The 127313-nt window shown below is 34.4% G+C and overlaps 4 protein-coding genes and 1 long non-coding RNA gene across 16 annotated transcripts; 2 read left to right on the top strand and 3 right to left on the bottom strand.

Annotated features, from left to right (window-relative positions):
• Window positions 1–16379: 16379 nt before the first annotated feature.
• Window positions 16380–19857, top strand: LOC147410254 (uncharacterized). The gene is made up of 4 exons (XM_086438721.1): window positions 16380–16726; window positions 16940–17112; window positions 17594–17700; window positions 19247–19857. Exons 2-4 carry the CDS (start codon window positions 17044–17046, stop codon window positions 19752–19754), a joined length of 684 nt encoding a protein of 227 aa, XP_086294847.1. The 5' UTR covers window positions 16380–16726; window positions 16940–17043; the 3' UTR covers window positions 19755–19857.
• A 3491-nt stretch (window positions 19858–23348) lies between these two features.
• Window positions 23349–25597, bottom strand: LOC147410253 (uncharacterized). Its single transcript, XR_015177429.1, has 3 exons — window positions 25447–25597; window positions 23819–23956; window positions 23349–23718 (listed from the first exon to the last, which is right to left on the bottom strand). It is a non-coding gene; the product is annotated as an uncharacterized LOC147410253 (long non-coding RNA).
• Window positions 25598–26928: 1331 nt separating this feature from the next.
• On the top strand, window positions 26929–34658 carry LOC147410252 (inositol-pentakisphosphate 2-kinase-like). Of its 5 annotated transcripts, XR_015175973.1 has the most exons (10): window positions 26930–27117; window positions 27261–27296; window positions 27528–27645; window positions 28727–28930; window positions 30237–30384; window positions 31051–31091; window positions 31208–31318; window positions 31964–32563; window positions 33968–34243; window positions 34414–34658. XR_015175973.1 is itself a non-coding variant. In XM_086433231.1 (9 exons), exons 3-9 carry the CDS (start codon window positions 27544–27546, stop codon window positions 34085–34087), a joined length of 1326 nt encoding a protein of 441 aa, XP_086289357.1. In that variant the 5' UTR covers window positions 26930–27117; window positions 27261–27296; window positions 27528–27543; the 3' UTR covers window positions 34088–34344. The 5 variants fall into 5 exon arrangements, 4 of the variants coding, with proteins under 4 accessions (XP_086289383.1, XP_086289357.1, XP_086289367.1 ...); XM_086433231.1 differs by lacking the exon at window positions 34414–34658 and having other exon boundaries at window positions 33968–34344; XM_086433257.1 differs by lacking the exons at window positions 27261–27296; window positions 34414–34658 and having other exon boundaries at window positions 26929–27117; window positions 33968–34344.
• Window positions 34659–37202: 2544 nt separating this feature from the next.
• Window positions 37203–92978, bottom strand: LOC147410250 (uncharacterized). Of its 6 annotated transcripts, none has more exons than XM_086433206.1 (7): window positions 91687–92976; window positions 91509–91581; window positions 53583–54092; window positions 42320–42512; window positions 42102–42240; window positions 37849–38024; window positions 37203–37726 (listed from the first exon to the last, which is right to left on the bottom strand). In XM_086433206.1, the coding sequence occupies exons 5-7, from the start codon at window positions 42133–42135 to the stop codon at window positions 37631–37633; spliced, it is 306 nt and encodes a 101-aa protein (XP_086289332.1). In that variant the 5' UTR covers window positions 42136–42240; window positions 42320–42512; window positions 53583–54092; window positions 91509–91581; window positions 91687–92976; the 3' UTR covers window positions 37203–37630. The 6 variants fall into 6 exon arrangements, 2 of the variants coding, with proteins under 2 accessions (XP_086289332.1, XP_086289324.1); XM_086433198.1 differs by having other exon boundaries at window positions 42102–42204; XR_015175967.1 differs by lacking the exons at window positions 37203–37726; window positions 37849–38024; window positions 42102–42240; window positions 42320–42512; window positions 53583–54092 and adding exons at window positions 86933–87397; window positions 88110–88882; window positions 89087–91407 and having other exon boundaries at window positions 91687–91809; window positions 91919–92978.
• LOC147410251 (F-box/kelch-repeat protein At1g57790-like) lies at window positions 53873–64420 on the bottom strand. 3 transcript variants are annotated; one of them, XM_086433188.1, is made up of 3 exons: window positions 64317–64420; window positions 57512–58493; window positions 53873–56416 (listed from the first exon to the last, which is right to left on the bottom strand). In XM_086433188.1, exons 2-3 carry the CDS (start codon window positions 57761–57763, stop codon window positions 55211–55213), a joined length of 1458 nt encoding a protein of 485 aa, XP_086289314.1. In that variant the 5' UTR covers window positions 57764–58493; window positions 64317–64420; the 3' UTR covers window positions 53873–55210. The 3 variants fall into 3 exon arrangements, with proteins under 3 accessions (XP_086289314.1, XP_086289306.1, XP_086289299.1); XM_086433180.1 differs by having other exon boundaries at window positions 64234–64376; XM_086433173.1 differs by lacking the exon at window positions 64317–64420 and adding an exon at window positions 61078–61601.
• Window positions 92979–127313: the final 34335 nt, after the last annotated feature.

Genomic DNA, 127313 nt, shown 5'->3' with positions numbered 1-127313 from the left:
ATGTACAATAGGTCCGATCCGTGCATGCAGGGGTGGAGCCAGGATTTTGCTCATGTGGTGGAAATCAAGAGTAAAATTATTTTGTGAGGGACAACTTAGAGAGAAAAAAAATAGTTGTGAGGACTACTAAGAGTGGAAAAAAAAAAATTGTGAAGGTAATAGTGGTGGATTTTTTTATCTGTCGCTAAATTTGTTGCAATAGTTTACTAATTGATATACTTTGAAAATTCTTGTGGGGACAAGTGCCCCCACAGCCCCCATCATAAATCCATCTCTACATGAAAGTACCTCATTCTTAAGGGAATTATGTAAAAATCTCTATGTTTATGTGTATGTGATTTATTTTTTCCCTTTTGCGTTGATTTTTCAATCTCTTGGTGAAAATCCTTAATATGTTTAACCCAAAAGTCCATGATTTGCAATTTTGCATAAAATCCTATCTTTGAATGTTCAATATGGCATTGAAAAATTCATTTTAGAAATTGAAGATTGACAAACTTTGGGAAAATTATGAATTTTTTTTCTTAAAGGTTAAAAACGAATCAATTTAGATTATTTTTTATTAGTCTCTAGTAAAAGAATGAAGTAAATGATACCTCAAATTACAAACTAGCGTAAACATTTGCCACGGCGAAACATGAACCTTGTTGGGTCGAGTCGAATCAGTTAAAATTTTGGACTAAAATTAGTAAAATGTAAATCTCAAATTCCATACCGACTCTAAATGTTTAGGGGCATGTTTCTGAGCTTACTTGTTCGACCAAGTTGTCTTGTTATACTAATTTTATCTAATGTCTCTTTCATTTGGATTGAAATGAGGGTCCACCATTTTATGTCATATAACTTGATATCCTCTCTAGATCTAAAAATAATGGCAAATCCCTTAATATAACAAACTCGAATTAGTTTTGTTTTGTGAATTATTTGCATCTTGTGATCAGTGGACACATTACGTTCAAGAGAATTCTTAACTCAATTTAGAAGAACCAACAATTCAAGATTGACCAACAAAAGTATTGTTAGAAATAGAAACCACAATGAGATGTTACGCAATAAGAAATTCTATTAATGTTTAATACAATCTAAAGTATTAATTCTTTTACTAATTAAGCCTTCCCATCAAGAAATATGAACGTTCTTAACCACTCTGCTTTGTTGGTGGGTCAGGGAAGAATCCACCCATAGATTTTCTTCTTCTTTTTTATTTATTTATTTATTTTATTTTTTATAAATATAAGAAATATTACATTATCAAAAGAAGAAACAAGGTCTAGGAAACCTATGATCTTCCACATTTTGAATCTTAGTAGTCCTTTTTTTTTTTTTTTTAATTATTAAGGATTACTTACCTAACACAAAGAAGGGTAGGTTTCACTTATTTGGACTAAGACTACAAGGTTCTTGAATTGCCAACATATAAATTCAAATGTTCCATTTGACTATTTTCATTTTTTTCATAAATAAAAAAAAAATGAAAAAGTGTGGCATACATTATCTTAGTCAAATTCGTTGAATGCCATATGTTTCGTTTGGTGAAACAATGATTTGAAAAAATTGGGTTTCGGAACAATTCAATAGATATCAGTTTCAATTTGAATTGATCTAGTAAATCATTTCATTTGTTATCACTTGGTGATCAAATCCGCAAATTCCTAAACATAAATAAATTCAAATTAAATTGTTAGCAACATATTAAGTAAGGATTTGATGTTAGTAAATGTGGGCATTAAGTTGTTAAATCTTCGACAACCTAACATGTGTTCACTAAAAAGTAAAACTATTAGTTAGACCGAATAGAAAATATATAGAAAAAGATCAGTGTGTGGACACCCCATGTGTATCTATCTAACTTGTCAACTCGTATTTCAACGTTTTTTTTTTTTTTTTTTGTAACCAGGTGACCCTTGTGGTAGAAGGCCAACCCAATTTGATCCATCGAACTTTGTCCGACCCAAACAACCAACCTTACAACATGACTAATCCTTAGACTGCACTCACCATCCCAACCTGTTATGTGAAACTAGTTAAGTAACCACTTTTTTGGTGAAAAGGCATATAAAGATTCGAAGTCATGACCTAAGGAACACACCTAATAACTTCTTTCCATCTTAACTAATCCTCGATGGGTCTCAAGATGGTTTGTTGTCGATAATGAGCAATTACTCCCCTAAAACCATCCATTTCTCCTAGAGATATTCCGAATAATGAGTAATACTTCCTGAGTTAGGCTTAGGATCCAGAACGATGTCCACATAGTGTGTTTTGGTAGGAGTTTAAGTCACTTTGAATTTCTAATCAACTCATTTTTCTATATGGTACGCAATCAATGTGTTTATTTTTCAAACCTCAGTGAAAATGTCTAAAATGCTCTTGATGGGACATTGCCCTTTCTATTAGGGAACAACTGAATACAACCCTAAAACCTTGAAATTAGAGAAAATCCTTACTTAATAAACTTTTCAGACATTTTAAAGGCACCCAAGATCATGGGTTGAGACTTGACCCACATTTAAAATTTGGAATCAAACAAGGTTCCAAGACCATAAAATAAAGTGGTTACTCCAATCTTTCTTGCAAACCCAAAACATGGTCGACATTCAAATCATCAAACTCACAACTTGATCACGACAACAAGATCGATCAATTAAACCAAGGTTCTCTTGATGGGTGGGATCTAATCCAAACCAAGACTCTCATATGGTGAAGTTGTTGATTTAACAGCTTAACACACTCGCTTGTTAACAACAAATCCCTACCCAAATCAAGCTTCGACATTAATTTTTGTTTTTTAAGATGGAGTTAGAGATTTATAAGTGAATTAAGTTTCCATTAGAGATGTTGATTTTGGCGAATTCATACTAATTTGGTAAAACTACAAGGAGTCTATATACTTATTTGTACAAAATTTCAAATGATATTACCCTCATATTTAAAATTTATTACAGGTTAAAAATAAGGATATAAAGGTAAATTCAGCTAAATCATTATAAAATTTGTTTATATGAATTTTATTTTAAGAGGATATAAAAGACAAATTGAGTTTAACGTCCGTACAACAAAATGACAAATACTCGTTTCGATAAAAATAAATAAATAAATAAAAATGACCGAGGGTATTTTGGGAATAATGCAAGTTGGAGCATAGTATTGAAAGATTATATAAATCATAAAATACTGTTAACCTCGTGATGTGAAATGGAGAGGTTCATGCATCGGCCGCTAAACGAATAATGAAAGAAAGAGACAACAAGAAAGTGTGGGCCCAGTTGTTTGATCATAAAAAAGCAGACTGGGACCCAAAAAGTCTCAAAAACGCAACATGAAAGAGTGGGCCCGGTTGAGAAAGAGTGGGACCCAAAAAGTAGACACCCATGAATCTGGCAGGTTCAATGCCCTATGACTTAGGTAAGATCTGGCAATCACTTGTATGACGTATCACTTCTCTTCTTTTTCTTTTTTTTTTTTCCTAAAGGCCGAGTTAATAAGAAAATGGGTGATTTGAACATAACCTTCAATATTTTGGTGAATACTTGAGAAACCTTTGTGTTTTAGAATTGATGATATGTATCTTGACCTTGGTCTTTTCTTATAGACTGAAGAAAAATATTTTTAGATGCCCTCTTATCGACTTATAACTAAAATCTCTTGATTTTTCTTCTCAAAATCAAATATCTTTAAGCTCATCAATCTCTATGATAAATTATTTTTAATATATTGAACTTTATCTTTAGTTTATAATTTTTTCAACCTCACTTACTTTAATGTTTGTTAGAAAATTCTTTATTTTTCTATTCAAATAGTTATCTTCTACTTCAAAAATTATATCTTGTTCTTGAGATTTGAAAGTTGAAGTAAATAAAATCTTGAGATTGAAGACTACTGTAGAAATATAAGAAAGAATTGAAGATAACTTATTTTGGAGAAGAAAGATCAAACTAGAGATTTTTGTTACTAATTTAAGGTTATGGCATCTAGGTCATTTTTCATTCGTCTATAAGAGAATACTCCCTATCACAAGGAAGAAGGGAGGAGGGGGAAGTACTTGACATGTCATCACTTTAGCAATGTGGGGATAAACCAATACTTGTTAAATCATGACGGAGTATGTCTAAATTGCCCTAACAAAATCATTAAAACCTCTTGAATCATGTCAAAGGATGTTATGCTCAAGTGCAAGTGTTGTTCGGGTGGTTTGGGCGATTTTGTTGACAAACATCACCCCCTAGAGTTATGATTGTTGATTGTTGTAGTGGTCCTAGTAGTCATTGTTGATTTCCCAAATTTGACCAAACTTGGATCCTTTTTGTATAAACAATCATCAACATATGCAACTTTTCAGATTATATAAAAGAGTAATCTATAATTTCAGAATTATAAATAATGGTATTAGAAAAAATATTATTCACATAAGGTAGAGACCAAGAAGAATAGATTCACGGGTACCATCTATATTATTGGAGTAGCAATGAAATCAATGTAAGGGTATGTTTGATTGAACATGAAAAATATGACGGAAAACTATTTTTCACTTGTTTGATTGTATTTTTACATAAAAAATAATTTTTCACCATCTTTCAAAAGTCCCAGTAAATATGGATTTCATTTTTCCACTTATACACATGACAAAATAATATTCGCCATTATTTTTCATCCCCAAATCAAAACCCTAACTTCATCTTTTTTTCTTCCCCACACCACCATAGCCACTCACCCTCTATGTTATCTTCATCATCAGCTACTTCTCTCTCTCTCTCTCTTCTTCCTCATATTTTTTTTTCTTTATTTTTATCAAGATGAAATCAAACAATAGAATTTGAATTTTCAACCCTACTCATTTTTCACCACTAGTTTTTTCATGAATTTCAAATTCCTTGAAAAATCACTTTTCATACAATTTAACATACCCCAAGAGGTTTGGTCAGTAAGGTAAGGATCATCAAAACATCGAACCACCCAAATTAAAGGTGGTTTCCTATGTTAGTTAGCTACTAATAGAAGTAAACCCAAAGGCTTCTGCTTTCCCATCTTTCTAAAAATTACAATTATAATAAAATCAAAACGCTTCAACCAATTGACTCAAAAGTCAACTCAATTGACTAGCTCAAACACGCTTTTCGCATCAAGAATCAAAACTCAATCATGTCAAGCCAACTTGGCTAAGTCTCCAATCAATTTGAGGCGTCGTAAAACATAGCTTCCAAATATGAGTAGTAGGGTTAGTGTTTTGATTCTTATTTCTTCATTATTGTTTTGGAGTCTAAGTTTGACATGAACTCCTTGCTTCAAACTTTTGCTTAGTATGCAAAAATGGAAGTATCATGTTAGATTTGAATTGGTTGTCTTTGTGGTAAAAAAGAAAGTTAAATGTCATCACCCCATGAACATGCTTTGTGCGTAAGCATATTTGGTGGTGGACCCATTCACAAAGAATTTGCTCAATTAAGGACTTCTAATTATAAGTTTTGATAAATTTCTAGGATTTACTCTTAATGATGAATCTCATCGTTTTTTGACACTCAAATTTAGGGGTATATCTATGTAGCATGTTTTTCTTGTAGTTCATTGTAGTACTTTTTCTATAGTCGGGAGAGTGTACCATGTTGAGAAAAAAATAATACCAAAGCCCTCTACGATTCATGTCTTAGATCAAATTTAAAATTAAGAAAAAAAAAAAAAAACCTCTTTTAAATTCGATCGAGACTTTGCAATCAATGGCCATTACCCTTTAAGGTTCATCCCTTAGATCAGATTTAAAAATGATAATAATAAAAAAGACCTCTTTTAGATCTGATTGATTGCCTTGAAAATCAACGGCCACTGAACTCACAAATTTAAAATGACTAAATTTTACTAAGATGTTGTTTATGGATTGTTAGTAAGAAAAATAGAGCTCATAACATTCGACTAATGCAAAAAAAAATCAGTTTAATTGTTGATATATAACCATAGGTCACAATATTTCTGACAAATTGACTGTCATGCTCTAAGGCCAGATAACAATTAATACGTTTAAATTTTAGGTAGGTTGACAGCCGTGCTAAATTAAAACTAGAAGTCCAAAACTGACATTAATTAAAATCACCATAGACAAGGGTTTTAAAGAAGTCATGTTTCCTTGCTAGATATGGTTACATAAACATAGATTTGGGACATATGGCGTCTATGTCTTGTCAGATACCACTGTACCCAACACAGGATCAAGTATCATAATAAACAGTTAGCAGAATCTTCCCATTTATGTATGACCCACCCATGTGTTTCTCTTCAATACAATGGCATTGAAGTGGTCACATCATGCCAAAGCTTTGTAGGTGAGTGATTAGTTGAGCATCAAAGGTGTGGAGATTATGGTGAAGGGAAGCTCCATTGGCTCTAATTGTGTAATATCTAAGTGAAGGGGATGTATCTCCAAAATATCCGATGTTCAATAAAAGAAATTAACAGAAAAAATAAGAGGGGAAGCTCATATTCAAGGGTCCAAGATTGTTAAATTTTAAAATATTTGACAAATTAAGTTGTCAAATTTTTTTTAACGAGTCAAAAAACATCAAATTAATAGAGGATGAGAGAAATCCGGTGACTTTAAGTCTTAAAATATGGAGAACATAAAAACTTTCAACGTTCCTTTAATTTTTAAAATTCGTTGGTCTTCAAAATTTTCAATTTTCACGTAATGGAAGAATGTAGGTTATTAGAAGAAAAAATAGCTATTTTGTTCACTTCAAACTTAGTTTAGTTTGGCAAAATACCTTTTAGACGTGGTATATCATGCACTCTCTACCTTGAGAGAAAAGTTTATAATATCATTTCATCATTCTTTAGTCTAATTTATATTATCAGTCTTATCTTTTTTGAAATATAATAATATATGAACAATCATTGACTCAGTTTAGGTGGAAGATTGGGATTACCTTACCATAGTAGTTCTCCAACTGACCTATTTGCACGACATCCAACATACATCCAAGATTTAATCCATATTCGTTCTAGATATTAGGGGTGCAACTTAATTCGGTTCAAACCAAGACCCGAACCAATCTATGACTTTTACATTGGGTTGGTTCGATTTTAACTAAATAACGGTTCAGTTTCGGATTAAAAAATAAAAAATCGATAGGTTCGGCTCGGTTTTCAGTTCAAGATATGTAAATAACTGAACTAAAATTCTATAAATATTTTAAACCCTAACCCTCTTTACTCTCTCTCTCTCTCTCTCTCGTCTCTGGTTCTCTTCGGCAGCGACTGCGACTTTCCACGGTGTGAACTTCAAAAGGTGCGATCGGTCGGTCCCTCCCTCTCTCTCTCTCTCTCTCTCTCTCCAACTGTGATTGCGGCTGCGACCCTTCGACGATGCAATCGATTGGTCCCTCCCCCCCCCTTCTCTCTCTGGTTCTCTTCAGTTGTGGCTGCAACCTTGACCTTCGACGATGCGAGCTCCGACGGTGCAATCGGTCGGTCCCCCCCCCCCTTCTCTCTCTCTCTCTCTGCGACATACGACTGCGGACCGTGCCTCTCTCTTTCTCTCTCGTTCGTTTCTGTGACTTGCGGCTGCCGATCGGTGTGTGTGTGTCTCTTTCTCTCTGTTAAGCTGCAAAATAAATCCAGAGTTCGATCGAAAAAACGAGTGAATCTCTTGACAATCCGTGGAACCGAACCGAACCGAACCAAACCGAGTTAAGTTCAATTTGGACTAGTTCGGTTCTAGATCAATTCGGTTTGATTTTGATTCTCATAAAATAGAATCGACGTTGATCGATTCGATTTTGATTTTGCTCTAAATCGAACTAACCCGAACCAAATTGCACCCCTACTAGATATCCCTTATACCCTAGGATATTCACAACAATAAACAAATATGCGATACTTGATAAGAAGTCTAATCTAAACCAAACCTTTGTATATAGTAGGTTCATGTATTAAGTATTAGAATGAAAAATCATGTCTCCACGATAGAGTCGCCCAAATGGAAGTTTGACATCTTTACCAAATCAAATTGTCATTGACTTGTGGTCAAGACAATGTTTTTCTTAGCTAATCTCATTCAACTTTTGAAAAGAAAAAAATAAATAAATTTAACCTAGATACAAATGCATGCATTATACGTCATCCAAATGAAGATATATATTAAAAGGAAAAAAATCCACTTTATTTACGCAAATTGAACCAAGTTGTATGATTTGGAGAGATTAAATAGGTCTCACTAACTTTAGAATTTATTATTTGTAATCTAAAGAGAATGACCCTTTATTGGATTTACATTATTTTTTTATTTTAATACATATTTACTTTTTTAGAGGACAAAGAAATAAAGAAAAAAAAAAGGATTTAACCATAAATGTAACCAAATAAAAAAAATTATTTAATTAAGTTCTGATTCCTCTTCTTAATGAGGGGTATGCCAAAAAGCCCACTACATTTTATGCTTCTTGTAATATAAGTTATTGTTTTTAAATGTTAATTCTTTAATTGATTTTTATTGATAATTAATTGGGGGCAGAGGCACCAAACAAGTTGAGAATTATTTAAGAGATAATGTTTAAAAATGAATCTTTGATTGGCAGTTTTCGCTTAATATTATATAATAAATAATATTAAATTATTTTATAGATGTACGGGTGTTGAGCTCGTGGTGGACACGCTCCGCGTTTTTTTTAATTTCAGGAGATGAATCTTATATAGATAACTACTACAGACAGACCAGTGGGACACGTGGGGCTTGCACGTGAGATTCCGGAGTTTCTGTACGTACCGTCACTTTGATTTCTTAAGTGGGTCCCATTGAGTCTAAATCTTTCAAGTTTGTCCTCTGGCAACCATAATTGTTGCTGTCGTCCAATAGGAATGCAAATACACAAAGAGCGAGTTGACTCTATCTCCAGGACTGTCAATTATTTTTTGAGTCAGTGATAATATAACTCACCAGGTGGCATACTCAAATGATTCTATGACGTGACAAGTTCGAATACCGTAGATCTGAATTACTCGGGATACACAATTGCATTGAAACCGTGTATCCTAAGGTGTATGCATCTATGTTATCCAAATTTATCCACGTCATAAGTCATTTGAGTATGCCACTTGGCGAGTTTATGGTATGATGACTTTTTTTTTTTTTTTTTTTATATTAAAAAAAAATCACTTTTTAATGATTTATAGGACTGCCAATGGATTGTGTCAAACATAATATCTGGTTTGATCTGATATGGTAATATTGGGTTGTAGTTTGTGACTGGAATCCAAAGCATTCTAGTATGCTCCGAATAAAATATTATATTGGTTTTAGATAACATTGTTAGATCTTTAAAATGTAATATAGATATTTTTAATAGTATTTTTTGAGAAAAAAAGTGATAAAAAATTAGTTATTAACAAAAATTACAAAATAGGCACAAGTAACCGGATAAGACTGATTGACCTGAACCAACTTGACAATACTAAATTTATGCAATAATAGCAACAAGAATTGCCCTAGGGTGATTAGGCTGGACATTGCATTCGACATTGAGCTGACGTGAAGGTATGCATAAAACTTTACTTGTATCATGTTAATATAGTGTCAAACACAGTGTCTTATGCATTCACTCTAACATTTTCCTAGTAATAAACATGTTTTCATTATCGTCAATGGTCCTGATTTTTTTCACAACATGATTGCTCAATCCTTTAGCGAGCTTGATTACAAGGAAACAGCCATCATCAAAACTTGGCAATGGATTTAAGATCGTCTTGGATATTCCATCAAAAAGTCAAAACAACGGTTGCGTGCATTGCAAATAACCTAAAACGATAATGTAAGTTGGCAATGTATACTTGAGAAGTCTGATGAAGAGGGAATCTCACTAACACATGCACATTAAGACATATATTAAATTGTCTTGATAAGGTCAAATCTTATAAGAAAACATCAAATGATTGTAACTTGAAGAGTAAAAGACAACTCCAACCTGACCAAACCCACTAAAATCAAATATCAATCACCATTATATAAAAAAAATCATTTTCAGAAGTAAATGTATGCAAGTTTTTATCCTAAATCTTATCACTCTGACAAAATTGTAATGACCTGGTTGCTAAACTGCAATCTCGAGTTAACAAGATGGTGATAGATTAGAAAAGAAGATCACCAGATTAGAAAATGAACTACCTAGGAAATGAGAGAGAATTTGAACCCCTGTCACTTAGTTTGATTGTATTTCATTTTACTTAGTAAAATTGTATAAAAAAAAAAAAAAAATACAATAAATAATAAATCCAAGCAAATCAAAAGTCATTGAACTTGCAATTTAGTGCATCCTTTATGTTAACTTCAATTCATGTGTTTTTTTTAAATTTATTTGAGTTTGGCTTCTTCCTAATTGTATCCCCCTTGACACTCTTGAGATACCCTTATTTTTGCGTACCCCTCAACTTTTTAGATGATTTAGACACCCCTTTACATGTTAGTGAATATTTCAGATATCTCTATGTTTTCAAATCGATGATATGCCCCCTTTGACGGTGTTTTCCGTCAATTTTTTTTGGGTGATTTAAACAATAAAAAACCCTTAATTTTCTTCGTAAAATCAGTTGATTTCAACCTCTTCCACCTTATCATTAACTATACTTTGCCCCTTAAAAGAAAATCCTGGCTTCGTCCATGCCTATGTAGAGCCCCATAGATACCATGTTGAACAATTTGACTAAACAATTAATGATGATCATCAAGGTGACAATTATTGATTAAAAAAAATAATTATTAATAATACCAAGTGAAAAGTTGACCTTATGTAACAATATAATTGAATAACACAAGTTTTCTAATTTTGAATTAATTTCTGGTGTAGTTGGTAGTCGAAAATTAATTAATTTTGTGAAATTTATTTCCACAAATAAACAATGCACTAGTGCAGGTTATGATTGGATTATTCAACACGATTCCCGCCATACTGTTGAGCAAGAATATAAATATGAGTCATGATAATATGACACCCCCATCACAAAACCGTAGATCATTTGCCTCGGGATACATAAGAAATAAATTTATGATTATACATATCCCAAGGTAAATGATCTATGATTATATTAGGGCGGCGTAAGTCAGATGGGACGTTAGGAAATTATTACATTATAAATAAAGAATAAGAAGAAGGAATAAGAGTAGGCCAAATCTTTTCTTTATTATTAGATAGTCCTAAATTGCGTGGCCCATAGCTGGAGCTTCTTTATGTTTTGGATTATTTCCCACCAAACAAGTTGAACATTATTAAAAATTATAGTCAATCGTAAGCTACTTATTAATATTAATTTAATATGGTTGCTTATATCCATAATGAATCTAATAAGTCCATTAATTAATTCTATTAAATTGCAATTTTAACCATCACTATTCCATTATTTGAGCCAAGTGGACGATTGTGTGGCACAGTGGTGTATCGGGTTGATTTAGGATCAATCCTATAAGATTTGGTTTGACTATGAAATTGATTTGATAGTTGTTGGATAGGGTTCTTCTCAAATAAGGTACTTATCTCAATTTTTTGATCCATATTTGATAGAATGACATATCGATCAAGACTGAATCAGATTAGATTCAATTTATCTATTAATCATGTTTGTACATAATATATGCAAAGAAAATGTACATTTTTGTATATTTCTTCACATATTATTTTGTAGTCGGGGCCTATCAAATTGGGACATGGTTGATCCAAACCCCATCTCTGATAGGTTACCAAATTGAATTCTTACGAGACCAACAGTTTTTAAATAGCATAAGGAACATTGGTATATGTTTAGGGAATAACCATCCATAACCCCCTCATTTAGATCATGTTACACCTCAGCTAAGAAAATTATGTTGGAAATGATATAATACCTTCTTCTTCTTTTTTTTTTTTTTTTTTTTAAGGAGTAGCTTATGGTCATTATTATTCATTGTCTTGGCATCACTATTATTTTTGGAGAGATTCTATTCCGACACTACCCCAATTCTTAAGTAACTCACCAAAGAATTAGCACATATCTTAGGGTGGCATTAGCTAAAGTTGGTGTGACAATAGAAATTATAGACACCCCAATTTGCACGGCCCACAGCGAAAAGGATCCACAAAAATGTATTTTGAGACAAAAGCACCAAAGGGCCAGAATATGCAAAGATCCAACTTTTTTGTCCTACTTAATTGACATATGGACCCAGAAATAATATTTTGATATCTCATTACATCCTTTCATCCATGCGTTTTTCTAATCTAAACCCATTGCTACATGCCTAACTGAGACCCATCTTTCAAGACCAACAAATCCAAAGCCCAATTTCTTATCCTTAGCTAAATCTCAATCACATACTCAATCTGAAGGCAAGTCTAACTCATTGTCCAAGTCCAATAACTCAAAGTCATTTCAAAATCTATGTCAAGGCCCAACCCCATATCATACCTATGCCCATTCCTAAACTCAACCTCCCCCCATCTTTCAAGTCTCAAATCTCCAACTCTCTTGATCTCAAATCCCTACTCTCAAACCTCTCTCTCCCTCTCAACTTTTAAGAACCTCTCTCTCTCTCTCCCTCCTAATCTAAATTCTCTACACCATCAAATTTTCAACCTTGAATCTCTACACCAAAAGATCAAGATCTAAGCGTCATCCTTTGAAAATTCAAGAAGAGCATATTAAGAAGAAAAGATCTCAAGGAGATAATGTAGTTTAATTTCCATTTCTCCTCTTTTCATCTCCCTCTTCTATCTCTTCCCACTTTCTTTAATTTTGGTTTAGAAATCCCTTAAGATGTAATGATTGCCTTCCCTTATTCCTGATAAATTGGACTTTAACTTGGTCAAAAGTTCATGGTTGAAGTCATTTTCCAAAAAAATGTGTTTTCCTCTGCTCTACATGTATCAACTATTTAAAACATAAAAAATGAGTTTAAAACATAAGAACATGTGTTTTTTTTTTTGAAAAAGATAATTTTTTTAATATTATTTTAATTGAAGTTTCAAAATATGTTTTATAAGAAAAAAAATATAACTTTTTTGTTACTATGGTTGTGTACACATCAAACAACCTACAACTAATGATGTAAGTTGGTGGCACATTCTCAAGAAGTTTGTCGAAGAAAGGATGCCATTAATAGATGTTGACGGACTAGACCGTCCCAAACAACGACTTTATTTATTTATTTATTTATTTATTATTATTTTTTTTTAGGACATGGTATCCCCGTTGGTAGCGGACCGGGCCCCGGTTCATCAGACAGTCCATTGGACAGGCCTGATCCAGTTTTCCAGTCATACCCGACAGGACTAATCCATGGCCTCATGCACCTGGCCCACACAGCACATGCGGCAGTTAATCAAGGATGGTCCAGAGTTTCGAACGCACAACCTAGAGGAGCAAACTCTAGTCATGCGTCTTACCGCTGAGGCACACCCTTGGTGGGTCCCAAACAACGACTTTGATGTGGCTAGGCCAGTTCAAAATTTTGGAGGAACCCGCATTGTAACATGACACATGACATTTTATGTTTATTTTGTGGGATATGATCTTCTCTTTCACACTTAACAATCTGATTTTTAATTAAACAAAATCTTAATGGATTCAAGTCACATACCTTCATGAAGCTTGAACAATAAGATCAGTAAAAATGAGATCCAGCAATAAGTCTGTAGTGTTCTATAAACCGATGCAAAACAAATCCGAATCACTATGAATAAAGAGTCCTTATCCCTTGCTCTTTTACCTCAATCGACGATCGGTCTCTTTTCTTTAAGGTATAATCTGCCTTATACCAAAACAATGGTACTTTACCATTTTCTTCTGTATTAGGGGACGACTACCACTTCTCTCTTTAAAGAGTTTTTCTTTCCAATTCCACCCATCACCAAATTTGAAAGAACTCTAAGAATGTAAGAACTCTAAATACATTTAGGAAACCACAAGAACTCATTCGATGGAAATTTTTTTGATTGCAAGAAAATATTTTTAACTTGGTCCCTAATGTCCTTAGCCAATAACAATTTAATCCCTTTAAAAACTAGTATTTAATTGGACCACAAAAGGATATTTTAATTTAAAGAAAATCCAAAATAAATAAATAGTTTTGATTAATATTCCAACAATCTCCCACTTGGTCCAATGAATAATTTTGTTTTGCAGAAAAAACTTGAAGATTGAAAGGTTTTACTTTAAAATTGAGCAACCACTCTTAGTTTTAGAAAATCATTGGCTAAGACAATTAGTTTCCACTTTAACTTTCACCCAATCTCAATGACAATGCTAATAGCGCTCTTTGAAGTCAGCACCAAGACAGTTCCATGATCACAAAACTGGATCATCAAGGAATTGAGAATTTATCCTCATAGTGGTTTTATAGAATATCGAGAGATAATATATACTCCTCAAGCAATCACTTGTGTACATTCTCTAAATTTGTCAAGCTTCATATATTGAATGTGTCACTCTGATATGTTACAATAACTGCCATGTAAAAACCATCCTATTAGAATGAAGGCTTTAACAATACATTGCCCAAGTGCATCTAGCCCAAGCTATCATGATCACTTTAATCATACTCCCAGGCTCAAACTTTATCCTCATTGCATATGCACAAGATACACATATATACCATGGTATAACAAAGATGACAATAGTAAGAAGCACTAAATAAACTTTTATTATTAATAACTGAACTGAAAATAATAGTCTCAAATAAAATATCAATAAAGACAAGATAAGCCGTTTAGGTTACAGAATCAAAAGACTCTAAAACTTTCATGCGACTAACATGCTCCTTGAATACTTTAGGCGGAAATCCTTTAGTGAGAGGGTCTGTAATTATTTGGTCTATAGACACATGCAGTACTTCAATAATATCCTCTTGAACTTTCTCTCACATTAGACGATACTTGATGTCTATATGCTTATTGCTTTTAGTAGTTCGTTCATTCTTCACAAACTTGGTCATAGCTTCATTGTCGCAAAAAATGACCAAAGGCCTGTGGATAGAATCCACAATGCCTAGTTCCATGATGAAGTTCCATATTTACCAGCAGGTGTACACATTGTGAGTGTCGATTGTTTAACGAGTAATCTTTTTTTTTTTTAAATCTTTGATAAGTAGTTTATGGAGTAATCTTGTTAGTAATTAACGAGCATTTGAGGTATTCCCAACCATCAGAGGCACACACGTTGAAATGCTCTTTGATAAAGTGTGGGCCTCTTCAAACTTCATGCGGAATAGGAAAGTAATTTGCAGTTAAGAGGTGCTATAGTTGAGTTGAATGATACCTTAAAGACCATTAACATGCAGATGCATGGATATTATGTCGTCTTGTAAAGCGATGGCTGCAGGAGCTGAAGGGTGATCTAGAGGAACCATTGCAACTGTATTTCTGTTCAAGAATTATCTTGCAGGCTCCACAAACCAGATCTTTTGCAACTTGTTTGCATCTACCAACCAAATAATCGATGGTTTCATTCCCTGCCAGGTACCATACATTACTGTTGTATACATTCTAGAATATGTATGATGTCCAATGCACATGTCATGTTTATATATACCACCTTATTACCAAGTTAGTTGGTGCAACAAATATCTTTGCTAAATGATATCAGATTTGGATGAATGTTCTGGTTTAGTACTGACCGGGCCTTCACTTCATAACCACCAATCTGCATTTGGGTTGCTTCCCTGACATTTCATTTATATGACGATCTTACTGACCCAAAATATGGTCCATGAGAAAGAAAAAATGTTCCTCCTTTGTCGTACACTGATGTAGAAGAAATCTATGTATCCTGAAGAATGAATTTGTATAACCTGCTCTATGCATTGTTTATAGCTAGACGTGGGATGTAGACATTGAATACAGCACAATATATACCCATTTATGAGGTATTGCACTTGCATTTAATGATATGAACTAAAATGAATAGAGGGTGCCTCAATCTTAGTGTAAAGAAAAGTGAACCATATCTGGGAAGTTAATATTGGGAAAGCTGTATTTATTCGGATGCTTGGTATAGACTTGCAGGTGTCACGACTTGCCATTAGATGATGCTGTTGGAAATACTACCAAGAAGACAGCATCCTGTCTGATCACATGCCAAGAGCTGGGGACTAGCAATTTGTTTGACAATGCAGTGAGAGTTGGAGAACAAACAATCCTGTTGTTACCTTCTTTCCAGAGTTGTCCAAAGTTTCAACAAGTTTCTGCACCCATCAGTTTCAATGTTATCGAGCGAACCAACTTCGGTTCTCTCAGTGAAGGTGTACCTCAATGGATAGTTCACCTAATAAAACTATCCTATTAAATATTTAAAAAAATATCTTTTTTTGGGTGATGTTATGTGGGTAAGCATCTTTAGTTTGGAAGGCCAAAGGGGGGTCATCATACTGTATTTTAATTCTACTGTTTTGGATCTCTCCCGTTAGTATGTTGTATGCTCATTGATCTGGATCCTACAATCAGTAGGAATCTTGGAGATCTACTTTTGGAATTGGTCTACTGATTGGTTCAGCCATTTTAGTTAATTTTTTTCCTTTATGCCAATAAAGGAAAAATATTCGCAGTGCTCTCGGACGGTTCAGATTAATGATTTGATCTCTTCAAGTCTTCTTAGAGAAATAACTTTGTCGAATAAAACTGTCCCATTAAATCTCTCTTTTGGTGAATATATGCAGGTGTAATAATTGGGAATTCCTTTATTGTTATTCCATCGGCTTGTCATGAGAAGGCCTCGATGTGGATAGGTTGTGAATATTTCTTTCATACGTCTATTTGTTTAAGTTATGGTTCAATTCTTTGTCCAATGGCTCCATAGTTTTGAGATCCTGATTTGCACCGTTAATATCAACTTTTTTACGTCTTTAATTCCATGATTTCCTGGCTTCGGTTGTAATTCTTTGTTTTTGTCAAACATTTGTGTTTTTTGAATCTAACTTGGAATTCTACTGTTTCATTAGTGTACGCCTCTTCAATGTTCATGGCAGTTTTTCAAGGGATTTGTCAAACTTTATATTCTCTCAATCAGGGGTTGGTATGCTCTTCAAACTGAAACTTGGAAACCATGAGAGAGGCAACTTTCCACTGCTTTTACATCCTTCAACCTTCAGATAAAGGACCAATGCTTCTAAGGGTAAATCCCTAACCCCCACTTATTGAATGGTGTGAATTATTTTCTTTACATCAGTCTCTTGTTGTTTGTAAGACAGAATGTTCCCCACTCCTGTAACTATGTGTGTGTGTGTGTAGTTCATATCTTGGATCAGTGTTCACATATTCTAATCACTATTTGCCTTGAATTTTAACAAAATGCACGCTTTTAATTTGGTAAAAATTGGGGCTCTGTGCTATGTTAAGAGGTTGGATTTCACTATATAAACTTCAGTTAGGCACTACTAATTAACCATCACCCAATTTAAATTCTAGAGGGATTACACTTTTTGTTATACTAAAACATATTTCACTAGTTGCCTTTAACCCTAACTTTCTTAATTAGCACCAACTTGCAAGTTTTGTTTTAATTTTTTTGGTTGTACAACAAGAAATTGGGGAACTAATATGCATTTTAGAAGCTGCCGTGGTTAAGACCATGATTCTAACATTTTGAACTGCAGGGCTTGCCAGATCAGAGGAAATCTTACCCATTCCTGATGCCATTGGATCGATTGACAATGCAGTACCTAAGGAGACAGAGAATTCCATTCAAATATCTTCATCAAGGGTAGGATTACAACCACGCTCCATGGAAAAAAATAGGTTATGGTGTTTTTATCTTTTTACTCCTTTCTAGATTTGCTTTTGATATAAATGAGACAATAATTCACAAACACATTTATGCTGGAGAAAATGAAGGGTAACTGAAAGCATTAACTAATTACACAATGCGAGTGACCTTTATGGATTTTACAGCCTAATAAAGCAAAAGAGTGGTTATCTCGCCGACTAGATGAGGGTGTTACTATTGGATGGAACAACAGAGATCCACCATCATATTGAGTGGTTCTTAGACGAGCACTCAAGAAGAGATGACAGCCATCATTCTAGTCTGCATGCTACCAAATGTGATTTTATGACGGTAACTTTGGTGACTCATTGGTATGCCATTAATATGTGAATTAGTTGCATCTGGGTGATTGATATTCTATTCTCCAAAACAATCAATTGAGTTCACCTAAACTTGGATGGAATATAATTGAGCTTATGCCATCCCAATGAGCTATTTCCTATGCTATTTCATGGGCCAATACTAGAGAAGCTTTTCGATGGCTTTCTTTACAGATGGAATTAAGAGACTACAACCCTCTTTTGCATGAGAGAAGTTTCCATCCCAAGCTTAACTTGCTTGTAAAGGAGAGCTTACAATTTGGGTAAACGTCTCCACTCAACTTCAGCCCTCTTTAGTAGATCTACTGTAGTTTTTTTTTATAAAAAAGCCTTTGGGGTCTTTGCTGACAATTGCATTCATGTGAATTGGGATTCCTGCTAATATAATCGAGAAAGATTCTCCTTAACTCTTCTTGGTACCAAGGAGTTCCAGAAGCACTCCCAAATTTATGGGTTTCTAGAGAAACACCACTTTGATGCAAACAACTATACTTATCTCACTTGTAATAAACCTCCTAGTCGATCGAAAATGATTGTAGAGGAATTTACAGGGATTTCTCAACCACCTTAGGAAAGATTCCCATTCTACCAGTTATGACTATATGCTAGTCAATGGTGAATTTTCATCAACTGAAAGTAGACTGGTGCAACATGTAGATTTGTTTACAGGATTTTGGGTACTCTATAATATGAGGTGACCAGGAAAGGCTGAGAGTCGCTGTTTGACTTGGAATGTGGATTCATGAATTTGGTTTACCATGGCTCTGGGTCCAACCTCTAGACTTTTCATAAGATTGGTCAAGTCAATGACCGTATGTAACTATCAAACTGCTTAATAACTCGGCCTGCTTGAATGTAACTATTGCCTAGCCAATTTCTGATTTAAGTGGAGTTCTTGAGCATCAAACATTTGGTACTGCTCAGGCATCTGCTGTGCCCAGAATTAGAATTTTGTTTGAGAGGAAAAAAAAATCTCTTTGATGTACTCACGTACCTGAGACTTTCAAAAGAACAAGTGGATACACAAAGAGTACTTCAAGTGTGATTCATCTAATCAACTTGGATAAATCTAGTGAATTCAATTGTGTTCCAAGTAACCATGCGTGTTTGTTTTAATCATCAATATTAAGCATATATAATCTTCTCAAACATTGATTCTCCAGGTCAGTACCATCAAAACGTAAGGAGATGAATTCTGAATCAAAGTCACCCAGACCAGAGCCCTTAGAAATGACTGCATTGCTAGCATCAACAAAGAATGATTTAGAAGAAGAAAAGCACACTTCCACCCCGCATCTGACCCAGGCAACCAAAGAAGATAAGAATACTTGTGTCACTGAGGAGTGGAAACATCTCATTGTTACTGAAGATTGTAAGATCTATTCTCCTACTTGTATTTCCATACCCAAGATAAAGATGGTTTTATCGCCACCAGATGGTAATAAGCAGCTGGGCGAGAAAACCTCAAGGATTCTTGAGAGACTGGAGGCCCCAAGACAGCAGAAAACCAAGGGTTCTTTACCTGTTATCTTAAGCAGTGGGACAGATGCATGTATGCCCAAGAAGAAACCCCTGGCTCCATTTACACCCAACCATGCAACAGACCAGGGCACGACCTTAAGCCAACCAATGAGACCCAATTTCCAGAGGCTGAAAAGGAAGCTAAGGTGAAACACTAATTGTTCTTCACATGGCCGTGCTTCTTTTTCAGGTTTGTTCACAATGTAGCTGTCGTTTTCTAAAGATTTCTTCGGTTGTCCCAAGTCCTGAAAACCATGCATGCATGTAAAATGCATGAGATGGTTTGTCCATAATAAAAAAAAACAGTACATGGTATGTGTTTTGAGGCCAAGTCCATGACAATAAAACTAATAAAACACATATGTTCTCATCCTCAGTGCTCCACACCATACCTGTTCCCTATGATTGTTAATCAAAAATATAGTTCTGCCGATTGACTCTACGAGTTTTTAGCTCTTCCCTTGGCCAACCTTTACAAAACAGATCAGCTTGATTTATGATTTCTAACCATTGGATCTGTGCATTCGTCCTTGTCTAACCAAAATCCTGGGTAAAAGCATTAATGTTTCAAGCCCTTGATGAAAAATATTCGGATCCAATAGCTAGAAATTAATTTCAAGCTGATTTTTGGTGAAAAGGTTCATAAGGGATGGGCCAATCATTCATGGTATCAGCAGGTTGAAAGCAATTGTTTATGACCCACAGCTTATGTTTCCTCTTTGAGTCGTGATAATATGATGCTCTCTTTTTTTCTGTTTTTTTTCAGACGCCGCCCTTTACCCCCATCAGAGAACCATAGATCATTTGCCTCAAGATACACATGAAAAAGATTTATGGTTCTGTAACTACCAGGTCGGGGAGCGTATGGGGTGTCAAAATATCATTAGTCTTCATCTTTTCATTCCAATAGTAGTGTACCAATGGCAAAACCGACAAGTTAATGGTTGATGTTTTGGATCCTCAGTAGCTCGTTTTTCCTGTGGTTCCCTACAGGCATTTTTTCACAGTTGAGAGAGCGCAATTGTCAATGATACTAAAATCCATTAGTTTAAAATTGAAAGTTTGGTGATCTCCATTTTCAAAGTCTTTAATCAGGTTAAAAATGTTTTTACCTCTCAACAAAACGTAGCATCGACCCATTTTATGACAATTAAAATTATATATGACACAGGTTAGTTTAAATTTATTAATCGTTGGTCCTACCATAAGAACGAGCTTACGTAAGACTAATTATGAAATTGCAACGTATGTGTAGCATCATGTTTGGTGGGAAGCTCCCACTTTGTTGTGCTTCTACCCCACAACCAAGAAAGAAAATGCTCTTTTCTTCTTTTCTCATATAATAGTTAGTTCTAACCTCAGACGAAGTTTTAGGCTCTCCATCAAACATAGAGCTGAGATGGGAGGAAAAACACATTTTCTAGAGAATAGCATAATTTTTCTAGGGATCAATAACATTTTTCTAGACATCAATTTTTGTTTTTTAGTGTCGTGCACGGGCCATTCTGTCATATCAGTTGTTTGTTAGCTGTCCATTTGATTGAGATAGAGATATATCAGTTGTTTGTTCGATGGAGAATCTCAATTCGCTAGTACCATTGTGCTACAAATTCAATTTTTTTGCCTTAAGTCAACTAGACCACAGGAGGAAAATAGCAAGAATATATACTACACCTGTGGTGCATAATTTGATGCCCCCTTTGACATATGCCCCTATCATAGAACCATAGATCATTCAAGAAAAAGATTTATGATTCTATGTATCCTGAGGCAAAATGGGATGTATGTCAGAGGGGGAATCAAAAAATCATTATTGTTAACCAATATCTTCCTTTGGTATCATCTGCACAAAGAGCTCAATGGAACAATACATGCACATCTAATACTTTGACAAAATTGGCAAAAATAAAATAAAATAATAAATACTATGTCATGAATAATAATCTTCAAGTGCACATAATTTATTAAAACGACCAAATCGTGTTATTTTAAGAAAGCAAAATGCTGCCATTGTGATTGTATATTATTATTTTTATTTATTATTTAGCATTTAAAAATTAGCTATTGCTCAAATATTTTATTATCTCTCTTGACTTGGGAATATTATTAGTAATAATCAAGTTGCGTCGTTAAATGATTAACTCTTATGGGCCCACTAGCCCATAATTGTTTGACCCACCCCTCAATCAACCACCACACCAAAAATTGAGTTATATATATATATATATATATATATGGGTCCCGTTCGCCACCCTTAGTTTTACCACACACTTTAACAAACGCGTTTTGTCTTACATGGGTTAGAAGTTTCGGAATGAGCTGATTTTTGGTGAGGATGATCTCTATGGTGAGGAGATCATCATCACCAAAAATCAGCTCATTCCAAAACTTCTAACCCCATCAAAATTGATTTACAAAAAATGGACAGTCCACGATTTTTCAACGTGTAAACATGGGGCTAAACATTTCGAAATGGGCTGATTTTTGGGGAAGATGATCTTCTAATCATAGAGATCATCCTCACCAAAAATCAGCTCATTCCAAAACTTCTAACCCATGTAGGACAAAAAACGTTTGTTAAAGTGTGTGGTAAAACTTAGGGTGCTGAACATTTCCCTATATATATATATATGGGTCCCGTTCAGCAACAAACATTTTGGCAAAACATTTTTCAAAACATGGGTTAGAGGTTTTGGAATGGGCTGATTTTTGGTGAGGATGAGCTCTACAGTGAGGAGATCATCATCACCGAAAATCAGCCCATTCCAAAACTTCTAACCTTATCAAAAATGATTTACAAAAATGGACGGTCCACGATTTTTCAACTTGTAAACTGGGGCTAGAAGTTTTGGAATAGGCTGATTTTTGGTGAGGATGATCTCCTCACCGTAGAGATCATCCTCACCAAAAATCAGCTCATTCCAAAATCTCTAACCCATGGTTTGAAAAATGTTTTGCCAAAATGTTTGTTGCTGAACATTTCCCTATATATATATATATATATATATATATATATATATATATATACATGGGGGCGGTTCAAGGGCCATATGAGAAAACATATGAAAAAACTTTCGTTTTTCAAAATAAGAGTTAGAGGTTTTGGATTGAGCTGATTTTTTGCAAGGATGATCACTATGATGAAAAGATCATCCTCACAAAAAATCAGCTCAATCAGAAACTTCTAAATCCATCAAAAATGATTTACAAATTAATGATAAAAATTGGTAAAAAATCTACGGTCCACATTCTAAATCACTTTTAATGGGGTTAGAAATTTCAGATTGGGCTGATTTTTTTTTTTTTTTTTTTGGATGATCTTCCCATCATAGAGATCATCCTCACAAAAAATCAGCTCAATCCAAAATTTCTAACCCATATTTTAAAATTTTATTAAAAACGAAAATTTTTACATATGTTTTCTCATATGGCCCTTGAACCTGACCCTATATATATATATAGCTAGCTTGTTACGGGTAAGTGGCTAGGAAAGTTGTATGTGAAGGATAGGAAGTAAAGTAGCTCTCCAACTCTCATCTGTACATGAGAACACATTTTCCCACGTGTGTATTTGGAGCTACAGATCACCACGTCTACATGGCATGTCAGTTTTGGTCTATAGTATACCATACGATTTGCCGAAAACCTAATTACCGGATAGTTTTGGATCCGATTATGAAACTGATCCGATCCATTGACAGCCTTACGAACAAATACCTGTCCCCAGAATCTTAAAAAGGGTATTCGTGTCATATTCACTAATCTTAAAAGTCAATCGTATGTAATTGGTTATAAGCACTCATAAGTAATGGCATATTTTTTGCTCTCAAATTTAAAAGCGGAAGTGATGGAGAATGGGTAGCTTGATCTTCTTGTGCATGAACCATGGCGTGGCTAGTGTGAATGCTATTAGCATCAATCCCGGCCACCATTATGATCCCGGTTATACCTTCAACTCCTTTTACAAACTACCAATAACTTTCAGGTTGATCATCTCCAAAGTAAGGTTTCATTGGCTCATATTCATCTTCCGTCGCACTAAGGAGACGAGGGAAATCGCAAGCAAGATGGGAACCTACATGTAATGCAACTCCAACTCCAATTCTGCAATCACCTAAACAACATAAATTGAAACAAACAAATTAATTAGTCTACTTTTTTAAAGTCTAATTGAAATTAAAAAAAAGAATAAAATAACTTGATTTTCTTTGAACCTTGTCGAAATTGAGATTATCGTCGAAAGGGACGATAACACCTAATTTGGTCTTGTTCCTAAGCCAGGTGATGGTGTTGCAACATACTGGTGGTAGTAAGATCAATGCCATGTTGAATTTTAGTATTTCAGCCACACCCTTGGTTGTGCAGACACAATAGCTCATTATTATTAAAATAAGACTAGAGAGTAAAGAAGAAAATTTGTTCTGAGGCACGTACAAATTTACGTTGTCTTATAAACAACAAATGCCCCCACTCTGATTGAACACGAAGATGCAAATGAGTTACTGGCGAATTTGTCTTTAGGATATAACAAAACCCAGTTTTATCACAATTGTATATTTCCTCAAAATTTGAACTAGAAAAATCTGTCACACAATATCTCAAATACACTAATACTGTTTTTGTAGAAAGTTAGAATTATTATATTTTTTTTTAATAGAATTGATTTCTATGAATAGAGAAAAATTTCAAAAGTCATATCCTTTCATAAATGGACAAAGGAACTCAATAGGTACGAAACCTATTGGAATCACTAGGCACTTATATGTATATATCATTGTATTGAGTTTAGTCCTACATCAGACACTCATTCTCTTGTCTCTCCTTATAAGCTCTTAGGCCTCTCCACTTATTGCCAATTTATTTTGAGTTGGACTATCAACCTTATCATGGTATCAAAGTGGGTCTTTCTATCCTCCACATCACCTAGTTTATATCTCCACATGTTTTGGCTCAGTCTGACTTACACATGTGGGGGGTGTGTTAAGTTTAGTCCCACGTCAAACACTCGTTGCTTTGTCTCTCTCCTTATATACTCTTGAGCCTCTCTACTCACTGCCAATCCCAAATTTATCACATCGTAATATAAAAGGGACATTTCAAAAGGTAAAGCTACACCATGTTCTATTCTAAATCTTATTACTTTAATAAAATAAAATAAATTTACTTGACCGTTTGGAGTGTGGTATTTGAATCTCAATATCCAAAGATTGGATTAAAACATGGGATATTGGTAGGGCATAAAATGGGTCGGATCCGACTTGGATATGTATATATCCATATTCAAATCCATTTTTTGAAATAGGGAACCATATCCAAATCGGTATCCGACTCAGATTCTTCTATTCAAAACCGTATTTGATTTATTTCAATTTACTAAAACCGAATCCAAACCAACCCAAACCAAATTGCTTGCTTTGGGTCGGATCAAGTTGGTTTGAATTGGATTTTAGCATTTGGTTTTTGCCTATTTTCTCTACAAGTCATTTGGTTTTTATCTCATTTTTTTGGGTATTGAAAGATCGAAAATCGTGGTACAAGACGCCCAAATTGTCTTTAAAATCCTATATTTTCTGAAAAATCTTAAATTATTGGTAAGATGTTCTTATATTAATAAGGTAGAAGAAAAAAGGTCATAAACCTACCTAATTAATTACAAGAGATGAGAAGCCTAGCTACAATTACAGTGATTCCAAGCTTTGAGGTTCAAACCTTGATTTAGGGTACAAAATCTTGGTTCCATGCTCATAAATTTAAGAGAAGACAGAACACAAGAATAAATTCTAAAATCGAAGAAGTCTTGGGAGGTAAACATGTAATAAATCCAAGAGAGATTTGATCTCACCTATGCAATTAGAAGCATCCGATATTGACTTTCTAAACTCCAATCGAGAGAGGCGAGATCTAATTTATAAAATCCAAATCAAAAGATGCAAGAGCTGAAAATATTTTAATCTTCAAAAGAGACTTTAAGTCTTTATTCTTTAAGAGATGCACATTAGCACGACACATGCATTGTATGAGATTTAGATAATAAAATGGTTTTTGAGAGAGAGATTGGAAGTAGAGAATATGACAGGTACTTAACTTTTAGTGGGTAGTAGACAATAATAAATGGGCTTTAATAACAGTCTATTAAATGGGGTTGTTTGAGTGTTAATGGTTGATACAAGTTGTTTGATTATCTTGCATTCTCCAAAGACTTTATGGATTGCTCTGAAATAGATAGTGAAGCTCTCCCTTGTAACCTCAGTTCTTTCAGTGATAAGGATCGTAGGGTTTTCCTTTCTTAAGGTTGTAGCTGGTTTGCGTTGCCTTAACCCTGTTGATCTTTCACAAAAAAAAAAAAAGTTTGAATGCTAATTAAATCCAACTTAAAAAAGAAAAGAAAAAAAGTAACACAATTTGGATCCGGGTCGGATTTAGGGGATTAACTTGTATCTTATCCGAATCCAACTCGGGTCAAGAACCAATACACCATATTCAACCCGATTTTGAATTCGGATCTACTTCAACTAACTAAATGTGGTAAAATTGGTTTTCAAACCACTCAGATATGGAATAAAATCTGACCCATTTTAACCCCTAGACAGTAGAAGATAACCCCTTTAAGTGAGACAATTTGGTCATATTCCACTGCACTTTGCATAAGTACCACTTACTAGGGGTGCAACTTGGTTCGGATTAGAATAAAATCATAACCGAACCAATCAAGATCGGTTCTATTATATAAGAATCAGAACCGAATCGATTTGTTTTATAATCGAACCAATCCAAACCGATTTTATTTCGGATTGGTTCGGTTCGGTTCCATGGGTTGCCAAGGAAGAGCCAAATTCCCTCCATCTCTCCCATTGTCAGATTGTTTTGCAGCTTGAGAGAGTGACACAGAGACAGAGAGAGAGGGGACGCACCGTCAACACAGTCGCAGCCGCAGCCGCAGACGCTGAGACAGAGAGAGAGAGAGAGAGAGAGAGAGAGAGAGAGAGGAGGGACGCAGCGTTGCAGCTTGCACCGACGCAGACGCAGATGCAGTCGCAGATCGCACCGTCGCAGACGTAGATGCAGTCGCAGGTCATACCGTCGCAAACGCAAAGAGAGAGAGAGAGAGAGGAAGAGATGAGCGGGTGGCTGCCGCAGGCCGCAGAGGCGAGAGCTCAGAGACGAGGGTTTTGTAAAAAAATTAAATTAAAAAATAAAATATAAATCTAAGATTTTATTTTATATTAATATTAGTTCGGTTTTCGGTTCGGTTCGATTTTTTATATTAGCTGAACCGAGAACTGAACCGAATTCATCGGTTTTTTGTTTTATAAACCCAAAACCGAACCGATATCCATCTAAACCGAACCAAAGCAATCTAAATTCTACGGTTTGATTCGGTTCTCGGTTTGAACCGAATTAAGTTGCACCCCTACACTTAACCAAAGCAGAGGAATTTGCTTTGATTATCATGAATATGATGCTCTCCTTTCCCTTTCCTTTAGAAAGGAAAAACATAAGGAACTCCAGCCAGGTCTCTCTCCCCATCTCACTCTCTCTACTGTATTGTATTTGCTTATCTGTAATATGGGTTTCTCTTAGAGATTAGTGTTTTTGGTTTTAAAATCTTTTTTTTTTTTCTTCTTTCATAATTGAAAAGTTTATCATCTTTTACAGTAAAACTTTGTTGAGGAAAAATCAGGGATTGAGGAGGTAAGCCCTCAAACAAACCATCCAATCTATGGCATTCTTCTTTTTAGGACCTTTCCAACATTATTAATTTCTTTTTTCAAGTTTTTATTTACAAATTGGAGGCTTTTCGAAGTTAAGGTAAGATTGAGAGCAGTCACTCTCTCCTTGATTGGAATTTACTCTCTTAAAAATAAATAAATTTTTTTTTTTTTGGTATTTTGTTATGTAATATTTGTGTTGATGGAATTGCAGGGCAATCATTGAGTACATGGAGTTGGTTTTAGAGGAGAAAGATTCTGTAGATTGGATTTACAGAGGAGAAGGAGCTGCCAACATTGTCCTTGGTTACATCGGATCGAACCCTGCTTTTGTATGTCCACCATTTGATTAATTGTCTACCTCAACCTCATTGTATTATTCGTAACTGTTGTATGGATAAAATGCTTGATGTGGGTTGAAAAGTGGTGGTTTTGATATAAGGATTCTATAGTGTTTTCTTAGAACACATGCAAGAAGTTTGGAATCTTTCATTTTCATGGACCTTATCTAAGAGAGATCACTTTGGTTGAATTTCAATTAGTGATTGGAAGATTGAAACCAAATGAGTTGTTTCATGTTCGTATTGTAATTGGTACCCATTGTACATAGAAAATTTTGGATGAACTTAGGGTTTTAATAAATGAGTTTGGTGTAGATATAGAGTTTCAAAGGAGGAGAACTATAATTTGAAGAAAAAGAGAAACCCATTCTTTATTGCAATTTGTTTGTTATTCTATTCAATTGATATGTCAACTAGTTTGCAACCCAATTTATAAGTACTTTAGCATCACAAAACTTTTATCTCAGACCTTGTAACACAACTATTCACTGCCCCACTTAACCTCTAAAACCATGCCTTTAGTAATTGTTTCAGCTTATGATGGCACACTCATGGTTTACTTTGGCTGTGTCTTTGACGTACCTGAGTAACATAAATTACGATTATGCAAAAGAGACAATGACATGGAAGAGAGCTTAAGTGATGTTCGTCCTCGAACTTACTACTGGAAATCTTAGATTTGGTTGCGACATGAACTAAGGGAGATTTTACTGGAAAAAATTCTGAAAAAAGTCATTTGATGGAGATGGAATTTTATATCTATTCATTGAATGATAAAAACAGGTTAAAATGTTTAGACCCATAGCTGTTGGTTTGACACATTGCGAAGCAACTTTGAGATCGTGGGTTCAAGTCCAGCTTACCCATCAAAAATAAAAATAAAAAACTGGTTAAAATTTCCCAGGTTTATGCAAGTTCATTAAAGAAAAATAGGGAAAACGCTTCAACGTCTTTTCCATCTAGATAGTATTATGTACAAACCTCATGTATACAATGAACTTAATGAAATTGTACCTTCTAACCATTTCTTGTTTCTGTTTGGTATTATCCATAATTGGATTGATTGCAACAGGTTGGAAAAGTGATACGCGTAGAAAAGGTTCCCAAGAGCCGAAACCAATGCACAACTCCAACCTCAGATTTTTCCATCCATGAAAACCTTTTATGGAGAGATACCAAAGACATTGTGTCATCCACGTCAAAGGAAATTGCCGAGCGACTATTTGTGCTGAATGTAATGATCCCTTTGTTAGGCTCTGAACATGTCGATGCTGGGGTATGTTCTTGCAAGTGTCACTTGAAGTAGTTTTGATCCAATTTCATTTTGTAATTTGGTAGGATATCCTTCTAGTTTGATTTGTGTCAATTGTGACTTAGACATGTAGGTCTTGGTCACCTTCAGATAACTAATCATATTCACCCTAAAGTGCTTGCTAATATTGTTCAATCCTTGAGACAGAACTTGTAAAAGTTAGGTATCTATATGTCATCTTATTTTGATGTATTCTAAGCATATTAGCTCATATATCCATTCATGGTCTATTTAGTTTAGCGTATTAATTTAATCATACATATTTTAAAAATAAAACATATATAATAATGTGTGCAACACTTTTAGGAAATCAACTGAATTCTTGTTTTTGTGCTTTTTCTAGCCTTCCTTGTTTTTTCTTCTTGCCAAGAATAATTCTGAAATGTGTAACCTTAGTTTTCAAATTCATTGAGGTGACACAGAAATCAACTGAATGAGCTCTGCTCAACCAGTTCAATAACATCAAGGCATAGGATGAGACTAGAATATTGATAGACTTCTTGTGAATTGTCCAACCCATGGAAAGGTATGGGCGAGTTCAAATGACCTTTATGCTTGTAAACGTTTGATATGGACAAATTTTACTAGGATACGAGATACTAATGGGAACAAGTACTTGAAATGCCGATTAAGCTGTCTGATAAATGATGATTCATTGCAAACTAAAATGTTAGACCCCACATTTGATCCCATTGAAATGTAATCGGGAAAGTTATGGAAAAATATTTAACTTATTTTAAGGTGGACTAATTTTGGCTTAGAAATCATCATTTCCATTTCCTTTTTCCCTTCATCAAGTCCTGTCTGTACTTGATATCAAGCTTCTGAGGGGCCTGGTTTATTTACTAGTTACTACCAACGAGAACAGTTGAACTTGGACCATGCATTTGGTGGGCTCCACTAGGATGAACTGTAACTTATATATATTTGATAGGTTTATTAATTGTGTCATTTGGCTATCTTGACTGTCCATCCAAAAGAGAAAACAAGCAAAAGCTAGAGCTTCTAGTAGTATAAAAGTATTCAAGAAAGATAATTCTTCTAACAATTACGAATGCTTGCTTTGGATAGTGATTTTAGGTTATTTACCATCTACCAGGAGGCCCCACCAATTGAATGGGTTTATTTCAAGTCATTGGTTTGACTTTGCCATATGTTCAACATAACATCACCTAAGTTATATGTTCATGAGTGAAAATTTTCCCTCTGGAGTATTATGATCCCGAAACATGGTAAAGATCTTTGACATTGAATTCGTGTAACATGGCAGATGCGTGTCCTCGTGTCCAGAGAATTCCTGGAGGCAGTCGGAAAGAATATTCTCTGTCAGCGTCCTGCATGGCGAGTCGATGCTGCCAATATTAATACCCTTAGTGATTCTGCAATTGTGATCTCTGATCATACAATTTTCCCCCACGGTAAATACCTCTCATTTAAAATTAAAAATTTGTATTTTGATATAGGAATAGAAGCTGTATGGTTTTTATATTTTACGAAAATTGGATGCAAAAATGGTATAACACTTACCTAGGTTTGATATATAGTAATGCCCTACATATTTCAGCTATTGAGCAATTCTTCCTTTGAAGGCATAGAAGAAGGGTTTCTTTTCTTTTTTCTTTTTTATGCACAGAAGCAGGAATTCAATTTATCGTAGAAGAGATGCTTATCTATAAATATGATCGTATTAGCTATTTGACAGAATAGAAAAAATTTGAAGAGAAAAACCCAATAATGCTGCACCCAGATTTTCGTCAATGACATCATCATTTCCTTGTCTCAACTATTTGGGGTTGCAACATGTATCCTATTTTACCAATTTACTTGTAAGGCACTTTGTTGAATTTGTATTAGCCAATTCAAACTTCTTGAGACATATTGTGACCAATGAACAACCACATAAATTGTTTTATGACGGTAGCTTTAGAAATACTTTCTTCAGTTTTTAAAACAAAATAATGAGACTTTTTTCATTTAATTATGGAAAATTGTACTTTTTTTTTATCTGTAGAAAATAGCTCATAGTTGCCTTGCAATATTTCAAAAGTGAATGGATGTTATCCTCTCTTTTTTCTTCATTTCAGGTATTCTTAGAGAGGATCCTTGCATAGCAGTTGAGATAAAAGTACTTTTCTAATCTTCTCGTATTTTTCATATATAAATCTGCTCCTTTCTTAACCATAATCTCTTCTGTATAACTCTTTTTTTGGTCTGCTTCCATGTTTGCATTTGAGAGAGCAGCCAAAATGTGGATTTCTTCCATGCTCAGAATTTATAGCTGAAAGAAATGCTACAAAAAAGAGAATAACACGTTTTCAAATGCACCAGGTCCTGAAGCTTCGTCAAGGAGAGGTAATGTGTCCACCTAACCTAAATCTTTTTCATTTTATTTTCATAAGAAAGCCCTTCAAATTAAACTATGTGACCCTAGTCATAATTTCAATATGTTGCTTTATCTGACAATGCAGAATGAGTAGAGTTTATTTTTTTTATTTTTTTGTATAAACAGAAAGATGAAAAGTAAGACACTTTCCTGAAGATAATAGAAAAACCATATCATTTTATTCTGGCACTACCTTGTATTATTTTAGAGCACCCTACAATTTATCCACAACTATTTAACATTCATGGAATTTAGTAAGTTTCAATTGTAGAACAATTAAACTAATCAACACTAAGAAGAATCAATCTTGGTATTGTTAGCTGAGATCTTGCTCCATCTGCGTCTTCAACGTACAATAATCTACTAAATTATGAACCATTGGGCTTAGATCAATAGCTCAGTAGGTTTGAGACATTGCTAAGCAACTTGGAGGTCGTGGGTTCAAGTCCAGCGTACCCATCAAATTTTTTTATGAACCACTAACAAAAGGTTCTAATTAGGCGTCGTAGATAGTAAATTGTAAGGTTTAAATTGAAATGATCGAGCAATTTCGCTAACTTTGTTATTTAACTTTCTTTAATTATACCTAATACATATTTCGAATTGTATCTCAGATATCACATCTAAGTATCTACAATCCTCTTGATCTGTTCTCTGGATCAGTTGATAGAATAAATAAGGCTATCAAGGCACTCTTCACCACCCCGCAGAACAATTTCCGCATATTCATAAATGGTTCTCTCGTTTGTGGAGGCTTGGGGGGTAGCACGGACAATACTAATTTCATTATTAATGATGCATTTGAAGATATGATTGAGGGTATCATTCGGGCGGATCGTGGCCTAAGATTAGAGAGTTTTCTACGGCTTGTTTCTGAGACAATTTCCAGATCTGGGGTATTAGATCGGCTTCTGGAAGCCCAAAAGCTTGATTCATTCGACATAGAAGGGGCAATTCATGCATATTACAATATTGTTTCCCAGCCTTGCAAAGTATGTAGAGACTTGGGAGATAGCGAGCTCTCAAAAAGATACTTGTCACTGCATTCTATTTCATTGGAAGAAAGCTTGAAGATTGTGAGGAATTATTTGATAGCTGCAACTGCAAAGGATTGTAGCTTGATGATCAGCTTCAGACCAAGAGCGAAAGAGGATCTAGTGTCCACATATAGTACTCTATACCTAGAATCCACTAACCAAAGCTTTGATTACAAGGTACACAATCGTTTCGACATCTTAATTTTGTTGTGTGATTAGTGTCCCATCTGTTGCTCTGAATTGCATAATGAATTAATGATTGTTGAATTACCATGTTCCTCTAAACACCCTACTAAATTTCTATGCGATTATCATTGTACGGCTTAAAATGGGTCGGGTTTGGGGTGGATCTAAGTGTATACATATAAATATCCATATTCATATCTGAATTCGAATCCGACTCTGATCTTATTAGCTAAAACCGTATCTGAAGAATTTTGCTTGCACTAAATACAGATCTGAATCCGACCTGACCGACCAATTTGGTTGATTCCGGTTGGATAATTTTGGACTGTTCTACATTTTTTTTTTCTAAATTTCTTTTTTAATTGCTATACTACTTTACCATTATAATTCTTTTAATTAATACAAATTCATGTTATATTAAAGTAGTAGAAATTTTATTGTTTTTAATTTTTTTTTTTAAGTAGTAGAAAAATGATAATTTGAAAAACATAAAAATATAATTTTCAAAGCAATATATCATTCAGATCTAGGCGAATATAAGGATGAATCCATATCTGACCCGGATAAAGGGACATCAACCCATTTTTATTTAGAATTACTCCAAGGGTCCAAGCCCACTAAATTCAGATCACTCAGATTTTGGATAAAACCCGACCCATTTTATACCCTATGTCATCGGCAGACTCCCTTTCCATCCGTCAAGGGAGTGATACTCCTCAATTTAACAGGCGAGTGGTTTCGGCTCCTCTGTTTGCCCACTTAGCAGAAATGAATAGAAGCTCAAGCCTTAAGGCTTGGCATTGTATAATAAATGATTTCTGAAAAGTGTGTTGATTCAGTAAGGGTAAAAGACACAAATGTGTTGGCTTGAGTGAAGTTTGATTTTTTTAATTTCCTGAGATGATTTCTGTTGAGCTATGTCTTCTATTCCTGATTGGTGACTTCAGACTATGTTGTGGACAGACATGGGGGTCGAGCTCAACTTGACTTTCTCTTCCAAAATTCTTCTAATTAGAGGTCTTTGTCAATTTTACCCCTAGGAGTCACATGTGTATACTTTCTCTTGTTTTCGTGTTGCCCCAGAAATGAGAGTAGCACGAATAGGTTGAGAGAAACTGCTGCTTTCGCCTGTGTATGTAGGTCAATTATTACCGAACCAAGTATATCTTGTGCCTTGTGTGATTGCTCTTTGTTATCTGTATTATTATTAATTTTATACTTCAATCCACGGTTTTTCTGTAAAATTTCATACTATATGCATTACAATTTGTTGTAATTTCATTTCCTCTATTGGATAGATTGAAGTTCATTTGCTTTTTGAAATAAGAGCACCACCTTACTGCTGTATCTTTTTTTATTGCACTGAAATGCTATTTAATCTGAAATTTCTTGTAGGCTTATTTCATTGACCTCGACATGAAACCTTTGAAAAAGATGGTTCAGTACTACGAATTGGACCAAAAGATAGTGAGCTACTACACTGAAATGGAGAAAGATGGAACATCAGATGTCTGATTCTATGAGTATCAGCAAATACACCTCACACGGTTCACTACAATGAGTTGGTTGCAAAGAGAGTGAGGTCCTTCAGAACCATCGAGATCAAATCCAACACTATTGTTGTAACCCTTATGAAGCCACATTCGCTGGTTGCCCTTTTTTAAACATCAAGTTAAACATTACTTTCATAAGTTTTTAAAATTGTTTTCGCTTCTTATGTTCTGTTCTTTCATTTTTAATTTACATGCAAATGTATCTTCGCTTCTTATGTCTCTCTTAGCTTCACCTTTGAAACCTCTCTTATAATACAATTTATACTTCATTCCTTTTTTTTTTCTCAGTAAGAATTGAAGTCCCTTTTGTGAAACACCCTAAGCTATGTCCTTGGGCATTGCTGGTCCAGATCATTGGTTGGCCCTTGAGAGATTTACAACATGAATTAAGAAGATCATGCAATTTTCTGGACATATGTTACCTGGTTTGCTCGGTTAGAACTTGGCTTCATGGTTTGTTTTCCATTTTACTTCTGTTTGTTACTTCAGTTTGCTTATATACATAATTCATGCTTGTAAAAAAAAAAAAAAAAACTATATTTTAATACCATTGTCTTATTGTGTTGAAGTTTTATATTAACCAAATTATAACCATTAAGCATTTGTATCTTGAAGGTGCCAACTTAAGCTAAATTTAAAAAGCTTGAGGCATGTTGATACCTTGACTTGAGTTCAAAATCTGTTGAACACACTTTGACCTCTGTGACCACAGTATTCATGTTTCGAAAAGGAAACAAATAAATGTTGATTTAGTGCAATTAGAAGACAGTAATTATAATAAGATATACTCTTCATGAATTAATTAACTTAAGAGAAGGTGCTAGTTAGCTTTGTTGGTATAGTTTAAGGGTTCAATTCCCACAATCAGGAGTTTTTTATCTCATTAAAGAAAGGCTTACAAAGAAACTCTTGCATGGTTAAGGGTTCAATATACCTTATTTTCATTAAAGGATACCCTGTTGGTCTCCCTTTGTATGCAAATAAAATAAGTTTTTTCTTTTCTTATTTATATCTGATTATAAATAATCTTATTATAAACTATATTATTTAGCACAAAATTTTTTTTTTATCAGAAGTGAAAATATAGTATTTTTAAATAGTTTAGAAAAACAGATGGTGGAACAAAATAATTTAGATAAGGTTTTTATAATGGATGGTTTCATCACTATGATTTGGGGGCAACAAGAACTTTATAACTGGGAATTATTATTCTTGTAAAAAGAACTTTCAGATAATCCACGAGAATTTACATAAAAAACTAATAAATTACTTTGAAGCTCTAATAAATATAATATGCTTCTCTACAAAGGAGGAAAATAAACATAAAGATACCATTTATTTCATCACAAAATCCCACTATAGAATTCACATAATGTTTTTATATTATTCAATAAATGTCATAAGCTTCACCATACAAATGACTAATTGAAATAACACAGATCATGGTACTAGCCCTCGTCTTCAGGAGGATTTTCAAGCCTTATTTATATTTGGACCAGAAACCATATCGGTATTGGGTTCTGTCCAGGAACAATACCATTGTTCCTCCGTGTCACACCAATCTTCCCGACAATAGTTACTCGCGAAAGTGTGATATTATCCAGTCCAAAGAGAATAAAATACGACATTGATCCCATGGAACCTAGGGATGTAGATCTTATTCTCTGTTCTTTTCACAGTTGCAGGTGCCGATATTGATGTGGTATGATTAATGAACAACATTCCATCTCAGACTTGTCCAACTTAAAAACTTCAACTGGGCTACCTGAATGACGAATAAAAATGGATAGGATCTCTCCATCGCACTCTACAATGAAATCTTGGGTCCTATTACTTTTGGAATGACCCTCCAAACATGTTCATCTATATCCTCTTTTGGATTGAAAGCTCCTAGCTTTCCATCTTGGCCCAGAATATATAAAACATTGTCGTAGAAAACAGGATTGCAATGAGATGCCTTGAATGGTACTTCATTATCCAAAAGGTATGAAGTCCAAGTATCTTCCCCACGACCACTAACTGCCATCGAAATATACTTGGGTTCGTTTACTTCGTGAGCAAAAACTAGGGGTGCAACTTGATTCGGGTTGGTTCGATTTAGAGCAAAATCATAACCGAACCGGCCAAAGTCGATTCCATTATATAAGAATCAGAACCGAACCAATTTGATCTAGAACCGAACCAACCCAAACCGACCTTAATTCGATTTAGTTCGATTCTATGGATTGTAAAAAAAAAAAAAAAAAATTTACACAAATTTATCAAAAATTATGTAAACACATTAATTAAGTTGGATTTGAACCGAATTGCTAAATTATGTGTACAAATTTATCAAAAATTTGTCAAAAATTATGTAAACACATGATGAATTTGTGTAAATTCGGTTAGATTAATTTCAAAAAAAAAAAAAAAAATTGACTTTCTAAAAATTATCGAAAAAATTAATTTTTCTCCAAAACCATAAAACCCAAACCCATTCCAAAACAAAATGAGTTTCCATGAGAGGTACCTGCTGCCGCATGCCGAGAGAGAGAGAGAGAGAGAGAGAGCTACAACCCACAACCGATCGTCAAAATTGAGATGCAAACATAGCCGCACTGTCACACAAATAGCAAAAGACTCGAGAGAGAGAGAGAGAGAGACAAAGAGAGAGAGAGAGAGGTGACCGTCGACAATCAGAGTTGAGCCCACAACCGCACGATCGCTGCAAGAGACGAGAGAGAGAGAGAGAGAGTAGAGAGAAGTGGGAACCGAAATATGTTAAGGGTTTAGGTTTTGTTAAAAAAATAAAAAATCAATTATAAATTTAATATTTTATTTTATATTAATAGTGTTTCGTTTTTCGATTTTGTTTGATTTTTTTATATTATTTGAATTGAGAACTGAACCGAATTCATTGGTTCTTCATTTTTTAAATCCGAAATCGAACCGGTAACAATTTTAAACCGAACCAAACCAATCCAAATTGCACAGTTTGGTTCGATTCTCAGTTTGAACCGAATCAAATTGCACCCCTAGCAAAAACCATGCATTCTGAGGAAGTTGGTGGCGACGAAAAGGGCATACTAGACAAGTCAAATTCAAGAAAATCTATCTTAGTAAGTTGGATGGTTGCCCTGGTGAAGGGATTGAAGAAGAAAACAGCTCGATCGTTTCAAGACATTAAGAACCAACCGTACTTTGAGTGGCCTATAATTTTACCCACTAGTTCTGGAAAGTCCATTTTATAAGCGTCGTTTTACATCGGATGGAAGAACTTAACACACACCACTGTTGTTATATGGGAAGCACGTGAACCATGGACATTGCTTTGAGTTAGATTGGAAGGGAGGAGGGGATGACCTGAGTGAAGGAGTGATAGTTCCCCATGCTTTGCAAGTGAGGCAAAAGTGCATGCAATCACGTAGAAAGAGACGTGACATGATGGTATCTAAAATCTCCCATGGAAGGTCATTCCAAGGCCTCTCCTCTCCATTACCTCTTCTTCGAGAGGGGATATGCTCGACTATAAAATCTTAGACAGAAATTGCTCTTGTCGCCTCTTCCCTCCCTTTACTCCATCCTTCTCAGTTTCCTCCACATTAGCTTTTCGTTGCTTAATCTGTAAAATATAAAAAGTAGATCAAAAGACCTTTAAAAGGTGAATTGAAGCTAATTACAAATTAGTTTCTCAAAAGAAAGAAGATTAAACAAGTAAAGATTGTGAAAAAGGGGATGAAATACCAGTGAACAGACATTGGGGAATATCCAGTATGGCTGGGACCATCCATCCACAATATTGGGACAAGGTAGACTAACCAAGATAGTTTGATCGTACATGTTATATCTGTACAAGCTTCTATCTTTCAGCTCCATGTAATAGATGCAATCTCCTTTGACTCCCAATTCTTCTGCAGAGACTGACATGCAAGTTTTGCTCAACAAGAAAACAACATTGCCTATTGTTTCCACTTTTTCCCATTCCATTGTCGAGAATCCAATTTGAAAACATCAAAAGTCAACTTCTACGGTAAATGTCCCCATGAAAATCTTGATCACTAGAAAGAGTTCTCCATGGTATTCTGCTAAGTTAAATATTCAATTATTTCCTATAATTAGTGTTCAATGACTAATAAATTTGTGTCAATTTTATTCGGTTCCCTTACTTTTTTCTCCTGCGAGTGAACTATGTCTCCTTGTTGTACACGTGGGACATTAACCAAGCCATCACTTGAAAGATCAACTACTGGAGTGAGCTCTTTGATGGTTTTAAATCCACAAGAATCCATTGGTGTCTGAGAGAGAGAGAGAGAGAGGAAAGAAATCCAATATACAGATTTCTATTAGAACAACTATCTAAAACATACAAGGGTGTTTAATCCCCCAAAAAATTGCGGGGGAGGGAGTTAAAAAGTGAGAGGGGGAGGGGGGAACACTTTCAAAGGTTCTCATCAATTTGAAAAATACATCTCATCGCATTGAAAAATACCTTTTTACTCAACATGAAAGATTATAATTTTTCCAACCTAATAGTGTTTTATTGAGATAAATTAAAAAAATTAATCAAACTGTGACCAAAATTGACATGAATCAGAGCCAACATAAACAATGGTGCTAAAGATGTAAAGTTCCTTTATGGAAATGGTTATATTCATACAAATTTGCAGTTCTTAGACATGTTATTTACTTGTCCTGATAAAAAAATTACTTGTGAAGAATTCCAGATTAAGTTTGGGATGAGTAATACTGTACACAAGACAAATACTTGTGTTTGATGATCTAATTCCTTTATGTAAATCCTTTCAGCAGTCCAAAAAGGCAAACTTGCAATAATAATTTTTGTTAAAATAAATAAAAACAAATAAATGAATTTCAACATCTAATAATAGAAATGTTTCGCTGAATAGAAATAAGATGATGGAGGGTGCTAGGCCTCTTCATCTTGGGGGGATTTGCAAGCCAGTCAAGTTCTTTTATAGGTGATTCAAGATTGTGTTCAATCCAAGTGCAGAACCATTGTTCTCCTGTGTTATACCAATCTTCTTTAGTATAGTTACCCAAAAAGAGTGGTATCTATTAGTCCAAAGAGAATAAAATACAACATTTTTCCCATTGAACCTAGGGAAATATATCTTGTTCTCCGTTCCCTTTGTCGTCACAGGTGATGCTGTATGACTAAGGAACAACATTTTGTTGCCCAAAGTTTTTAGTTTCACCCATTTCATGTCCAACCTACAAACATAAATTGGTTTGCCCAAATGACCAACAAAGATCGATCACACTCTGGAATGAAACTCTTAGGAATAGAAATATTGGGTCCTATTAATTTTGGGTGGACCATCCAAAAATGTTCCTCTAACTCTTCCTTTGGATCAAAAACTCCTGATTAACCAACATGTAAAGGTCTTTTTTCTCAAAACCTTTGGATCGCTTCATATTGAAGAAAATTTTGACCTCCAACTCACTTAAAAACCCAAACCGCATGTTTTTTTTTTGGAAAAACTCTTTGACTTTTGACTCGGCTAACTCAACTAGTTTGCTTACACATCTCGACACAATGAGTCTTCCCATCAAGCACAAAGGTTTAGCATGGACAGAAATAGTTTTTGAAGTCGCGTCTAAGCCCAACTACTCCTCTAACCCACAACAGCTTTCCAGGGAATTTGGTAGTAAAGACTCAAACAAGTCTAAGTAGACTGGGTTAAAAACTTCCCATGGATCTAACTCATGCATCTTGAGGATTGAGAAGTGAAAGTATAAGATTGTCAACAGTCCCTATCTCTTTTCCATATGTGATAAATCCCCCCTACAAGCATCTGAAGCAATCTTCAAAATAAAAAAATAAAAAACAAATATCTTTCTAAAAAGTAGACGCCTCCATCTGTCACATCCCTTGTGCCGCACAGAACCTTAGCCTCAACAACAGCAGGTTCATTAAAAGCACCATACAAAGATGATGCATTTTTTTTGCCCTTTCTAGTCAACATCTTCAATGCCAGATTAGTAGTTCTAGTCATCTTCTCCAAACAAAACTCTCCACCATGTTCTGAAGCCCATCACCCACATACATCACTAACCTGCTCTCTTGAGCTCGCATTTTTATCTCCTAAGAACCAAAAAAGATCCTCTTTAGAGGAGCTCCCAACTTCCCAACAACAACTCGCAATCCTGGGAACCACCAAACCTCATAGGGACTCTATAAGAGTAACCGCAAAAAATAGTGAGGACTCACGAAATAGCCTTTCCAGTGCCCCCGCTAGAACTATGGCTGAGCTGAAATATTTCTAGAGTTAAAGAGGGGTTGTTTTGTTTTGGGTTTTAATGTTTGGGAAATGAGGAGAGAGAGTAAATTTGGTTTTCCTTGAATTTGTATATCCTGTCTGGAATCTAGATGGATTTGGTGGAGAAGTTCTGATGTTTTCATTTTTTAGATTCATTTTACAGTAGTATGTCTTCCACTTAAGAGCAACGCAGTGTGTCTTCCACTGAATTCACCCGGTACAAACATGATATTCAATGTCTACCATGCTTTAGATCCATTGAAAATGTCAATTTTTATCTTCATCTTGGGCAGATTTTTATCTTCAACCTGTGTTTTTCAGTTCTACTACTCTGTTACTGCAATGGCTTAAAATTGATTATTGGGTGGCTAAAAAGCAACCATTGCAATGGGTTTTTCTTTGTGGTTGTGGTTCTTTTAATCTTCAATTCTCAACTCCATTTGCTTGTTTTAAAATGTTGTTATTTAAAGCATGCAGTTTAGAGTATTTTATAGACTAATTTATGTCTTTTTATGTGTATCCTCTTTTAGAAAAGCAAAATAAGGTTGAGGCTATGAGGAACCGAAGACTCCTACATCTAAAAGCATGATGGCAAAAAAAGAGATATTGTGGAACATTGGAATATTATTGTAGACTTTAGCAAGAACTTGACAAAAAAAGTAGATGGTTGAGAATAACTTTTGCAATAGTCCTTTTAAACAACAAAATTCTGTTTTGGTAATGCAATGATAAAAGTACTTAATGAATTAACAGTGCTTTTATTTAACCAATTACCTTAAATTAAAAGCATGCAAGATGTTAAAATTTCATTTGGATTCTACGTTCAAGGATAATTTCACAAATCATAAACCAATTTTAAATTGGATAATGCTGAAGTGACCTCAGGATCGAACCTCATATCACACTTCTTGATGTGAGAGTGTATGAGAACCATTGATGCTTTTCATCGAGATACGAGTGAAAAAGAATCTTTGGTTCCTATCCACTTTCATGTCAAGAAGTGTGATATGAGGTACCAGATTTAGGTCACTCCAGCATGACTCTTTTATATTTATGAGGACTAAATTCTATGAACTTTGAAAAAAAAAAAAAAAGCATCAAAACAAATTTATTTTTGACCATTGAATTCTACTTTTAAATTTGGAAGTTTGAAAGCCATCTATTCTCACAACTTTGGATCAAGCCTTTTTTTTTTTAATTATTGTTTTTCTTTGGGATCTGAGTTTTTTCACGAAACCTAGAGAATTGTGGTGTTGGATTGTGATAATCCAATTGAGCTCAAAGACCCTTAGTAAGATTTTAAGTCAAACTAAGTTAGTAAGAAAAGTATTTTACTTCTTACCCATGTTCTCTTTCTCTTACACGGTTATGCCGAGAAAATTTTACTTCCCGCTAAGTAAAAAGTAGAAGTCATCTTAATTTGACTTCTACTTTTAAGTGTTTATTTTTGTTTTCATGTAGTAGCTATTGGACCAAGTTTAGAGCCTTCCTGGTAAATGGGTTCAATCATGTTAGTGTGGCAGAAACTCGGGAGAGAAAGCATTGATGCATGCAACACTCATGAGAAAACCAAAAACCAAGAAGAAAAACCAGATATTGCGTCATTTGGTTGTGATGAAAAGACAAAAGGCATTGACTTAATCTTTACTCTTTCTACATGTATACACAAGCAAATTGGGGAACTAAATAAATTTGGGTTGGGCAGGGGACACATACCTTTGAAATCTAACATTCTCTGAACCCATTGCATCTCTCAACGCTGCATTACCATTTGCAAGACGAAATGCAGCAACACCAGATTTATTATGCCGAATCAGACTTGAAACTCATCACAAACAAGCAAACAATTCAAAACCTGACCAGCCCAGATGTCAAAAAGTCGTTTCCAACTGTGTTGGCAGAAATTTCTGGAGAGATAAGAAACAATTACTCACAGGATATAGCAGCCAGCACCTTAGTTCAGACAATCGCATCAGGTTCTAGGCCATTTGCTTCCATTACAAGTTGGGCTCCTGGGGTTGCTCTGAACAATGGTTGTTACAACCGCTGCCATCTTTGCTCGAATGCCAAAGTGCAAGTTTTTGAGGTAACCAAGAAGAGGTACCAAACCACGAATTGAGTGAAGGTCTACAGAAGGATTAAAACTTCTTTAATATCATGAACAGTTGGGCAAATCATAAACAATTACAGTACCTTGTTTCCTAATTGAGGAGAATCCCAACTCAAAATTAAATTTCATAATAGTTCAAATTAAATGGTTAGGCATATTTTTAATTTTGTAATGTTAAAGTGGATGAAATTGTGCTTGAAGGTGGCAATCCAAGGGAAAGAAAGTATTAGCAAGATTTAAAGGGTTCTGAAATAAAGCCCAGTTGTAAAAAAGAGATCCGTCTATGACTTGGTAATTTGTATCCCTATTGCAATCTAATGCATGTGATATAATATATAATGAAAAAGATGTTTATTTGTTTCGCCTGGCTCTGCTAGGTGGTTTTTTGAAAGTTAAATTCCATTGAACAGGTTATTTGTTATTGGCATGGAAGCACACCAAAATGTGGTAGGGTAGCCTTTACAATTTAATGAATCATCTACCTACTTCTTGGGAAGAGATCTTAGCTCCCATTTAAGGGTGTTACCAACATAATCATGGGTGCTATTGAGTAGCTCAGACAAGATCTCGAGTAGCATGACAGTCGATACCCACAATAAGCACAAAAAAAAAATGTTTATTTTTTGCAATCCACTAATTTAAAGCACTTTCTTAATATTTTAAGGAAATCCTTGATGTAGAGAAGGCCATTGACTTGTGCGATAATCGCCTTAAGCAGGTATTCTACTTGATGGAGGTGGAGTAGATTAACAATCCAAGTCCATCAAGATAATTAGTATAAAGGTCTGGCTGGGTTTGGGAAAGGATTTGACGGTTGTATAGAGGGTTAGGGTTACGAAAAATATGTTGTGGAGGCTAATTTGTGGTGGTTGGAGAATGGGGGTTTTGATTTTGAGGGTCTAACATTGGTGTGGTATGACTAGAAGGTTGAGAGAGGGTGGTATGAGGTGTGGGGAGCGATTGAGGAAAGAAATTATTGGAAGGTTTTTTATGGGGGTGATGGAGGATAGGTTTGAGGGTTTATGAGAACATCATATGCAATTTGGGATGGTGCAATTTGGGTATGATTAAAATTATGGGCAGGATTTTTTGAAAATTGGTAGATTTGGTCTCACTAATTGGTATCCTAGGGACTGAATTATTAAGAGGGGAATACCGAGGGATGGTGGAAATCCTTTGGGTCTTCATCTTCAAGGGTTTTCTTATTCTTCTCCTTCTCAATGGTGTTGAGAACCATGCCTTGAAGAAGAGGCTCCAACTTAGCTATAATTCTAACTTCAAACTTCTCAAATTTAACTTCAAAATGAACTTCTAAATAAGATTTTGTAACAAAATCACATTTACCATCCATCTTGTGTGGATCTTAGCAAGAACTATGATACCAATTGACGTAACGGAAGCGTGTGAATCAATAGATTCAATTGATAAACAAGCAATAGCTTGAAAGAAAATAAAGTGCTAGAAAGTAATTAAGAGACAAAAGATAATTGAATTGATTCCCAATTCCATGAAGAATCTCAATTCCCAAAAGAAGTTAAACCTGCAACATGCGAAATGGGATGAATTTCTTCAAGAGTATTTGAATAATTGTATACTTCACTTTTGAGTAATTGAACAAGTAGCACTGAAGGGTTTGACCTACAAGATGAATTTTGTTATGAATTTTGTTCTAAGGCAGCAAACTATGTACCCTGCAATTCCTTATGAAATTTTCTCATTTGGGAACTTCATGCTGATGGAGTTGCAGGACATTTTGGTCGAGACAAAACCATTGCCCTTGTTGAGTATCGCTTTTATTGGCCCAGACTCAAGTGAGATATCCCCAAAATTATAAGGAAGTGTAGAACTTGTCAACCAGAAAAACAGAGAAAACAGAATGCAAGATTGTATACCCCTTTGGTAGTGCCTAATAACCAATGGCAAGATATTAGTATGGATTTCATACTTGGGCTTCCTAAGACTATCAAACAACACAACTCCATCTTTGTAGTAGCATATTGTTTTCTAAAATGGCCCACTTCATACCTTATTCCAAAACCTCCAATGCCTCTAGGATTGCCAAGATTTTCTTTTTGAGGTTGTTCGTTTTACATGGGTTGCAAAAAACCATAGTGTAAGATCGAGACATAAGGTCTGTCAGTTACTTTTGGCACACACACTTTGGCACATGATGGGCACTTGGCTCCAATTTTCTTCAGCATACCACACAAACAGATGCTTAGGCTAAAGTCATCAATAGGAGTCTAGCAAACTTGTTGAGATGTCTCGTAGCTGGTCATGATAAGCCATGGGATTTCACATTGTCCATACCGAAGTTTGCAAAAGCCTAAGAAATTTCTAGACCTTATACCAATGGCATTATCAAGTAGACAATCTGAGTCAAATGAGTCATTTGCACATCATATTCATGATTTGACATCCATCATGTTCCATGTGGTTTGAGGATTGTTACATGAGCTTAGTTCGAGATCTACACTCATATTAGAGGTTGAAGACCCCATATGCATGATTTACATACAATTTGAAGACCACACATTCAGGAGATGCATGTTGGACTGCGTATTGGAGGTTAGAGATTTTAGTAGTGTCTTACTTCGCCCAAGGTAAACTCTTCTCAACTGGGGAGAGTTGATGGGAACATCAGGCCCATGATCCATGGAACAGATTTTATCGGGAGCGGTCCATATACTCATTCATTATGTCCTACTTAAACCCTCCAATTACCTCCAACACTTAATCACAGGTCCTCAATCTTCTTTGCACCCAAATCCAACCTTAATCTTCTAATTCCTTCACATTAAGCAAACCAATGTCCTTTATAAATAATCACTTTTATTACTGTTGGGTCATTTTCTTTGTTGAATGTTTTTTTTTTTTGATAATTATAAATTGTATAAATAAAAGGAAGGGGAGGCTGAGGTAGCCCCCAAACAACAAGAATAGAAAAGCAACAAGGGAAAAGCAAAAAGAAATAAAAAATACACGCCCCGCGAGGAGCTAACTAACACCAAAGATACCCCAGTTAAAAACAAAATCTTGGAACCGCACTCCCTCAAAGTCTTTGCTCATCTTTGACCACATGAATAGAAACCCCAAAATCTCTAAGATCACTGTATGAGACGAGTTCTCTTTGCAATGGAAGACCCTGTTATTGCGCTCTCTCCAAAGACCCCAAGCAATGGCAAAAGGCAGGATAGCCCAGAGAAACCTCTTTCTTGAATAGAAGATATTGAAACTCCACCCCTCAAGAAGTTCAGAAAAAGATAAGGGAAAAACCCAATCCACATGGAAGCGAGCTAAGAAGAACATCCAAATAACTCGGGAAAAAGGACAATGACTTAGAATATGATTAACAGACTCCCCATCCCTATAACAAAGAAAGCAAAAGTTTGGAGTAATCCACCCTCGTTTTATCAAATTATCCAAAGTAAGGATTCTGCCCAACGAGGCAAGCCACATAAAGAACGAAACCTTAGAAGGAACATGAACGGACCAAACGACAGATGATAAGGACGAGACTACACCCGACGGCAACAAACAATTATAGAAAGACTTAACAGAGAACTTCTTATCCTTAGCCTTGACCCACTCCCTTCTGTCTTGCTCATTTTCTCTGATTTGGATCGAATTCAGGAGATCTAGAAGAGATGTAACTTCTGTCAATTCCCAATCATTGAAATTCCTCCTAAATCCCAGATCCCAAGAGTCTGTATTCTCGTACCGAATCAAACATTGCCTAACAGAGTTATTTTTTTTCAAAGAGCAAGTGTACAAGGATGGAAATTGAGTAGACAGAGATAAATTTCCACACCATAGGTCCTCCCAAAATCTAACCTTGTCCCCCTTACCCACTTTGAATCTAATCTCCTTATCGAACTTATCAACACCCTTCAGAATACCTCTCCACACACTACACCCGTAGGTCCCAATAGCCTCTCCACTATACCAGCCAAATCTCTTCTCTCCGTATTTTGCCTTAACTACTTTCCTCCATAAGTTATCTCTCTCTTCCCCGAATCTCCACAGCCACTTCCCCAAGAGAGCTTTATTAGAAATTCTCAACCCTCGGATCCCCAAACCTCCCTTCTTCTTTGGAGTGCAAACCAACTTCCAATTCACCAAATGATACTTTCTACCACCAATATTATCATTCCACAAAAAATTCTTCATAAGTCTTTCAATCTTAACTTCCACTGATTGGGGCAGCGTAAATAAGGATAAGAAGTAAATCGGAATACTCGTTAAAGTACTTTTAATCAATGTAACCTTACCCCCCTTTGAGAGGTATTTAGCCTTCCAAGTACTCAATTTCTTTTCCATTTTCTCGATGACACCCTCCCAAATGTTTTTGCTGCAATACGGAGCCCCTAAAGGTAAACCTAAGTAGGACGAGGGAAGCGTATCACTCCTGCACCCCATAGTAGTTGCTAAAACTGAAAGATTCGGCACCTCACCCACACCAAACAACTTGCTTTTCTGCAGATTAACGTGTAAACCTGAAATAGCTTCAAAACAACCTAATAACACCCGAAGAGTTCTCACTTGATCTCTAGACGGATCTAAGAACACTAAGGTGTCATCTGCGAATTGCAAATGCGAAATCAACGGACCTTCAGTAGACACTCTAAAACCAGATAACCTCCCAATCTCGACCCCCCTTCTAAACATTTTACCCAAGGCCTCAGTCACAATAAGAAATAAAAACGGAGATAACGGATCGCCCTGTCTCAACCCCCTGGAACTCCTAAAATACCCTGCCGGACTACCGTTGACCAAGATAGAAAAAGAGACCATTGTTATGCACTTCATAATCCACCCAATCCACTTAGATCCAAACCCCATCCTACCCAACATATACTCCAAAAAATCCCAACTCACATGATCGTAAGCCTTTTGCATATCGATTTTTCCTATTAATCCCGCCTTCTTGTCTTTAATTCTCGAATCTAAACATTCATTAGCCATTAACACCCCATCCAGAATTTGTCTTCCCCTAATGAAAGCTCCTTGTTCTTGACTAATTAATTTCTTCATAACTTCTTTCAATCTGTTAGCCAACACCTTAGATAAAATCTTATACACCGATCCCACTAAACTAATCGGCCTATAATCACTCAGGTCAATCGCCCCCACCCTTTTAGGAATCAATGCCACGAAGGTACTGTTCAAGGCATAATCCAAACACTTTTTTTCCTGTAACTCCCAAACCACCTTCATGAAATCTTCAGATAAAACTTCCCAACAATGCTTGAAAAATTCCATTGTAAAACCATCTGGCCCGAGCGCTTTGTTCCCTCCCATTGAAGCCACAACTAATCTCACTTCCTCCTCCCCAATCTGCCTCTCCAACCACACCCTTTCTTCCCAAGATAACGTATTGAATTCTAGATTATCCGGACGAGGTCTCCTCTCCTCTCTTTCCTTATAGAGCTCTTTGTAGTAACTCACTACACCCTCCTTAATACCCTCTTCCCCTTCCACCAAACTCCCATTGATCATCAAATTAACCATTTGGTTATTTTTTCTATGATAATTGGCCATCTTATGGAAAAACTTCGTATTATTGTCACCCTCTTTAAGCCACTGGATCCTCGATTTCTGACGCCAACTTATCTCTTCCATCAAAGCCACTCTTTGGAATTCTAGCCTCAGTTCTGTTCTTTTCACTCTTTCATCTATATCTAGCTCCCCTATTTCCTCTTTGCAATCTATCTCATCAATCTCCTTGAGGATCTCCTCCTTTCTTCTCTCTACCTTCCCCACTTCTTCCTTATTCCACCTTTTTAATTTCTCTTTCAAATATTTAAGCTTGTTCTTGAAAACAACCCCTGGGTGTCCTACTGATGGACAATCACTCCACCAATCCTTAACCAGATCTATGAAATTTGGGTAAATAAGCCACATATTCTCAAATCGGAAAGGAGTTGGACTAGCACGACGTAGCCCCGCCTCAATAAAGATAGGAGTGTGATCCGAAATAAGACTCGGGGCTGCCGTATGCACCACATTGCCAAATCTCTCCTCCCAATCCCCACTCACCAAAAATCTATCTAGCCTGGACATCCTCGGAACTTCTTGATTGTTAGACCAAGTAAACCTCCTACCTAACAGGGGTAAATCCATTAAAGCAAATCTATTCACCAAAGCATTGAAGTCCCTCATCCCCTTATTTATTCTCTGTCCCCCATTCTTCTCATTAGTGAATCTGATAACGTTGAAGTCCCCCCCCAAAACCCAAGGTTTATCCCAATAACCCGCTATATCCTCTAATTCCTCCCAAAATTGATTTCTCTCCCTACTCACTGTCGGTCCATACACCCCTGAGAATACCCATTGAAAATCCTCATTCACACCCTTACAAAGAATAGAAATGGAAAAAGCTCCGACTAAGTTGTCAATCACTTGGATGAGATCTTTATTCCACATCAGAATGATACCACCTGCACTCCCAATAGCTGGAAGAGCAACCCACCCAATATTACCTTTCCAAAGATCCCTTATCACCTTGTCCTCGCAAACCGATAGCTTCGACTCTTGAAGAGTGACTAAAATCGGTCTTTTAGATTTGATGATCGCTTTCACTGCCGCCCTCTTCCTTCTATCCCCCAACCCTCTCACGTTCCAAGACAAAAATTTTATCGACATAGAAACCTAAACGAGATCCCCGTCCTTAATCGCAACACAATTCCATCATTGTTCCACCACCTTGGCCAACTTTGACCTATAGAACCTCTTCACTGATTCCATGGGAGCCACCACAATCACTTCATTTGAGTGGCCATCCCTGAAGGTTTGAATTTCATGATTGTCTGGCACATCTAACCCCATTTTGCCAACATCTACTCCATTGTCCTTGCTTAACTCCTGCAATTCTGCCTCAATAAGCGCTTTATCCTTCGAATCTCCTATGACTACTCTTAAGATAAGCGAACAATCCTTATCATCTGTCTCGGGAATTATTCCGAATTCCTCTGCCATATTCAAAGCTTGACTAACTAACCATTCTACTGTTTCCATCTCAGTTTGAGCCAGCAATTTCTCCTCTTGACCCAGGTTTGTGTCTTCTATATCTCTGTCATCCCAATATCCATCGAAATACCCTTCTGTTTGATTCAATCCCGTCACCTCCTCCGGAGTCTGAACCAAGGGAACCTCAGACGAGAACTGACTAGAATCATCTATACTAATCTCCATCAGCTTCTCCTCATCTTGAGAGAACTCACAGAACTGTTGGGAGTCAATCAAGGCTACAGGAGTTTGAGACCTGTTTTCAAAAAACCATGGAAATACAGAACGACAACAGGACAGCCAACCATAGCCCAAACTAAAGACCAACAAAGAGTTGTTAAAGGAAGGAAGGATAATAAGACCAAAAGGAAGCGGTGAAGAGTGTACAATACCTACCCTTGAGATGTTTCCTTGACTATCCTGCCACGCACGCATCATACTCGAGCTCCCTGGATCAAGCGACAACCCCAGATAATCCCCTAACGTATTGCTTAGTCTGTCCCATTTCTCTGAGTCTAATGTAAGGGGACATTCTGAATGTCTTCCCTTTATCTTAGACGGCTCCAGGTCCTCGCCTCCTTCTCGATTCATCTCCTCTAGGTCGTCTTCCGCATCTGTCCGACACTTCATACTCTTCCAATAATCACCAGAACTATCCCCCTGTGACTGGCCTCTTTCCCCCTCTGTTCTACCGGACCTCTGAATTCTGGATAACCTATTAGTAATGGTTTCAAAATAATCAATCATCCCATCTCCTGGACCTCTGAACTGTTGTTTCTCAAGTCCACCTCCAACGGTAAATTTCTGATTTCTCCAACTACCTTCTACCTCCAACCCCCTTAGGAACTCCTGATCTCTTTTACTGCCCTTGACTCTCGCCGCAGCCTTATATTTCTCTCCCACTGTATTCAGGATCTGATGAACTGTCGATTTAATAGTTTCTGCTAACTTATACCCACTGAATACTCTTTCTTGATATGATCTCCTCAAAAATCTCCCACGTGTCTGTTTAAACTTCAGCCCAACTCTTTTACGAATTGCAATTGGGCTGATATGAGGCTTAACCATCCGATTCCTCAACTTGGGCTTCAATCTCAAGTCTGAATTCTGCTTTGAATCCAGATTAACACCCACTGGGTCTTCACGGCCCAACCTTTCTGTACCCCCAAGCTGAGCCTTACTCTCCTCCTCTCTTACAGGCCCTCCACTAGAACTTTGGGCCACTGATCTACTAACATCCAGCCCAATCACCTTCTGTCCACTCCCGTCAGACCTCTTCTTTGGGTCCAAATAAGCATCTACTAAGTCTTCACAGCCCAATCCTTCTAAACCCACAGACTGGGCCTCACTTTCATTTCCTCTTACGGGCCCTCCACCATAACTTTGGGCCCCTGATTTGCTAACACCCAGCCCACTCACCACTGGTCCACATCGCTCTATCATCCCATTTTTGCGCAGCCACCTAGTGTACTCTAGGTTAATAGCTGCTTTGGCTAACAATTTTCTCATCTTGTCCTTCTTAAAAGCCCCTCTACGTGGCTGGATTGAATTATTTCTCTTGCCACATGTATTGATTCTGACACGAATTTTGAATTTACGACTAGTCGATGGCTTGTAACGCACGTCTCTGCCCATTGGGTTTGATATGTCCCGATCCAACTCGATATCTCCAGACCTCGTCTTCTCCAGTTGACTCTCTCCTTCCATCGCCTGTAAACCATTCTCCTTTACCTGAAGACACCTCTCGGTTATCTTGTTGCTCACATCTGCTACTCCTCTCCCCATCTCCTCCTCCGAACCCTTCCGTTCACTTTCTACCCCTACCACCTCGATCCCTACCATATAACGGAATCCACCCATCCGGACATACAGTCCTCGAGGCATCTTCCAAGGATCGCACCCCACCCTTAACTTTACTATATTCAATTTTTCACAATGAAGGGTGCACGAGTCCACCTCTAAAAGACCTCCCAATTGGACTCCAATCTCCCTGAAAATCTGATTCGTCCATAGGTGAAAGGGAAGCCCACTGATTCTAACCCATGCCCCGCTTTCCTTCCATTCTGGTTTGATAGAGTTACAACCGGCAAACCATGGGCTTAAACTGAACATAGTCTTCCCTACTGCCACTGTTCTTCTCGCTCCCACCTTCAAGCATGCTGCTCTGCTATCCAACATTAGCATCTTAGCATTTGGTTCCCAATCTAACATTTTTATCATCGAGTATTTCGAATAACTTCGCATCATAACCTCCAAGAATCCCTCCCAATCCGCCTCCTCCGAACTTGACCTACAGATATACGACCATCTCCATCTACCAAACAATACACCATTGTTATATTCTTGACTCCCCACTGGATTGTTGATTCGCTTTGTTGCAGAAGTATTTCTCTCCTCCTCATCCTCGACCATCTTAGTCTCCGTTTTAGAAGTAGAAGGTCTGTTAAGTACTTGAACCCACGACAAAGCTTTCCCTCCCTCTTTCTCAGCAGCCTTCATCTTCTCATCTGATGTGAGTATTGTGTTAAGGGCGATGCTGACTACCCCCCACCCGTTGCCTCCTCTGCCTTCTAGAAACAAAACCCCTCGAGAACGAAGTCTCTCCGAGAACTGTTGTAACTTCAAGAACCTCCCGTTAAAATTATGCTCTTCCTGTATTAAAAATATACGGCCCTCCCTCGCGTACTTTGCTCTAAACCTCTTTGCTGATGTTCTTGCTGCTTCGAGTTGGTTTGCCACCCATTTTGCTTCATCTTCCAGCAAATGAAGACTCGATTCGATTCTTTTGCCCCTTTCCTTTAGTTCAAACCCTCTCTTCCGGTGTTTCCATACTTCCTTAAACTCGAAAACCTTGCGTTCGATCTGAACCTGGACCATTCTTTTTCTTGAAAATATGTTCAACCAGGAGTTCCTAAGGGGGTTGGAGGTACCAAATATTCAAAACCATACTACTTTGTTAAAAGAGAATGCATTAACAACTCTTATAAAACACACTTCATTCTCTCCTTTCATTGAACATAGAGAACAACTCAATTAACCACCGCCAGCCCAATATCATCCTTTTTGTTGAATGTTCTACTACATGCCATAGCTGCAAAACTTTGTGCATTACATTTCAACATAGCAAATTGGTATTGTGAAAATTTTCACAACACCAATAAAAAATACTTTGGGCCTAATTATTCTTTGAAATTCTTAAAAGAATAAATGGAATCCAAATTGGCTATTGAGGTGAAACCATGGGCTGGTGGAATTACAAACTATTCTTTCAACAGTTCACTCCATATTTTAAGGATTACTTAGCCTAGAACCCTTTCATAATCATTCAATTGGGGTTCTTCATTATTTGTTTGTGGTGTGCAGGAATGCATAAACTGAGGCGACATGTTATTCAACTTTCGCTGATATTAAGACTTCATGACTGGAGACATGTTATGCATCTTTTGTTGGTTTTGACTTTATGACTGCATACATATTATGCTTTGTTGGTCTTAAGACTTTATAACTGCAAACATCTTTAGTTGGCCCAGCAGCTTTAATTGCAACTAACTCATTTAGGCTAATCAACTGGACTTGATTCCTGATAATCTGCTTCGCAACAAACATGAATGGTGAAGATGGGCATAAAGTATACAGTGACATAAAACATAGAGAACTTTGATGAGAATCACTGTGCCATGCTAGTCCCCCACTCATCCTATCTACTATCGACCCCCACTCATCCTATCTACTATCGAATCTAACATTGCCTTGTTCTTTGAAATATTAATAGCATTAAAAAATTGACAAGTCCAAAGAATGGCGGAGATGGGAATAAATTCTCTAGAAAAACAATTTCTAAGAAACCCATCTGAACTCCTTAGGGGGAAAAAATGTATTGCTCTTCCAATCTCATTTATTCTTTTGAACCCTAGAAAAATCCTAGCGCAAAGAAAAGATATGAAACCTCAATCGAAATAGGAAAAGAAATGGATCAAATTTATTTTAATTTAAGCAACAGCAGAAATAAAACATTAAAAACGAACCATAAAGAATAGAAACTGATACAAAATATATATATATATATAAAGAAATTCCACCTTTTGTATTAGACGACAAATCTCATGAAAAAGCTGGTCTTCTTATAGCAATCAATAACGCTGAAGTTGGTTCCTGTTTCGATTAAGTAAAAAAAATTACAATCAGGAGTATTATCTTGGCTCGGTAAAATCAATAATCCAAGACAGAGAACAAGAAGAATAAAAAATAATAAAATCTTGCCTTTTTTTTTCGGATCAATATGTCTCGCTTCAGTCTTCACTCCATCGTTCAATCAAGGAAAAATATCATCTTTTGTATTGGATCGAACTCTAACTCCTCAATCCACCAATTTTTCAAGAAAAGATCTCACCTTTTGCATCAGGTCTGCTTGTAACTCATCAACCCACCAATTTATCAGCGAAAGATCTCACCTTTTGAATCAAATCTGCCTGTAAACTCCTCAATCCATCGATTTATCATGAAAAGATCTCACCTTTTGCATCAGATCTGCTTATAAACTCCTCAACCCTTCGATTTATCATGAAAAGATCTCACCTTTTGCATCAAATCTGCGAAATTTTTATCAATCCACCAAACTACCATAGAAAAATCTCACCTCTTTGAACAGAAAATGCTGATTCATAAGGTGTGGAATGAGATGTCAGACTTTTTAAAAGGAATTCATGACTAAGAAGAGAATGGATGATTTCCTTGAATGAAGGAATGGGAGGTTTTGCAAGAACCAAAGTCACAAAGGTGTGATATTCTGTTCCTAGCCCCTTTAAGAACTAAAAGACCTTATCAGCATCAGGCATAGTGCTTCCCATGACTGCAATTTGATCACAAATTGCCTTGAACTTACGAGCATGTTCCGAAACTGTAGTATTGCCCTTTTTGAGAAGTTGAAGTTCTTCACGAAGTTGCAATTCTCTTGTTTTGGACTTGTGAAAGAATGACTTTTCTAAAGCTGTCCAAATTTCATATGAAGTGCTAGTCCCATAACTTCACTATCCAATAAACCATAAACAATATAACATATATATCCTATTATTTGAATAGGGATTCGAATTCAAATTTTCGACTATCCATTAACAGCCCCTTGCATCATCTTGTAACTATAATCAATCCGCTTCTCTCTTCGTAATGGTTTCAAATTTGAGCTGGTCTCCTAGCCAAGCCAAGTCGTCTTTGGACTCAAAGCCACATGGATTCTCCTAGCCAACTGGGTAGTGACCATCGGGGTACACAAGAAAAAGGTATGCGGTTTTGTGCCCTTGCCACATCAGCCGCATACCAAGACCGCATGTATTCATCACTATTCAAATTTTCCAGCCTAATAGTTTTCTACTTCAAATTAATTAACATCTTTAATCGAACTGCAACCAAACTCGACATGCATCTGATAAACCATAAACAATGGTGCTAAAGATATCAAGTTTCTTTATGGAAATGGTTATACTAATACAAATTTGCAGTTCTTGGAAATAGGCAGGTATGAGACAAATGGAGATCTAGTTCTATTATGTAAATCCTTTAAAACAGTCCAAAAAGGCAAAGTTCACATAATAATTTTCTGTTCTTTAATAAATAAAAACAAATAAATGAATTTCACCATCGAATAATCAAAAATGTTTTGCCACAAGGCCACAAAGAAGGAATACATTTAACATGTGGAGGGTGGAGGGTGCTAGGCCTGTTCATCTTGGGGAGGATTTGCAAGCCAGTCGAGTTCTTCTTCTACAGACGAATCAAGGTTGGGTTCGATCCAAGTGCAGAACCATTGTTCTTCGGTGTTATACCAATCTTCATTAGAATAGTTACCCCCAAAAGAGCGGTATCTACTAGTCCAAAGAGAATAAAATACAATGTTTTCCCTATGGAACCTAGGGAAATATATCTTGTTCTCTGTTCCCTCTGTCATCGCATGTGCCAATAGTGATGTTGTATGACTAAGGAACAACATTTTGTTGCCCAAAGTTTCTAGTTTCACCCATTTCATTTGCAACCTGTCCAACCTAGAAACATAAATTGGTTTGCCCAAACGACCAACAAAGACCGATAAGATCTCTCCCTCACACTCTGCAATGAAAGTCTTATAAATAGAAAAATTGGGTCCTATTAGTTTTGGGTGGACCCTCCAAAGATGTTCCTCTAACTCTTCCTTTGGATCAAAAACTCCCAACTTTCCATCCTTATCCAAACAAAAGAAAACACCGTCATAGAAAATAGGATTGCAAAAAGATGCAACGAATGGCACCTTACTATCAATCATATACGAAGTCCAAGTATCTTCTCCATGACGACATTCCACAATCGTAACAAACTTGGTGTAAGGGAGTGCGAGACCAAAAACTATGCAATCTGAGGAAGTTGGTGGGGAAGAAAAGGAGATACTGACCATGTTGTAGGCGAAACGTCTCATATTGGGAAGGTTGATAGTTTCCCTAGTGAATGGGTTGAAGAAGAAAAATGATTGGTCTCGAGACATTAACAACCAACCATACTTTGAATGACGGATAGTTGCACCTACTAATTCTGGGAAGTCCATGACACAAGGGTCGTTGAACATAGGATGGAAGAATTTACATACTCCACTATTGTTTTTGGGAAAAAAGATGAGCCATGGAGATTGTTGGGACTTAGATTGAAATGGATGTGGGGGTGTTCGGAGTGGAGAAGTGATGGCTGTCCATGCTTGGCAAGTGAGGTGAAAGCGAATGCAATCACCTAAAACGAGACGTGATATTATCAATTCTAAAATATCCCTTGGGATGTCCATCCAAGGCCTCTTGTTCGAATCTAAAATCTCTCTTGGAAAATTATTCCAAGGCTTTTCGTCTCCTCTTATTTCACCCTTTATGTTTCCCTCGATCTCTGCTGTTCCCTGCCTCACCTGTAAACATAAAGACAATTTTTTAACCAGACATAAACATTATTAAAAAAAGAAATGAGAGAAGAGCAGTTTCCAAATCTAATTGGAAACACTGATCACTTGGCTATACCTATTGAACAGATGAAAGATTGGCTCATCTATCTATGATTGAATATAGTAAGATTCAATCTCTAGTGATTTTTACCCATTATGTTCAATTTTTTTTCCTTTCTATTAATGACTAGAAAACACCAATTGAACAGATTTTAGTGAATAAGTTCACATGATTTTGGTTGGTCCCTTTATCAAGGGTGGTGGATGAAACTTGTTATTAGATGTTAAAAGAACAGCAGTTTTGCCTACTCTTGATAAATCCTATTAGTTTTTGGGTATTGGAAGATCCACATTTCATGTAAAACTTCCCAGTATATTAGGAGAATAGGGCCGACAGAGCATGAGAAGACAATGAAAGGTGTTGAGGCCCTCGATGGTTTAATATATATATGGGAGCGGATCATGGGACATATGTAAAAACAATGGCTTTTCAAAATATGGGTTCGAAATTTCGGATTGAGCTAATTTTTAGTGAGGATGGTTTCTATGATGAGAAGATCATCCTAAGAACAAATCAGTCCAATCTGAAACTTCTAACCCCATTATTACATTGTTTTTACATATGTCCCATGAACCATCCCATATATATACGGAAAATTTAGAGGGGTTAAACTTGCAAATGGCCATGTAGTGTCTCTTTCAGGTACTAACCATATATATTATGAAAAATTCCAGTTTCCAACTATCCTTGACATATATATACAAGCTAATTTCCAATAAAAGAATTATGCAGGCAATCACCCACACCTAATATTTTTAATAGAAGGCTTAATATAACTTTGTAAGACCAATCATTCCATTTTCAATAAAAGAAAAAAGAGAAAAAAAATGATTGCTTTTCAGGGAAATTAGTGGAAACATTATGAAGATTGTTAACCTCTATGTATAAACCTATATCTATCTAAAAACTAAAAGAAAATTATTATAAGGACAAATAGAAAATGATTTCAAGTATTATATCAAATGAAAGAAAGTAAAGAGAGTGAGAAATGGATAATTTACCAATGAGCAGAGATTGGGTAGTACCCAATAAGGTTCAGACCATCGACGAACTACATTGGGACAAGGCAGACAAACTGAGATAGTTCGATTACACATGTCAAACCTGTATAAGCTTCTATCTTCTGGTTGAAAGAAATAGATACAATCCCCTTTAACTCCTAAATCTGTTGCAGATACTGATGTTGATACACAACTATTATCACCCAACAAGATGACCCTATCACCTAGGCTTTCCACCTTCACCCGAACCATGCTAGAGACATCCAATTTGAAAACATCAATAGTCTCAACTACGTTCTGATACTATCCCAAGTGTATCTTCGTAACAAGAAAGAGCTCTCCACAAGATTCCACGAAATATTCGTTAAAAGGTTTTGCATCTGGTATAGAAAAGATAACTTCCTCAAAATTTTCCTTTTTAAATGTCTTTATGGTTACGTAGGTATCACAAACATCCATAACTGCAATCCCTGTAAGGAAATCGATATAAATCTTCCCTTTGAAACTAGTGGCACTACGAATATGTTTTATATGATCATCGGGTTTCTTCTTAAGAGTTTAATTCTTTTCTGATCCATTGTTTGTCACCCGGCCGACAAAACAAACAAATGTTATTCTCCGTGCTAATGAGCATCACCAGACAGTTGGGATCACTTGGGAAAGATGTTAGAACTCCTAAAGCTCTTGGGAAATCTTCAATGGAAGGTAGTTGGATTTTCTCAAGTGAGACCGGATTTACTAGATAACGTTTGGAGTGATACTTATTTAACATGATCAACCAACCGTGAGAAGATCCGAGACAAACCATCCCACGCAAGTTGGGAATACTTTTTGTTGAGTAATGTCCATCTTTTATAGTAAAACAAGTTTGATAGCGCTCTCTCCTCCCGTGAGGGAAGACGAGAGTTGGGGAAGTAGGCAGAGTAAAGTGATTTGGCTTCTCCATCACCTTGATGTCCATTTCTTCTTCAATAGATTTTCCCTGAAGAGCACAACAAAGGAAAATTAAACACTCAAAGATTAATTGAAGAACTATGTTTTAAAAGTGATGTACTATGGAGCACAGCTGCTTGGTCTTCAACTATGAGCTTTATGAATGGATCACTTGATGGGCATAAATTCATGATGACAAATGCTCAAATGGTTTGAAATTAATAATGTATTTGTTAATAACTAGTTTATGATACATCCTCACATCAAAGGAATAACTATACTTCTATTCAAACATTCTTAATCTTCTAGTAGGAGAAAGGGAGAAAATAAACAAACAAATAACATAATTTATTGAGGCCTCTGGAAAAAACTAAACAAGGCCATAAGCAAAAAAGAAAAAAAAAAGTATCAAACTATATAGTAGCAAATCTATAACATGATATGCTTACTAACTTAGTAAGATTTAAAATCATTCTAATCTAAGGGTCGTCGAGCTCCAATGGATAACCAACTTAGCAATCCAACACCACAGCCTTCTAGATTTCATGGAAAAACTTAGATAAAAACTAAAATGCAAGGGCGAAATCTAATCTATTATAAGTTAGATTAATAGAATTTTGTCATCTACATCCCCATCACTGTAATTACATGAACCCAAGAAGATGACTATAGTGTGTGATTAAGTATGAAGCCCAAACCAAAATTGAGGGATCTCATTAATCTACAACATCAGTAATTCTGGGGATTTTGAGACAAATTGTTTCCACACTTATCACAAAAAATCTTGACTTATTGATGATTTATTATATAGTGCTTCCATGTGGGCTACTCAGTTACTATAAAAAAAAATTTTGATCATATATTTTTCATAATAATCGAATTAGAGCAAATATATAAATAAAAATAAAAATAAATTGAACTAATGAAGCACTCACCGTTTATATTGCTAGAGGAAGAAAGAAAAGATAAACAGAGTATTTCTCATAAGATAGGAAAATCATTGTCTAGTACTTATATGGATTCCAGTTTTCCAAATCCAATATAAGTTGTGACTTTCGGATACGGACCCTTACTTGTATACCAAAATAGTAAGTTCCCAATTCAGGTACAATTCTATTTAACTAAGTTTATAATTGAAAGTTTTAATGAAACTTTCTCCAATTAGGGATGTCAATGGATCAAGGATCTGATTTGACAATCTATTGAATTGGTTGCTCAAATTTGATCCTTTAGATTAGATTGTTCTCAAAAATTAGAAATCAATATAAGTTTTAGTTTTACGTGATAAACAAAAAAAGAAAATTTCAACATCCAGTATCAAACAAACAGCCCCTTAAGGATTCTTTAGGGAAACTGATCCCTAGGAATTGTTCTCTACGAAATCTGTATTTTTCGTTTGTTGGACCTTAAAATGTTCTAGACAAAATAGTTTAGGTCCCGTTTGATAAAGCGGCCAAAATTTGCTGTCAGATTCTGCTGTAAGAAGCAGCTATCAGAAACAGCTGTTGGATTCTACTGTATTCTAGTAAAATGACCAAACTACCCTTAATGTTGATAATGCACCCAGAATGCACAAAAAATGATCAGAATACCCTAATAAATATATAATTACACTAAATATATATAATAATTATTATTTTAATTTAAATAATTTTATAAATTTTATAATTCTATCGAAATTTCGACAACATCTCCTATTAAAAATGGACATATGTAATTTTCCTGATAAAAAAAATATTTACATAATACACAATCTAATATCCACAATATTTTTCTACATGCTTATAGATAACCATGATAGGAGAAAATGGATACAAAAATGGCATCTTCCTTGTCTCAAGAAAAGGGCTAGCCGGGATGAACATTATTCGTGGACTTAACATAGGGCCCCTTGGACTAGGGTGACAATTGTCTCCATTTCCTTGAAAGAAGCCTATTTTCCAAACTAGGTTGAAAGTTCTCATTTTGCCGATCAAACAATACCCTACATTGAAATTTAATATCTTGCAAACGGTATTTGAATTTTCAATATAAATTACAGAATTTGAGAAGTCACCTATGGTATATGTATACAAGTAATCCAATACACAGACAATATCTTTATCATTTTTTAGGGTATTTGTTTGAATGGGATCTGTTTCTGCACTAAAATTATCTAATAGGGTGGTTATCAAAAAAATAATCTAATAGGGCCTTGGGTTATAAATTTTGAGTGTTTAAGACCTTGAATGAAAGGAGACTTGACAGCACTGAAGACTTCACTTTTATCCAAATTACTAACAGAAAAGAAAAGAAAAAAAAAAAAAAAAAAACCCTTCTTTTACCCAAAATTTCGTCCCTAGAGAAAATAAATAAAACCCCCAAAAAACCTATTTTTTTCCTGTAATTTAAGAAGAAAAGGGAGAATTTGTCCCTTTAGATCATCATTTTGAAATAGAAAAAGGTGTTTTCTTGCTCAAAAAAGCCATCCAAACAAGCAAAAGTTGCATTGGAAACTAAAATCAGTGAAACCCCAGAAACCCTCATATTTAAAAACTGGGAGAAATATAGCAAAATCAGGTAAAAACAGAAGAAGAAGAAGAAAAAACAAAAATCAGGGAAAAAATAGAGAGAGAGGAGATGTATCTATGTACCTCTCTCGCCTGCATCACTGTCCTTATGCTTTAGTATCTTTCTCACATCTTTCCTAATAATGAAATTAAACATCTTTCTGCTACATAGCATTGCTTTTACAGACCTTAAATTGCATAAATACACACACAGAAAGCGAGAGAAAGAGAGAGGATTGAAGAGAGTTCGAGAAAGTAAAAGAGAAAAGAAAATGGAGAACAGATGAGAGATAATGAGGTGGTCGTGGCACGTGAGTGAGGTTTAAGAGAGAGGTGATGGGGAGAGGAGGAAGTTGTCGAAAGTGCGGAAAGGCGGAGAGATTGAAGGAATAACACACACACCCATCGACAATTGAGTGGAGCAATCAACGAGCTTCGTCTGAGATCATCGATGGCGTCGATCGGAGATGCTTGTTGTCGTCAATGGCGTTGATCGTAGATCACCTACTGTGGGGTTAAGTTGAACGAAGTGAGAATGAGAGAGATCGATTGGGTTTTAGGTCGTGAAACTTACATTGGAGTTAGGCAATTTGATGAAGGGTATTACGATCATTTCACAAGAAACATTTTAAACGCAGTTGTGAGAAGCGCATATAACCCGCTTGTCAAAATTGCGATCAAAAGCCACACACACACACAAAACTGCTTTTTGAAGCGTTATCAAACGTAAATCGCGGCACGAAATCGCATTTTAACCGTAAAAAGTTATGAAAAACTGCTTTTTGAAGCGCTATCAAACACACACTTACTCTTCAAAGTTCAAAATCGTTTCAAATTTATCACAATTTCAAACTTTTTAAGAACAAAAAAAAATGGTTGGACAAATAGAATTCAACAGTCTCCACCACACCTTGTACAATTCTACTTTCAAAAAGCTCAAAATACTTTCAAATAAATTGAGATCAATGGAGGATGAATATTACCTAGGGGTGCAACTTGGTTCGGGTTGGTTCGGTTTTGAGCAACATCAGAACCAAACCGACCAAGGTCGGTTCCATTATATTGGAACCAGAACCGAACCGAATTAGTCTAGAACCGAACCAACCCAAACCGACCTTAATTCAGTTTGGTTCGATTCGGTTCCATGGGTTGCCAAAAAAACTTCATCAATTAATTAAGAAAAAAAAAGTTTTTCTTAATGCATTTTAAAATGAATTTTTGAATGCAAACATTCAAAATTTGAATTGAATTGGGAAGGCCATCCTACAGGCCATTGGGTAAGCCATCCGACAGGCACGTGGCATACTCAATCGACTTTTTTCAATTTTCACAACTCTCTAAGGTGTATTTATTTTTTTCTTTGCAGATTGAGCCTTCTAATTATAAAAATATGAAACCGAAATAGATCCCAATCAACCACAATATTAGATATCCACTATACATTAATATGGATAGCTCAACTACCAATATTGGATTTGTCTTGAACCATCAAATTGACGAGTCCAACACATTTAATAATCTTAGGGCCAACAACGGATTTGGCTTGAACCATCGCATTGATTATCAGGAGCTCAACACATACATTAAGCCTACGGCCAAAAGTAATGGAGAGAGAGAGAGAGAGACAACCGTACCTCAACTTTGCAAAAGACGAGAAAGAGAGAGAGGGATGACCCGCCGACTGTCGGAGTTGAGAGGCAGTCCACAATCGCACACCCACACCTCAGTCTTACAAGTTGCAAGAGACGAGAGAGAGAGAGAGAGAGGGGGGGGGGAAGGGATGACCACCGGCCACTGGAGTTGAGCCCGCAACCGCACCTTAGCTATAAGAAACAAGAGAGAGAGAGAGTAGAGGAGGAAAAGAAGGAAAAAGAGTAAGAGTCTAACGCTCTGTTTGGATTGAGAGAAGAGAAGGAAAGAAAAACTCATTAACGCTCTATTTGGATTGAGAGAAGAGAAGGGAAGAGAAACTCATTAAGAGAAGAGAAGACTAGTTTCTCTTCACCCTGTTTGAATTGAAGGAGAAGAGAAAGAACCAAGTTTCTCCTGTTTGGTTAGGATCATAAGAGAAGAGAAGAGAAATTATTCTTGTCAAATGACTATTATACCCTTCATAGTCTAAAGAACAAAGTTCTACTTGTACAATGATACAAAATATAAACACCTAAACTCATTTATAAATAACATGATAAATATTCATCTTCCAACCAAGTATCATACCAACAATAGTATTTTTAGTCCAAATGATTATAATACCCTTCATTGTCTAAAGAACAAAGATCTATTTGTACAATAATACAAAATATTAACACCTAAACTTATTTATAAAGAACATGATAAATATTTATCGGGAGCCATTCAACATCAGTATGTTTATCAGACATTTTACCCTACAAACCACAGCCGTTCGATCAGGCGCAATCCAACGGATGAGATGACTTCAAAATCAAAAAATCGTGTTTACTTAATAACTTTACAAAATTGTAAATACCTCTCTACACGACCTCTTTGAACTCTTCTCTCTCTCTCTCTCTCTCTCTCTCTCTCTCTCTCTCTCTCACACACACACACACATTCTACATCTCCCACATGCCGAGATATTTCGAAACCATATGAAACTTTAAACCATGGTACTGACTAAATCATTTAATGGATTCAAAAGGCATGGCTTGGTAACTATGATCCAGATTCATCATTCTCTTTAGTAATCTTCTTTGAACTGTTTTGTCATCTAATAAAATTAGATAATATTTGCTGATTAGCTCAAATAAAATCCAAAAACCAAAATTTTCCAATCAAATAAAACTCAAAAACCATCCAACTAAACCACTTGGGATAGCAACACATTCCTAACCAAGGTGGAAACTTTCACATCGCAGAGTTATCTGACAGAACTCTCCTCTTATAAATTTCTCTAAACCAAGCAAAACCTAAATTCGGCAAAACAAGACTACATAAAACTCATAAAAATTCTCAATTTACAGTGATAATCAAACTAAGTAAAACTAGCTTCTAATTAGAAAGAACAATAACCATAAATTCTCGAAGCAAAATTCAAGCCAAAAGAAAACTCAAACAAAACCCAAATTCGGATTGTCTCCTTAGTTTCTCAAATAGATGTCTTCACCTTACACATAATTCACATGATTTCCGATTCTCTGAACCAATAACTAGCCTCTAATTCACAATAACTATAAAATCGAGGAACTTCAAACAATTCTATTATTCTAAGAAACAAACCTTTTCGCCTCTTTCGATATACTTCATGGCAACTAGCTCTTTGGTCTGCTTATCTCGCATCAACCTCGCCACACCAAAATTACCTCTTGATGACCTTGAGATCGAAGATGATGACTTCCCACTGTTACAAAAAAATAAAAATAAATAAAAAACAGAGCGTGTGAGGGTTTTTGAAAAAATAAGAAGAAGAGAAAGGTGTGTGCCATTGAAGAAGTTTTCTTGAAGAAAACCAGAAGAATGAGAGAGAGAGAGAGAGGATACCTCAGGTCGTCTTCTAGTCGAGTTCGGCTCCTTCGTCCTACAACTTCAGGGTTGTGGGGTTGAAGAAAAGAAAAAGTATTCTTTCATAAGAAAAAGTAATTATTATTTATGTATGAATATTGGGAAAATTTTAAAAACGAAAATCCCGCTTCTACTAGTAGTAGTAGACGACAACTTCTAAATTCCACGTTTTCGTTTTGGTTTTCATCGTTTATTTAAAAGAGTTGATATTGGCACCCCAGCTTTTATTTATTACATCTCAATTAAAAATAAAATAAAAGGTGAATCTCTATTTCATGGGTTGAATATGAAGGAATTCAGAATTCGATATAAAACATGCTTTTTCAATGAATTTGTGATTTTTATAATCTACGTGAACTCATGAGTTCATCACATTTAATATCAATGGATTTATAAATAAAATACTAACGATTTTGTCATATCAACAATCTCACTAGTAATTTGTCAGCGAATTCATTAATTATAAAAATGATAAATTCAATAGAAAAGGTTTTTTGGGAATTAAAATGAACAGTGTATCAAAACCAAAATTTTGACATAAGTTGAGTACGTCTTGAAAAAATCCCTAACCAAAATAAGTGAATGATTCAGATTAAGTAAAGGTTGGGGTGTCACTAAAAGCTCTTTTTTCTTTTTTTCTTTTTTTCTTTTTTTCTTTTTTGTGTGGCTAGATTTCAACTTTGGGGCTTAGGATTTTATAAGCGCCTTATCATAATTGTAAATTGTTTGAATCAATTGGTATTTAAAAGTTGGGGTGCCAATAGCAGCTCTCTTATTTAAAGGTGATTAACACATACCTCTCCAGGATTTGTTGAATATTGAAATGCCCCCGTGTTTGCAAAACTGATGGGAGATGCCCCTCTTTAACTCAGTCTTCTAAGATACACTAGTAGAATAAGACCTAAATGTCCTCTTTAACTAGGGTTTCAAATGGGTTGGATTTTATCTGAAATCTTAAATTTGAAATCCAAGTGATCCAAAAATCATATTTGCTCAGTTTGGACCCTTAGGAGTATATCTGAATCACAAAATGGGTCGAATGGTTCGATAAAGCAGCACACTATGAATAGTGATAATATCACAAAGTAATGTAAAAAACTTATCAACATCATTGATTTCGATACTTGGCCGTATGAACACATGATTTTGGCATGTTTTTCTTTCATGTTAAACTATAAATTACAATAATATGGTCATTATTAATACTCATTGGTTCATTCATGCTACCCACTGGTAATATTATAATGAGAGAAGGTGTTCAAGATACTTTTATGACCTATTTTTTCATTGATTAATTTCATATATTATAATAGTATAATACCTGTATAAAAATTTTGAAACACTTTTTTAAATTACTTATCAAAATTTGACTGCACATGCTACACATAAAAAGAATAAAAAAAATATGTACAAAACAATTTACAGAATTATTTGAATTATCAAACAAATAAGTTTAAAATAATGAGTCAGGCTAGCCTAATTATCTTATTAAATTTTCAAAATTTACTAAAAATTATGAGCTCACGTCTTAATATCACAAAGCACAATCTGATGCCACAAGCTTATAGAGAAAAAAATTTTAAAAGCTTAGACAAAAAAAAAAAAAACCTTTTAAAGAACATTAATTTTCATCGTTGAATTTTAATTTTAAATTTTGATAGTTCAATAGTTGTCCATTTTCAACATCTTGGATTAAACTTAGAATATATATAACACATCTTTATACCCCCATAAACATAATTCGTGGTGTGAGATGGGGTTGGCATAGATCCTGCGGTTGGGATCACTTCCCACTACAAGAAAAAACTACCTATGTAAATATTTTAAAATTATATAGCTATTGTAGGGTAATAGATGATATTTTATATATCCGACGTTAGATATCAATTCCCACCAAAAACAAATCTAATTTTCTTTCTCTGAAAACCCACGTTTATAGTTTTTAGGTGATAGGTGATATTTTATATATCCAACGATGGATATCAGTGTATGCATCAAAATTTAAATGGGTTTTCATCGCTTTCTAAATTAATGAAAGTCTTTTAAATCAAAATTGGGCCCACAAGTATGAATTAAGGCCTGTTAATTGGGATGAACCGCATATGGTTTGGGTTTACGCAGATAAAGCCCATAATCTAACCAAATCCAAGTAATTCACATTAATATATTAGGCCTTATGCCCAAATAAATGAGTTTGGCCTAACAATAATCTGTAAAAATCCTTAAAATTGGATTTGGACGAATTTAACCTTTAGATAAACCAATCAAAGATGTCTAAGTCGGAGTATAATTAGAAAGTTAAATTACCTTAAATCTATAAGTACCAAAACCTCCCTCATTTAAGGGGATCTAGATCATTTTTTCTTAGAAGATAGAAGTTCTCAAGCCTTTCTTCAAAGACACAGCAAAGTTCTTCAAGAGACTTGGACTCCGATTAAAGAGAAGATTAAGCCTAAAAGCCTCCTTTATAAGCCAAAAATAATAATTCTCAGCCAATAAAACGCAAAGCTCAAAGAGAAGAAAATCTTCAAAAGTCTTTAAGAAAATAAAATAAAAAAACAAAGTCATCGTCAAAGTAACCTTCTGAGCCGATCAAATACAAAGCCTAGAAAGAAGAAGGCTACACACGCCATCTTTGCTTTTTGTACTTGACTAGTAATTAGAGGAAAATATTGAGATCTGTAATCTCCATTTTTTATCAAAATCAATATAAAATCATTTGAGATCTTGTTTTACAAATCTCGAGATATATTAATAAAATTTATTGTCCACAAATTTTTGGCACACCCGGTAGGATTATCTCAACCTCTTATCTTTCAATCAATTACAAAAACACCAATAACAACATTAATGACATCTCACAAGGCCAACATTATTGGATCTGCTATTGTTGAGAAAGGTAAGAAAATTATTTCATCCAACTTTGAATCTATTTAAGTTATTTGTCTCAATCATCTTATAACAGAACAATGACAAAAACTGGTAGTTCCAAACTGGTTGAGTTTCTCCAGCGTCACTCAAAGAAGCATGTCACAAAAACGACACTCACAATGAAGACATTATAAACAGACATTATAGAAGACGGCTTATTAGGTTCTAGATTCGATTCGAAGTCAAGCAAGGGATTGTATAGATCTCTATCAATTTTTTTCCCGTCGTAAACTCACACCTCTATCAGAACAGTGATGACAACTGAACAAGTAACCCAGATGACCGACACCATAAATAAGTTGACAGAAGACAATGAAAGAAAAGAACATTCAAATTATCACCCTAGTTAGTCGTTTGGAGCAGAAGGACAAAAAGAATTAATCGAATGTTGGACCCTCACATCCTCCAGAATTCATTCCAGAAACATGCATGGCTCTACGCAAAGAAGAACAATAAGAAGACTATTATGACTCGTGAAATGCTATACGACACCCACCACAAGGATATGTCGCCTCGTTTTCTATTCAACAACTGCAAGTAATGATTACTGACACTATATGTGCTCAATATGGAGGCATGCCACATTCCTCATTAGTCTATTCAAAACCATATACTCAATGCATTGAACAAATGTGTCTTCCGACAAGGTACCAACCATTGAAATTTCAACAGTTTGAAGTAAAGAGAAATTAAAAATAACATATTGCCTACTTTGTTAAAACCTACAACAACGTTGGTATGTAAGACGACTTCATGGTAAAATAATTCATTCATTCCCTCTGTGATAATGCATTCGATTGATACACCAACTTGAAACCCAATTCGATAGACAGTTGGGATCAACATGAAAAAAAGTTCCTAACCCATTTCTACAGTACTAGAAGGGCAATAAGCATGGTGGAATTCATCTCTGTCAAATAGATGAAAGTTGAGCTAGTGATTGAGTTCATTGATCATTGGAGGAATCTATCTCTTAACTACATGGATCATCTCTTTTAGTCATCCACCATCGAGATGTGCATCCATAGGATGTATTGGGGACTTTTGTACATCTTAAAAACAATCAAGCCCCACACCTTTAAGGAACTAGCCACACAAGGCCACGACATGGAGCAAAGTATTGCTACACATGAGGATTTAAGACCAGGCACACCTCAAAAATCTGTGTAAAAAAAAAAAGGAACATCATCTCAAGAAGAAGATGTTATGTTTACGACATCCACAAAAACTTCAACAAAGAAAAGAAAAGGAAAACCTAAAGATGAAAAATCCTAATACATTGGGACAATGTTGTTAACACCAAAATAACTCGAGGTAAATGAATGTCCTTTCCTTGAATCTAATATCTCCAACATGTTTGATGAGCTACTGAAGTTGAATTTGATCGAATTACCTCATTTAAGCAGACAATAAGAAATAGGGTGTGATGATCATCCAAGGTATTACCGTTACTATCGAGTGATCAGTCACCCACTTGAAAAGTGTTTCACTCTAAAAGAATAGATTATGGGCTTAATGAGTCAAGGGAATATGAAATTTAAATTTGATAACAATTTGACTACTATGAGCATGATAACAATTACATTTGAGAGTAATGATCAAATACTTTTGAAAAGCTCATTTGTGGTATTGACTTCATTCTCCAAAAATAAAAGCGTGTTGTCTCTATTAAAACGACCTACATTCAATTCGTTGACTCACGTGATCTTCCACCAACATTGGGGCAAATCATTCTTTCTTCACCTCCACGACAACAACACTATTCAAATAGAAGACCATTCTCATCAACGTTGCAGTTTACACATGCGATGTTATGGTTTACCTATCAACTATCATTACATGAAAATACCCTAAACTTGACAGTCAAAAATCATCAAAATTTTCAACATTCGACAGCCTCACCCGTCGAAATTGTTCATCGAATTGGGCCATATACAAAAAAATTGTCTGCCATAAGCCATATAAATTATTTTTGTTGGCCTTGAGATTCAACGATTTTAAACCGTCAAAACCACTAAAGTCAACGGCTTTGAATCATCGCAATAACTAAATTCGACATCTTTGAACCATCGAATATGGCATTAAATCATAAATTCAACGACTTTAAGTCGTCAAATTACTATAAAGCCCAATCAGATGTTATTTATTTATGTTCCCAAACACCAATGTCTTCAACCTGTACCTATCAAAAAATCACATATCCATATCCACATCCCATCCACATCCACATATCATCCATCCACATCCCATCCACATACACATCTCATCCATCCACATCCCATCTACACTAATCAAAGAATAATAAGACTAATCAAATTAATGTAAAGCCCAATCAGAGACTATTTCTTTATGTGCCCAAATGCCAAATGTCTTTAACCTATACCTGCCAAAAAACACATATCCACATCTACATCTAAGAGATCTCTAAATTCGCGAGTGCGGATCCATTTTTTAGCTTTTGGGTGTCGGCACCTAGTTTTATGGTCAAGGAATTAAAAAATGACTCTAAATGGATAAACAATACTGAACCACGAAAAAAATGGGTCCGAGGATCACGTTACGGGATTGGAAGGTGTTAGGTACTAATCCCGCCTGGCGAATGCCGGTCTCTACTTTTTCCAAAATTTTACATTGCAAAAATCGGTCTAAAAATATTTTTAAAAAATAATTAAAAAAATTTACCTTATTTACCTAAGTGATTACGATGGTTGATTCCCTCAAAACTGGCAAAGAGCATTCCTTGTATGAATCTTCCCATTTTTGTTTCTATCATTAAATCTACTTCCGATCTCCAAGATGAGATTTTTCTCTCATAGATCTGAATATTTTTTGACTTTTTGGGGTATTTTAAGAATTTTTAGATATTTTTTTTAAGTGAAAAATAGGATTTATGTGTTAGGTATGGATTTAGGACTTCAGATTTAGAGTTTTGAAAAGTCTTAGAAGAGTTTTTGACTTTTTTTTCTTAGGATTTTTCTTGGCCTGCGAATTTAGATGATGGAGACTCTTTTTTATAAAGCTTTTGGGATATTAGGATTTTGACTAGGTCTCTTACAGATAAGGTTAAGTTGTTTCAATTAGGATTTTTAATCTTACGTCGAATGAGAATTTTTTTTCATTTTTTAGAGAATCCCCTCCACCCTAATGGAAGGTTCTTTATTAAATTATATTTTTAATTCTTTGACACCCCCGGTGGAGGGTTCTTTATTAAATATCATGTGGGCTCCATTTAAATAAATAGGTCACTACTTAAAATTTGACTCGTGGGCTTAATTAATTGATTTTATTTGTTAAAAAATTTTAATTTAATTTATTAAGATTTCATTTTAAGTTAATTAATATTTTAATTATTAGTTTCAAATTTTTTATTTTTAGGGTTTGAAAAATTATAGTTTTACTTTCAAAAAGAGCCTTTGAGTTGAGAGGTTGATTTTCAATGTTTTGGAATATTTTGAAATCAGTTTTTCGTAAGAAATTCAATGAAAGTATCAATTTGTGTCACTTATGATTTTTTTAGCGTGAAATAACTATGGATCCTAGGAGGATGTTTTCGTAATTTTGTCAAATTTTTTGAAAATTGACAAAATAATTTATTTAGTCTTAATTTGTTGTTTTATGTGTTCGAAAGGGCTTTCCTAAGTGCAATGTTGGCTCTATGGATGTTTGATATTAGGGGTATTTTGGTAATTTGATTATATTTATAATTTTTCTCGCAAGACTTCTTTTTGTCTGAAAATAATGATTTCTATGTTTTTGTGTAGACACCCCATTTTCGCACTCGCCCAATTAATCAACTCGTCAATCCGATTGCGACGGTTCCCAATGATAGATGAATATTCCAATGGTTTTTATTATTATTAGATATGTTTCAGAAATTCAGATGAGATATTCCAAACGAGCAAAACTTTAGAAACTACAATACACTAGGAAAAGATGACCTAAAACGTAGTAGTCATCATTCTTGGGACAAAAAGAAGCTTTATGAAAAAAATCATAAAAAATAATCAATTACCAAAATACCCCTAACATCAAAACATCCTTAAAGCTTACATTACGCTTAGGAAAATCTTTTCGAATACATAAAATAATATATTAAAACCAAATAAATTGTTTCGCTAATTTTCACAAAATTTGACAAAATTACGAAAACATCCTCATAAGGTCCACGACTAGTTCAAGCTGAAAATCCATAAGTGACCAAAATCGATACCCTCATTGAATTCCTTAAGAAAAATTGATTCCAAAACATTCCAAAATGTCGAAAATCAACCTCTCAATTCAAAAGCCCTCTTTGAGGGTAAAATGATTATTTTTCAAATCCTAAAAATAAAAAATCTAAAATGAATAATTAAAACAATAATTAACGTAAAGTGAAATCTTAATAAACTAAATTAAAATTTTGAACAACTAAAATCAATTAATTAGACCCATGGGTCAAATTTTAAGTGGTGGCTTATTTATTTAAGTAGGACCCACATAATATTTATTAAAGAACCCTTCACTAAGGGTCCCAAAGAATTAAAAATATAATTTAATAAATAACCTTCCATTAGGGGGTTCTTCAAAAATTAATTTTTTTTTCTCATTCTACGTAAGATTCAAAATCCTAATTCAAAACCCTAATTAAACAAATTAACCTTATCTTGAAGAGACCTAATTAAACATTAATCTCTCAAAAAGTTCTATAAAAAGGAGCCTCCACAACCTAAATTCGCAGGTCAAGAAAAATCATAGGAAATAGATGTCAAAAACCTTTTCAAGACTTTTCAAAATTCTAAATCTAAAGCCCCAAGTCCTTGTCTAATACCCAAACCCCATTTTTTTACCTAAAAAATATCTAAAAATTCTCAAAATACCTCGAAAAAGTAAAAAATATTCAGATCTAGGAGAAGAAAATACATCATCTTAGAGATTAAAAGCAGATTTAGCGATGGAGACAAAAGTGAAAAGATTCACATGAGTAACGTTTTCTACAAGTTTTGAGGGAATTAACTGTCGCAATCACCTAGGTAAAGAAGGTAATCTATTTATTTTTAATTTTTAGGCCATTTTTCTTGTGATGTAAATTTTTTTTGAAAAAGTAGAGACCTGTGTTTGCCGGACGGGATTGGTGCTTAACACCTTCCAATCCCGTAATGTGATCTCTAGACCCATTTTTTTTGTAGACCAGTATCTTTTATTCTTTTAGAGTCAATGTTTTGATTTCTAAATCGTAAAACTAGGTGGCGATTCCCAAAAATTAAAAGGCGGATCCACACCCGTAGATCGAGGGTACTTTCATTTTGAGTCAAATTTTCTTAACGTAGTGTAATTTCTTAAATTTGTTTGTTTGAAATATCTCATCTGAATTTCTGAAATATATCTAGTAACAACAAAATACATTAGAATATTTAGAAAATCGTGTATAGCTCATAACAAAATTGCTCTTATTGTAAACAAATGTTTAGTGTTGTCATCATATGTTTTAATTTCTGTAGATCACAACTTATTTAGCTCTACAATTAGTGGTTGCAAATACAAATCAATGTTATGTCCTGGACCATTTCTCCTAGAAATCAAAAGTGTTAATATCGTAAACTCCTTCCACATACATAAAAATGGTGTCAAATTATGCGAAACAACAATAACAGGCCAACAATTGTATGAGTTATTTTTCATCCCAAGTGAATTAAATCCATCTATTGCAAGTCTCAATCGAACATTGTGTGGCTCAACAACAAAATATTCCCATTTACTATCCATTCTCCTCTAACAAGATGAATCTACTAGATGGCACATAAACTCCTTTTATTATTGGTCTCCTTTAGAATGTCATTTCATGTTCTCCACAATCTATGACACACTATACATTCATTTCCACCTTTGCGTTAGTGGAAAATATCTTAATATTTTTACCAGTAAAAGATTTTTCCTCGACTTCTTTTCATTATTGGTTTCATTTACTATCGTCACATTTTAGACAATTATTTCTATTTTCATTCTCTCTCCAATACAATATACAATCATTAAGACATGCATGAATAATTTTGCACTTCATTAGTAAAGTCTTGATCATTTTTTTCGCGGAGTAGATGCTTTCTAGTAAGGAATTATCATGTGGCAATATGAATCATTTGCAACAATTCATCAAAACTCTTCTGAGACCATTAATGTCTAGTCTTCATATTCAGCAACTCAATTATAACTGACAATTTTGTATCATCTTTTCGACATGAGTAATATAAGGGTTGCATCACTTCTTCTATTATTTGGCAATATTGAGTATCATCTATTGAATCATCATGAACTTACTTATCATTTCTATCAAGATACTCGTCCATGTAAGTAACTTCATCTTCTTCGTTGGAAAACATCCAAGCGCATCATTCAATATGTCTATCATTCATGGGACCATATTTCCATCACGCTGACGAACAGACGTACTAGCCCTGACTATTACATGATCCTCGCCCCTCCAATGTTTTCTATGAAATGTCCATCTCATGTGAGAAATATCTATACCGTCACAGACTAAGTGTTCTGCGATTGTTTCTATATTTTTCTTCCCCTATAAGATATTACAACATCTGACACAAGGACAAAAATAATGATCATTATTATCAAAATTATGTCTATTCGTTTTCAAGTACTCAATAAATGACACTACACCATCAATGTATTTTGTGGATAACCTAGGTTTCGAAATCCACTCTTTGTTTGAAACTTCGAGCATCTCCATCAAGCATATAACTAATAAGTAAGGAAAAATAACATATTTTTAACTAGTACCATTAACATTTAAGTAATTTTAGATAAAAGATGCAAAAATGAAAATAAGTGAACATAAAGTCATTAAATATTCTATTTAACAAAGAAAAACAAGATGTAGATTCCAATGTGACTGGTCAGGGCTATCTAATTTAGCACTACAGTGACGTTGAATATTTGACGCAGTGTAATCACTTAGAAAGAAAAATGTTACTAAAAGTACATGTGTCACCGAAACATTTAAACACGAAAGAACTTAAAATATCATATTACAATGAGTTGCAAAACACGTGTGATAAAATAAAATATCATAATTATATCTCAAATTTTCTAGTATGTTCACAAGAATGTATGATGTACACCAATTGAGGCATGACCCACCCTTGACTTTGGACCTACAAAGTAGGACTGTACTCATAATTTTGAAATCAAGGGCAACGCGAAACTTATCGTCCCTCTAGATATTGGTGAAGATATGCAATAAATGATTAGATATATACAACAAAAGTCTACTCAAGTGCAATATATCTTCTGAAAATAGGACATGTAGATACACAACAACCAGTAGTCATCCATCTAAATATTTGACAAAAATGTAGTTTTACACATAGTTATCCTATTCTCGGCCAAAATTACATTTGAACAAAATTAGGAAAACAAAAAAATAGTTATCATACATGAGCAAAATGGGTGCTGAATTGAAAAGAAAACAAAGTCTCAATCAAAGGCATCCTTTAAGTGAGGTTATCTTATTATGTGGTTATAAACTTCACAATGCTACTTTGGCACACTAAAAAACAAATATGTGCACTAGAAAAAAGATCAAACTGGAACAGAAAATGAAAACAAAGAAACATTTAACTTCCACAATCTACAAATACAACCTACTTAAAGATAAACACGAGATGAAATAAAATTTCACGCTTTTTTCGTGAGACAAACCCAAAAAAATGCATTTGATACGTAAATAAGCTCAACAAAATATGTTTGAAACAATTAAATGACTCTTGGAACCATTTATACTGACAAATTTAACCTTTTCACACTGATAAGCAAATAATATACTAAGTTTACACTCAAATGATCATTCAACAAAAAAAAAAAAAAGATTACACTGAAATGTTTTAATGGTTTATGGTTAAGCAAGTAGCCAAATACTTATACCCCCCCCCCCCCCCCCCAAACCCCCAAACCCCCAATAGAGAGGACATCTCTTGTTCTATGGTAAAAAAAAATGGTGACACCTATAGGAACCAAGAACGAGAACAATTACACAATAAAGTTTTTACTCAGAGATAAGCCTACTTCTTGAAGATGCCTCTAAAGAGATCTAAGTTTTGAATCTGCTTCACTGTTCTCACAACTTATTTCAGATTGCATTTCTCCTATTGATTTCTCAAGAGTTGAATATTTCTAAAAACAACTTGCCTAGTCAAATTTCTAGAGATTTAGAGTACCTTTATTTCTTAAAAAAAAAAAAAAAAATTAAATATGTTTTCCAATGATCTTGAGGCGGTGATACCTAACGCATTTGATTGAAAACAGAACATTTGGAAGTGACAAACAAAAATTTGTAAGAAATAGTTAGCTCAAGGAACCCCACTGTTCAATCATCCTCAATGACATTCTATGTTGATTTAATCACCACCATTTTCATTTTGAATTGAACTTTTGTTTAATAGAAAATGATCAAAATGAAAATTTAACTGTAATCAAACAAAGATTTTGTACATATTTTAGCAGTAATCAAAATGAAAATTTAGCAGAAATCGATTCGAATTCAAAATCTTGGATAGTTTTTTTTAGGGTTTTTAGAGGGATGAACTTACAAATGAGATCTGGAGTGGTTTGATAGATAGTTTGATGAGAGTGAACTTCAATTTGAGCTCTAACCTCCAGATATAACACTCAGAAGAGATTTTAACCCATCGATCAAGCATGAATAGCTAGTTATCATTCGATATTCTCAAATGTTGGGATGGATTGATCAAAATCAATATAATAAGTGCACAAAGCACACAAATTAGTTGATCGAAAATGGGAAAGCAATCGAGATTGTGGTGTTTTGAATAAAAAATCTATGACTTATTTAGGTTTCCTAATGCCCACCTTCGAAATTCTTCTCGTATTTAAGGTTTCTGCAACAAATTCTAAGATGTCCTTCCTTGAGTTCTTTTCTCAACTCTCACCTTCGAAAATTTTCTAATACTTAGGGTTTCTACAACAAATTTGACTTTTTTTTCAACCTTCTATTTCTTATTTGAAGAGAGTCTGAGAGTGATGATGAATAGCTCAACTCGAAGAGAGTCTAAGAGTGACGATGAACAACTGAACATCGTGGGCAAAGGCCGATGAAAATTTTCTCGGGCCTTAACAAGGGTTTTGGACTAGCAAAAAACAAACAATAGACTTGGGCCGTTGATTTTAACTCTAAGTAAGTGCTGAGTTTGGACTTTTTGACGTAGTGTACTACAACATGGTCACATTAAAGATGAAGTTTGGACGATTACCACATGTTAAAGAAAGGAAGATCCTCATCTTTCAACCTCACCTTATTCAAGACCAACATCAAATAAAAAAAAAAGACTATACCAAAAGCGTCAAAGAAAAATAAGGAAAGTTCGATGTTAATTTACACCGATGTGTGCAATCAAATCGAAGTAGATGCATCGCAAGAAAATGATGGTGTTGTGTCTAGAAACCACGCCACAACTTTAAGCCTATATGGACAACAATTTAAAAAAAGAAATGTCGTCTCAAAATATGCACAAGCCAACGAAAATGGACTCATCAGCCACTATCTTTGATGGAGATTCTCCAACTTGGTCTTTGTATGTAAAGTAACAAAAATACTAAGCAACCTACAAAGTTATAACAGGTTTAGCTAAACAAAAAAAATATCGAACTATGCTTTAATTTGATCCCACATTGGGTATGTAGGCAACCTGCAAAATTACACCAAATTTAGCTACAACATAAAAAAATATCGAACTACACTTTGGCTTGATCCCACATTGGGTATGTAGGCAGCCTGTAAAATTACACCAGGTTCAGACTTGGTCACATATTGCGTTGTGTACGTAGGCATCGTGAAAAGTTCAACTACATTGCAAACAAAACGCGTCGAACTACACTCTGACTTAATCACATATTGTGTTGGGTACGTAGGCAGCTTACAAAATTACACCATGTTTAGTTACTACAAACAAAATACATCGAACTACGTTCTGACTTGATCACATATTGCGTTGGGTACGTAAGCAGCCTGCAAAATTATATCAACTTCAACTACCAAATAAATATATTTGAACTACATTACTGTTTGATCCCATTTCAGGTATGTAGGCAACTTGTAAAGTTACTTCAAGTTCAATCACATAAAAAAAAATTATTTACAAAATTTATTATGTCTGATCACCGATGGTGCTTTAACACCAGTTGACGTTGTCCGCCCCCGAGCACCATTGACAAACAACTGCTTTAAAGACTATTCAATCGGCTCATACAAGTTTCCCATCACGCAGTGTTTCTAACAAATTGGCATTGTCCATCCTCGAGCACAACTGATAAATAACTACTTTAGAGACTGGGCAACTGGTGTGTACATGTGTCTCATCACGCGATGCTTCTAACCAGTTGGCGTTGTTCATCCCCAGCACCACTAATAAATAGTTGCTTTAGAGATTGGCCAACCGGCATATACATGTCTCTTGTTGCGTGGCACATCTAACCAGTTGGTGTTGTCCACCCCCGAGTACCACTGATAAACAATGGCTTTGGAGATTGGCCAATCGGTGTAAACATGTCTCTCATCACACGATACCTCCAAAAAGTTACAAGTTAGCGTTGTCAACTTCTGAATACAATTAATGAATAGTAATTCTAGAGACTGGATAACAAGCATGAGCTCTTAAACTTTTGATAAGTGTTTCCTGCTATAATTTATCATCATATAAAAGGATAAGGTGCTAATAGGATAAAGTTTGATAAATTACCAAACGCGGTGATGTCAATCAAAATTATTTACTATTGAATTAAAAGTTGCAATAAAAGTTGTGTATTCGCAAAACTCAAGTAGTCTCCAAATGAGTATTAAAGAAAATTAAAATAGAAAGATGGAATGACAACCTCAAGTCTTCCACAATGCGGCTGCGAAGTTGAAAACAATTAATCTCTAATTGAAGGGAAATGAGAACTCCATTGATTTTTTTGGACTTATTATAAAATGAAGCGATAAAAAAATCCTCAATTTGTCTCTTTTCATCATGGCTACTCACTAACATTGATTGATCTATCTTCAAAAAAACTATGAACGAGGTCCCAAGCTTATGGCAACAAATACCATCTCTGGTCAGATTGCAATCCAAACCAGTCAGTGCCACCAACTACCATAAGAATTCAAAACGTTTGTACTTTAATCATAGGTGCTCATGCGTTCTTCATCTTCGTCTCCGTTTTAAGACTCAAAGATCTTTCTAGGGAGGATCCATCCATTCCTACTTACTCACGTAACCTTGATATAAATTTGATGGAGATGGTTATATTACGTGTGGAACAATATTGTTATTGTGCTCTCCATGCTTGATCGCCATTGGGTCCTACAAAGAGAATAAGATGGAGGAGGAAATAAGAAAAAATTTAGGAGCACACCCCTGCTCCCTAAATCCAAAAAATAGAAAGAAAAAAAAATGCATGAAATTCTCCTAACAATAGAGTCATTGTCATTCTGTCAATGTTGAGAATTGGATGAAGATCAACTCGAAGTCACTTTGTTGTTGTGTTTGGATTGTGGAATGGTTTTTCCAAAACCCCAACCTCACCACCATGCAGTTCATTGCTTAAAGAAGTGGTCCAACATGTTCTTTGATAAAAAAAAGTTACATCAATTGTTGTCGAGCAAAGGTTACTCTATATAATTGATTAATTGCTAATGATCGAGCGATCAATTGTGTCGCTTTGATTTTCTCTATTGATTCAAAAAATTGAAGGTGATAACCAATATGACATCCCAAATCTTCGCTCTCAATAGCATGTTGGCGATTCTTGGCCGCAATGGAATACTCCCACCTAAAACACTAGGTCCGAGTATCCCACCTAAAACACTTGTGCCTTGCATCTAAGATGATAAACTTCATGTCTTGAAGTGCTTAATCCAATTTGATAGGTTAACTTCGAGTGTTTGAACTCATTGGTGACATTTAGTTCTTCTGAGTGCAATTCATATTCTGAATTTCTCGCCTTTTCTCATGACTCATATGAGATACGATGTGTCTTGGAACTGTCAGAGTAACCTTCGATTCTAGGGATACATGTTGTACCCGCAAGTGAAATTCCTTTTTTAACTTTAACAATTGTTGAAAAAAAGATTCATTGTCAGAAAATATTGGTGCTTACACCTAGACATATCCTCATTAGATCATGTGAAAACATCTCTGAATTTCACGAGTAAGTTCATTATTTTCTCATGTTCCTCTAAGGATTGGACAGTTTTGATTCGTACTTCTCAAGTATTATCCTTAGTATCAATGTTTGATCAAATTCATCTTTAGACTTTAAAATTTTGTTGCGCACATGATAATCGAAAGACTTTTATTTCATTAGAATAAGAGGATTCTATTACTAAACTAGAACAAGGACTCTTGTAAACAGAACTACTCTTTCAAACCTGATTGACTAGACGGGTTGGACACAACGAGACGAGAAACAAAATGATAAACAAGGATAATTAGACGGTGTTTTATCCAAAAGACTCAATATTTTACTTAAAGGTTCTTTTCCCTTCGTTGATGAGGTTCTAAATAGCGTGGCGGAGAGATATGCATTTGTTGGTGTAATGTCCTGTAACCTGATGAAACTCGTAGAATTAGTAACTTTTGTGATTGTTTGGAAGGGCATTATATACTGATTTAGGCTCCAATGACGATATTAGTCCTTTATTCGTCAACATCATTAAGACAATACTCAAGATCATCCCAAGATTGTCAAACTTTCTTCTGGGATTAGGTCGCTTAACAGCATTAATTGTCGATTGTTTTAGGGTTGAGTTTATGACTTTCAGACTAAACTACTTTATAAAATCTTCCATGATTTCTTCCTAGGTGTGAAAGCGAGATTGTATCAAAAACATAAATCATTCGAGAGTGGATCCTTCAAGAGTGGTGCAAAATAATTGTGCCATTTGTTCATCTCCCAACCCTCGAAGATGCATGTCCCCAACACACGTGCATAGGTGAGTTCTTGGGCAAGAAATTCCATCATACTTGGGCGTGCTTATTAGTTCATATTTTTTTGAAGGATCGATTATAGTCGTTGAATTCCCTTCATATATGTCTTCATTGTTTTGACATGCCACTACCGAATGGTATTAGCAAGCATGATTCATCTAGTTCACAAAACCTTGCATAAGTTGACGTAGATTAGTCGTGTTGAAGAATGATGATTATTTGAAAAAATAAATCGAAGATCATGGTCAAATAAATGGAATTAATTAAAAAAGAAGGGGGGGGGGGTGTCTCACTTAAATCATATTTAAATATTTTGGCGGGCTTAGTTCTTCACATGCCTAATCCACCTATTGGTGTAGCACATTATCACCAAAAAAGCAAAGATTCTAACCATTCCTCTACTATTGGTGTGTAAAAAAAATTATTGTACTCCTAGGGATGGGTATATGCTATTGCAGTTTCCAAATATTGCATGATCACATCGATGGCCACTTCTAGACATGGGACTCCATAACTCACAAAGTTCAACTACATCATAAGAAAGAAAGTTCGACTCAAAGATGAAATTTTTTTGCAATCTCAAAATTGATCATAACACCAATGTCCTCCGATACTACCATCAGCAGGATCAAGGATGCAAAGCCTTCAGCTCTGTTTCAAACAATGCATCCTTGAGGGGGAATTCGTAGGCATCAAAATTTAAATGGTCCCCCATAGCTTTCTCAATTAATGATAGTCTCTTAAATCAAAATTGGGCCTACAAGTATGATTAAGGCCCATTAATTGGGATGGGCCACATATGATTTGGGTTTTTGCAAATAAAGCCCATAATCTAACCAAATCCAAGTGATCCATATTAAATATTGGGTTTTATATCGAAATAAATGAGTTTGGCCCAACAACAATCCGTAAAATCCTTAAAATCGAATTTGGATGAATTTAACCTTTAGATGAACTAATCAAAGCTCTCTAAGTTGGGACATAATTGAAAAGTTAAATTATCTTAAGTCTATAAATACCAAAACCTCCATCATTTATGGAAAATCTGAATCATTTTCTCTTAGAAGACAGAAGCTCTCTATTTAGAGAAGAAGAAGCTCTCAAGCCCTGCTTCAGAAGCAAAGTAAAGTTTTTCAAGAGACTCAGATTCCAATTAAAGAGAAGATTAAACTTAAAGCCCTTCCCTATAAGCTAAAAAAATCATTCTCAATTGATAAATTGTGAAGTTCGAAGAAAAGAAAATCTTCAGAAGTTTCTAAGAAACTAAAGCACAAATAAAGTCATCGTCAAAACAATATTCTTCGTTGATCAAACATGAAGTTGGGAGAGAAGAAAACTACACACATCATCTTTACTTTTTACACTGGATTGTTAATCAGAGAAAAATATTGAGATTTGTAATCTCCACTTTTTATCAAAATCAATATCAAATCATTTGCGATCTTGTTTCACGAATCTCAAGGTAAATTTGTAAAATTTATTGTTGACAATCAATTCCCACCAAAACAAATCCAATTAACTCTCACGTTATGTTTTTAGGTTTTCAATTTCTAGCTTTCTTTCTCTAAAAGGCCATGTTTTTAGATTTTGGAAAATAATTTATGGTAGAAAACAGGAAACATTTGTAGCCAACTAACGATATTTTCGTCAAAAAAGAAAAAAAAAATCTAACCAGGCAAATGATTGTATTGCATACATCAATGGTGAAGATTAACATGAATCTAAGAGGGGTACGTGTGCAGATCCAAAATGTGTGTATACAAAAAAGCAATCTCTCTCTCTCTCTCTAACTATCATCTTATTTGTGTGTATTTTCTCTAAAATGGACTGATTAGGATCTAAGTCCCAAATTATTATTTTGTTCTTATCTTTATTGGGAATATGAGTTTCTAGATGATGTCTACAGGGCTGTGATGTGGGATTGCCAACTTTGAAAAGTAAATTCAGGAAAAAAAAAAAAAAAAAAACGCTATTTTTCAACACTTTAGATCAATCCTAATTTATTTATTTATTTATTATTTTTTAAATCTTAGTTTTTTTGATGATCTTATACTGGAGGGTGTTAGGGGACCAAACTTTAAGAAAATTTTTAAAAATAAAATAAAATAAAATAGTTGTTTTTCAACAACTTCGGTTAACTTTGAATTTTTTATGAAATCAATGGGGCTGTGATGTTGAAATGCCAACTTCGAATATTTTTTCCCGTCAAATAAACACTATTTTTCAACACCTTCAATTAATCCAAAAAACTTTATTTTCAAAATTATTTTTAGAATCTAAGTCTTTTAATGATCTTATACCAGAGGATGTTAAATGAAAAATACTTTAAGAACTTTGAATTTTTTTTCTCAAAAAACATTATTTTTCAAGACCATGGATCAAGCCCCCTCTCCACTCAAAAAAAAAAATTCTGAATTTTTTAATATGAATTTTCCAATGAAATCTATACGGCTTTGATATTGGATTATCAAATTTGAAAAAAAAAAAAAAAAGAGCTAATCCCAATTTTTTAAATCTAAATTTTTAGATGATCATATGTCCTAGGGTGCTAGAGGACAAAACTACAAGAACTTTATTTTTTTTCTTTCAATTTTTTTTCATGACCTTGGAATTTGGAATCTAAGGTTTTTTTAATGAAAGCTATAGGGGTTTTGAATTACCAACTTACAAAAATAAAAAAAATAAAAAAAAAAATAAACTCTATTTTTCAACACCGTGGATCAATAATATATATATATATATATATATATATATATATATATATATATGGGTCAAGTTCTGCGTACACATATATCTACTCATATATCTATAACATGTTTTGTCCTATGTGGCTAAAAGTTTCAGATTGAGCTGATTTTTGGTGAGGATGATCTCTATGATGAGAAGATATTCCTCACTAAAAATCAGCTCAATCCGAAACTTTTTACCTCATCAAAAGTGATTTACAAAAAATGGACGGTCCATGATTTTTCAACTCATAAATACGAGGTGAAAAGTTTTGGATTGAACTGATTTTTGGTGAGGATGATCTTCTCGTCATTGAGATCATCCTCACCAAAAATTAAGTCAATCCAAAACTTTTAGCCCACATAGGACAAAACACGTTTTAGATATATGAGTAGATCCTGATCCTATATATATATATATATGGAGGGTCCGTTCAGCAACAAACATTTTGGCAAAACATTTTTCAAAACATGGGTTAGAGGTTTTGGAATGGGTTGATTTTTGGTGAGGATGATCTCTACGGTGAGGAGATCATCATCACCAAAATCAGCCCATTCCAAAACTTCTAACCCCATCAAAAATGGTTTACAAAAAATGGACGGTCCACGATTTTTCAACTTGAAAACTGGGGCTAGAAGTTTTGGAATGCGCTGATTTTTGGTGAGGATAATCTCCTCACCGTAGAGATCATCCTCACCAAAAATCAGCTCATTCCAAAACCTCTAACCCATGTTTTGAAAAATGTTTTGCCAAAATGTTTGTTGCTATATATATATTCGAAATTATAGGTTTAATACGGGTTTTTAAATGATCTTATGCCCCCCCCCAAAAAATAATAATAATAATAATAATAATAATAAAATCTGAATATATTTTTTTTTTATGAACTTTCGACGAAATCTATAGGGTTGTGATGTTGTAATACTTACTTTAACAAAAAAAAATGTTATTTCTCAACACCTTAGATCAAATCTTATTATTGTTATTTTAATTTGAGATTTTGGTGGAAATCTATATGGCTATGATGTTGGATTTTCAACTTTGAAAATAATAATAATTTTTTTTAAAACAACTTAGATCAAACACAAAAAAAAAAAAAAAAAAAAAAAATATAAGTATTTTATTTTCAAAATATGATTTTTCCATGAAATCTTGAGGATTATGATTTTTGATTGATAATTATTTGATTTAATTGAATTTAGTATTTTATCGATTTATTTAAAGCTCCAACGAGAAAGGGATATTCAACACATAAGAAATAAATACACGAAATGAGGCGTAGGCACAGGTACCTGCTAGTGTGTGTGTGTTAATTCAAAAAGGCAAAGACAAGTTTAAGCAATTCTGTGATAAGGGTATTAAAAGGAGGCAAATTTGCAAGCTTTGCATAGAAATTTCAAATAGGCCCTGCTTGTTTCGTGCAAAAACCCGAAAAATGCGAAGGTCTTATTTCATGATTTTTATAATTACAAAGTTTCATGGTCAAATGCATTGTGTCTGTTTGATAGACACTCTAAAAGTTAATTGTAATGCTTTTTGATTGCTTGGTTGAATAGACACGCAAAAAACCCGAAAAATAATGTTTACATAAAAATACTTTTTTAAATTCAAAAATGAGTTTTTTTTAATAATCCATTTGTACAGAAGTTTTCATTAAATTTTTTATTTTATTAAAATATATATGAATAATGATATATTATTGAAACTTCGGCAGCAATATCTGCAGTAAAAAATCACTAAAAACAATTGTCTTGGATAGTCAATTTTTTTTTTTTTTTTTTTGTTTTGTTAATAACAACAGTTCTTGCAATCATTAGGGTAGTCATTTATTAAAAACGACTGCCAATAACAATAGAAAAATGGTTGTTTAAAAGTGATTGCTTCTATCAATTGTTACGAAACGACTATCTTTAGCTTTCTCTTGAGGCAAAATGAGTCTTAGACAGTCGATAGGTACAACATCCTCCACACCCAAACAAGACGGAATTATTTTTTATATAAATAAAAATTAAGGTAAACAACTGTTTATGGCAGTCATTTTATTTTGATTTAATTAAAAAAATAAATTAGCAATTATTAAAAAAAGAATCATTAATTGGACTTATGATATTTTACACAAGCCTATAATTACATCAAACTGTAATTAATATAAATATAAGAAAATAGGATGAACAAAATTTCTTCTTACTATTAATATCGTTTATTGGCGAAGAATATGGAACAAGATAAGACATGTGCTTAAGCTGAGACGCAAACTAGAACTCAAACTCTTGGCAATCATCTAATCCCATTCCACGTATTAAGAAAAACTAACACAGAGAGATTAACATTAAAATAAGACAATTCATATACAATCATCTAATCCCATTGAAGATTGAAACTGGAGTCAAAATAATTCATGGATGGAACTACCAATAGTTCAATATTAAACTATAATACTCATTTGCCTTATAAAACAAAGATCGCAACTTTATAGACCAAACCAACAATGAAATAAACATTCATAAATCAAGTTCGTAATCAATGAAGGACATTCAGAAAAAGGTATGAAATTTAATACCTGGCCTTCTCTAAATTAGATAATTCTTAATGCTGGTTCATCAAGAATACACAAGAAAAACACTTCAAACTGTTGACCCATCAAAGCATGAAAGCCAAGATCTTTCAGAAAATGGATTCCTATTTGAAGAATGCATAACTGCATGGATAAGCTCACACTAACCCATCAATTTGGGATCCAACTCGGGATTTTCCTTGAGAGGTATCAGAAAGGAATTGGAATGTCATAATAACAGTAACCTTAATTCTTTCCTTCTCCTCCATCAATCTATATCGTAACTCTTGTAGATTTCTAGAATAGACAACGATTTGACTCTCAATTGTAGGGACAACACGTTGATGTGCAGCAAGTTTACATTCTCTATCTCTCTTAAAGCTAAACTTGTAGAGGGTTTTTATAGGGATATTGAAGAAGTTGCGATGAGAGAATGTTGGACGTCCATAAGCAATGGCAAGTAAATTGGTTCTGGTTGTACATAAAATACAACACAACAACAACAACCTCTACAACCAAGTTGTAGTAAGTCAATTAAACTGTCAAAAAAGAACTAAATTACTTGAAACTAGAGGTAGTTTGGAGGTTTATAGTTAACAGACTATACACAGTGTACCAAAACAATTGTGTTTTTGATCAATGGATCCACAATGTTTGGAGGTTTGATCTATCAGTGAGTTGAGGCATGGCTTGTGCACAGTGCATATGAATGGTGAAACATACAATCATTTTGAAAAACTGATGTCTAAAGTTGAAATTTTTTATTTTCTTCAAATGCTTTGCCTATCATCATTAACAATATATTTGTACTAGTAGTAGGTTACTGAAACTACACATTAGCAAAAATACAAAGAATCTGCAAGAAAGGCCTCCCAAGTTTCCTATAAGATTAATTGCCGAACAATAACATGTTAACATCAACAACAATCTTCTATGTGAGCTCAAAAAAATTGATTTATTAAATTCTTAAAATGTTAACTTTCTTCAAATAAAAAACAATACCTTATTCACAATTAACAGAGGGAAAAAAAGGAGCAAAAATTACTTCAATTTTCTGCAAAAGGCAAGACACCTAACATGGGAACAATGCACCACAGAAAGATAAATAAATGAATACCCCACTGAAGTCACTTAGAAACCCTTCAAAAATTAGATAATTGAGCAACTCATGGCAAGCAAAACTGCCACATGACAATTTAGAAACTCATGAATTGAAATATAGATTAATAACAACTTATAAGAAAATTGATTGGAAATTTAATAATCATCATCATCCAATTTCACAAATTCATGTCGAAATGTAATCGTCATTATCATTGTATTACGTTACAATCAACTTAGGAGAATAAAGTGTATAAATGAAATTAAGAGGTTGAAATCCTGTTTGGTTAGTTACTGTTCTTCATGCATACAGAAGACTAACAGAGCGCAGCTAATGCCATTGCATATTTTGTTAATAATGTTGGAATCAGGGAATCATTCCAAGAGTAGAAAAAATCCAGACAGTAGAAGTTCTACACTGAACTACATCAAAACAGGTGTATAGTCTGATGGAATGGGTGCAAAGAAAACTTAATCAATTTACTCATGTATGGTGAGAACCATTAGCTTATGGTGTTCACCTACGATGATGATTTTCTTTCCTTGGTCACTCTTCCTTCAGCACCTCCTTCAGGAAATCCTCATTATCAACCAATACCTACAAAGAGACAACATGAGCCAGTTAACAATAGAAGAAACTGTGGTCCTATTTTATTTTCACTTATTATAGATCCGTAAGTCAGAATTGGGAGAGATCTCTACAAGGAAGAGGATGACAAGTGGTTGCCATGGTCAAGGCAACATTCTATTTCTTTGACTTAGATCTTGTAGTCATATGATGAACATTAGTAGTCTCCATGGAGGGGGGGAGGGAGGGAGGGGGGGGGGGGGGGGGGTGACCATGAGCAATATCTAAGCGAGGATGCTCTTGAGAGTGCTCAAATGAAGGTGACAGTCAACTTTTGCAACATTGGTAGGGGCATCACTGGATGAACGTGATGCAAGATCTATTTGTTGCGGCTTAAGTGTCCCACATAAGGAAAGATATCTTGAGATAGTCGTGATGGGTGACTCATGGCTTAGAAGTGTTTTTGATGCATGTTCTAGTTCTTGAAATGTGACAAAGTCTCTCAAAGATGAAGAACCAGAGACATTATTTGAGAAAGGAAAAATAAATTCATCAAAGACAACATGTCTTGAAATGTAAATTCTGTTAGTAGATGTATCAACACATCGAAAACCTTTATGAATATTACTACATCCAATAAAAGTACAAGGAATTGGGGAAAGTTTATGACGAGAAAAATCATGAGTGTAAGGAAAACAAAGGCACCCAAAAGTTCTAAGCATTGAGTAACACAGTAACTTACCAAATAGTAGAGAGTATGGAGATGAGTGTTGGAGAACCGCAGTTGGAAGTTTGTTTATGATGTACATCGCAGTTGCACAGGCATCCACCCAAAAGCAAGTAGGGGCATGACAATTAAAAAAAAGGGTAAGACCTGTTTCGGTAACGTGACAATGTTTACGTTCTGCTTGACCATTTTGAGCTTGAGCGTGAGGACATGAAATTCTTTTGGTGAAACCACAATTGGACAAGTGTGTTAGGAATTCATTTTTAGAAAATTCCTGACCACCATCGCATTGAAGAATTTTGATCTTTCTAGAGAATTGATTCTCAAGGAATTTTTGAAATTGAAGGAACATGTGGAAAAAATCTGATTTCAATTTCATTGGGTAGAACCATGTAAAACGACTTTAATCATCGACAAAAATAATATGATATCTGAATCTAGCATTAGATAAAATAGGAGAAGGACCCCAAAGGTCTACATGTATTAAATCAAGAGGTTCAGTGCATTGTTCATGTTCAATTGAAAAAGAAGACAGTGACTCTTACCCATTTGACAACTAGAACAGATGGAAGAACTTAATTTAGGAGAATCTAAAATCTTAATAACCCCATGTTATTCAATAACTCTAAAACTCGTTGAGAAGGGTGACCCAAACATTGGTGCCAAAGGTCAAATGATCCATTGATTGGTGGAGAATGTGTGGAGAGTAATGATAAACCTACTCGATCAAGGGTGTATAAGTAGTTCCTTCTATTTCCTGTCCCCAACACTCTCTTTGTTCCCTGTTCCTGCATGACAAAACCAGGATTGACTGACTGAAAGAAGGTTTTTTTTTTTAAATACGAGGTACAAAATGAGTATTTTCCAATTGTAGAGAACCAAAAGGTGTGTTCAAAGAGACAGTTCCGCTATGAGATATTTTGGTATAGATGATCCATTACCAACTAGAACATTATCAAATCTAGCATAAGCTTTTTTATGAACAAAATTACCCTGTGTGTGCGTCATATGTGCAGTGGCACCACTGTCAGGATATCAATCTGGTCTTGAGGATAATTGATAATGAGAGAAGTGAGGGCTTCCAGAATATGAGTTGTTTGGTAGACATAATTGAACATGTTGTAGCATTCAAGAGCGGTGTGTCCTCCGTTTCCACAAATCTGAGAAGTAGAGGTAAGAGAGAAGTGACTAGAAGATGCTTCATTTTTTTTTTTTTTGGATTGTTACTTGTATTGGGAGGAGGACCCAAAAGGCCTTGTTGAGATCATTGGGGTGTGAAAGCACTTTGATAATTTCCACTATGATGATTCCCTCGATGTTTCGAAAAGGGTTTTCTATGATATCTTCCTCCTCTCCCATTTATTCCACCACCTCCAGCATTCCTTCCTTCACGTCTCTAATTCACCACCAGTCTTTGAGAGCTGACTGTGGTCAAGGGCAATTTATTAGATAAAATAGATCTATATTCTTTACATAAAAAAAAAAATAGATAAGAGAGAAGTAAAAGAAGAAGAAAAACCAGTAAGGGATCTCGAGCTCTGAAGAAGGGATAATAATGGCAATAAGGTAATCAAAATTCTCAGATCTCTCTCGATAGGTTCATGTCTTTTGGAATTTGTTAGAATTTGTGAAAGGAGAGGATGACATATTAAGTAATTTGTTTTATAGATAAATTAATTATTTATTTACTTTCATGGATGGATTGACCTATTAGATGAAATTGCATGTTCATTATTTATTTTTTTATTAAAAATTTGTAGTTTTTTTATTCTAATGTACTGTTTTGTATAAAAAACAAAGCAATGGAGGCAATTAAGATAAATAATTTGAGCTGTATTTGCAAGTTCTGCAACAAGGGTTTCAACAAGTTTACCGACATGATGGAGCATTGCAGGCTAGCCTACAAGAAGGAACAGAGGTACAACAACAAAAAAGAAAAGAAGGCTACAGGCAAAAAGAAGGCAACTGGGAAAAAGGCTACAGGGTAAATTTCTATAACTCTTTCAATTTAGATGATTGTTAATAAAAAGACCTACCTTACTCTATAAAAAAGATTGCTAGAAGAGTCGATCACTAAACCCTTACATAACCATAAGATAGGTAGTTTAATAACTTTTGCATAGAGCCGCACTTAAAAGAAAGGATACATCTGAGCTAATTTAATTAAAATTCTTGTGCATACTCCTTGTTTTTACTGTGGAAAGAGCTTCGTCTTGACTTTGTCTGATAAGTTGCGATGGCTTCAGAACACATTTTTTCAATGACAGTTCGAAAGAATGTGTCCTGAAGCCATCGCAACTTACCAGACAAAGCCAAGACGAACCCCTTTCCACGGCAAAAGCAAGGAGTACGCACAAGAATTTCAATTAAATTAGCTCAGATGTATCCTTTCTTTCAAGTGCGGCTCTATGCAAAGGTTATTAAGCCACCTATGTTATGGTTATGTAAGGGTTTAGTGATCGAATCTTCTAGCAATCTTTTTTATAGAGAAAGGCTAGTCTTTTTATTAACAATCATCTAAATTGAAAGAGTTATAGAAATTTACCATGCAGCCTTCTTCCCAGCTGCCTTCTTTTTGCCTGCAGCCTTTTTTTCCTTTTTGTCCTTGTACATTTGTTCCTTTCTGTAGGTTAGCCTACAGTGTTCCATCATGTCGGTGAACTTGACGAAGCTCTTCTTGCAATCCTTACAAATACAACTCGAATTATTTATCTTAATTGACTACATTGCTTTGTTTTTCCTACAAAACAGTCCATTAGAATAAAAAAGCTACAATTTTTTAATAAAAAAATAAATAATGAACATGAATTTCATCTAATAGGTCAATCCATTCATGAAAATAAATAATTTATTTATTTATCCATAAAACAAATCACTTAATATGTCATCCTCTCCTTTCACAAATCCTAACAAATTCCAAAAGCCATGAAGTTATCTAGAGAGATCTGAGAATTTTGATTACCTTATCGCCATTATTATCTTTTCTTCAGAGCTCGAAATCCCTTACTGATTTTTCTTCTTCTTCTACTTCTCTTTTATCTATTTTTTTTTTCTGTAAAGAATATAGATCTATTTTATCTAATAAACTACTCTTGACTACAGTCAGCTCTCAAAGACTGTTGGTGAATTAGAGGGTGATTTAGACATGCCCCTCAGATCTCAAAGGGTATCAAAGCTACTGCAAAACTGACATTGTTGGCGAAGAAATACCAAAGAGACCAAACGGGCCATTAATGGGCGCTGCCCAGCTTTAGATCTTCTTGGGCCTCCTTTCGCCACCCAAATTTGAATCGGTCTCTTAGTTTTTCGAATGCTTGAGCCAAGCCCAAGCCCAAGCCCACAAAACCCACTATTAGTAAATATTTATGCCAAGAATAGAAACCGATACAAAAAAAATATTAAAAGAAATTCCACCTTTTGTATTAGACAACAAATCTCATGAAAAAGCTGGTCTTCTCATAGCTATCAATAACGCTGAAGCTGGTTCCTGTTTCGATTAAGTAAAAAAATTACAATCAGGAGTATTATCTTGGCTCGGTAAAATCAATAATCCAAGACAGAACAAGAAAAATAATAAATTATAAAATCTTACCTTTTTTTTTTTCCGGATGGATATGTCTCGCTTCAGTCTTCACTCCATCTTTCGTATTGGATTGAACTGTAACTCCTCAATCCACCAATTTTTCAAGAAACGATCTCACCTTTTGCATCAGGTCTGCTTGTAACTCATCAACCCACCAATTTATCAGGGAAAAATCTCACCTTTTGAATCAAATCTGCCTGTAAACTCCTCAATCTATCGATTTATCATGAAAAAATCTCACCTTTTGCATCAGATCTGCTTATAAACTCCTCAACCCATCGATTTATCATGAAAAGATCTCGCCTTTTGCATCAAATCTGCGAAATCTTTATCAATCCGCCAAACTACCATAGAAAAATCTAACCTTTCACATCAGATTTGTTTGTAACTCCTCAATCCATCGATTTATCAAGAAAAGATCTCACCTTTTGGATCAGATATGCTTGTAAACTCCTCAATCCATCGATTTATCATGAAAAGATCTCACCTTTTGCATCAGATCTGCTTGTAAATCCTCAATCCATCGATTTATCAAGAAAAGATCTCACCTTTTGGATCATATCTGCTAGTAAACTCCTCAATCCATCGATTTATCAAGAAAAATATCACCTTTTGGATCAGATCTGCTTGTAAACTCCTCAACCCATCATTTTATCAAAAGATCTCACCTTTTGCATCAAATCTGCGTAAATTTTATCAATCCGCCAAACTACCATAGCAAAATCTCACCTTTTACATTAGATCTGGTTGAAAATCCTCAATCCATCGATTTATCAAGAAAAGATCACACCTTTTACATTAGATCTGGTTGAAAATCCTCAATCCATCGATTCATCAAGAAAAGATATCACATTTTGCATCAGATCTGCTTGTAAACTCCTCACTCCATCGATTTATCAAGAAAATGCCCCACCTTTTGGATAAGATCTGCTAGTAAACTCCTCAGTCCATCGATTTATCATGAAAAGGTCTCACCTTTTACATCAGATCTGCTTGTAAATCCTCAATTCATCGATTTATCATGAACCTTTTGCATCAGTTCATCGTTTATCTACTCAACCCACCGATCTATCTAGACAAAACCAACAAATTCTGCGTCTGTTTTCTCCGTGCGAGCAGGCCGAAACAACCACAATTTCGACATCTTTCTTCTTCTTCTTCTTCCACTGTGTTGAAGGAAAAAACAGGGACAAACTCTCCTTAACCCTTGAGTGAAAGGTCGAGTTGTTAACCACAAACCCCAGTCCGACTTTCGATTATGCGTGGATTTTTTTATTTATGTTACACCCTACTCGACTTGTTACAAAGCCGGGCTCTAACTTCTATTGAAATTAAGTGGAGTCCGAGTCCGAGTCCGACTCATAATTTTAAAACTCGTCCCACATCGAAACCTATACAGACTCACAGACTTATTTGATACGCCTACGTATCGCAAGATAAACGAGATGTCTCAGACAAGATTTTACAAAATCTCATCTAAGACAAACGATACATAATAGTATTGTAAAAATCTTGAGACAAATGAGATGTATCGGACAAGATTTTCAAAATCTCATCCGAGTTAAATGAGACTAATGATATAACCCTTTCACTCATATATTCTTTCACCCGAATCGATTTTTCTTCTTTTCCTCAATCAATTGAATAAAAAAAGACAAGATTTTTTAAGAAAAATTTATCTTCTTATCTAATTCAAGACGAAATCAAAGTGGATTTGATTCATCTTCCTCCAAATCAAATAAGTTTCAAATTGATTGATGCTCTAGCATAAATTATTTGATGATAATGCTTTGATATTTTTGATAATAAGTTTGGCATTTTTTAAATGTTGTGTTTGAAAAACAAATTTGGTACCTATGTAATGAAAATGAAACACACGTAACAATGTAAGTATTTAATTTATTTATTTTGATAGGTATATTATGATTTTTTTTTTATGTTTTTTTTGCTTCATTTTTTAATATGAATCATTTCATAATTATTCTGATTTTTAAAATGGCTAAAAACCATTATCGCAATGTCGAATGAGACGTATCGTCCGAGTTAACTCGGTATCATGGTTGAACGAGACGAGACGTGAAATCGAGTTTTAAAACCATGGTCTGACTAACCTTATTGAAATAGTAAGATATGGGAAAATTACTTAAAAGACCCTCAGAAAGGGACTTCTTTCTAAATAATCCCTAAGTTTTCGACATTAAGTTAACAAGACATTTAGTAGACTTTTTCTTTCTAAACAATCCTTGAAGACTATTTTTACCAAAAAAAATTGGTCGAACTACCTAACCTAACCTCCAAACTCATCACTATTTTCATCAAAAAACCTAATTTTCGACATCTAATCGATACGTAAAAGCCACCATTTATATCGGATAAGGTCGAATATGTTTTTTGGAGAGTTTTATCGATTGGTTTGAAGAGTAACGTTTGATTTAGGTTTTTGTAATCGCTTTTAACATAAAATCCTCATTCATATTTACATGTCATCTAGTCAATTCTCTAGGATTTGACCCAAAGCTAAAGACTTATGACTCTTCTACCCTCTTCAAAGAATTTTCTAAAAATTATGACCTTTTATAATCATACTCTCTTGATTATCATGAGTGGTGAGATCTTAGGTGAGTGAAAGACCTTTAAGTCCAAGGAGAGTATAAGTCATTTGAGTTTTTTATAGAGGTTTTATTACAACTATTGAGAACTCCATTATTTGGGACAAGTTTATCCCCAAGGGTTCCTCAAAACTCCTATAAATAGGATCCCTATTCAAGGCAAAGAGGGGGGGAGGAGTTTTAGAGAAGAAAAAAATGATGTCCAAATTGCTTCCTAAAGCCTTCTAGCTTATCCAAACCTAGTCTCAAACATCTAAGAAGATCTAAACAAAAAGAAAAAGAAGAAGAGACTAAGGTGGGGTAGTATAATTTTATGTTTTTGTATGTAATTTCCCTTATAAATCCTCTATTTTATACATTCCCCTATTTACACTTATGTTTTTTTGCTTGTAATAATGTAAATCTTAATCTTGCTTTAGTGAGACTTAAAGGCAGAAAGTAAAACCTCTTAGAGATAATCTCCTCCTATAAGCCCTCTGTAGACATGAGAATGTTCATCTTTGAACCTCAATGCTACGTTGTTTCGAGTCGCCACCATTCTTTTTTGAAAATGGGTGTGAATGGGCACCCGAATCGATTCTTTTGAAAATAATTTTTTCATGGCATTGTAGTGACTCTCAATCATGAAAAAGGTATGGTCTACCTAAGATCTAAGTAAGGGGATTCGGTTAGAGAATGGGGAAGGTGTTAAACACCTCATTCTCTCCACCTAAGGTGGTTACTTTAGATGTGGCCATATTTAAAGAAGATTAGCATTACAAATAAAATGCATGGGATGCATGACATGGGTGGGTACACATGGTGTGTATGTACCTCTTTGAAGGAGGATTTGATGTTGGTGTTGACATAAGAAATATCTTATGGGAAAAAATATTCTATGGAGTCAACACACCTTTGCATGAGTTGATATGTTGGTTTAGGATTTTATAGAAGTTTCATGAATGAAGTTCTCTTAGATCTATAACCTTAATGCATGCATGCTTAGCTAGAAACTTAGTGTTTTAACCCTATCAAAAGAGTTACACATTTCTTTATCATAGCCAAACATGTGTGATGTGTGTGCATAGTGTACATTATGATGCATGATATGAGAATGGGTTAAAAAGGGCTTCAACTTCCATCCTTTCGACCAAACCGCCTCAAGCATTCTATGCCCAAGGTTGAGGTTCAATCTACTTGAAATGAATGAGGGTTTTCCATCACATCCTAAAGGTTTCTAAAAAGAAAAAGAGAGAGATAGAAGAAGAAGATGCAAGTTAAAAAATAAATAACAACTACTATACCCACTTTGTCCCCTTGGAAGTCTTAAATGAACTTGAGCTTGAGAAATAAACTTGAGAGTTGAAGGATGTAGTTGAGGGTTGAGAGAGTTGAAGGTTGAGAGATGAGAGATGAGTAGAAATTTTGGTATAATTTTAAGTTGAAAGATGGGGACTTGAGAGCATGAATTATTCATAGAAAATGAGGGTATTTATAGAGTTTTTTGAGAACTTTTGGGATAAAGTAGTCCAACCCTAAAAATAATGAGAATGGACATAAGGTTTAGGTTATTTCTTTTTGGATTTTTTATTTGTTTGAGGGCAAAGATGACATTTATGAAAAAATCCTAAAAACATTCTTTGATATTTGATTTTTTGATAAATAGAGGTGAGAGAACAAAAAATACTTTTAGGAGGATGAATAAGGGAGTAATATGTGTAAAGGTAGAGTGGTAGGTGAAAAGTAGAACTTGGTTCATTTGTAAATAACTCATAAAACAAGGGGTGAAAGTATAATTTTGAAATGGACCAATGGAAGAACAAAAGTACTTTTGGGAGGGTGAGTAGGAGAATGACATGTGTAAAGGTGAAGTGGTAGGTGAAAAGTAGAGCTTGGTTCATTTGTAAATAACTCATAAAGCAAAGGTGGAAGTATTATTTTGAAATGGACTAATGGGAGAACTCCATGTATGTACTTGAAGATTTTCACATTTTGAAGGTATAATTGAAAGTTCTCTCAACTTTATGAATTATTATCAAAGATTAAAGTATCTTTTTGATTTGATTAACCTTTTTGGAAAGGACATTTTTGGATTTTCACAAGGAAGAGTTGACTCTCCAATTAGATAATGCATTGGGTATTGAGGGCTTATGAGAGATCAACATGTGTCATCTTTTGGGAGGTGTGAGAGAATGGGCTTGGTGTTGGGCTTAGAATAAACTTGGTTTTAGGTTTAAGATATGGACTTGGGTTTGGGCTTAGAATATGGACTTGGGTTAGGTTGGAAAATGGATATAGATTCGGATCGGATTATGGAAGTAAGTAGAATTGGCTTGGATTAGGGACAATGTATGAGTATGCAAAAATAATATGAGATGATGCATGTATGCATGACTAATGTTACCAAGTGGCAATGTGGGCCCTTTGAGAGGCTTAAGTCCTAAATTGAAATCAATTTGAAAAAACATGAATTTTTCTAATGGGTTCGTGCAAATTGGGATGTCTACACCCTCAATAAACTCCATGAGAGATTTAGAATAATTGTTCTCTTTTGTTCTTTATTTCCCTTACAAGTTTTAGATTATTAATATAGATGCTCTTTATTTCCTTTTATTTCCATTGCAAGTTAAATTCCTAGAATAAATGTTTTTGTTTTCTTTTTTAATGGCTTAAGAGTTAGACAATAATCCCTCCTTGAAGGTAATCTTATATTTCCAAGTCCATTACATGCATACACTATATGCACATACTTACTTATAAAATGATCACAAGCAAGAGTGTAGGTCCCTATTGACCTATATTCAACATTTAGAACCAACAAAACAGTTCAAAATGGACACATTGCATGCATAAGGTCACTAGTCTTTCTATGGTGGTGTCCAACTATTAAACACCTCCTAAAGACTAAACCAACAAAAAAATACTCCCAAGTGAGCACATAACCTCTAAAAGAATCTTTTGGATTCAAGAAGGTGAAATTCACATGGATTATCATCAAAATCTTAGGTTCTTAAAAAAATCCAACAAACAACATTTCTATTTTAACTTGCTCATTGTCTTATTTTGTTCATTTTCCAAAACTAGATTATAGTTCTTTTTCTTTTCAATAGAAAAATTATCAAAACCTAAAAAAATTTATAATCTTTACCGAGGGTCATATATCGGTAGCCATCTATAGATAGGTGGGACAAGGTGCCTAATACATTTCTTATCCCTCAACCAAACTTCCTTACCTTAGGAATCTAGGTTAACCATTATCCTTTTATCACTTAGATATGTGAGTCACTACAAGTAAAAAAATAAAATTTCACAAAATAATTTTTATAGTGTCCATTCATACTTTAATTGAATGATGGCGACTCCTAAACCCGTGTAGATGAGTTCAAAACCTCTCAAAAGATTTCGAAGCCCATGTGTCTACAATCCTTACTAAGAATTTTTCAATTGCATTAAGATCTAGCAATTTCTGTTGATGATTTTTCAAAGTTGAGTCTATTGTATGTTTTTGGTATTTTTTTGCTTTCAATTAGCAATGATGTCATTTTGTCAAAATATGTTGAGCTTGTCAACATATATCAAGAAAATGTCTCACCTTTTGGATCAGATCTGCTAGTAAACTCCTCAATCCATCGATTTATCATAAAAAGGTCTCACCTTTTGCATCATATCTGCTTGTAAATCCTCAATTCATCGATTTATCATGAGCCTTTTACATCAGTTCATCATTTATCTACTCAACCCACCGATCTATCTAAGATAAAACCAACAAATTTTGCACCAAATTCGCATAAAATAATCTTTCCTTTTTTTACCTTGTTTGTTTTCTTCGTGCGAGCAGGACGAAACGACAACAATTTCGACATCTTTCTTCTTCTCCTTCCCTTTTTTTCCCATCTGTTTTGAATGAGAAAACAAGGATTAGCTTTCATTATTCCTTAAGTGAAAGATTGAGTTGTTAACCATAGACCCAAGTTCGATTTTCAATTACACGTGGATTTTTGTATTTATTTTACACCCTACTCTTTTATCATTGGCTTGTTTCGATGCAGGGTTCTATCGAAATTAAGTTGAGTCCGAGTCCGACTAGCCTTACTGAATTAATAAGATATGGAAAAATTACTTAAAAGACCCTCAGAAAGGGATTTCTTTCTAAATAATCCCTGGGTTTTTTTACATTGGGTTAACAAGACATTTAGTAGCTTCTAGTTTTTAAACGATCATTGAAAACTATTTTTACTAAAAAATTTGATCAAACTTGTAAACATGAGATGTTCATCGTAGACCTCAATCCTACGTTGTTTGGAGTCACCACTATTCTTTTTTGGAAATAGGTGTGAATGGAGACCCGAAATGATTTTAAAATTGATTTTGTCATTGTAGTGACTCTCATACATGAAAAATGCATAGTCTATCTAAGATCTAAGTAGGGATGTCTGGTTAGAGGATGGGGAAGGTATTAGGCACCCCATCCCCTCTACCGTGGTTACCTTGAAACTTGGTCATTCTTTTGAAAAACTTAAGAAAATAAAAAATGCATGAAAATGCATGTTAGAGGTAGTGTGTGCAATAAGTGAAAATGTTCCCTTAAAAAAAGAGTTTTGATGTCAATGTGACATTAAGAACATCTTATGGAGAAGGATAGCCCATATAGTCTACATTATATTTTTTATTAGTAAGAATGTTGGTTTGGGACTTTTTAGAGAGATTCCATAATGGAGTTCCCTTAATGCCATAATTTTAATGCATGTATGTAAGGCTAAAAACTTAGTGCTTCAATCCCAACAAGAAAGTGACATATTTCTTCATCATGACCAAGCATATGTGATAGGTACATGATGTACAATATGATGCATGAGATATGTAATAGGAAATAGAAAGCTTCAACCCCTACCCTTTCAGTCGAACTTAAGTCCAACCTACCGAAAGTGGGAGAAATTGTACATTACATCTTATAAGTTTTCTAAAAATATAAAATAAATAGAGGGTTAGAAATAGAAGATGCAAGTACTTGAAAATGAAAACCTAATCTAACACACCTTGTCTCTAGATATTTTTTAATGAACTTGAGTCTTGAGAGATGAACTTGAGGGTTGAGTGTTTTAGTTGAGGGTAGATGACTAGAGAAGATGGGAGTTGTTGGCTGAAGGTTGAAAGATAGGAAAGAGTTCTTAAGTTAAATGTTAGTTTAAGAGATAATTAAAGAGATGGAGTAGAGATTTTGGTATAGTCTTAAGTTGAGAGATGGGGCTTGAGAGTATGAATTGTTTATAGGAAATATGATTATTTTTAGAGTTTTTAGATAACTTTTGAGGATAAAGTGGTTTAACCCTAAAAATAAAGATAATGGACACAAGATTTATGTTATTTCTTTTTAGATTTTTCATTTTTATGAGGGTAAAGGTGGAATTTGTGAAAAAAATCATAAAAATATTTTTTGTATTTGATTTTTTGATAAATAGAGATGAAAGAACAAAAGTACTTTTGGGAGGGTGAGTAGAGGAGTGACATGTGTAAAGGTGAAATGATAGGTAAAAAGTAGACCTTGATTTATTTGTAAATAACTTATAAAGCAATGGTGAATGTATATTTTTGAAATAGACTAATGAGAGAGCTTCATGTATGTACTTGGAAAATTCTTATATTTTAAGAGTAAGATTGGAAGTTTTTCCAACTTTAGAGATTTTTATCAAAGACCAAAGTGCTTTTTTTGTTGAACTATACTTTTTAAGAAGGGTATTTTTGAGTTTTTACAAAGGGAGTTGACTTGCCAATCAGGTTAGAACATTGGGCATTGGGGGCCTAAGAGAAATCAACATGGGTCATCTTTTGGAAGGAGGTGTAAGATCATGGACTTAGAATAAGCTTGGTATTGGGCTTATAATGAACTTAACTTTAGATTTTGGTTTTGGGCTTAGATTATGGATTTAGGATAGTATAGGTTTGAGTATTTTGAGTAGATTTGAATGTGGACTTAATATTGGGTTAGGATATGGGTAATGAATTGGTTAATGAAGAGTGGATTTGGATTATGAAGCGGGTATGAAATTGGATCAATCCATGGACTCGGAGACATGGGTTAGGGAAGCGAGTATGAAATTGTATTGGATTAGGGATAAACTTTGGGCATACAAAACAATGTGAGATGATACATGTATGCATGAAAATGATCCTAAGTGGCAATGTGGGCCCGTTAAAGAGCTTAAAGTTTCTTAATTGGAATCAACTTGAGAAGATTTTGATTTTTCTAATGGCTTCATGCAAATTGGGGTGTCTACAGAATTACCTAACCTAACCTCCAAACTTATCATTATTTTTATCAAAAGACTCAATTTTCGGCATCTAATTGATATGTAAAAGCCATCATTTACATTGGATAAGGTCGAAAGAGCTCAAATATGTTCTTTTGGAAAGTTTTATCGATCGGTTTGAAAAGTTACATTTGATTTAGGTTTTTGTTGAGTTTTGTAATCACTTTTAACATAAAATCTAATTTGTACGGTTCATTTTGGTTTGAAAATGAAAATAGAGTTTGATTTTGTTATTTTTATATTTTCCATCATTTTTTTGTCAAAGAAAATGAATGCTCGTTTTTTATAGGGTCAAGTTCATTTTTTATTATTGTTGAGTTCAGTAGTGTTACTAATATGAACTTGACAGTAATTAAATTACAACCGAGTTCAATAGTAATATATATTATGAACTCAATTGTAATTTAATTACCATCCAATTTGGAGTAAAATGAATTATGAACTCGATGGTAATTTATTGAATTCAACTGTAATTTATTTCGAATTCGACGATAATTTATTGAACTAAATATATTTTTTATATTAAAAATCCTTGATTAGTGTCTATAATGATACAATTATCTCCTGATATTGAAGTCAAAGATTTATTAAACTCAAAATATGGTATGTATTGTGTTGCTTTTTTTGTCCATATAAATATTTTATTTTATTTTATCATCTTGTTGCTTATTTCGTTTTTTTATATCAATATTACAAGGAAAAGGAACACTCCGCTCAAGTATTGGTATTATCAAATTTTTTGAGGATTTAACAAAAGAGCAAACCAATACATTTAAAGGTGTGTGCTTTGATAAATTATACAAATTGAAGGTGATGAATATTATACAACTATAAAGTCTTATTACAATTTTGTTGGAAAAATATAAACGATTTTGGCATTTTCTTTTGGAGACGAAGGCTCAAAGGTTACCCTATTAGATATTACCTTTACATTAGTATTGAAATGTGTGGTGGATAAAGAGATTGTAGTCCAACCACTTAAGAAAGTAGTCCAACCACTTAAGAAAGGTAAGAAAAATATTTAAGAGGCATATTTCTCCACTTCTAAAAAGATCCTTGTTGAGGATATTTCAATTGCATTAAAGATCCGGGGATTTTATCAATTCTAAAATATCCCTTGGAATGTCCATTCAAGGCCTCTCGTGCCCTCTTACCTCCTCGAGATGTGATGTATTCAAATCTAAAATCTCTGTTGGAAAATTATTCCAAGGCTTTTCGTCTCCTCTTATTATTTCACTCTATGTGTTTCCCTCGATCTCTGTTGTTCCCTACCTCACCTATAAACATAAAGACAATTTTTTAACCAGACATTAACATTATTAAAAACAGTAATGAGAGAAAAGTGGTTTTCAAACCTAATTAGAAACACTGGTCACTAGGCTATATCTATTGAACATATGAAATATTAGCTCATCTATATGTGATTGAATATACTAAGATTCAGTCTTTAGTGATTTTTAGCCATTATGTTCAATTTTTTTTCTTTCTATTAATGACTAGAAAATACCAATTGAACAGATTTTAGTGAATAAGTTCACATGATTTTGGTTGGCCCCTTTATCAAGGCTGATGAATGTTAAAAGAACAGGAGTTTTGCCCACTCTTGATGTGGAACAAATCCTATTAGTTTTTGGGTATTGGAAGATCCACATTTCATGTAAAACTTCCCAATATATTAGGAGAATAGGGTAGATAGAGCATGAGAAGACAATGAAAAGTGTCGAGGCCCTCGAAGGTTTTATATATATACATATATATATATAGGGTCCCGTTTAGCAACAAATATTTTGGCAAAACATTTTTCAAAACATGGGTTAGAGGTTTTGGAATGGGCTGATTTTTGGTGAGGATGATCTCTACGGTGAGGAGATCATCCTCAACAAAAATCAGCCGATTCCAAAACTTCTAGCCCTAGTTTACAAATTGAAAAATCGTGGACCGTCCATTTTTTGTAAACCATTTTTGATGGGGTTAGAAGTTTTGGAATGGGCTGATTTTTGGTGATGATGATCTCCTCACCATAGAGATCATCCTCACAAAAATCAGCCCATTCCAAAACTTCTGACTCATGTTTTGAAAAATGTTTTGCCAAAAAGTTAGCCATTGAACGGGACCCATATATATATATAGGGTCTCGTTCCCCACCCTAAACTTTACCCTACACTTTAACAAACGCGTTTTGTCCTACATGAGTTAGAAGTTTTGGAATGGACTGATTTTTGGTGAGGATTATCTCTATGGTAAGGAGATCATCCTCATCAAAAATCAGCTCATTCCAAAACTTCTAACCCCATTAAAAATGGTTTACAAAAACTGAATGGTCCACGATTTTTCAACTTGTAAACATGGGGCTAAAAATTTCGGAATTGGCTGATTTTTAGTGAGGATGATCTTCTAATCATAGAGATCATCCTCACCAAAAATCAGCCCATTCCAAAACTTCTAACCCATGTAAGACAAAACACATTTGTTAAAGTGTAGGGTAAAACGTAGGGTGTTGAACGGGACCCATATATATATATATATATATATATATATATATATATGGGAAATGTTCAGCAACAAACATTTTGGCAAAACATTTTTCAAAACATAGGTTAGAGGTTTTGGAATGGGCTGATTTTTTGTGAAGATGATCTCTATGGTGAGGAGATCATCATCACCAAAAATCAGCCCATTCCAAAATTTCTAACACCATCAAAAATGATTTACAAGAAATGGACGGTCCACGATTTTTCAACTTGTAAACATGGGCTAGAAGTTTTGGAATGAACTGATTTTTGGTGAGGATGATCTCCTCACCGTAGAGATCATCCTCACCAAAAATCAGCCCATTCCAAGACCTCTAACCCATGTTTTGAAAAAGTGTTTGCCAAACTGTTGACCATTGAACGGGACCTATATATATATATATATATATATATATATATATATATGGAGGGTCCGTTCAGCAACAAACATTTTGGCAAAACATTTTTCAAAACATGGGTTAGAGGTCTTGGAATGGGCTGATTTTTGGTGAGGATGATCTCTACGGTGAGGAGATCATCCTCACAAAAATCAGCCCATTCCAAAACTTCTACCCCCAGTTTACAAGTTGAAAAATTGTGAATCGTCCAATTTTTGTAAATCATTTTTGATGGGGTTAGAAGTTTTGGAATGGGCTGATTTTTGGTGAGGATGATCTCTACGGTTAGGAGATCATCATCATCAAAAATCAGCTAATTCCAAAACTTCTAATCCCATAAAAAATGGTTTACAAAAAAAGGACGGTCCACGATTTTTCAACTTGTAAACTGGGGCTAGAAGTTTTGGAATGGGCTGATTTTTGGTGAGGATGATCTCCTCACCGTAGAGATCATCCTCACCAAAAATCAGTCCATTCCAAAACCTCTAACCCATGTTTTGAAAAATGTTTTGGCAAAATGTTTGTTGCTAAACAAGACCCATATATATATATATAGGGTCACGTTCAATGGCAAACTTTTTTGGCAAAACATTTTTCAAAACATGAGTTAGAAGTTTTGGAATGGGCTGATTTTTGGTGAGGATGATCTCTACGGTGAGGAGATCATCATCACTAAATATCAGCCCATTGCAAAACTTCTAACCCATCAAAAACAGTTTACAAAAAATGGACGGTCCATGATTTTTCAACTTGTAAACATGGGTTAGAAGTTTTGGAATGGGCTGTAGAGATCATCCTCACCAAAAATCAGCCCATTCCAAAACTTCTAAACTATGTAGGACAAAAGATGTTGGTTGAACATATATATATGGGTCCCGTTCAACACCAAACATTTTGGCCAACATTTTAGCCAACCATTTTTGTCCTTAGAAGTTTTGGAATGGACTGATTTTTGGTGAGGATGATCTCTACACATTCCAAAACTTCTAGCCCCATGTTTACAAGTTGAAAAATCGTGGACCGTTCGTTTTTTGTAAACCATTTTTAATGGGGTTAGAAGTTTTGGAATGGGCTGATTTTTGGTGAGGATGATCTCTACGGTGAGGAGATCATCCTCACCAAAAATCAGCCCATTCCAAAACTTCTAGCCCCATGTTTACAAGTTGTCGTGGACCATCCATTTTTTGTAAACCATTTTTTGATGGGGTTAGAAGTTTTGAAATGTGTTGATTTTTGGTGAGGATGATCTCCTCACTGTAGAGATCATCCTCACCAAAAATCAGCCAATTGCAAAACTTCTAACCCATGTTTGGTGTTGAATATTTCCCTTTTTACATATGTCCCATGATCCGTCCCATGTTTACAAGTTGAAAAATCGTGGACCGTCCATTTTTTGTAAACTGTTTTTGATGGGTTAGAAGTTTTGCAATGGGCTGATATTTAGTGATGATGATCTCCTCACCGTAGAGATCATCCTCACCAAAAATCAGCCCATTCCAAAACTTCTAACTCATGTTTTGAAAAATGTTTTGCCAAAAAAGTTTGCCATTGAACGTGACCCTATATATATATATGGGTCTTGTTTAGCAACAAACATTTTGCCAAAACATTTTTCAAAACATGGGTTAGAGGTTTTGGAATGGACTGATTTTTGGTGAGGATGATCTCTACGGTGAGGAGATCATCCTCACCAAAAATCAGCCCATTCCAAAACTTCTAGCCCCAGTTTACAAGTTGAAAAATCGTGGACCGTCCTTGTTTTGTAAACCATTTTTTATGGGATTAGAAGTTTTGGAATTAGCTGATTTTTGATGATGATGATCTCCTAACCGTAGAGATCATCCTCACCAAAAATCAGCCCATTCCAAAACTTCTAACCCCATCAAAAATGATTTACAAAAATTGGACGATTCACAATTTTTCAACTTGTAAACTGGGGGTAGAAGTTTTGGAATGGGCTGATTTTTGTGAGGATGATCTCCTCACCGTAGAGATCATCCTCACCAAAAATCAGCCCATTCCAAGACCTCTAACCCATGTTTTGAAAAATGTTTTGCCAAAATGTTTGGTGCTGAACATTTCCCATATATATGAGAGTTGTTCGGCATCAATCTAATTATCAGACGTTTCACCCTACAAAAAGGAGCCGTTCGATCAGACACAATCCAACGGACGAAATCTAAAATATTAAAACACGTGCTCACTTATAGATTTTTGAAAATTTGGGAGACCTCCCTGCTCGACCCTCTCTCTCGCTAGAACTCTCTCTCGCTAGAACTCTCTCTCTTACTGCAACTCCCTCTCTCTCTCTCTCTCGCTGCAACTCTCTATCTCCCACATTCTCTATCTCCCACATGTTGAACCCTAACCTTTTTAGGGCCTCACGAACGAACCCTAATCACCCAAATCCAATCTAAGAAGCAGTATTACAGTCGCTTGAATGCTTATCAGCAGGTAAGTTTACACTATCAAACCTTTTTTTGATGTTTTTGTTAGGCATTTTGTGAGAAGCATTACGGAACATTCATAATTTGTAATTTTTTGTTGATTTTCATATAGGCCATATTCGAGGTTGGTGAGGTCATATAATTTTATGATTCTGATAAGCGCTTCCCTTCATGGGGTTTTGGAGGAAGGACAATTGGTGGTGTTGTATCTCATTGTTTTAATTTGAATGGGAGTGTTAGTGAGTCTGAGGCAAGTTTATTTGAATTTTTGTGTTCCGTTTGCTTGTTTTCTCGTCATTGAAGATTTGAATTGGTCATTGTTTCCCTAAATTCGTATTATATTTCTTGTTTTCAAATGTTGCACAAGGCAACCATTTCTACTTTTTAAAATTGACTATAACTTGATACACTCTTGCAAGACAAGCTACTATAAAAAGTGCAGGGAAGAGGTGGAACCAAATATGTGTGGATACTTTAAAATTACAATCTATATATTGTATATGATACTTCGGCTTATTTTCTTCATTTGTAACGATTTACTAATTTAGGTGTCAACAAGACTTAAAAAATTAAAACTTTGCAACACTAAAATCGTCATAAGATTTGGATGATTTCGATACTTGGAAATGATACCTACCTTCACATATTTGATACAAATATCCTACCTTTAATGTAGTGATTACTCCACGAAATGCGCTCTTCTAGTACAACATACTTCATATTATAAACACATCTAGTGATGGGGTTTTAAAAATAATGTATATTTGTGAGCTTTGCTACTATAAGTTTTGGTTGAATCTGGACAGGTTTTTGTTGAAAATTTGTTCCCCCTTTACCTTACAGGTCGAAGGAGTAGATGGAATTATGTTAGCCTATTCACGTGCTCTGCATAATGTTGCTCTTTCAGGGCCCACTTTATTTGGGCAAGTAATCCACAAAGCTGCACATATTGCTAGCGAGTCACTCTCGTATAACCAGAGCAAGTACCATGTCTTGCTCATAAATATGGTAAAGGATGAAATTGTTGTGTCTCTCATTGTTTGCCCTTATTTCTATCCTTTTTTTTCTGAGCTAATAAATTGTTATCCTTTTCTAGGATGGAGTACTTACGGATCTTCAGGAAACCACAGATGCTCTGGTGAGGGCATCTGATTTACCCTTATCAATTCTTATAGTTGGCGTGGGAGGTGCAGATTTCAAGGAAATGGAGGTATCCATATTATCCTTACTAAACATGATCATAATTCCCCAACCCTTTAGAAGTTGTTTGGATGAACATAATGTTTTATGCGTTTTGCGCAAAATACATCACCACAATGCTATTTTAGTTCATGTTTTTTCTTCTAGAAGGCTTATCGTGCAAAAAAAAAAAAAAAAAATGCTAATCCTGCTTTCAATGTGTTAAAAAGATCCCACATGAATCTACTTTTATCTGACTGAATCTTGGGTTTTTCCTATTAACCAAACAACATTCAACACTAAATGTGTTTACAAGTGAAACATTTTCCACCAACAATTTGTCCGAGAATAATGTGTTTACAAAAGAAAATAAAAACACACATCCAAATACCCTCTTAATGATTTATTGGGAAGAAAACAATTAATGGTTCAATTATGTGGCAGAGCAGACCTTAGATGTTGATAATGGAAAACGTTTAGAGAGTTCCACCGGAAGGATAGCTACACGTGACATCGTACAATTTGTTCCAATGCGTGAGGTGCATTGTGAGTGTTTCTCTTTTCATCATCATTCTTCTTTGTGTTGATAGGTGGGTGCCTGTGCCTGTGCCCGATGTGGGTTCATTCATCTATGATCCCCATATTCATCACTCCTTCATGTAATGTGTGAGGAGTGACACATCATGGGGCATGTGTTCTTGTCTATGGTTGTGTTTGTTGTATCGGTGGGTCATTTCGACCTCCTATTTTCTTAATAAAATCCAATTTACTTACCAAAAAAAAAAAAAGAATTCTTATGTACAGGTAGAGAGATCTTTGTTCAAGTTCTCTTGCAAGAGTTGCCCGGACAATTTTTGACCTACATGCGAAGCAAGGGTATCATGCATTTCGTGAATCAAGCCCAAACTTCCGTTGCAGAACACGCATCAACAAGCTGTGGTACAGATCATGATTTTGAATGTCACAAGTTGATTAGATCTAAAAGTTTCTTTTTTTCCATTATGGGCAAGAAAAAGAAATTCTTTTTTTTTCTCTTTTTAATATTTTGAATAAGTTATGTGCTCCCCTTCAACGCATCAAGTCCATCCACCAAAAAAACGTTACGTTATCAAGACTCCTTTATTTATGATTTAGATGTGGCCCCCTTATATCTTACTCAAAATTAGAGAGATCTTTTGTACTTTGAAACTTATGACTCAGTCTTCTAAGTAGACTAGTGGGAAAGACTTAAATGCCGTCATTTTTAACCTCTAGCCAAAAATTCATATTTTTTTAAAATCAGTTATTTTCAAACTCTCAAACTTCTATAGTATATTGAATTGACTCTATCTTAAATTGATCGTTTCAACTTAGTACTAATCCTTTACATGAAACTCCATATCTTTCTACCCAAAATCCCATCATTTTTTATTTTTCCAAAAAATCCTATTTGTTTTTCTTCCCAAAATCAGTCAATTTCAAACTTTTCCTTTTTTTTTTGGTAACTTCAACCTTTTCAACTTTATCTTCATCCATCATTTTCTACCTTGTCTCCTTTTTGAAAACCCTTGGTTTTTCTATCAAAATTTTATCATTTAATATTTTCTCAAAAATTGTATCTTCAATTGAGATTTTAAGATTGAAAAAAAAATTGATACAAATTATCTAAAGAGGTTAAAAATGATTGATTGATTTTAAAACGAAAAATTAGGATTTTTGACTAGGGGTTGAAGGTGAGGGCATTTAAGTCTTTTTTAATTATTTATTTTAGAGAGTAAGGTCAAGGAATGCATGTCATCAATTTAAAAACTTAAGGGGATACTTCAAATATTCAGCAAAACATGAGGGGCATGTCTAAATCACCCTTTAATTCACCAACAGTCTCTGAGAGCTGATTATGGTTAAGGGCAGTTTATTCGATAAAATAGATCTGTCTTCTATACAGAAAAAATAGATAAGGGAGAAGAAGTATAAGAAAAAGAAAAATCAGTAAGCGATCTCGAGCTCTGAAGAAAGGATAACAATGGCGATAAGATAATCAAATTTCTCAGATCTCTCTCCCAATAAGTTCCTGTCTTTTGGAATTTGTTAGGATTTGTGAGAGGAGAGGAATTGACGCACTTTCAATTAGAAGGAATGTAATTTTCTAGAGATTATTTTCTATATTTTATATTTTTGAGTTGTTCTCTTGGTGTTACATGGGATGTTTGTAGTGGTGAAATTTAGCTTTTTGTGTACTCTTTGACGACTCTTTGTCCTCGTATCAATTTAATTTAACTTATTAAAAAATAAAATCATTTACTTTTGATTTACAATTAATTATTAATATGCATTTATACATAATTTTTTAAGAAAATAAAGTAGATTAGAAGCAACCATGTCGAACTTCACTACTTTCTGGTGATTCATCCGTCAGAAAAATAGTTGATTCAGATAATCCAGTGTCTTGTTACGACAATTTTCGTATGGATAAGTATGTCTTCAGTAGGTTATGTTATTTTATAAGAGATAGAGGATTACTTCAAGATAGTAGAGCGGTGAGAGTTGAAGAATAAATTACAATTTTTTTATATACAGTTGGGCATATTAAATTGACTCTATCTTAAATTGATCGTTTCAACTTAGAACTAATCCTTTACGTGAAACTCTATATCTTTCTACCCAAAATCCCATCATTTTCTATTTTTCCTAAAAAAATTATTTTTTTTTCTTCTCAAAATCAATCAATTTCAAACTTTTCAATTTTTTTGGTAACTTTAACATTTTAAACTTTATCTTCATCCATCATTTTCTATCTTGTTTCCTTTTTAAAAATCCTTGGTTTTTCTATCAAAATTTTATCGTTTAATATTTTCTCAAAAATTGTATCTTCAATTGAGATTTGAAGATTGAAAATTTTTTTTGATAAAAATTATCTAAAAAGGTTAAAAATGATTGATTTATTTTAAAAAAGAAAATTAGGGTTTTTAACTAGGGGTTGAAGTTGAAGGCATTTAAGTCTTTTTCAATTATCTATTTTAGAGAAAAAGGTCAAGGAATGCATGTCATCAAATTTCAAAACTTAGGGGATACTTCAAATATTTAGCAAAACATGAGGGGCATGTCTAAATCACCATCTAATTAACCAACAGTCTTTGAGAGCTGACTATGGTCAAGGGCAGTTTATTCGATAAAATAAATTTGTATTCTGTACAGAAAAAAAACCAGATAAAAGAGAAGAAGAAGAAAAACCAATAGGCGATCTCGAGCTCTGAAGAAGGGATAACAATGACAATAAGGTAATCAAATTTCTCAAATATCTCTCTCGATAAGTTCATGTCTTTTGGAATTTGTTAGGATTTGTGAAAGGAGAGGAATTGACGCAATTTCAATTAGAAGGAATGTAATTTGCTAGAGATTATTTTCTATATTTTATATTTTTGAGTTGTTCTCTTGGTGTTACATGGGATGTTCTTAGTGGTGAAATTTAGTTTTTTGTGTACTCTTTGACGACTCTTTATCCTCGTATCAATATAATTCAACTTATTAAAAATAAAATCATTTACTTTTGATTAGTAATTAATTATTAATATGCATTTATACATAATTTTTTGTAGAAAATAAAGTAGATTATAAGCAACCATGTCGAACTTTACTACTTTCTGGTGATTCATATATCAGAGTAATAGTTGATTCAGACAACCCAGTGCCTTGTTACGAAAATTTTCGTATGAATAGGTATGTCTTCAATAGATTATGTTATTTTATTAGAGATAAATAATTACTTCATGATAGTAGAGCGGTGAGAGTTGAAGAATAAATTACAATTTTTTTACATACAGTTGGGCATAATGTTACAAATAGAAATAATCAGGATTGATTATAAAATTCTGGTGAAACGATAAGTTAATATTTCATCACGTATTACAAGTATTATATAGTTTTGCTCATGACTTAATAAAAGCACCTGACTTGAGCGTCATACAATCAAAAATATTAGCAGATTGACGATATTTTCCATGGTTTAAGGTTATTAACTATTTAATATTTGAATTAATATAATCAACAATATAATAATTATTTAATGTTTACTTTTAAATGAAATAGGATTGCGTGGGTGCAATTGACGGGACTCATATACTTGCAATTATACCATTTGACAAACAAATAACATTTTGATTAGGAAAAAAGATCGAATGTACACAAAATGTCTTAGTTATTTGTTTTTTTGACATGCAGTTCACTTTCGTTTTGGCTTAATTCGAAGGTTCGACACACGATTGGCGTGTTTTTCAATCTGCGCTTAGCGATCTGAGTTTAAAATTTTCAAATCCTCCTACTCGTAATGAAAAATTATTTTATTTTCTTATTTTTGATATTTTTTATATTCATTAAGATAATTTAAATTTACTAAAAAAAATATCTTAATTGTCTTAGGAAAATACTACATGATGTCATATATACATGATGTAAAATTTTATTTAATTATTTATTATTTATTTTATAGATATTAAATATGTTAGTACAAAAAAAGTGAAATTGAATTTTTATTTTTATTTTTTAATATTAAATCCTATATTTATACTTATTGTTAATATATTATTACTTATATTAGATAAATAATATCTTTTTTTAATATTATTTTTATTTTCATCCTGCAATTTCTAAACAGTAGGTAATCAAATAGTTCAATATGTTAACAGTACAATTAGACCGCATTTTACTAAACAATATACTCAATTCAACAGCAACAACTGTAATTTTCTCTCAGTATCAGTAACTTAATTCAGCATCAGCAACTTTACATACAACTTTTCCAAACAGAACATCAGTATTCTAAATAGACTGGTGGAAAAGACTTAAAATGTCGTCATTTTCAACATCTGGCCAAAAATTCATATTTTTTCCCCTCAAAATTAGTCATCTTCAAACTCTCAAACTTCTATAGTATATTTAATTAACTCTTTCTTAAATTGATTGTTTCAACTTAGAGCTAATCCTTTACTTGAAACTCTATATCTTTCTAACCAAAATCGTATTATTTTCGATTTTTCCAAAAAATCCTATTTGTTTTTTTCCCAAAATCAGTCAATTTCAAACTTTTCAATTTTTTTTTTGGTAACTTTAATCTTTTAAACTTTATCTTCATCCATTATTTTCTATTTTGTCTCCTTTTTGAAAATCATTGGTTTTTCTATCAAAATTTTATCATTTAATATTTTCTCAAAAATTGTATCTTCAATTGAGATTTGAAGATTGAAAAAAAAATTGATACAAATTATCTAAAAAGGTTAAAAATGATTGATTGATTTAAAAAAAAAATTAGGATTTTTGACTAGGGGTTGATGGTGTAACACCCCGAATTTTTAATTCGTATCTCGAGGAAAATAAATAGTAGAATTTTAAGAAAATCTTGAAAGTGGGACTTAGGGTAAAATTGTAGGACCTTGTTTTGATCATTTTTAATGGAATCTGACCTCACCATTAGATTCAAAATGATCGAAAAACATAGTTTAGCCTGTAAGCACGCTCAAATGCTAGTCCGAATATAAAAGTTGCAAAATCCTCGATTACCGGGTCGGATCAGGCTAAAACAGTGACTTTTTGTTGGAGCAATAATTTTTAAAATTCGATCATACCATTGGGTTCATAACGAAAAATTATTCAACATATACTATTTATTTGTCATTTTTGGAGATCAGGAAGTGGAATTATCGCTAAAAACGAAAACGACATCAAGTTTATGGGTCACGTCAGGCCAAAAATGTAAATTTTTGATGGAGAGATAATTTGTAGAAATTGACTATACCATTAGATCCGGAACGAAAAATTAGGCGAAATAGAGTATTCGTTTGTCAGTTTTGGAGACCGAATGACCAAGTTATCATCGATCAAAACAATAAGCGAAATACCGAATTCGTCCCAAATATTATTTAAATAATATTTTTAATTTTTTTTATATAACTCATCTTCCCCAACGCGTCATTACAGCCGAGCCAAATACGAAAATAAAATTTGTTTTTCCTCCGATTTTCCACTTCAGATCTCTCGCAAACGGTCCACTTTCGACGATCGCCGCAGAAGAGAAAAAGGTCCGCAGCTTCGTTCTCTACAAAACCCACCCAACCTATCTTCATTTCACTTTCTATTTCACCCGATATCGTCAAAAATCAGCCGTATTTGGATACGGAAATTTTGAAACTTTGACCTCGGATTTCGTCCGTTTCGGGGTCAAATCGCTTTCCGACGCAGAAGGGAGAAACGTCCGCAGCCTCATTCTCTACATAACCCAACCAAGTTCCTTTCGTTTTCTCGTCTTTTTCACCCCGTATAGTCAAAAATCAGCCGTATTTTTATACGGAGATTTTCGTAACTTCGACCTCGGTTTTCATCGATTTCGGGGTCAAGCCGTCTTTCGCCGTAGAAGGGAGAAGAGACGAGCACATCGAGATCTTCGAAACCACCAAGCCAGTTTCGAAAATCAGCCGCTTCGAAGTTCGGTCCGTCTCGATTTCCGCGCCGTTTGCCTCGATTTCCGCGCACGTGCTTCAATTCCGTCGCCTAGTGATTGTAAGGAACTCTGAATTTCTATTAATAATCATAGATTGTGAAAATTGCATTTAGGATTTTATTGGAAAAATTTGGATGTATTTTCGAAATATAGAATTCTTTGTTTATTTCAAAATTCACGCCAGAAATTGCATGTTTGATATGTTTAATTGTATTTTTAACAAATTATACGTGGGTAGAGTATTTTAACGGGTTATTGCCATAAATTGGGTCTTGTGCACTGCTCGGACCCCGTTTTGATATGAAATTTGTATTTTTTTCATATTATTGATAGAAATAAATTGTATAGTTGAAAAATGTGATTTAATATTCAATGAACTCATATTGAGTTGATGAATATCAGAAAATGGATATTTTATGAAGAGATTGAAAACTGTAAAAGTCGAAAAAAAGGGAAAAAGGGTATGAAATGGTAAAATGTCAGAGTCACACCCGAGGGGTGATGTCTGCATTTTACGTTGTTGTGTTGTATGCAGGTTGGTGAACGGATATCCAGGGATAATGTTACTGGTTGCATGTTTATTTACTTTCTGTTAGCGCGAGGCGCTCTGTTATGTTATTTATTTTAGGCCGGGTGGCCACACTTGCATGGTAGGAAACTGGATATCTATTCTCAACCTTGTATTGTTAATTTCTCTTTTGTTTTCAAATGAAAATAATATATATATGTAGCTATTTTGTGAGCTGTTAAAGAGTTTGTGAATGCCTGAAGGGATAGTGCGTCATATCATCCGGAGTGGTGTACTATCCTGGGATGTACGGTAGGGACCACCAAACTCATACGTGGTATGGGACGCGTATGAGAGTGGAGTCACAACTGGAATCCGGGTTTATTCCTCTCTATCTTTACCAGTGAACTTGTAATGTAAAGGTGGTCGTATACGAATGGTTTGTATCTTTGGGAATCACATGTACGCCTGATAGGCATAGACGAAGATGATTAGTCAGTGATCACTAACAATCTATAGTAGTCGAACGTTCTGACACATCGAAAAGAGACCCATTGCTTACGGTCACGTCAAACGGCCAGCCTGAGCCGGATAAATGGTCAACCAAACGTGGTAAGGGCAGCGACCGGCCACAAAATCAGGAACTAAAAGCCAGAGAGAAATTGTAACATCATGTCCCGACTGGGAGCGATCCAGTCGTGAATCCCAACTCTCTAATTCCAATACTCCACCATTGTGTATTATGTATCTGTTGCTTATTTTGATATATAAAATGAAATGCATGTTTATTGTTTCCATTTGATCAATTAGATTTGTATAAAAAGAGAATGTTATAGTGAGTAATGATGATCGATGTAATGTGAGTTTTAAAATGTTTAGTTGTTCATCCCTGGCTATATGTACCAGTTAATCGTAATTTCTTCTGTAAAACTTTGATTATTTTAAAATGATTCAGTATGCTTGTTCGTTCATGTTAAGAGGGGTTATTGGCAGAAATTGTTTGTTTCCTTACTGGGTAACCATTGTTACTCACCCTTTCCTTCTCCATTTTTTAGTTTCAGATCTGAAGCTTGACGAGGCAGGTATAGAGCATGAGTGATAATCATCTGGTGGGTCAGATAGACAGCCAGAATTCGTCACTTGGTGAGTATTAGGACTACATCCCTCTAATGGTGGTAGTTTGTCTAGGTAATATTATAGATTCTGTTATGAGCGTTAGGACTTTTGTTAGAGTGAGGAATCTCTGTATAATCCTGTATATAAGTTTTCTTCTTCCGCACTCTGATCTATCGTGCGATATTAGACGTATATAGGCTTTCGCTAGTATTATATTTTGTTTGTTATATGCAGGATTGTATGTTGTTTATCAGGTGCAGGTTGAATCGCCTTGGAATGCTAACATAAACAGAGGAGACCATGCCGAAATTTCGAGGTGCCACCTCGTACCTTGAAATCTGACATGGGGATTTGTGTTAGTGTTCGGCGGGGCGCCACAGATGGTGAGGGCATTTAAGTCTTTTTCAATTATCTATTTTAGATAGAAAGGTCAAAGAATGCATGTCATCAATTTCAAAACTTAGGGGGATACTTTAAATATTCACCAAAACATGAGGCGCATGTCTAAATCACCCTTTGATTCACCAACAGTCTTTGAGAGCTTACTATGGTCAATGGCAGTTTATTCGATAAAATAGATCTATATTCTGTACATAAATAAAAAAAACAGATAAAAGAAAATAAGTAGTAGAAGAAGAAAAATCAGTAAGCGATCTCGAGCTCTGAAGAAGGGATAACAATGGTGATAAGGTAATCAAATTTCTCAAATCTCTCTCTCCATAAGTTCATGTCTGTTGGAATTTGTTAGGATTTGTGAAAGGAGAGGAATTGACGCACTTTCAATTAAAAGGAATGTAATTTGCTAGAGATTATTTTCTATATTTTTTATTTTTGAGTTATTCTCTTGATGTTACATGGGATGTTTTTAGTGGTGAAATTTATCTTGTTGTGTACTCTTTGATGACTCCTTATCGTCGTATCAATTTAATTCAACTTATTAAAAAATAAAATCATTTACTTTTGATTTGTAATTAATTATTAATATGTATTTATACATAATTTTTTTAGAAAAGAAAGTAGATTATAAGCAATCATGTTGAATTTCACTACTTTTTGGTGATTCGTATGTCAGAGAAATAGCTGATTCAGACAACACAGTGCCTTGTTATGAAAATTTTCGTATGGATAAGTATGTCTTCAATAGATTAGTTATTTTATTAGAGATAAATGATTACTTCAAGATAGTAGAGCGATGAGAGTTGAAAAACAAATTGTAATTTTTTTATATACAGTTGGGCATAATGTTCCGAATAGAAATAATCAAGATTGATTGCAACATTCTGGTGTAACGATAAATTTATATTTTCATCACGTATTGTAAGCATTATATAGTTTTACCCATGACTTAATAAAAACACTTGACTTGAGCGTCATACCACCAAAAATATTAGCAGATCGATGATATTTTCCATGGTTTAAGGTTATTAACTATTTAATATTTGAATTAATATAATCAATAATATAATAATTATTTAATGTTTATTTTTAAATGAAATAGGATTGCGTGGGTGCAATTAAAGGGACTCATATACCTACAATTATACTATTTGACAAACAAATACCATTTTGATCAGGAAAAAAGATCGAATGTACATAAAATGTCTTGGCTATTTGTTCTTTTGACATGCAGTTCACTTTCGTTATGGTTGGATGGGAAGGTTCGATACAAGATTGGCGTGTCTTTTAATCTGCGCTTGGCAATCCAAGTTTGAATTTTTCACATCCTTCTATTGGTAATGAAAAATTATTTTATTTTCTTATTTTTTATATTTTTTATATTCATTAAGATAATTTAAATTTACTGAAAAAAAGTATCTTAATTGTCTTAGGAAAATATTACATGGTTGATGCGGGTTACAAAAATATCCGAGGATATCTTGCACTATATCATAATACACGGTATCATATTCATGATTTTCGTAAAAAAAATGGGCTAAGAACGAAGGAGGAATGGTTCAATTATTATCACTTTTCATGTAGAAACATTATTTAGCGTTCTTTTGGTGTATTGAATAAACGATTCCCGATCTTGAAACGGATGGTTTTATACTCTTTTATGACTCAGATATGTATTGTATGTGTGTGCATGGCTTTACATAATTTCATCCGACAACAATTAGTTACTGATAGTTGGTTTACACAATATAAGGATGAAAATGTTGACATTAATAAAGGATGTGCATCTAATATTACACCAAATGAAGTTGGTGATAAATTGGTTACTAATATGAATATTGTACGAGATGAGATTGCTCAACAAATTTATAATGTCATATATACATGATGTAAAATTTTATTTAATTATTTATTATTTATTTGATAGACATTAAATATGTTAGTACAGAAAAAATGAAATTGAATTTTTATTTTTATTTTTAATATTAAATCCTATATTTATACTTATTGTTAATATATTATTACTTATATTAGATAAATAATATTTTTTTTAATATTTTTTTTAATTTCATCCTGCAATTTCTAGATAGTAGGTAATCAAAGAGTTTAATATGTTAAAAGTACAATTAGACAGCTTGTTACCAAATAATATACTCAATTCAGCAACAGCAATAATAACTTTCTCTCAGCATCAGTAACTTAATTCAACATCAGCAACTTTACATACAACTTTTTCAAACAGAACATCAGTCTTCTAAGTAGACTAGTGAGAAAGACTTAAATGCCATCATTTTCAACCTCTAGCCAAAAATTCATATTTTTCCCCCTCAAAATCAGTCATCTTCAAACTCTCAAACTTCTATGGTATATTAAATTGACTCTTTCTTAAATTAATCGTTTCAACTTACAACTAATCCTTTACATGAAACTCTATATCTTTCTACCCAAAATCCCATCATTTTCGATTTTTTCAAAAAAATCCTATTTGTTTTTTTTTCTCAAAAATCAGTCAATTTCAAACTTTTCAAAAAAATTTTGGGTAACTTTAACATTTTCAACTTTATCTTCATCAATAATTTCTACCTTGTCTCCTTTTTAAAAATCTTTAGTTTTTCTATAAAATTTTTATCATTTAATATTTTCTCAAAAATTCTGTATTCAATTGAGATTTGAAGATTGAAAAAAAAAATTGATACAAATTATCTAAAGAGGTTAAAAATGATTGATTGATTTTGAAAAGGAAAATTAGGGTTCTTGACTAGGGGTTGAAGGTAAGGGCATTTAAGTCTTTTTCAATTATCTATTTAGAAGAGTAAGGTCAAGGAATACATGTCATCAATTTCAAAACTTAGGAGGATACTTCAAATATTCAGCAAAATATGAACGGCATGTCTAAATCACCCTCTAATTCACCAACAGTCTTTGAGAGCTGACTGTGGTCAAGAGCAGTTTATTCGATAAAATAGATCTGCATTTTGTACAGAAAAAAACCTTTAGATAAGAGAGAAGTAGTAGAAGAAGAAAAACCAATAAGCGATCTCGGGCCCTGAAGAAGGGATAATAATGGCAATAAGATAATCAAATTTCTCAGATCTCTCTTCTTGATAAATTCATGTCTTTTGGAATTTGTTAGGATTTGTGAAAGGAGAGGAATTGACGCACTTTCATTTAGAAATAATGTAATTTGCTAGAGATTATTTTCTATATTTTATATTTTTGAGTTACTCTCTTGATGTTAGATGGGATGTTTTTAGTGGTAAAATTTAGCTTTTTGTATACTCTTTGATGACTCCTTGTCCTCGTATTAATTTAATTCAACTTATTAAAAAATAAAATCATTTACTTTTGATTTACAATTAATTATTAATATGCATTTATACATAATTTTTTTTAGAAAATAAAGTAGTTTAGAAGAGGATTTATCACAAAATCATATTTTTATTTTGAAAATATATAATTTGAATAAAAATAATCATTTTAAATAAAAATTAAAATATCCCAATTGACTTGTCCCAATTTTATAACTTAAGTCTGAAATTTTCAAAACACATTCTAAGTTGAGACAATGTGCAAGATGATTCACGTATGATAACCACTTTGTCCAAGAACTAGACTAAGGTGACTCAAACTTGGTCTCGAATAAATTTATAATCAATTATAGATAATGCCAATGACATGCACTAGGGTGCATATTACCACTATTCAAATCAAGAATCGAACTAAATCGATAGCTTTGGATTGATTGGGTTTGATTTGGAAAACAAAACTATGATTTCATTTTAGGATGAAAAATGGAGAACCAATTTATTTTGCTCGTTTTTCGGTTCAAGGCTGGTATAGAATCAAACGAAACCAACATAGTTGAGACATATTAAGTAATTTGTTTCATAGATAAATTATTTATTTATTTATTTTCATGGATGAAATGACCTATTAGATGAAGGGTCCCATTTAGCAACAAACATTTTGGCAAAACATTTTTCAAAACATGGGTTAGAGGTTTTGGAATTGGCTGATTTTTTTGTGAGGATGATCTCTACAGTGAGGAGATCATCCTCACCAAAAATCAGCCCATTCCAAAACTTCTAGCCCATGTTTACAAATTAAAAATCGTGGACCATCCATTTTTTGTAAACCATTTTTGATGGGGTTAAAAGTTCTGGAATGGGCTGATTTTTGGTGATGATTATCTCCTCACCGTAGAGATCATCCTCACCAAAAATCAGCCTATTCCGAAACCTCTAACCTATGTTTTGCCAAAATGTTTGTTGCTGATCATTTCCCTTAGATGAAATTTCATGTTCATTATTTATTTTTTTATTAAAAATTTTTAACTTATTTATTCTAATGTACTGCTGTTGGGTTTTGTAGGGAAAACAATCCGCGTTTTGCTTGCAAGGATTGTAAGAAAAGATTTGCCAAGTTCTCGGACATGATGCAACATTGCAAGCTAACCTGCAAAAAGGAATAGATGTACAAGGACAAAAAAGAAAAGAAAGCTGTAGGCAAAAAGAATGTTGCAGGGTAAATTTCTATAACTCTTTCAATTCAGATGATTGTTAATAAAAAGGTCAGCTTTGCTCTATCAAAAAGATTGCTAGAAGAGTCAATCACTAAACCCTTACATAATCATAAAATTGGTGGTTTAATAACCTTTGTATAGAGTCATACTTGAAAGAACTGATATATCTGAGCTAATTTAATTGAAATTCTTGTGCGTCTTCCTTGCTTTTCTCATGGAAAGGGGTTCATCTTGATTTTGTCTAGTAAGTTGCGATAGCTTCAGCACACATTCTTTCTAAGAAAATAATATAAGGATTTTTACATAGTGAACTCTTACGTGGGTGGTCAGGTGGAATTAACACCACATTCACTGAAAGGGTCAATTCAGTGAGTTAGTAAAGTCCTTGAGTGGCAAAACTACATACCTGTGATCTAATACACCCAAACTCCCAAATAAAAAATAATAAATATACAGAAATCAAAGGAAAAAAAAAAAAGCTGAAAAATATTACATTTTACTAAAATTCAATTTATGTGAATGGTACCACCCCACACAAAATAAAAATAAACGAATGAAACTGAAAATTAATCCTTCATTTTAATGAAGATTTTCATCTTAACTAATTGACATTTATAATACCACACACCTGTGATTAAAATCCCGCAAACCCACACCTATAAACTCAAAAATCTTTCATTTTTTTCAAAGATTTTCACTTGAAATTACATATGTTCTTGAAAAATTTTCCCTAATAAGAAAAGAACAGAAGCTGAATGAGAGAGAAAGGGATGCAACAATGGATTTGAAAAGGAAGATAGATTAAAAGAGATGTGATTTTAGGCACGGTTAATATCTCATCCAAGACAAGCTTGACTCATATGAGACAACTCAGTCTCATCCATGAACAAGAAAAAGACGCCAAACCGAGTTTTGAAACCATGCGTTGGCGTGGATCTGTTGATGAACAATGTAAACCTATATCTCGTTTGTTGTGTATTTTTTTCTATTTATGGTTCTATTTTTGTTTCTTTGCAAAGCCTATTGTAGACACCCCATTTTTGCATCCGCCTGATTAATCAACTCGTCAACCCGATCGCAAGGATTCCCAATGATGGATGTGTATTCCATTGCTTTATTTTGTTACCAGATGTGTTTCAGAAATCCGGATGAGGTATCTCGAACTGACAAAACCTTAGAAACCACGCTACGCTAGGAAAACACAACCCCAGAAACATAGAAATCATCATCTTGCAAATCAAAAAGAAGCTTCACGATAAAAATCACTAAAAATTACCAAATTACCAAAATACCCCTAACCTCAAAACAACCTTAGAGCCTACATTACGCTTAGGAAAACTCTCTCGAACACATAAAATAACAAATCGGAACCAAATAAATCATTTCACCAATTTTAACAGAATCTGACAAAATTACGAAAATGCCCCTCATAAAGTTCACAATCATTTCACATAAAAATTTTCATAAATGACACAAACCAACATTCTCATTGAATTCCTTACGAAAAATCGATTCTAAAACATCCTAGAACATTAAAAACCGACTTAAAACGTGAAAAGCCCTCTCCGGGGGTAAAATGGTAATTTCACAATTTTCATAATTAAAAAATTCGAAATTAATAAATAAAACATTAAATAATTAAATTTAAACATTAATGAAATTAATTTAAAATTTTGAACCTAAAAAATCGATCAATCGGACTCTCAGGCAAAATTGTTGAGGGTTCGTGGGATATTTCTTTAAGGACCCCTCCATTTGGGGGTCCAAAGAATTAAAAATATTTTAGAGGAGGGGTTCTCCAAAAATCAAAGTAAATCAAGCAAGACTAAGGTCAAGGTATCAAGTGAGACTGAAGTCAAAATTAAAGTCAATTAAGCAAGACTAAAGTCAAGATACTTAAAGTCAATCAATTAAGACTAAAGTCAAAACATTAAAAGTCAATCAAATAAGACCAAAAGTCATAATATAATTATAATTGATTAATAACTCTATCTAATAGAGTTCTAACTTAAAAATAATTCTATCTAAAACAATTTGAATTAAAACACAATTCTACCTAAAACAATTCTAATTAAAACATAATTCTACCTAAAACAAGTCAAATTAAAACACAACTCTAATTAAAAGATCTCTAATTAAATACTAACTCTATCCAAATCAACCCCTAAAAACATCTACAAATAGAGGTGCTCACACCCTATTTTCGGATCAAATTATAAACCCTAAGAGAAGTAAGTCTAGAAGCTCCCCTAGCCCCCCATAAACCCTAGTTTTGGAGCCCCAACTCCTTAGCTAACATCCCTCCTTCAATTTTAGTCTAGAAAACACCCAAAAGCCTTCTAAAAACACCCTCAAATCCACAACGAAATTGAAGAGTTCAGATTCAAAAACAAGGAGATACCTTGCCTCGGAGATCCGAAGTCAAATCCGGAAGCAGAACGAAGTAAGGGAGCACGGTACAAGGAGTTCTTTTTGTCAGATCTGAGGGAACCAAGTCCTTGCCATCGGAAAAGGTAAACCTTTTATTTTTATTTATTTTCTTATCTAGGTTTTAGCAATGTAATTTACTTGGGAATTTAGTAGAGACCGGCTTTGGCCGGGCGGGGTTGGTGCCTAACACCTTCCAACCCCGTAACTTGATCCCCGAATTCAGTTTTTTTGGTTTTAGATTAGTTTTTATCCGTTTAGAGTCATTGATCGGTTCCTAGACCGTAATAACTAGGTGGCGACTCCCAAACCTCAAGGGTCAAAAGCGGGTCCGCGCACCCCGCGGATCGAGGGCGCTTTCAGTGGCGACTCCACTGGGGACTATTGAGGATCAAACTTGAAAAGCCCCAAGTATGGGAGTATTACTAAAATTACCTAGAATGTTTTAGTTATTTTGTTCGTTCATTGGTTTATTTGTTAGCTTATTTGCATCTTTGATTTTTTTTATTTGATTATTGAGTATGCGTTTGGACTTCGAATGTTTGATATTTTGGGCATATTATTATCTTTGTGGTTCAATTGAGGATTGTTTAAGGTGACCTTAAATAAAGCAAAATTTTGAAAGTGGGTGTTATTAAGAATGGATTAATGTTTATTAGAATAGGGAGATCTTCGATTTTTTATTTTTTTAATTAGGCATACGTTGATCTATTCTTGGGTGCTTTTTGAAAGGGAGAACGATTTTGATTTAATTTTATTTGTAGGTGTGTGTCGATCTTTTGGTCGATAGTTTTTTTAATTTTAATTTTAATTTTTTTTATTTTTTATGATCGATTTGTGTTGATGAGGGTGCTGTCCGTTGACAGCAAGGGAGATTAAAAAAAAAAAAAAAAAAAAAAAAAAAATTTCTGAGTGCTGTGGGCGACAGCAAGGGTAATGGTGTCAAGGCAGTTTTTTTTAAAAAAGAAAAAAAAGAAAAAATTTTGAATGCTGTGGGCGACAGCAAGGGTAATAGTAGCGGGTGCGCTAAGTAAAAAAGGGTTTTTATTCTTAAAACCCTTTTACTGTTAAAAGAGATTTTTCTCTTCTCTTCGTTCTCAATCAAAGCGGATCAGAGAAAACGACCGAAACCAAATCGATCGGCGATTGTTCGATGATTGATCGATTTCCGATCTGAAGAAATTATCGTTTTTTTTTCGGTGATTAGGCACGAAGCTTAAGATCGATGACTCTTCCAAAGATTCACTTAGATTTCGTCGGCTTCAACAGGGACCATTGGTTCAGATCTAAATCCCACCGGTTTAGTCTCTCCGCTCTCTTATTCCAATCGGTTTAAGACCATCAAATTCGATCGATGTCTTCTAAGGTAGAAGCACACAGTCCCTAATTGGCAGCCAATGTTGAAACCCGATCGTTCTTCTTAAATTAATCTCTTTCATCTATCGAAGAAGATTTTAGAGGTGGTGGGTCAGATCAGAAGACCTTTGATTCAAATATGAGTCTCGTTTGAAATCGTTTTTTTTTTAATTCTGTTAGTTCTTTCGAAATCTGCTGAATCTTCGACTGAAAATTGTGTCTTTAGTCGGTTTGAAACTTGGTTTTTAATAGAAATAAGGCTGATTTCGACGCTGTTAAGGTTGATCTCGACGCTGTTAAGGTGGATCTCGACGCTGTTAAGGTTGATCTCTACGCTTTTAAAGGCTGATCTCGACGCTGATATACTGTTAGGCTGATCTCGACGACTAGCCTGCTGTTATGAGTTGACCTCGACGTTAACCTTCTGATCTCGACGACTAGCCTCCTGATCTCGACGATTAACCTGCTGATCTCGACGTTAAGCTGACGTTGATCTCGACGTTAACCTGATGATCTCGACGTTAAGCTGATGATCTCGACGTTAAGCTCGACGTTATTATCTTGGTTTTTTAAGACCGATTTATCTTCTAAAAAAGAGGGAAATTAATTTGTTTCACAAAAGGGGAAAATCAAAATAAAAAGAATAAAGAGTAGAAAGTTTTTTTTTTAAAAAAGGGAAGTTTAAAAAATAACGAAATCAAAATTTTTAAATGTTGCTAATGGCGACATATGCTCAAGTTGTTTCGTTTTTTTTGAATTTCCTTGATTGGGCTCAATTTATTTTAAAAAAAAATAATAAAAATGGTGAACAAAACCATCCTCTTTATTTCATTGATCATTATTATACCCTTAATTCGAAATTCTTAGAAATTTTGAATTATTTTTGGTCGCCCCAAAACACCCTTGATTGGACTATAAAATTTATCAAATCATTGCGATGATCGGGTCTAATTGATTGCCATATATCATATATGTGCATGTTTAAATCGTGAAGCGGACCATATTATTAATTCATGATAATTGCCTATTTAATATGCCATAATATCATTGGGAATGCATGTTTGATGTTGGTCACAATGTTGATCATGATTAAATGTTTATGTGATTGGAATGATGCTTATATCCATATAATTCATGTTCTAATTGGTTTGATTGGGCCATGGGCCCATTTGTTTGGAAAAGGCCCCGGGCACACCCCACCTTACTTCGCACACACCACATGCACGTTTACCGCTTTACTCACTTACACGTCCCATTTAGCCAACGTGGCACTAGTGCGTGGCCCGGTCTCTTCGGAGATGCGACGTCATTCATGAAACCCACAACTCCAGTCACGTACCTTAGGGTATATCGAACTGGGGCATCAATACCGTCTGATCAGGTGATTCTGAGAGACATATTGATGCACCCATGCTGGGGTGACCTGAGCCTTTGTCCTATTGTAAGCCACACAGTCACATGTCCCGATTGCCAACGTAGTACTAGTACGTGGTCGGTCCCCTCGTGGGATGCCAAACCATTTATGAAAGCTACAACTCTTGACTCGTACCCGTAGGTAAAAAAGTAATCTAAGTATATCAATTGCACTTCTTGGTCAAAACCGGTGCCTAAGCAAGATCTTGCCCCGCTGTACCCTACTGTACGAGGGGGATAGACTACGTTTATTCTAGACGAGAGGTATTTAAGTGGGCCCTTGCTCAGCATTGTGCGCCACCTCTCAACTGGAGATCAAACTGGCTGTTTTTGGCTTCAGAGAAGTGAATTGAGGTTTTAGATTATCACCTATACGGTATATCAAACCAAGTCACCACGTATCGAAAGGTATATAGGTGTGCTTGGGCAAGGGTGGCCAGATAAAAATGCATTGCACGTAGTAAGCCTAGAGTCTAGAAACCTTCCCCATAGGTCACGACTCGAATTTATCGTGGGTGTTCCCGGGTTGTTTATTGAATGAATGTCTGTTGTTGGATGAATGTTTGTGAGTGATATGAATGTTGAGATCAAAGTGCATGATTGTCCTCAAGGATCAAAGAAATTTTATTTTTGAAAATTAAAATTGGTGCACCGACCTAGTAAAGAGTCCATTCTTTTACGATAATGACCCAGTCCATCCCGATCCAACAATCATGATGGACCGGGCCAGTTAAATCAAAATGGAAATCGAATTTTCAAAGAAGAAAAAGAAAATATTTTCAAAAAAAAAAAAAAAAGGAGATTATTTTCCAAATAAGGCTTCTTTAGAAGAAACATTTTTCAGAAAATATTTTTCCAGAATAAAATATTTTTCAAAAGAAGTGTTTTCCAAAAAAATGTTATTCTCTAGAAAAAATGTTTTCTAAGAAAAAAATGTTTTCTAAAAAAAAAATGTTTTCCAGAAGAAAATGTTTTCCAAAAGAAAAAAAAAAAGGAAAATTTGCAAAAGATCTATTTTTGCATGAAAAGTTTTTATGGACCTTGGAAAACTACCAAAAAATGTTGCAAAAAATAATCAGATTCAAGAGTGCAACATAATTATTTTTCTTCTAAATAATCATTGAATGGACGAATTTTTTAATGGATTGGTGCACAAAATTCAATAAAATCTCAGGGTTCATTTAAAATGTTATCAAGGGGGTGACACTGAAATTGGTTAAATTCACCTTCAAAGAGGTTTAAGGGTTATCATTGTGTCTAGGCTCAATCGTCCATCGTCTAGGTAGGGTTGTAAATCCGGTCAGTTAGAGTAAACGTCAATATCAAATCAACAGTCAGAAACGACCTCAACATCGTCCAGTTGTTCTTTAAAGATCATAGTGCTTCAATCCTACCGGTTATAAGCAATATCTCAGTCCTCAATCCTAATCAAACTCGTGTGAGTACTTATCTTGAATTTTCATGAGTCATTTGGGTTAGCTCGAGTCCCTTTGTCCAACAAGGTCATGTCTTCCTTAGATTGAGTCTACTCTTTCCTATTGAGTCAAGTTAGTTCATCGAGTCTATAGAGGTGTCTGTTGCCCTATCTGAAATTGATCGAATAAAAGAAATTTTTGAATACCTCGAGCGCATTAACGAATTAACTAATAATTTAATAGATTTCATTTCTGAACAAGAAGATAAGAGTCGGGCTCAACCTTTAATCGAGAAAGGAAAGGTCTTTGACCTCGAAACAAAAAATAATTCCTAAAGAGATTCAAATAGAAACCATCTTATCCCTAGAGGAACACCAGGGGATAATAAATTTTCTCAGAAATTTCAAAAGACTTGTTCGCATGGGCCTATGAGGATATGTTAAGTGCAAGCTTGGGTGTTGTCCAACATGGAATGGATACTCGTCTATATCAATGGAATCAAAGAAGATGTTATAAAAATGTATCAGTGCTATCCTCACTACATCTTGAGTTTCAAATCATATATTATCAGTCGATATGGGGGT

This window comes from Akebia trifoliata, chromosome 1 (genome assembly GCF_017979445.1).
Source record: "Akebia trifoliata isolate Shusen 1 chromosome 1, ASM1797944v1, whole genome shotgun sequence".
Taxonomy (NCBI): domain Eukaryota; kingdom Viridiplantae; phylum Streptophyta; class Magnoliopsida; order Ranunculales; family Lardizabalaceae; genus Akebia; species Akebia trifoliata.
This window is presented reverse-complemented; position numbering and strand designations above follow the sequence as displayed.

Excerpts from the sequence above, each read along its gene's own strand:
- LOC147410254 (XM_086438721.1), top strand. The coding sequence starts at position 17,044 with ATGAGAGAGGCAACTTTCCACTGCTTTTACATCCTTCAACCTTCAGAT. Across the intron at positions 17,113-17,593 it reads AAGGACCAATGCTTCTAAGG|GGCTTGCCAGATCAGAGGAA; the intron begins GTAAATCCCTAA and ends TTTGAACTGCAG. Across the intron at positions 17,701-19,246 it reads TTCAAATATCTTCATCAAGG|GTCAGTACCATCAAAACGTA; the intron begins GTAGGATTACAA and ends TTGATTCTCCAG.
- LOC147410252 (XM_086433257.1), top strand. The coding sequence starts at position 27,544 with ATGGAGTTGGTTTTAGAGGAGAAAGATTCTGTAGATTGGATTTACAGA. Across the intron at positions 30,385-31,050 it reads TCATACAATTTTCCCCCACG|GTATTCTTAGAGAGGATCCT; the intron begins GTAAATACCTCT and ends TCTTCATTTCAG. Across the intron at positions 32,564-33,967 it reads ACCAAAGCTTTGATTACAAG|GCTTATTTCATTGACCTCGA; the intron begins GTACACAATCGT and ends AATTTCTTGTAG.
- LOC147410250 (XM_086433206.1), bottom strand. The coding sequence starts at position 42,135 with ATGCAATGGGTTCAGAGAATGTTAGATTTCAAAG. Across the intron at positions 38,025-42,101 it reads GAGAATGTTAGATTTCAAAG|TCTCTGCAGAAGAATTGGGA; the intron begins GTATGTGTCCCC and ends CTTGCATGTCAG. Across the intron at positions 37,727-37,848 it reads TCCCCAATGTCTGTTCACTG|ATTAAGCAACGAAAAGCTAA; the intron begins GTATTTCATCCC and ends TATATTTTACAG.
- LOC147410251 (XM_086433188.1), bottom strand. The coding sequence starts at position 57,763 with ATGGTTCGGGTGAAGGTGGAAAGCCTAGGTGATAGGGTCATCTTGTTG. Across the intron at positions 56,417-57,511 it reads TACCCAATCTCTGCTCATTG|GTGAGGCAGGGAACAGCAGA; the intron begins GTAAATTATCCA and ends TTATGTTTACAG.